This window comes from Mytilus trossulus, chromosome 12, assembly GCF_036588685.1.
Source record: "Mytilus trossulus isolate FHL-02 chromosome 12, PNRI_Mtr1.1.1.hap1, whole genome shotgun sequence".
NCBI lineage: Eukaryota > Metazoa > Mollusca > Bivalvia > Mytilida > Mytilidae > Mytilus > Mytilus trossulus.
In genome coordinates, this window is record NC_086384.1 from 11,209,100 (window position 1) to 11,317,629 (window position 108,530).

Here is a 108,530-nt window from a genome sequence, read left to right on the forward strand (position 1 = left end):
TAGAGATTTGTTACATTTGTCTTTGCAGTTAAATGGCATGCCACTTTTTATCTCATACATGACCATTTTTTTGTTTTAATTCACAGAATGTCCAGGCGGTTTTGAATCCGTTGATGGGAATATCTGTGAGCCTTGTAAAACCGGCAACTACGGTAGAAAATGTGGTCAACTTTGCAGATGCTTAGAACATCAAACGTTAGTAACCATCAAAAGAAATCATGTAATGCAAACATCTTGGGTATCGACATATGAATGTCCCGGTTGTGAGATAGAATACAGTATTTCACGACAAGCTTTGCTTTTTCAAAAACGATATGCCTGAAATTAAAATGACGTTGTAAATTCTAGATATGGACAAGTTATGTGTTTTTGCAACAAGAAGAGTTAAGTCTATATAGTTTGATAAAAGAGGGACGAAAGATACCAAAGGGACAGTCAAACTCGTAAATCTAAAACAAACTGACATAAATGTCAGTCAATTAATTTGTCAAAATTTTCCTAATATTCTACAGCCAATTTAAGGTGCTTTGCCTAAATATGTACCGTAGTATATCGCTATGTTTGCTACGTTTACAATGCGTTTTTGTATAACTTTTTAAGGAAATACAGAATATAGCTTCGCGGAATTTTGACGTTGTCCGCTTCAATTACAAAATAATTATATAGCTTATCCAAAATATTTCAGAAATTACAGTTGGAAGAGTTTCAGTATAAAGAGTATTGTTTGTGCATTGTCTCGAAATATATAACGGGGACAATAAAACTGCAATTGTTCTCGTAACCATTGATTAAAAGTATGATATATCACTGACAAGCTGTGAAGAATCTATATTTATCACATTTTATAATGTTTTGGTAATAGAGTAAAAATATAGGTCCCATTCTAAAGAGTCAGTCTTCATACATGTGTTGTGTTCGTTTTAAGCAAAACTCTCTGTGTCATTTAGAGCATAACAAAAGATAAACATTTATTGCAAAAATACGTGGCTACATTCCATAAAGACTTTTTTTTTTTACCTATACCTGCATTACAAATGGGCGTATCACATGGTCATGTTTAATGCCAGAAATTTCCAAATCTTTTTACTTTTTAGTAATTTAGATATTAACATATTGGGAAGGCTATTTTATAACGAATGGCTGTATATAGTTATCAATAGTACAAGGATATTGATAACTATATTGATGTATTATTTGTGTCATTTAATTGTGTTTTAATTTTACATAAAACTCTCTTCCTTTATTCATGATAAAATCTATATTGTATTATTGTATATTTTAAGGTGTGATCATATAACAGGTTGCACTAATATTCCACAACATTCGACAGAAGCTGGTAATTATGTGATGATGATCTTTAACTTTGACTATGATATTAGTTAACCACTAAAGTGAACATTTTCAAATCTACAAATACAAATATAAATATCCTTTCATTTGGAATCCCACGGACAGTCACGAGTAACAGATGATTTAAGTTCGTTCGCATTTTCGAAAAAAAAATGCACCAAATGGTTTATAGGAATAATATTTCAATGTGAACTTTTTACACATTTGCATATTGTCTGAGACTACTATAACACATATGTTATAGTAGTCTCAGATATTGTTCAAGAAAAAGGAAAACGCTTTTCTAAAGAATGAAATTATACTAGCATATTTGACTAGATTAATAGAGCTTTCCGCTTTTCGGTGAAAAAAAATAAGTTTTTTTTTATTAGTAGATCTTTTCATTTTCCCGTTAAAGACCTTTTGTTTTTGTTCTGATTGTTATGTTTTTCTACTACCTATTAATATCTCCCCTGGCCAAAAGTGAGGTTTTCTTATCACTTGGTGTCTGTCATCCGTTGTCGACGTCGTCTGTCGTTGTCTGTTAACTTTTACCAAAATCTTCTCCTCTGAAATTTCTGGGCCAAATTTAAAAAAGGTTGATAACAGTCATCATTGTGGTATAGAACGGAAAAAACAGGTCTGGTAGCCTGGCCTGCCAACTAAGTTAGCCACTATGGCTTATAATAGAACAAAAGGGTAAAATGTCGATTTTGGCTTATATCTATGAATCTGGTGCATTAACAGCACATCTGACATGGGGATTAATCTTTCATCAGATGGAGTTCCTATGGGAGATGGCATTGTCTGTATTTACAGAAATGCAACCTGTATGTTTCATTAGAATGCGATAGATTGAGAACAATTACAATTACCCCTAGTTTTTGGTGGGGTTCGTGTTGTTTAATCTTTAGTTTTCTATGTTGTGTCATGTGTACTATTGTTTTTCTGTTTGTCTTTTTCATTTTTAGCCATGGCTTTGTCAGTTTGTTTTAGATTTACGAGTTTGACTGTCCCTTTGGTATCTTTCGTCCCTCTTTTCTTTTACAAGAAACTCTGATTTTATATTTTGTCTCCGGTTATGTTTTGCAATTTTTAATTTATTTTTACCAAATTTTTCCTTTAACTTTAGGATGCAGAATGACTTTGACCGAAGGGTTTCAAATATTCAATATGAGTTATTTCCCGTTATGAATTTCGATATAAGTGATATATTTTTATAACGTTAACATGTGAATCATAAGTGATAGAGACCTTGTCCCAAATTCCTATAGAATAAAAAAAAATCCGAATCTAAGGTATAGTTTAATTTTTTATAAAAAAGATTTGGACAATACATTTAAAAACTACTCATGCTTTATCTATCTCCTTCAAATCACGATGTTATATCTTCATCATTATATTTTGGCCGGGCAAAAAGCAAAAAACCTAAAAATTCAATTTGTCCGGCTTGCCGGATGAATAGACATGTTTGACTATTTTTCCGGCTAGCCGGACGAATAACCACTGACGTCTTTTAATTTGACCCCCAAGAAGATCATAAGATCAATGTCAACGGTCAAGTCATCCTCTAAATTTCAAGTTTAGCTTACTATCATTTCTTTAACAACCTAATAAGAGATAGACAAAATAGTTTAAATGAATTAGTTGTTTTATAACATTTTGTAACACACGCATTTCAGTTGAAAAAAACACGTGGACATGTAATGAAAGTCTTTTCCCTCTTATATTGAAAAAAATGTGAATAGCTAATTAACTGTATAAAAAGACATAGGGTCTTCTGATATAAGGTCCTTGCTTTATTACCTTGAAATTGAACACAATGTTATAGTTTAATGTTGAAAAAAAGGACAAGAACTTTATTTCTTTTGAAATCATTAAAGGTGAAGTCAGTTTCAAATTGGTTTTAGCAAAACTATATACAAGTCATATATTTTTGGAATCAGAAAATTATTAGACATTTAAAACTGAAAGTGCAAATTTTTCTATCAAAACTTTCAGGAGGAAAAACCTTAATGTTTTTTATTATAATTCTTCTCAGAAAATATAGACTAAACGCTTACTAATTCCCTAAAACTGCACGTCTTGTAGACGTTAAAAGTTGCAGCCAACATGGTATCAATGTATTCCATGTAACTAAAGCAGCGTTATGAAACTACCTTTCAAGAAAACAGTTGTCATATAAATTGGACAATTGACAATAAAATATAGCAATACACTATTATAACCAAAACATTGTTGTGATTTCTAAATCACATACATAAATCTTCTTGGGGGTCCAACAAATTGCAATTACGTAGAAATCGCTTTCAAGCTCCGTAAATATCAGTGTAATCCTAAACTAAAATGTACTCATAAATAAAATTCTGTGTTTCAAACTGCTGCTGAAATATGCACTTTGTATCAAAAATAATCGATAAACGTATTTCAAAAGTACTGTGAATAAAATAATTCAAAGCATACTGCCGATCAAACCGTCAATAACTATCAGTAACAAAAGAAATACCGAATGTGTTATTCCGTCGATATACTTATTTATGTTCTTATTCACTTGTTACAGTATAATGCCTTACATGCTAAAATAATATCGAAATAAGTACACAGTAATCTCTGAATTGCAAAACATTTCTAAACTACTGTAAATATGTTTTCATGGTTGTATTCTTAGTAGTCACCGCCAAACTTCGATAATCGAGAAAATATAGTACTGGCGAATTTCAAACTTGTTCTTTCAATAGAACCTACGTAACCAAAAATTACTTCGCACCGAGCATATACATACACCTTTATGTGCACCATGCTACTTAATTTCCGCTACCTAGTACAAACCCATACCGTATACTAAATCTTAATTGACATTAAGTAAGAAAACATACATGTATTTCTGATTTTGTCCGACACGGTAACTATATATGTCTATGATTAATGAAAGCAGTAGTTATAAACCAATATTTTGTGTAACAGACAAATGGTGATTTTTTGGAATCAGCAAAACCATATGATTTCAAGCGACAATAAATCTTCACACGCCTATATGATAAATCAATTATAGCTGCAGTTGTAGCCCCTCCTGAACGAATGCTACATTATCATTCGTTGGATATAACTTTTCGTGTGTGTTTGTGTGTTTTGTTTTACTGGTAAACCACGAATACTAATGTTCAACGAATGACAACATTTCTCTGGTTTTGTGTGCAGAGATTAGCAATTCACGAAAATTGATACCTACGAAAATAAACGAACCCACAGTATGTTAGAAGATATTTTTATTTGGACATCCCATTTTATGACCACAGAATTAAGAATGGACACAGGGAACGTGTCCAAGCGGACGGTTACATATAATTATTTTTTTCCTCGAATGTTAAAATAAGATTTTGGTACAATGTCTCATTAACAACACACTAGCGTTTTAGTGTTCATGTCCTCTTTTGTTTATGAATATTTGTAATCGTTTTAGAATTCACAGGACCAGTTACAAAAACATTGGCTGATGGCAATGGAATATGGAGAACTTCACATTTGTTTTCAACATTTAAATCATTTACATTCAAGACAAAAGACCCAACTGACAGAACACGTACATCAACAATAACAAGCACAAAATCTAAGGAAAACGATCTAGGTAAACTAGTTATTCGCGGGAAGGATGCCTCTATTGAATCGTTTCAAGCCTGTATAAAATATAATTCTGGCATCTTTGGGGAGTTATACTATCAGAGGATCATTGTCACTTTATGTAAACATTGCGTTCCAGAGGTTATCACCAAACAGCCGGTATCTTGTAGCGTCATGAATGGAAATGACTGTTTTAAATTGTTGACTTAATCGAAAGATAAACGATTTTCTTCTAAATACAAAGATGGCATGATTTGGTCCTGTACTTTGGTGTTCCTATTTCCTTTGTTTTGTCTTTAATTGTGGTTATATGTTTCAATGTTTCAGTTCGTAACTCGGATTTGTTTTTTTTTCAATTGACTTATGACTTTTAATAGTTGGTGTACTACTATTGGCTTTATTTGGCAAAACACTTTCAAATTCTTTTTTTTTCGTTTTTGAACTGTTTTTATGTCTTCATGTTTTTACCATCAACCAACAGAGGTATTGATATATTGTCGATGTTCCTCATTGACAACATTTGTTATTGAGGGTAGAGTTTTCCAGCATTCCTGTATAAACCCTATGTGCATCCTTTTTGGTTTTGATTTTTAACACCAAGCATATAAAATGTTTAACCCCGCCACATTATGTATGTGCCTGTCCCAAGTCAGGAGCCTGTAATTCAGTTGTTGTCGTTTGTTTATGTGTTACGTATTTGTTTTTCGTTCATTGTTTAACATAAATAAGGCCGTTAGTTTTCTCGCTTGGATTGTTTTACATTGTCTTTTCGGAACCTTTTATAGCTGTCTATATGCGGTATGGGCTTTGCTCATTGTTAAAGACCGTACGGTGACCTATAATTGTTAATTTATGTGTCATTTTGGTCTTTTGTGGATAGTTGTCTCATTGGCAATCATACCATATCTTCTTTTTTATATATGAAAGCATAGATATCATTGAATTTCACATACAGATATATTGATGATATTCCTTTCATAAAAAAATCAGACCATTTTGATTTGTTCTTGTTAATATATACAACAGATTATTGAAACCGCAGATTCAACTTCATCTACTTCATGTGTAGGTATATGTATCTCCAATTTAACTACATCCGGTCATATCAAGTCAAAAAGATATGACAGACAGGTGATTTCATTTTTTCAAGTTCTAATTATCAACAATATTCCAACAATACACTTACATTTTGTATAAGTCTTCTAACATTTGGTTGTTGTAAACTTAAGTTATAGAACAGAAACCTATTTTGGGCGGTACGACGCACGGACAGACGGACAAGTGTTAAACTTGATGACCCCTCCGCTACAGCAGGTGCATAAAGAAAACACACACATTACACTTTGATTCCCCCGATAGTTGCCGGGGGTCATGCATATAATATATATAAATTATGTTTGCTACTAAGACTGGGTAAAAATGTCTGAGGAAAAGCATCAATGGGCTAGGTATTTGTCAAGTTAAGTTCGTCCCAAGAAAATAAAAGATATCTATCAGTGTCTACTTCACAAATAATACAAGATGGTCTGGAAAAGGCAAAGTAACAAAAATACTGGAGTTATACGTTTTAAAGTGCTGAATCTAGAACGTGTTTACAATTTAATCTTTATTTATCTTTGTACAATCATGTCATTTGAATGGTGTTCGCATCGTTTTCGTTTCTTACTTCTTATTTGCTTACATCGTTTGCGAAAAGTCTAACGTTTGATGATGGCACATTCTCTCGGAGTTCATTTATAGAAATAAGAAGCAGAAGTATGGAAAAAGGATACCTTCTGGTATTCGAGACTGTGCTTTCGACGTTTCTTACAATTCTTCTTCCAGCCGTATCGTTGCTGTCTGTCATCCAGAATGATTCTCAAAAATTTAATGATGTCCCTCTTATGCCACACTGGTCGATCTTTTACAATAGTCGGTCATGTGGGACTATAGCAAAGGCATTTGAAAAAAGCATATGAGATTGAGATCTGTTGATCTAAGATATTGGTACAGATGATATGCCGAAAAACTTTTCATAATAGATAATAATATTGCAGTTAGCGAGATATGTTGGTATCCCCTGTCTTAAATATTGGGGCATTTTCATTTTTCTATAAGTATGGAGCATCTGCAGCTGGCACTGATAAGACTTCACAGTAGAATGTGTAATCTAGTTTCCCTTATAGTGCTGTTTTCAATATGTGTATGCGTTTATTGTTTTTCTTAATGGTAGTCTTGTCTTCATTGCTGTTAAATACTAAGAAAAACTGAGTGTTAAGTATATTTGCCTTCATTTTGTTATCGGCATATGTGAGGCCGTCTGTGTTTCTATGAGTGGTGCACCTCCCATATTTTTCATCTTTCATTCTTTATGAAAATCCAGAACTTCTAATGATTAGATTTCTGCTCTGGGCGTATGATCTCGTGGATGTACTTAGAATAACCTTTCTTGTATTCTGTTTGTAAGCTCTGATAGTTTTGTATCTCATGAAGTCTTTTGTGTTTTTTTGTGTTTTTTTTTTTTTGGTTGTTATTGTGGTTTTTTTTTCTTCCTTATTTATTATTTTTAATACGCTTATTGTACCAAGGATTCAGGGTTGGTGGAATCTTGCTGAACACATTTTTGTGATACATTTTTGTATTGAATATCCACCAGTTTTGAATTTCCTTGTCTCCGAAATTGAGCTTTGTATGTTGTATAGTGGATATCATGGAATATTTCGCATGGTTCACAATTTCACTTTTTTCTATGTCTACTTATTTAAAATGTAAATTTTGCATTGTGTTGGTTTGTGGAACATTGCTATGGCATTACTATAAAAAAAAAGATGATGTCGTGGTCACTTATGTCAGGATTTGAGTCGCATATAAAAATCTATTTACTAAAAATTGTCTGTGTGTGAATACAAATGACACTTCAAAGGAATTGATTAACACAACATCCGTGCTCAAGGTTCAATGAATATTTTGAATTATGAATATAACCAACAGTTTGTTAATCTATAGGATAGTTACAGCTAACAAATGCCTACCCACAGTAAAGTATAATTGATTGAACGTTTGTTAAACATACTCGGTAAAAATGTACGAACTACTTACTCAAAACTGACGTGCTTAAATATCTATATGCTATGGTTGTTAAGCAATGGATGCCTCGTATAGTAGAAGACACAGTACATATCTTAAGCTTGCATTAACTTACCTAAGTAAATAATCAAACAAAGCCTGAATATTTTGACATTGTTTTTGTTTGTCGCACCCGTGTTGGCTGGTTAATAATATCACAATTTCCTATTAAGTTTAGACTAAATACCAATATCTGAGTTTCTATGGAAGAATTTAGTAATATATTTTCAGTTTTTCAGTACTTTTTTATAACAAAATTCATGACTTAATAATTTACTAGTTATGCAAAGAGAACGTCTTTTGTGATCTAAATCGTCACTACTGATACAAGCAAAGCATAAATATCAAAACCTAGACAAAACAACTATTGCTGTTAATATTTCACTTACCAAAGGTCGGTTTCCTTGTTTTAAAATGTATTATAATCATTTTCAGGTTTTAACAACAGAGAGATAATCGTATATACAGTATGTGCCAGTATATTTGCATTTTTTATACTACTGTGCAATGTATGTCAGCGCCGTTACAAACAGATTTACGGCAATTTCAAGAGGTATAAGAATAACAATATAGGAAGGAGAAGTATGCCAGAGAATCAATTACCAGAAATTCCTCTAGATATCATTGAGCCGATATATGAAATGATAGACGAATCAAATATGATTGATAACCTTGAAATCCTTAATGATAACAACCAATCAGTTACCGACTTAAATGATACTTTTTTTCAGTCTGATAACAATGGTTACCTAACGCCATATGAATTTACTGGTGAAAATACGCATGAGAATAATTCAATTGACAGTATAGAATATTCAGATTCATCTAACCCAAATCATCTAACCGCAAGTCTTGGTGATTCGACTTCATCGAGCTCAGAAATTCAAGAGAGAAGATCAAGCTATCTTTATCCTTACCAACTTATCGTTCATTCGGTTGATATTCATGAATATGCATCAACTCATAGTATTGGTGATTCTTTTTCATCTGGATCAGGTACACCAACGACGGAATCAGGTTATATCAATCCATATCAACCAATGATTTCAGATAATGAATCACATGAATATAAATGTGTCCATTGTCATCTAAATGGGTCAGATTTTCCATTGTCAGAAACATCTGTTAAAGAATCTGAAGTTGCCTTTCAAAGCCCCGGTGAAGAAAGGAAATTCATTTACACTGCCGATTACAAATCGGATAATGAAATTTCATCTGATATAGTTTCGATGATAGGATGAATTGAGACATCGCTGAAAATATACAAATCCAGAATGAAGAATATAATATACTTGTTCTACTTTAAAAGAAACGTTTAAATTATAATTCTGGTACCTTTGATAACTATATACAATCATAGCTTTAAGACGCTGCGTTGAAGGCTTGTTTTTTTAACCTAAAGCTGTTAACTTTTATACAATGTTAATTGGATGATGAGTTGTCTTAATGGCACTCATACCATACATATACTTTACCATTGAATGACATTCTATACTACCTAAATAAATGACGTCATTTTTAGCGTACATATCTAGATTATATTTCACGTATTAGTTTCGAACGGGATATATCACGAATTCAATAAAGATTTTGAGGTATGGTCATTTGAAATGGAAAAAACAAACTATCGTTTAAGATTTCTAATACACTATTCATTATGAGCACTTCATGTGCGTGCTTAAGTACTTACTTTATGTTTCTGAGGAAATGTTTTGCTTATATAACTTCAGAGCTTCTGAATATCTTCAAATTGCATCTAGAGGCTCTAAAGAGCCTGTGTCGCTCTCCTTGGTCTTTGTGCATATTAAACAAAGGACATATGACAAAATTGTGTTTTGGTGTTGGTGATTTGTTTGTAGATCTAACCTTACTGGAAATTCTAGATGCTTAGAATTATCTCTATCTTTAATTAATTTGGCCTAGAGGTGACAGGTTGAAATAATATGTAAAAATTTACAAAAACTCCTTAAGGGGTCTATTGACCATTTTGGTCATGTTGACTTATGTGTATTTCTTACTTTGATGTACATTATTGCTGTGTACAGTTTATCTATATCTATAATAAGATTCAAGATAATAACCAAAAGCTGCAAAAGTTTCTTAAAATTACCAATGCAAGGGCAGCAATCCTACAAACAATTGTCCGATTGGTTCAGGACAGATAGATCTTGACCTAATGAACAACTTTATCCCAGCAGATTTGCTCTATATAGTCCAGTCAATCTAGCATACATTTGACCGTAACCCGAAAGTAATTGTAACAGAAGATTTTTAAGTTTTAATCTTTAGCATTATACCCCAAATATACACAGAAAAAAATCCCAGAAATCAAACTTGAGGAAGACCTAAAAAATCACAATTTAAAATTCCTATGGAGTTTTGCATTGAAAAGGGAGATAACTCTTGCAAAAAAGGCAGAAATATCAATAAAAATTGATACAAAATTATAACTTAACCGCTTCTATTCATCAGAATGTAGTAATTCTTGATTTTTTAGCGGTCTTTAGAGTAAACAAACAACTCTAAAGGTGATTTATATATTTTTTTAAGCTATAACCTAGATTTCGTAATTCATTAGTTGACCATTTATTGAATTTTTTAACATGTCAAGGTAAAGAATCTGAAATTTAATAAAAATAATTAAGCCTTTATTCTTCTTTTTGTGGTTGAAAGTTTCTTTAGATATAAGTAAGTTGCTGAAAAAGTATAATATACAGATATAAACAATACCAAATTTTCACACTATTTTTTTCAAAATGGATACATAGCTTCAAATTAACAAAAAAATGCACAAAATACACAAAAAAAATACCCATACCTCTTCAGTTTTGTACATATCATGAGCAGAAGATTATATAATTTAGTCAAATACAAATATTGACTCTGTCATTGCACATTGTGAGCTATAAAAGTCTACTTGTTAACTGGTAAAACTACTCTGAAGAAAAAAATCAACGTCTTGATCTTCTTCAAAAATATTGAATAAGTATTATATATACCACGCTATTAACGAGTTAACATATTTAAATGACGAATTTGCAGGATGAGTTTTTTTCAATAAAAAACTGCCAGTGGGAGTACAGGTCTAGCCCGCTGCTAAGCGCCAGCACGGGAAACTGTATCCAGTTGGGAATACGGCACATCAGACATGGCAAAAAAAAACATTCTTTAAAAGAAAAAAAAGAAAAAAATCCCCAACAAAATTTGTATTGGAACAAAATTGTAATGCATTTATCAGTTTTAAATAATCTGGCTAAGGTGTAAACAGTCCCCCCTAAAAATTAAATGATGTGTTCCTTAAACTAAAAGCATTAAAAAAAAGGCAGAGTTGTTACAGGTGTGTCTAATATGAAGTCAGTGACGGAATTTCCCAGAAAGTAGAAATCCTATTTGTAAAACAAACGAAATCCTTGTCCTCGTGCATTCACTGAACTGTCAATCACATGGAGACATAACAAAGAGACGGAGTTTAAATCATAATTTAACATAAAAAAAAAAGATTAAATCATAGTCCAAGCTCTGCCTATCTACATGAAGTTTCAAGAACAAAGTACGTCATGTTTTTTTTTAATGGAATAACATAATTATAAATCTTTATATTAAACCATTGTTTTGTTCAAAAACCGAACTATTAAGCAAATTATTCAGTAAACACTTTAAAGGGAAAATACCGTATTATGTAACAACAATATTTATGACAGAAAACGACGACAATCAAAAATGTAAAAGTCCTGGTTTGAAACAGACACGTTATCAAGTCATTGTCAGGTAATTAAAGATGGCATTATTGATTCACTTGCATCGAAAATAAAAACATTGTTCCCACACAAATTGTTGCATGATACGGGTTATATTCTTCTCATAAAACTTATGAGGGTATGATGCTAAACCATGTAAACCACTAATTGTTCGTGATATTCATATGATGATTGCATGCTTATATTGGAGATTTTGAATCTGTGCAAAGTTTTGATTTTTCTACCCTGTATACCACATTGCCTCACATTCTCATTGAGAAAAAATTCACCCACCTAATTAAATGGGCATTTAAAAAGTCAGAATGTGAATATATATGTTCAAACTCTTTTAGGTCTTTTTTTTAGTAGCAATAAACAAAAAACTATGTCAATTGGACATGCTTTGATACTATAGATGCGCTTGAATTTTTACTAGATAACATATTTGTTCGCTTTGGAGGTTCCGTATATCGTCAGGTTATCGAAATTCCAATGGGGACTAACTGTGCACCACTTATTGCGGACCTGTTTTTGTATTGCTATGAGTTACAATTGATGACAAAAATCAGCAAGACCCATCGAAACAACATCTGATAAACACATTTAATAATATATTTAGATATTTGGATGACATTTTGGCTCTCAAAAATGACGACTTCAGTATGTATACAAAAGAAATGTATCCTGCTGAACTTACTTTAAATAAAGCGAATACTAACAATGACCACTACCCTTTCCTCGATCTTGATATCTATATCACTAACGGAAAGCTTAATACTAACATTTATGATAAAAGAGATGATTATTCATTTCCTATCGTTAATTATCCATTTTTAGATGGTGACGTTCCCTTGTCACCATCTTACGGTGTTTATATATCTCAACTTGTACGATTCGCTCGTATATGTAACAATGTTTCAGATTTTAACGAGAGAAATTTATGTATTACTGAAAAATTATAACACCAGGGTTTTCGATATCACAAACCAGACAAAACGTTTACTAAATTTTATCTTCGGTATAAGGACATCATTCGTGAATATAGCTCAACATGTAGACTTCTTACACGTTTAGGTATTTCACATCCAATTTTTTATGGAAATATTCTTTATAAAGCACAAAAATGTCAGTATTTACCGCAGAAACTAACAAAACCTTTAAATAGACTTATTAAGAAGGGATATAGTTACGATACTGGTGTCAGGTCATTAAAGATTGCATTATTTGGCGTTATTATTGATTCACCTATAGGGTCTTTGCATCGGAACTAAACACATTTATTCAAAAAACCTGTTGTTGGCGTGACACGGGTGTTGTTCTTCTCTTATATGTTATGATGGTATGATAGTAAACCCCTAACGTGAAGGATTTTGCCTGATATTCATATGATGAAATCATAATGTCTTCAATCAGTTTAATTGAAGTCTGGAGCTGGCATGTCAGTTATCTGCTAGTAGTCTTTTGTTTTTTATGTATAATTTTCATTTTGTTTATTTTCTTTGGTTACATCTTCTGACATCGGACTCGGACTTCTTTCGAATTGAATTTTAAATGTACGTATTGTTATGTGTTTACTTTTCTACATTGGCTAGAGGTATAGGGGGAGGGTTGAGATTTCATAAACATGTTGAACCCCGCCGCATGTTTGTGCCTGTCCCAAGTCAGGAGCCTCTAGCCTTTGTATATGAGCGTCACTGATGAGTCCTATGTAGACGAAACGCGCGTTTGTCGTTCTAAATTATAATCCTGGTACCTTTGATAACTATTAGTCTTGTATTATTTTAATTTTAGTTTCTTGGGTACAATTTGGAAATTAGTATGGCGTTCATTATCACTGTACTAGTATATATTTGTTTAGGGGCCAGCAGAAGGACGCCTCCGGGTACGGGAATTTCTCGTTACATTGAAGAACTGTTGGTGACCTTCTGTTGTTGTTTTTTCTATGGTCGGGTTGTTGTCTCTTTGATACATTCCCTATTTCCATTCTTAATTTTATAATCTTTCAATCAGTTTAATTGAGGTCTAGAGTTGGAATATCAGTTACTGCTAGTAGTCAATTTTAAGTTATGAATCATTGTCATTTTGTTTGGTTTCTTTTGTAACCTATTCTGACATCGGACTTGGATTTTTCTAAACTGATTTTTACTGTGCGTATTGCTGTATATTTGTTTTTTCTACATTGAATTAACGTATAGGGGTAGGGTTTACATCTCAAAAATATGTTAAATCCTCAGCATTTTTAGCGTGTCCTAAGTCAGGAACCTCAGGCCTTTGCTAGTCTTTTATGATGTTCAACTTTAGTTTCTTGCCATTGTCGCGAGCTAGTACATAGTTTTGTTTAGGAGCCAACTGAAGCAGGCCTCCAGATGAGGGTTTTTCTCGATGTGTTGAAGACCCATTGTTGCCCTTCTCTTGTTTTCTGCTCTTTTGTCGGATTGTTGTCTCTATGACACATTCTCCACTTCCTTGCTCAATTTTACATAAAGAAAGTGTCCACAAGTTCATCAAACAATCTCCGATACCGTAATAGGTAAATGTATAAAGTTATTTAATCCATTTTAATGTAGATGTATCAAAACTATAGTGTGATTCAACATAATGGTTTATATAGTTGTCTTTTTAATAAAATAAATACATAAAAAAACTACAAAATGACATTGAATATTCAAAGATACAATATAAATCACATATGTGAATGATATGTTGATATTAAAACTGGCTAGATACAAAAATAAATAAATATCCCATTATAAACGATACAAATATTTTCTAAATCACTAAAAATGAATCTGTATGCTTAGGGTTTACAAAACAGCATAACTATAATAAGGAAAAAAACAATATGACAGCCACAACAGTTGGATGAACAATTTGGATTGATTAATTGATTGATGGGTGTTCTACATCCCTTTAAGCACTATTGACCAAAGGCATTGCTTAATGGTCAGTTTGAATTCGTGATGGAAGCTGTGGTGCTTGAATTTTGAAAATGTTACCCAGAATGCATAAGATTCTGAAACTGTGAATTAAATGGTCTTTGTATTAATATGATTTTAGCATGAATAATAAACTAAACCATTATTTGTCCTCTAACAGGATATTTTCTTGCTCTGTATGCTAAAAAGTTGGGTTTTTTTTAAAGTTACAATGCAAGACAGTTAATAGTAAACTCTGGAACATAGATGAAAAACAAAATTGTTTCTTACTTTGTCTACATTTTTATATAAATTACTGGATTCAAAATCAATATGTTCAATAATATCAGTAATTCACTCATTGTCATGGTTTTTCAAAAGCTATGCACAGATTGATTGATTGATTGTTGGTGTTTTAATGCCACTTTTAAGTGCATCTTTTGGTCTATTTTGTGGCGGTTAGTTTTTATTGGTGGAGGAAACAATAGTACTTGGAAAAAAACACCAACCTTCAATAGGAAAACTGACAGTCATAGTCAAGTAAGATTGCAGTTTTAAACTCACAACTTCAGTGTTGACTGGTAAGTGATTACAGTAGTAGAACTACTCACACCACTTGGCCAACAAGGCCCCCTAGCTATACACAGACAACGGCATACTATTGAAAAGTAAGTCTGTACGTGAAGATACCAAAGGGACATTCAAACTCATAAGCTGAAAATGAACTGACAATTACATGGCTAAAAAAGAAAAAACTTAACAACAAATGTAGAAATCCTTCTTTTGTTCAAGGTTCCCTGAGACAATACCAGAATTATAAGTACACAATGGTTTACGAAATATAACACATAAATATATACAAAACTACAAATCAGTGTACAAATTAAAAATATCTATCACAGAGTTTTTAAAATGAATTGAAAGTTTAAATTAGTCATCTAAGTTATATATAATCATGAACAATGCATGATGTAACAGTCATTAAAAACATATCAACCAAAGAGACACTATTTTGTATTTAAATACCCCTTCATTTGATTTAATACATATCTTAGTTAAAATTAATTTACAGTGATTTGACTGTTAGTGTTGCTATCCACCAATTGCAATTAATTCAAAATTTTGACCAAATTGCAATTTGTTTTATTAAACCAAATTGTTCAACTGGTCAGAAATTTGAACCAACTGCTGTAGAAAACCACAGTCAAGTCGTGAAAGTGCAAGGTGATAAAATAAAACATACTTACAATCATACAAGACTTTAACTCCACTTTAATGATGTTATTACTAAATCAGTCTATCAATCTGTATAGTTATATTATAGCCATTACCATACTAAAGGAGAACTGTTTTATTTTAAATTGCTTTAAAAATGTCCAAACTAAGCTTTTATTTAGTTTTTCATTCGAAACGTATTCTATATTCATAAGAATCACACATAGTGTGAATAAAAACATTTCATATTCAGTAAAATATTTGTGAAATTGCAATATGTTTGTAGGAAGGGGAGATAATCTTTTTTGGTTTCAAAAAGTCTTTATTCAAAAGAATAGTATTTTATGTTATCTCCCCAAGGAAACTTATCAATAGCATATCGTTATTTCACATGTATTTTACTGAATATATGATGTATTATTTTAAATGATATATGATTCTTATAAATATAAAATCCTTTTCGAAAGAAAACTATATAAAAGCTTAGTTTGGACATTTGTATAGCAATTTCAAATAAAACAGTTGACCTTTAGTATGGTAATGGCTATAATATAACTATACAGATTGATAGACTGATTTAGTAATTACATCAATACAATGGAGTTAAAGTCTTATACGATTGTAAGTATATTTTATTTTATCACCACTCTCACATTTTGACTGAACAATTTGTTCAATATTCTGACCAGTTGAACAATTTGATTTTATAAAACAAATTGCAATTTGGTCAAAATTGTGAATGAGTTGCAATTGGTGGATAGCAACACTAACAGTCAAGTCACTGTAAAAAAAATAGAATCTTTCTATCAGCTCAAAATATTTTTTTTCACAGATATATGTTAAATGATAATTTTTTTATGCATTTTAATGTGAATTTCTAATCTAATCTGTTAACCAGTAATGAAGAGTATCAAATTTCTATGTGAAATGGAACATACATGTAACTCTGTAAATTCAAGAAGACCAATGCACATCTTCATGTTAAGAACAAAAAATGTACAAAATGGTTACATGAATATCTAATGAAGTGTTTAGGAAGAGTGGCATCCACAAAATGTATAATATTAGTATACTAAAGGCTCTAAAGAGCCTGTGTCACTCACCTTGGTCTATGTGCATATTAAACAAAGGACAGAGATGGATTCACATGACAAAATTGTGTTTTAGTGATGGTGATGTGTTTGTAGATCTTACTTTACTAAACATTCTTACTTTACTAAACATTCTTGCTGCTTACAATTATCTTTATCTTTAATTAACTTGGCCCAGTTGTTATAGGAAACAGAGGAAAATATTTTGTTAAGATTTACAAACATTTAAAAATGGAAAATTGTTCAAATTGACTATAAAGGGCAATAACTCCTTTAGGATTCAATTGACCATTTTGGTCATGTTGACGTATTTGTAGGTCTTACTTTGCTGTACTTTATTGCTGTTTACAATGTATCTCTATCTATAATAATACTCAAGGTAATAACTAAACGCTGCAAAATTTTCTTAAAATTGCCAGTTCAGGGTCAGCAACCCAACAATGGGTTGCATTATTGGTTTAAAAATTTCAGGGCTGAGATCTTTACCTAATGAACAGTTTTATCTGCGTCAGATTTGCTGTAAATGTTTTGGTTTAAGAGATATGAGTCAAACAATGCATTTTACCCTATGTACTCTTTTTAACCATTGTGGCCATCTTGGTTTGCCGGCAGGGTCATTGGACACATTTTATTAACTAGATACCCTAATGATGATTGTGGACAAGGTTGGTTAAATTTGTATCAGTAGTTTCAAAGGAGAAGATTGTTGAAAAAGATTTCAAAAGTTTACAAAAAATTGTTAAAAATTGACTATAAAAAGAAATTTACTTCCTAAGAGGTCAACTGACCATTTTGGTCATGTTGACTTATTTGTAGATCTTACTACAATATTATAGATAATATCCAAAAACAGACAAATATCCTTGACAATTTCCGGGCAGATAGATCTTGACCTCATAAACAATTTTACCATGTCAGATTTGCTCAAAATGGTTTTGTTTCAGAGATATGAGCCAAAATCTACATTTTACTCCTATGTTCCATTTTTAGCCATGGCAGCCATCAGGGTTGGTAAGTGGGGTCACAGGACACAATTATTTAACTATATATCCAATGTATATATTACAATGATGATTGTTGCCAAGTTTGGTTTAATTTGGCCCAGTAGTTTCAGAGAAGATTTTTGTAAAAGTGAATGATAAAGGACGACAGACACCGAGTGATGAGAAAAGCTCACTTAGCCCTGTGGGCCAGGTGCGCTAATAGTATAGTAGTAGTGTACACATAACTGGGATTTGTTAATGGATGAATATGCCTTTTTATAATGCACATTTTCTTGTTAGGTTCTGCAAATTATCCTTAACATCTCAGGAAGCATGTTGGAGGTCAGCTGCATCTTCAAAGGGTAAGGTAGATAGTATCAAAAATGTAAATGCAAGGGGAAATAACTCTTGGATTTGTTCACAGACCAGGATTCTCAACTTATATGAAAGTTTCATGAAAATCTGATGAAGTTTGATGAATTCCCACAGTGCATACTGACTTTATTATACAGTACACATTTGAAATAATTCCTGATATAATAAATTGCGAAAAAAAATCTAGAATGCTGTCAAGTTTATCTCATATCTAGACATTGAAAGACATGTATGTATATAAAAAGTTAGTAAATGGATATAAAAAATTTAGTACATGTTAAATATTTCATATAAACAAAATGTAGGCATTAAGAAGAAAAGACAAGAAATTGTTTTATGTGTAGTTATGGATCAAAAAATGTTTTGCAAATAACAAAAATATCAGCCTTTAAACATTGCTTATTATGTGACTTACAAAATACATGAATTAGCATGAAGCTTTGATTTTTTCAACATATCATCTGATTATATAGTACTTATCTAAACAGATACATAACATATCAATGATACTATTATATACATAGCACTTTTGATTTACTGGTTATAAATGTTATTGTTATTGTTACAAAACGTCTACATGTCTATTATAAGTAATACATGACTCAAATGTGATATTTGAATGTCCATACTATATACTTTTCATTTTTAAATCAATGGTCTCACAGTATATTTCGATTGCTGGTGCCTCACTAGAATATGATGAATAATGCCCTTATACATGTTAAATTATCATTGTCATGCTAAATCTAATAAATGATTTTATAAGATAAAGACATAATATTAGTTTCACTGAAATTTGTTAGCTTATTTAAAAGACTTAAGAATCAGTGATATGTCTACCATTTTCCATTCATAATGATAAGATCAAAGTTTTTTTCCTGAGAAATCACAAAGAATTAGGCAGTTAAAAAAAAGCATTAGTGTAAGAGTGAATAATAACATTACATGTAGTGATTAGCATACTTTATTTTGATTGGTTAACAGTAATCTGGTGTCATTTTGAAATTAATGTTCATTTCAAAATGAAAAGCTAAAAACTATCACTCTTTTTTTCTTTTTAAAATTTTTTTTTTTTTTTGGAAGAACTAGTAAAGGTAAAAAAATAACACTTTATAACAGTTTACTATATCTGTATGTTTTGAGACTACTATAAATCAGAAGACACATTACATTCTAATCTATTCAAAACACAATATAACAATATCTATTGAAAGAATTAGTAAAAGTTCAATAATTACAATTCATAACAATAGATGAGAGATGATGATGATAAAAAAATAAATTGCACAAATTATATATTGAGCACTTTTTATTTGATTTATTATGCTGAATGAGTACAAAAGCATATTTAACGACAAGAAGAGGCCAATCTGTGTAGTAAAAACTGAACATTCCATTCTGCACACGGAAGTTTAACTGCTTGATTACTTTTTGGGGAATCACAATTTAAACTGATCTCATTCCTGTGATATGATTCCATAGAAAAAAATTCTATACTTCTTTCCAAATAGTTTTTTTCTTCAATCTTTACTTTTATAAGAACTTAAATTAACGTCTGCAAATTTCTCATTCCCTGTAAAAGACAAAAATATACATGAAAATCACATTGATGATAGGTCCTTAAATCCACTGTCAACACTATTGTGCTATTTCCAGGTGTTTTTTTTGGTTGAGGAAGCTAAAGTGCCCAGAAAAAATTATTGACCTTTGGAAAAAAAATGACAATCCAATTCAATTAAGATGGGAGTAAAGTCCACCTACACTCTGTTTTATTCTTAGAGTCATATGAAACCAGTTTCATAAAATTTTATGTTATCAAAATTATTAAACCAATGCATGCATGAGAGGGGATAGGAGGGGTCCTGAATCCGAAATCCCAAGCTTAAAAACACCAGATCCCGAAATCCCAGGCTTAAAATCCCGAAATCCCGAGGTCCCGATATTTGAAAAAAAATCCTGGATCCCGAAATCCCGAGGTCCCGATATTTAAAAAAAAATCCTGGATCCCGAAACTTAAGAGTCTACCCCCAAAATCCAGAGCTTAAAAACACCCGATCCTGGAGTCCCCATAAAGGTCCTATCCCCCCTCATGTATATATACTAAACTAAGTCTTGCATGCTTGTTTTTTTTATATTTATCCTGACACTGATAAACAATGAACAGATAAGTGAACTGAAATAGCCATGGTATTTGCTTTTTGTATTTCCATGCATGACCATTTATAAATTAAACATTTTTTTCACAATTGTTAAATGATTTGTTGTATAACATTTGTTCCTTAAGTATTTTTCATTGCTATTCAATACCTAGAGCTTACTTGTTTACATTCTTTCATTACGGTTTACCCCTTGCACTTGATCTGATCAAATTTATAACAAGAGTTCTCATAGTTACTACATAGAGGAAAATAATTGATGAATTAGTATCTGAGAAAGTCAATATTTCGATAAAGGTACATTTATACAGATTTTGATTATGTGATGGATTTTCGTTTTTTTTAAGTAAGTGTGGTACTTGTTTTAGTGTTAAACAGAGCCATTGGTAGTATATGAAACATATTGAACTTTTTTTTCAAATTCGAATTTTCATATTACTTTTAAAACATTATTTGTTTTGTTGTTTTTGGCTTGGAACTTGAACTGTCAATAACTTTGAGTACTCTCAGATCTGTACCTAGTTTCTTTTTTGTTGTCAGGGATGAGGGATGTCTGATATAACATTGTCTGCAATAAACAATAAATATAATCAGAGTAGAATACCTTTAAGTTTCTTGGTTCTTTTGGCAACAATAAACCCAACAACAGCAACTATTACTATGAATAGAATAGCACCAATTACTGCACCAGCAATCACTCCTGTATTACTTGATGATTCAGGCCCTTTTAATAATCCTGAAAATAAATGCAAACCATTAATACGTTTCTAACTGATATTTTCTGCTCAAGCTAATATCTAAAGAGATCCAAAAGACTTCAAAGTTTGATTGAAAACTAAGAAGTAATTATGAGCTTATCTTTGCTTGAGATCACCTAAGTTTTTTGCTGAAGTCATGTTGTTAATTAAGTCTTTAGTTTTGAATGTTGTGTTCAGTGTACTATTGTTTGTCTGTTTGTCTTGTTTCTTTTTTAGTCACTTTATTTTTGACTTATGAGTTTGGAGGTCCCTCTAGTATCTTTTATCTCTCAAAATTAGACCAGATAAATATTGACAATAACTTCATAAGGGTCTATCTAGCTAGTCATAATGTTCTCAATTTTTGACCCAATATTATAGAAATCTTCAAAAGTTTGAAAATAGACAAAAAAATATTTTATAAACAGAAAACACTAAAACAAAATATCAGATTTATCAGTGCATAAATATTTATATATTATCTTTAGTTTTGAAACAAGAAAGGAGTTTCACTTCTTGAGTTTCATCATAACCCTGTGATATAATGCAGCTAAGAAACATCCTTCAGTTGTCAGACTATTTATCTGTTTATCTACATTTTCCAGGCAATGTCAATGAAGTTGGCTGGTGACATCAGCAAGTTCTAGAGTGCACTCTACTTGACTGAGAACAACAATAATCCATCATGTCAATATTGAGATAAAAAAAATATGCACAAAACTCAAAGCAGATTTTACATTAATTGTTTAACATTGTCTTATAGGGTCCTTTTATAGCTGACTATGCGGTATGGGCTTTGCTCATTGTTGAAGGCCGTACGGTGACCTATAGTTGTTAATGTTTGTGTCATTTTGGTCTTTTGTGGATAGTTGTCTCATTGGCAATCATACCACATCTTTTTTATATTTAAGTAAAAAACTTAAAATTCTCCCTTAAAAACAATACTGTAAATTCAGAAATTTTTCAGTGCATTTATTAAAGCCAATTTTAAAAGAACGGACAAAAATGCAAGTCTTATTATTGCGATTATTAGGTAAAGTACATGCAGGTCAATATTTCAGTCATCAGAATGCAACTTCTCATTATTGCATACTACCAGTCACATTATTTGCATTTATAAAAACCCCACATTAATTTCTGAATTTACAATATTACTTATGACCTTTTTTTCTTTACTCAGTCCCAAAACTGTGAGTTATTGTTCACAAATGATCATATCTCTGTAATTAATATTAGGGAAATTGGACATACTGGGTAGCTGAGTGATGGATTTATAAAGCATCACATAGCATGCTTTTGTAAGCTTGATATCAAAGTTCAAGAAGCTCTGTTTTGTATTTACTCAGAAAATTATTACAAACATGTTTGGCCGTTATGGGTAAGTATTTCTCTAATTCTATGGAAATTTATCCCTTTCCGAACCCATTGTATAAAAAAATTTAATCAACGTGTGGTTGCTGGTGATCTCAAAAGATCATTGGATGATTTTAAGGGTCGTGACCTTTTTAGCTAACTGGATGAATCTAAATTTGATAGCAGGTGTTAATGAAATTGACAACTTCGTGCAATGTGAAAGGCACTCGAAGGGGATTTTCGGTTAACAAAAAAAGAAAATGTCTTTTTAATCATTAGAAAAACAGATTCTTACATAGTTACTCGTGGATTATCGGATTTATCCAATCTCGATAGTTAAATTATAAATTTTAAAGTACTCGCCAAGGCGGCTCGGACTTTAAAATTGATAATTTAACTATCTCGATTGGATAAATCCGATAATCCACTGGTATCAATGTAAGAATCTATATATATCTGTATTCAGTATTATATAAAACATCTATTTGATGGGCAATAAATCGAAAATGCATGACATAGTTTAGCATGCTCATATAAAGATTGATGCCAAAGTTTAGGAAGATGTGGTTCCTATGGATCCAAAATTATAGAATGGATGGTCACTTAGATACAAAAGTTTGAGAAGTTCTTACTTGTAGTTCCTGAGAAACATTCGAACCAAAATTTATAGAATGGATACACACAGACAGAAAAAGTGACAGATAACGGTAAACCAGAAAACAATCTGTATGTAGGAGCAGGGATATAATGAGCTCTTAAACTTGACTCACTGATTATATTTGTATAATACTCTATCTGAAGAAAACAGGATAACCTATACATATTTATGAGTTTAACACCAGTACTGTAGGAGCAGGGATATAATGAGCTCTTAACCTTGACTCACTGATGATATTTATATAATATTCTATCTGAAGAAACAGAATAACCTATACATATTTAGGAGTTTAACACCAGTGCTGTAGGAGCAGGGGTATAAAAGGCTCTCAACCCTGACTCACTGATGATATTTGTATACTCAGTAATACTCTATCTGAAGAAAAAGTAAAATCACAAAAATACTGAACTTTGAGTAAAATTTAAAAAGGAAAGTCCTTAATCATGCAAAATAAGCTTTAATACAACAATCGAATGGATAACAACTGTCATATTCCTGACTTGGTTATGGTATTGTCATTTTTCTTATGTAGAAAATGGTCGTCTGAAAACAAGATAACCTATACATATTTAAGAACATTATAACTGCAGACAACAGTGCAGGACTTACCTGTCTCAGAAGTTGTACAATTAACATAGGTATCAGCCTCTGTTATACCGTTGACATTTCTGGCTGAGACGGTGAAGAAAAATGGATACCCAGTATCTAATGGCTGTATATTGACTTTAATACGGGTCCCCTCTCCAGTGTCTGTTATTTCCCCTGGTACTTCAATATCATTAAATAGTGTACCAGGTTTATACCTAGAGTAGTAAGAAGTAAAAGTCTGCTTGCTGCCACCATTGTATGCTGATATCCAACTAAATTCTGCTGAGCTTTCTGAACATCTTACTTCTAAATCATATGGTCTGAGAGGCCGACCTGTAAGAAAGGACAGGATGGTAAATTTCTGCCAAGCAAGTTAAACTGTGAGCTATTACTCACTAAGAATTTATTTATTATTGTGGGTATCAATTTTAGTGGAAAGAGATAAAAAAAAAAAAATTGGGATAATAAAATTTGTGAATCACTGTTTGAATTAAGGGCATACAATATATCGCAAAAATGCTGTTTTTTCCTATAATTCTGAGACTTTGTAAATGTGTCTAATATAAGTATATATATTAGATTAGAAAGCTGATAAATGACTGATTTTATCACATAATAAAGAGGGTCAATTTCTTCGAACAATGAGACAAAATTTTATATAGGACCATTTATTTACTTATAAGAATATTTGAGCTCAATGTATTACTTTACCACCTTGTTGAAAGTGATAAATCTGAAAATGTTTACAGGCTTGAGCATGCTCACAGGACAAATAATGTCAATTTCTAAGAAGTTCTAATTTATTATTCTTAAGAAAAAATAACAACTGTTTCATGAAATGGAAATCTGAAACAAAAAATTCCATATCACTTGATGACAAATCTGAAAATTTACAAAATATAAATAAAAAAAAGTAAAAAATACTCAAGTTGTGCATGTTATGCAAAAGTATTTGTCTGTAATCTTACTGTTATTAATCCCTATTTGAACATACAAAATTTTTATTATTATCTATTTGTACTTACCTGCAGGAATATCCTCAAAAATGTTGAATATTATGGTGGAATCTACATTTCCGACAGAATTGTTACCAACAGCAAAATATTGACCAAAATCTGAAGATCGGATATTTTTGATAACATATTGTGATGTGAAGTAGACGTTTTCTTGTCCACGCCCTGATGTATCTACCTTTAGAGTAATGTTCATGGAGGTCGGATTATGTCTAAAGTACCATCTGACATCAGGAGGAGGGATTGATATATAAGTGGCAGTCAAATAAATTATACCTCCTTCTTGTAATGTAAAGTTGTAAACATTATCATAAGCTGGCCTTGGATGACCTACAACATGGAACAGGAAACATTATCATGGTCTATATTTGATCTAATTCAATAGTTTACTTTTGATCTACATTTTACATTGTTAAAGAGGGTCATTGGAATTCATGCGTGCAGAAAGTGATTTTATTTAATATTAAACGAAAGTGGTTATACATTTCATTTTACAAAGAATAACATTCAAAATCATTGTACTTCATAAAGTATGGATAACTTTGCAACATTAAGATGTCTTTTGTACTTTTTGTCTTAAGTTAGTTATTTGTTTGTTGTCTTTGGCTACTATGTTATTTGTATTGAGTTACTATGTTGTTTTGTCTGGAGTTGCTTTGTTGTTTGGTCTTGAGTTGCTTTGTTGTTTGGTCTTGAGTAACTATGTTGTTTTGTCTTGAGTAACTATGTTGTTTTGTCCTGAGTAACTATAATGTTTGGTCTTGAGTTGCTTTGTTGTTTGGTCTTGAGTAACTATGTTGTTTTTTATTGAGTAACTAAATGTTGTTTAGTCTTGCATTACTTTGTAATTTTGTCTTGAGTTGCTTTGTTGTTTGTTTTGAATAACTAATTTGTTTTGTCCTGCCTTTCTATGTTGTTTTGTCTTGTGTTATTATTTTGTGTTGTCTTAAATTACTATTTTGTTTTGTCTTGAGTTACTATGTATTTGTTGTAAATCTTGAACGTAATAAAAAAAAAGAAAAAAAAATCATCCCAACACATTAGCAAATTTAGAGGTGAGCAATAAAATTTGACATCATAATTGAATTTTGACAAAAAATCAACTGGATTGAGACAGTTCTCTCGTTGATTATAAAAAAAAGGATTTGTTGGAGGTCTCATTGGGGGGTTCAAATCCTACTCTTTTGTCAGATTCCCATATCCCGCTTACACTATGCATGTAAGCAATTCTCATTTTTTTTTCATTTCCCAGTTCCCGCAAGACCGTATTTCCCGTTTTCCCGACTAAATAAGTTGACTTTCACGTGTCACGCTTACAAAAAATTGGCAATCCCGCATCACACTTAGACTCCAACGAGACCCACTTTGATCGATCAATGGAGTATATAAAATGGCTTTGAATTAAAGAAACATTTTTTATAAAGGTATAACACAGTTCTTAACATATAAATAATATTTATTGGGGAAAAAATACATAACAATTTAAGCATTTTACATTGAGCTTTAGCGAGGTGTAAAATATGGTCAAATATAATGCCTACCCATGTTAAAATGAGCATAGAGCATGACATGAAGGAATTATTCCGATTCTAATAGGACAAATACAGTATTTTCATAGGTCGAAGCGAAAGAAATTACTGTAATAATGATTTGCTGTTCCTGTTGCCAGACTCCTCGAGGAGTCTGTGCATTGCATTTCATATTTGATAAGTTAAAAAAATTCAAGCAGGGTAAATATATGTTGTTTCATAAAAAAATATAATAAAAGTTTATGTTAGCTACTTAAGTGTATATATTTTAAAGGAGATGACGATAGAAATAACGTTAATATAAACAGTAAGTTCGTGCGCATGTGTCAAACATATTTTGTGCTCATTAGAACACGGCTTTGTTTACAAAGCGTAACAAGGACGTCATATCAGAATACTGCATTTACTTTTTTATTTTACTAACAATAGAAAATGAACTTACATTCGATATTAACATTATGTGACGACTGCCTTGCCATTTGACCCATGATATTTTCAGCCCGACAGACATAATAACTTCTATGATCTAAACACTCTGCATGTTCTATAGTCAGAACTCCCTTAGTAGAACAATCATACTGACATGTTGTTGTCTCATTGGTGTAGTAAGTATCTACAAGTAAAAAGAGATCACTTTTAATAACAAGTCATTAACAATAAAAATTTGTAAGGGTTACGCCGAACCCAGTGTCTCGCCTATTTTTGTTGTTAATCACAGGCTCAACAAAAATAAGGAAAAGAATTGATAAAAATATTCCTCTTGATACTATATATTGATTGTAGGCAGCTTCTGTCCAAGTTTGGTAAAAATCCAGAATAGTTTATGAATCTAAAAAATGCTTCAAAAACTTTAACTGCAGACTGCATGTAATGTTTTCAGGAAGAAAAACCAAGCCCTTCAAAAGAAAAATATGGAGAAACAGGTACAAAATTTTAACAAAATTTTCTTCTTGATACTAGCTTTTGATCATAAACAAGCTTCTGTCCAAGATTGGTACAAACCTAGGATAGTTTAAAAAAGTTATTAAAATATCAAAAACTTTAACCATAGAGTGAATGTAATGTTTCCTGTCAGAAAAACTAAGCCCATTTATAAGTAAAATACATAAAAAATGATTTTTTTTAGCAAATTTACTTCTGGATACTATTTATTTATCATAAACAAGCAATAATGTCCTAGTTTGGTACAAATCCAGAAAAGTTTAAGAAAGTTAATAAAATTTTAAAAACTTTAACCACAGAGTGAATATTTGTGGACGCCAACGGCGCCGACAAAAACAACACTGTCGGAATACAGGATCCCTATGTCTTGCCTTTTCAACAAAAGCCAAAGGCTCAACAAAAAGGTGACTCCGTATATCATACCTGCAAACTTCTAACAATCTCAAGAGGGATTTATCACAACAGAATGAAATGTATCACTTATTCATATATTTTTTTATCAAATAAATTGTGGTTTTAAATCTTAACCCAGCTACGTCTACTCTGTTTGTGAAGATGTATTTCTATTTGTATCCATCTGATAAGTTAAGCCTTTTTCAACTGATTTTTATTGTTTGATACACCACTGTCCCAGGTTAGGTAGAGGCTTGTGATCCTGCTAAAAAATTGGCAGAATTCTATTCTTTTTTTATTTTATACATTTTTAAAAGCTATAATGCAAAGCTATAATGTATTTATTCTTTTTGTTATGCATCCGTTAAGAGTTGAGTTCTGTATTTTTATAGAGGTTTATATTGTAACAGCCATCTAAATAATATTTATGTATAATATCAAAGGGAAAATTTACAAATATCAATTGTTAAATAAATAGCATATATATAATATCAAGGAAACTAAATTTTGCCTGATAAACAAAAATAATGCTTTGTTTTATGTCTTAGGGCTATTCCAGAAAAAAATGTATGGGGGAGTTGGAAGGCACATTGTATTAATAATAAATGTGTGATGGGTATCAGAGCATCTTTTCACACTATAATAGTTCTCAATTACAATTGTCTGGGTGGCGGGTGCTGACAAAAACTTCCTTCCACCCACCCCAATACCCCCCCACCCCTACATTTTTTTTGGAATAGCCCTTATGTAAAGTTGATCTTTAGATGTCTTTTGGTAAGTTTTTTGGCTCTCTAAAGGACGTCCACCTAACATCTCCCTTTATTTACTTTAGATAAAGCAAAAAATTGTTTGAGTTTAAAATATTTCACTATATAAGCTAAATTTGTTCATACATGTCCACATTTTTATATTTAGGGGCCAGCTCTGGTTGCAGGATTTTCTCGTGCATTGAAGACCAATTTGTTGGCCTTTAGCTGTTACCCACTCTTTGATCAGGTAGTTGTCTCTTTGATATGTTCCCCATTTCTATTCTCAATTTTATCTTTATTGCCTCCTCATCTATAAAATAGCAGTTTAATTTAATTGTGATCTTTTAGTCTTTGCTATCACTCAAAATATATAAATGTTTTAAAGGTACATGTATCATTTATTGTATACAAACCTGGAGTGATAACTTCCATATTGTTTCTGTACCATGTAATATTAGCCATAGGGTTACTTTTGACATCACATGTGACTTGTATTTCACTGCCCTCACTATACCAGTCCAGACTGTTTAGATCTACCTCCTCAATACTAGGGGAATCTAAAAATACAAATTCATTAAGGAATGAGGTTATTTCGAATAGACAGAAAAAATATTACAGTTTTTCTTATAATTTAAATCTAAATACCATTTCAATACAATGTTTCAGTTATTTCTTATAATTTAATTCCTAATTCCATTTCAAACCGGAGTAAACCATGAAAAAATGTTGATGACGTCCCTGTCACATGACTTAACAATGTTTATGAGTTGATAAACAAAAGATGTCAGCTAATCAGAAGACGTGTTGCATCCAAATCTAAATTATTATGTGATAAACAACCCAATAGTTACATGAGTTACAACCACATGAAAAAGAATTAAACCTGACTTATCTAGCAGAAAGACATTTTTACAAGGTTTTAACAGTTGACCACCTGTTGACCTGGCTTCTGGGGAGACTAATATATTTGTGGAAACAACTCCTTAAAAAAGACACAACAGATAATCCCCTTGAAAGATGTTTTTTACTTAACAACTATTCACAATGAACTCACTTATAGGCCAGGCTTCAGTTATTATCACTATTTGAGATTAGGCCTGGCAACAGCAATGCTAAAGGGCATATGATACAGTTTTGAACCTGTATTTTCAAGTTGATAAAAATTTGCATATTATTAAAGGCTATTTTTACCTGATCAAATGAAATATGTTATAAAAAATATATCATCATGTGCTACTTTTTGAGTAAAATGAGGTCGAAATTTTGTATATTTGCTCAAAATTCAGATTTGTGGCCGTATTTTCTTTTTGAAAGAAAGACATAACTTTTTTGTTTTTAAAGATAAACACAAATTGTTTTTTGTTAAATAATTTGTAATGTCTGTATTTTATAAATATCCTAAAATTTTATGCATTTTTTTTATTCAGTAATAACTCATATTTATCAAATGGGTATGAATTGAGAAATAACGTCTTTTTTTCTGCATGTTTATCAAAAAATTGCACTATTTACAGTTTTATAAAAATTTGGTCCACATAATCTCCCTGCAAAATGAAACAAAATGTTGTTTTAATAAATAGGGGTCCATGCACTTGTTTTCAAATGAAATCAGTTTGAATGATATATCACAGTTTAACATCGGGAAAATAACATTTGACGTTAGCAACGTCATTACCTCCCCTGTAACTGTATGGTATGCCCTTAAGGCATCGTCTAGCGTGACAATTTATTTTTTATTTTTCTTGAATTTGTCGTGATTTGCATGCTTCTTGTTTCCCCTTATTTGTTTTCCTTGTTTCATGTCGGTGCTCTAAATTTCTAGTGCATGTCCCGCATTTCATTGAAAATTCAGTGTGTTATAATACCTTCTGAAATTTGTGAAATCTAATAGAAATTGATGTATTTTGTTACCATTCTACTTTTGCAATATGTATCATAATTTAATGTATGGTATTAATGAAGTCCATCAAATTATGATATTTGTTGAAATAACTCCTTAAAAAAAACACAACAGATTATCTTTTTTATTTTTCAAATAAGATGCAAGTAAAAAAATATTTTCAAATAAGATGCAAGTTGCAGACTCTAAACAGTATCATCAAGGTCTTCATGTCCATTAATAAGGCTGCATGATCTCCATGAGCAACTGAGTAATAAGTTCTGGTACTTTTGTCCTTAATATTTTCTGATTTTATTTTTCTTGCTTCGTTTTTCTCGATTTTTATTTTGCATACAACGTTTTTGCAATTTTTATTCTTTATGTTTTTGTGTTCAGTACCCCGCTTTACAACCTTCAAGTAACATCTTGAGTTATCATTATCATTGTCCAGTTTTAGAATACCAAAAATACTTACATCTGATATATATTGCAAATGTGATATTAGATGTGTAATCTGTTCTGATAAAAACACTGTTCTCAGCTTTACACATAACTTCACCAATATGCTGGTACCTATTGGCATTGCCTAAGTTGAGCTCTGAACCTGTCTGGACATTACCATAGGATAGGAACCAGTTGTACATACATTCTGGGTTACAATCAGCAATACATCTAATTACAAGGACCGGGGTACCAGTATCTAGTTCTATTGATGTGATATTGGGACTCAGTCTTATTGATGAACCTGGCCCATCTGAAATATATAATTTTTCATATAATTAATGTAATACAGAGTTAAGATATAACATCATATCACAATAGAATTCATATTTCTCAATAGACATAAGTAAATGTTTTTACAACAACATATCTAAGAAGTAAATACTTTTTTCATGACATAAAAATAGGGGGGGAAATTGAAAAAAAAACATTCATTTTTGCCATTAAACAAAAAATAAAATACAGTGTCAGTCACATAATTAAGAAAATGTGAAGAACCTAGATGATAGCAGATTTAAGGGTGTCACATTTTTTTTTATTTTTTCGAATAATACATGTAGTATGTTGCATAAACATAACATATAATCAAAGAAAATGAGGTCAAGGTCAAATAAACCAAACTTGAAATACATGTACACCTTACAATCTTTCTATACACATGATACACCTAATATGCTTTAAATAGTTGACCTATTGCAAATAGTATCTTATAAACAAACTTAACCATGAAAACAAAACATTGATCATAAAACCATGAAAATGAGGTCACAGTTAGATGAACCCTGCTAGACAGACATGTACACCTTACAATCATTACATGCTTAATATACAATTGAACTATTGCTTATAGTATCTGAGAAATGGGCTTGACCACAAAAATTAAATCTTGTTCACGGATTCCTTTAATGATGTAGAGGTCAACTGAAAACTAATTGACAGACATGAAGACCTTGCTGTGTTCACACATATACCAAATAAATGAGAAATTTGGAACACTTAAAATCCTAACTTTCTTTTCAAGTAGTCACTGAGCCATAAAATTGTGGTCAAGGACAAAAGACATATGACAGTGACATCTCATATAACAAGTTTGAAGGATCCACCTGTCTTGAAATTCCACATTCTGAAATATTAAGCTTTTAAGAAGTTACTTATTGCTGCCTCTGGAATGCTATTTGTCACAGAAGTCACAGGTTCGACATAAAAGAACTAACACATTTTTTTATTAAAGACAAAGGCTTCTGATTTTGCCAAAGTTTAAAAGTCTTGACCAATCTAGTAAAATAGGCAGTGAAATGTTTCTGTGGGGCAAATATCAGGGTAAAAGGCCTATTAAGAACAAATAAAATTGTACATCTGAACTGTATTGCATTATATATGATAACTAACATTATCATGGTCAATATTTTATGTATACACTTGTACTGATACATGTATTTGTTTTAATGTATCATTAAAATAATTTTATAACTCTGAATGACATTTTTGCAAAAGACCACAATTAAGCTTAAAATAGATCCAATTTGGGGTAAAAAAATACCTTTTTTATGTTTTCTATATACGACAAAATGATTGAGTAAATTTCCCCAAAAACTACATTGATTGAGTGTGATTTAACTTCTTTCCTTTGCTCTTACTTGACAGTGTACCAGAATGTCATACTAGAGAGTAGGTAACCTGCTGTAAAATCATACATTGTGGAATTAAAGTGAGTAATATGAAAACGGTCTATTGAGTTCTTGCGTTTCAATAACTTACACTGAACGTCTACTACAAAAGTCTCATTAGACAAAACTTCTGTTATCCCACTTTCAGATTTTCTGTCACTAGCTGCATAACATATGTATGTTCCAGCCTGGTCTCTGCTAGCTGATGCCAGATCCAGCATGTTACCATTGTAACGTGTAGAGTTATCTCCCTCTTTTTCCCACCAGACTGTGGCAGGTGGATTGGATGTCACAATGCATTCAATAGTTAAATTTTCACCCTCTTCCACCTCATACTTTCTTCCGAAATATATACGTGGACCATCTGAAATCATTCATAAAATTATTTCACAGTTAGTTACGGAGATAGTGCTAAGTCCATGTATCTCTGGATAAATCCCCTAAACTTACAAATTTACAACAGAAGTTGCACAATTAAATTTTGTAATTCTATAGAAGTTTCCTCAAATCAGATCGTACACCTTATCACTATTTGTCTGTCATTACTGGACATCACACAGGTCCCCGTAAATTTTTGACGTCATAATACAAAATTTCGCCAAACTGGAAAAGTGATTGTTGTATGACTTCAATAGTTCAAGTGGTCCGCCAGGTATAGTGATAAGGTGTAATTTGTAGATACATCATGACTTCCTCTTTTGTAGATATGAAATAATTCATGTTTTACTACAGAGAAACACACAATCAGTCAGAATGCCATTTATATAGTGGTAATGGCGATACTCTTATAGGTATATAGAACCACTAATTCAGGTCTGGTTGGAAAGAATATACAAGAAAGAAGTATATAATATTTTAAACAAAATATTTCCTTCGCATAGTTGTATTTTTGCCAAGTATTAGTGCAGTTTTGATATCAAATGCAAGCTTGATGTCTTGGGATCACTGTAAAACCTTTGTTGAAAGTTGGTTTTAAAAAAATAAAGAAGTATATAATCTTATTTTAAGAGGGCACATTTGGCCTGTTGTTCAGAACAGAAGTACTTATTTTTGTACTATCAACTAGTACGCTCTAAAATGCAATTAAAGTTATGTTAAATTCTCAGTCATTATAGTGCTTGAAATTACAGAATTTAACATAGAAAGTAATGCATGCAGCAGTTTTATACCTGAAAGTGTAGTATTCACAAACATTTGACATGTACCAGTTCAATTTGCCAACACTAATAAAGGACAAGAATATACGAGTATATGCATCACAAGATCCAGTGACATGAGAAATGAAGAAGGATGTAAAGGAGAAATAAATGGGGAATGTGTCTATGGGACACACAGACGATGCCCCTGCTTGCATATAATGTTATAAAGGGACATAACTAAAAAAACTGTAAAAGTGACGCTACCCAAATTTTTTCTTGATCAGAGATTAATGGTAATAAGCATTGTTTATATGTTTCATAACATTTAGTTGAGGCAAATTTAACTTAAGGAATGAAAATGAAAAATTTAGCAATTATTTTATTTTTAAAGGGGCATAACTCTAGAGCAGTAAAAGTGATTCCACCAAATTTATACTTGATCTGTGTTTTGTGGTAATTAGCATTGACATGCATAAATTTCATAACATTTGGTCTAGAGTAAGAGAACAGAATCCCAAAATTCTGCAGTTTTTTTCTATTTCAAGAGGGGATATAAGTCTTGAAAGGTTAAAGGGATGCCACAAAAAATCAAACTTGATATGTCTTTTGTGGTAATTAGCATTGTGTATAAGTTGTGTATAAGTTTCATAACATTTGGTCAAGGCAAATTAAAGTTAGAGTACTGAAACGAATGTTTTTGCAACTCAAAAATTTGTACAGGGGCATAACTCTAGAATGGTTCCAATTACGTCCCCATTCAAATGCCTTTATCATCCAAAAAAAAGGGGGTTCCAACCCCCAGAAACCCCCCCTCTGGATCCGCGCCTAGTATTTATGTTTGTTTGTATTTATTTATTTTATATATATTACAATAGGACTCTGAAGTATAAAAGGTTAAAATATGTGCATGTACCTACATTGAACATCAAGCCATATATCGATGCGAACATGATCAACAGAATTAGATGATGAACATGTAAAACGGTTGTTGTTGTGAAAATATTTGATGTCTGTTATGATCAAAGATGCTGTAGTCGATCCTGGAAATGCAAAAAAAAACAATATGTTATAATGGTTAAAATGTATATATCTATGCAAATTAAAGATTGACAGTTATTCTTGTTCACAAAAACAAATATAATGAAAACTGATCCTCTCATTCTCGTATGAATCAAAATGAAATATTCTAATAATTGTCGTATTTTTTGTTTTATAAGAATTAATTCTACACTAGTAGTATTTTGTTTTATGTAACTGTCCCCTTTAAGGGGGCTCGCGGGTCTAAATCATAATTTTTATTTAATATAAGATTTCGCTATATTTGTCTATAAATTAACTTTATCTTATACCTAATAGAAAAATGAAATAAAAAAATGGGGTCACCATTCATTTACGCTCACAATCTGCCTTCGAAAAAAGCATACATTTTTGCTAATGTCCTTTTTTCTGTTGAACTAATAGGAGAAAAAGCGGTAATATAGAAATTAAAAAAGAACTAAATTACAGAAATGGCTAAAATTTTACAATTATTTAGTTTATGTACAGCTTTTTCGAAAATAACGATAAAAAATATAGGTCACCGATGAGTTAAAAAAGTTATTTAAATTTTAATGCCAAAAAATGGCATTTTTGCACCCAAGGGAGATAATTTGGAGCTTTTTCAATGATATCTACATTTTAAAAATCACCTGGGGCCAACACGTATTGATTTTTTGGAATAATTTATGTACCATATGATAAAGTAACAACTTCTTAAGGTAATTAATAAAATTTGTAATGAAAAATAAACGTTTGATTTTTTTCTGAAAATGTTATACCCGCAAGCCTCCTTAAGTGACATGTTTACAACCCATTTATCAGCTTTGATGATCATTACTCTGTAGATCATTTGATCTTGGGGTTTAATAATTAGTGTTAGCAATTCTGATTGCACATATATCAAGGAGCAACCATTTAACTTCAAGGGGGTGGGAGGGGTTTCTGTATTTGTCTAAGTAAGAAAAAAAGATTTGCACCAAGCATGAACAATTGAACCCTATAAAGTATGGGGAATATATACAAGACAATGTGGTATCATGCCGGCCTGAGTGCCAATCATGGCAATGAGACAACTCTCCATCCAAGTATGGTCTTCAACACAAAGCCTTGGCTCACACAGAACAGCAAGCTTTAATTGTTACAATTTAAAGGGCTCCAAAAATGACTAATGTAAAACCATACAAACTGGAAATGTAATATCTGAATTCCAAAAAAAATAAAATTGTCTCCATCTTGACCACAATATTTGTTTTCTTCAAATATAGATATTTGTCAAGGAAACATCCCCATAGATTGATTGATTTTATAGATTGATTGATTTTAAGAATCGATGTTACTGATCTTATGGGTTTAAACTCTATACTAAATTATTTTAAGTAAAGAACTCACAAGCATGTAACTTTTACTCAAACCATGACAATAAATACCCATGAAAACATTAATATCACAGTTATACAATTCTATAACTTATAATACAAGCACTGATTATGATATAATGGCAAAGGAAATGTTATAATTTATAATTATTGCTCTATTTCTATGTGGGTCTCATTGGGGTCTAAGCGTGATGTGGGATTGCTGATTTTTTGTAAGCATGGCACGTGAAAGTCAAATTATTGTGGCGTGAAAACGGAAAATGAGGTCTTGGGGGACACGGGAAATGACAAAAAAATGAGAATTGCTTACGTACATAGTGTAAGCAGGATACAAGAGTCTGACAAAACAGTAAGCGGGATCTTGGATCGAAATCCCCCTTCCTCCCAATGAGCCCCCCTTCAGTGTTGCCTCATATTCACCAATCCAATATATTCATTTGTTACTAAACTATTGCCAACTTATATCATCAGCATGATCAAAATGATTAGGAATTACCTGAGGATCAAGGTTCACTTATAAACTCAACTGTAGTCATTGGATTAGCTCCTAACAATCTACACGTCAGATTTAGTGTTTCTCCTTCATTAATGATATAGTGTCCTGTTACATTATCTATCAACTGGTGCCCTGTTATCTCTAACTCTGGTTTGTCTAAAAATTAAAGAGATGGTAAAATATTCTTAATGTTAATTCAAAGGCAGTAATTATATCTGTATTAGCCGAATTGGAAATGTACCCTATTGGTATACAGGCCCTTAAGTCTTCTGTAGGATTTTGGTTATAATTTTTAATTGAAATAAAAATGAGAGTTTATTATATAATGTTTATAAAGCTAACAAGCAGTTAAATGATGGATTTGCTTCAAATATTAAAATGGTACTATGTAAATTGAATTTTACTCACTTTTAGAAATCATGCAATGTACCTTTTCTAAAAAAAAACATTCAGCCTTCTATAAATAGAACTATAATTTCAATATATGAACTGTGTATAATTGGTGACTTAAATTATAATGTTATATATAATCATAGTATTTAAATTGATAATTTAAAAGAGGAGGCATGCTGTCAAAATAGTGTTATGATTGATATTAAAAATATTTATTTCTTTTTCAATGTTATTATTGTTTAATGTCTATCTTTTTGTCATTTACATGTCTGTCTGTCGGTTGGTTTGTATTTTTGTTTGTTTGGATTTTTTTTAATGTTTATTTAGTTACAATCCTATTGTTTGGATTTTAAACTAATGAAATTCTTATTCTTATTCTAAATTGAGTCATAGAAGTAGTAAAATCAAACACAGGTTATCATGGTTATGTTCTTCTCATATAGTTTAAGATGGTATGATACTAAACATGTTTTAACACTGCTGTTATTTTGTACCGGATGTAAGTCAGGAGCCACTGTCCTTTGTAATATTGTATGTTTTTAAATTTTAGTTCATTCATATGTTTCTGAGTTAATGGGTGACATTAACTTTCACTGAAATAGTACACATTTTTATTTAAGGGCCAGCTGAATTCTGTCTTCTGGTGTTTAATTTTCTCACTGTCAGATAAAGACCCATTGGTGCATGGTCTTCAGCTGTTTTCTGCTCTTTGACATTTCTTTTCTAAATTTTAATGTAAGAAATACAGTTAGGTCAATATCTCTATAAATCAGACCAAAAAAGAACAAACAAGAATGTGTCCAAAGTACGAGGATGCCCTTTGCACTATCATTTTCCATGTTCAATGGACCGTGAAATAAGATAAAAAATATAATTAGGCTTGAAAATTAGAAAGATCATATCATAAGGAACATGTGTACTAAGTTTCAAGTTGATTGGACTTCAACTTCATCAAAAACTACCTTGACCAAAAACTTTAACCTGAAGCGAACGGACGCACAGACCGACGGACGGACGGACGAACGGAGGCACAGCCCAGAAAACATAATGCCTCTCTACTATCGTAGGTGGGGCATAAAAATATTATGGTGTTGAAGACCCATTGGTGGCCTTTGATTATTTGGTAGGCTTGTTGTCTCTTTGACACATTCCCCATTTTCATTCTCAATTTTATTTGATATGAAATATACTTACAATATATATCTGATATTGTCTTTGTAACTATGACAGATCTATTGTTTGAACCCAGAACAACACACTTTATAACTGTACTTACAATATATATCTGATATCGTCTTTGTAACTGTGACAGATCTATTGTTTGTACCGAAAACAACACACTTAATAACTGTACCCTTGTGGTATCTACTGAATGTAATCTTCCATTCTTGGGAGGAACTGAAATATTTCTGAAACAAAGATGAAAAGATGTGAAACTAGCGACAACTTAGACCCTTTAATTGAAAAATGTTCAAATTCATCAATTCAAACTTGATCTGTGTTTTGTGGTAATAAGCATTGTGTATTAGTTTCATAACATTTGGTTGAGGCAAAATCAAGTTAGAAAATGGAAACCAATTTTGGGACGTACAGACTATGTCTGTACAGATTAACAAGGATAAAATTAATGCCCCCTCCCCTACAGAAGGGGCAAAAAAATATATCATGTATATAGAAACTTAAATAAGCAAAAATGATTGGCAAGATAAGATCTACAATGATAAGACATTACAATTTTAAAGATATAAATCAAAGTGCAAAATTAGTTAAAACCAACCATGTAGACTTATATTTATTTGTAGTAATTGGTCTTGTTGATCATTTTTGTGATCCAAAACTTTTCTGTATGTATTATAAGTTTTCAAAATAATAGTCAACAAGAGTGCACAAACTGAAATGTCTCGCCTTCTTTACTAATCCTTGATACTATCTTGATATACCTAAATATAAAGATTTATTACAACTGTCACATGAACTCAACATTAACCAAGAAAAGGAAACATTGATCAATCAACCATGAAAATGAGGTCAAGGTCAGATGAACCATGCAAGGCAGACATGTACAGCTATCAATTCTTCAATACAACAAATATAGTTGACTTATTGCTTATAAATAAAGAAAAACAGACCAAAACACACAAACACTTAAAACTTAGCAATGGACAGTGAAAATGAGTTCAAAGTCAAATAAAACCAGCGTAACCAACATGAAGATCATAACATATGGCCATACACCAAATATAGTTGACCTAATGCATAAAGTATTAGAAAAATAGACCAAAACTGAAAAACTTAACTTTGACCACTCACCACTGAACCATAAAAAAATGAGGTCAAGGTCAGATGACACCTGTCAGCAAGACATGTACACCTTACAATCATGCCATACACAAATTATAGTAGACCTATTGCATATAGTATAAGAAAAACAAACCAAAACACAAAAACTTAACTATAACCACTGAACCATGAAAATGAGGTCAAGGTCAGATGACACCTGTCAGCTAGACATGTTCACCTCACAATCATTCCATACACCAATTATAGTAGACCTATTGCATATAGTATAAGAAAAACAGACCAAAACACAAAAACTTAACTATAACCACTAAACCATGAAAATGAGGTCAAGGTCAGATGACACCTGCCAGTTGGACATGTACACCTTACAGTCCTTCCATACACCGAATATACAAGACCTATTGCTTATAGTATCTGAGATACGGACTTGACCACGAAAACTTAACCTTGTTCACTGATCCATGAAATGAGGTCGAGGTCAAGTGAAAACTGTCTGACAGGCATGAGGACCTTGCAAGGTACGCACATACTAAATATAGTTATCCAATTACTTATAATAAGAGAGAATTTAACATTACAAAAAAACTTAACTTTTTTTTCAAGTAGTCACTGAACCATAAAAATGAGGTCAAGGACATTGGACATGTGACTGATGGAAAGTTCGTAACATGAGGCATCTATATACAAAGTATGAAGCATCCAGGTCTTCTACCTCCTAAAATATAAAGCTTTTAAGAAGTGAGCTAACACCGCCGCCGCCGTAGCCGCCGCTGGATCAATATCCCTATGTCGAGCTTTCTGCAACAAAAGTTGCAGGCTCGACAAAAATGAAAAAAAAGGATAGCTCCTACTAGTATCTGAAGTGCAGTGACAGTTTTGCAGTAAATGGACAATTGGCAGAGCTTTACGTGCTCCACATTTCTTCTCAAGTCAGACATTTTTTTCCTTTTCATAATGGTTTATAAAATAAGGGACAAAACATGCATTTTTACCCAGATATTTTATTTTTAGCCATGTCGGCCATATTGGTCATTGCATATACTTTTGTTTAAATGGTTTTACACTAGTCATTTTTGGGGCCTTTATAACTTACTGTTTGGTGTCTCATCTTCTTATATCTATATTTACCCAGTTGTTTTATTTGTATCAATGTCAGCCATATTGGTCATTGCATACATTTTTTCAACTAAATACCTGAATGAAGATTGTGACCAAGCTTTCGTGTTAAAATTGTAGAATTGACCAAACAGTTTTCAAGTGTACAAGATCAAAAGATAAACACGTAAAATACATTTGTAAATGGAAAAATAAGGAAATTTTCAGAAAATCAAATATGAAGAATGAGTGATAATAACAAATATTACCCCTGTATTAATATTTCCCACAGTTATGTTATATTCCACAACATTTGGTGGCAGTGGTGGAAAAACTTCTTCTGAGCCATTAAACCAATGAATTGTTGCATTGGGGTTAGTATATCCAGTGCTGCATTTATAGGTTTCTGTATATCCTTCATCACCAGAAGTACCTCCAGTCAGTTGAACATTGTCAATGTCAGGACCATCTACAATAAAAGATTATCTCCCCTTATTAGATAAACTTGGTTTATGTCAGGACCATCTACAATAAAAGATTATCTCCCCTTATTAGATAAACTTGGTTTATGTCAGGACCATCTACAATAAAAGATTATCTCCCCTTATTAGATAAACTTGGTTTATGTCAGGACCATCTACAATAAAAGATTATCTCCCCTTATTAGATGAACTTGGTTTATGTCAGGACCATCTGCAATAAAAGATTATCTCCCCTTATTAGATGAACTTGGTTTATGTCAGGACCATCTGCAATAAAAGATTATCTCCTCTTATCAGATAAACTTGGTTTATGTCAGGACCATCTACAATAAAAGATTATCTCCTCTTATCAGATGAACTTGGTTTATGTCAGGACCATCTGCAATAAAAGATTATCTCATCTTATCAAATAAACTTGGTTTATGTCAGGACCATCTGCAATAAAAGATTATCTCCCCTTATTAGATAAACTTGGTTAATGTTAGGACCATCTGCAATAAAATATTATCCCCCCTTAATAGATAAACTTGGTTTATGTCAGGACCATCTGCAATAAAAGATTATCTCCCCTTATTAGATGAACATTGTCAATGTCAGGACCATCTGCAATAAAAGATTATCTTTCTTTATTAGATAAACTTGGTTTATGTCAGGACCATCTGTAATTAAAGATTATCTACCCTTATCAGATAAACTTGGTTTAAGTCAGGACCATCTGCAATAAAAGATTATCTCCCCTTATTAGATGAACATTGTCAATGTCAGGACCATCTGCAATAAAATATTATCTTTCTTTATTAGATAAACTTGGTTTATGTCAGGACTATCTGTAATTAAAGATTATCTACCCTTATTAGATAAACTTGGTTTAAGTCAGGACTATCTACAAGAAAAAATTGTCTTCCCTTATCAGATGAATTTGGTTTATGTCAGGATCGTCAGGTTTTATCTCTTTCTAATAGGATAATTTTGGATAAAATTTTATAGAAGACAGCTTTTTTTAGGCAAATAAAGTTGACTGAGTATGAGATAACTGTATTGTATTTGTAGCATTGCAGATCGCATCTTTTGTCTTTCATTTATACAGAATCTAACTTGTATTTTTTTCTTGGCTGTGTCATGATGAAATAACACTCCAAACCATGCTTGCGGCATATTTTCCTACTTTATGGGAAAGTAAGTTATTGATGTAATGGTTTTTTTAATAACTAAATTCTTTAAAAAAACGCAACTACAATGTAACAATTGTTTTTACTTTATCTGCTGCTAAATTAAAGCCTATAATATTTTCAGCACCACAGTTGACACTTTCCTTTGAATGATATAACATTTATAGAATGTAAATAAACCATATGTCAGTTGATAAGTATCAAGTTGATTCTGTTAAACTGTTTTATATACTTTGAATAGTAAAACAAACAGAATGCAAGGAAATTAATTTTTGTCATCTTTTCATATACTTTATTTTCCCCCTGTCGTTTTTAGGGAGGGTTCACACCCGCCACATCCCTGCCTGAATCCACCAGATATATGTACCGGGTATATCTCTATGCATAAAATAAAGAACACATTAACTGCAATCAATACAAAAGTTTTCTCTACATGAAAAACTATAACTGTACTAAAAGAAATATAAAGACTAACATTTTTTTTTTTTTAAGAATAGTATTACAATAACGTTATGTTAATAGTACTTACAATGTACATCTAAATGTCTTTCGATATCAAATTTATTATAGAAATTTGTCATTACTACACAAGATACAGGCAACCCATTGTATCCTCTATCGATCATTCTATTCACTGCCACAGATTTTGTATAAGTATCTGTTATGTTGTCATACAGAACATTGAAAGTTTCATTAATATTATAGAAATAAACCCATAGCCGGATCAATTCAGGTGCAGGACGACTTCCTATGGACGTGCATGTGTAAGTAACAGTTTCATTTTCTTCTACTGTAAATACACCTTCTAATCTATAGTCAGTTGGTTTTACTGAAAAAGATACAAAAATATAAAAATATGGTACAAGATCATTACATTCAAAACTTAAGAAATAGACATTTAGAAGTATGAATTCCATATTAGAACCACAGTTGATATACTTATAAACACATCAAAGAAAACGTATTTGTTATACATTTTATCATGAATTATTTATAGCTTGACAAATCACACCATTCATCCACGGTATATAATGAAAAACACTCTGCACCTGAAAATCATCTAAAACCTTACAAAACCTCATCTGAAAAAAGATCTGACAAGGACTTTATATTAATAATGCATAGCTGAGAGGGTGATAGAGCAGATTGTTATACCCAGAGAAAACATTGTCAACCGTGGCGAAACAAAGGTTGACAATGCTTTTTCAAGGGGTACCAATCTGTTCTATCACCCTCTCAGCTATGTGTTATTTAATTTATTATACTGAATGTCCTATCTTTATTGTCTTTGAAACATTAATTTTATTTTAAAAGTATTTTCTATGAAGTCATGTACATAACTTTACGGGTATTAGAAAAAACTAAATATGTGAGGCAAGATAATTTATTTTTTTCTATTTTGACAGTCAACTAATAATATCTGAGCCAAAAAGTAAAACTTAAGCATTGTATTTAATAACTTGATGTAAGTTCAATTCATTGTCCTTTAAGTTACCGATTTTTGATTGGTCTGGACGAGAGGGTGACATTTATAAAAATTGTCATCAGCTCAGCTATGTGATAGAGTAAATTAACACCCTTGTATTAGCCAATCAAAATATGGTTTTTTATCGTGAAGTATAATAATCTGAAATAAAATCCTAAATGTTTAACTTCTCAATTAACATTCTGATATATTACTGCTTAGTACAGAAGATTGAAAAGTCTTTGAATATCATCATAAAGCAATCACCAACCAATCAGTTATCTCTAAACCAACCACCAATAAATCAGTTATCTCTAAACCAATTTGCAACCACCAATAAATCAGTTATTTCTGGAGCAACCACCAACCAATCAGTTATCTCTAAAGCAACCACCAACAAATATCAGCTTTTTCTAAAGCAACCACCATCTAATCAGCTTTTTTCGAACGAAACCACTAACCAATCAGTTATTTTTAAAGCAACCACCAATTAATCATTTATTTCTTATGGAACCACCAAACAAATTTTATTTCTAAAGCAGTCACCAACAAATATCAGCTTTTTCTAAAGCAACCACCAACCAGTTAGTTATTTATAAAGCAACCACCAACCAATTTCAGATTTTTCTAAAGCAACCACCAACCATTTAATTATTTCTAAAGCAACCACCAATCAATATCAGTTGTTTCTAATGCAGCCACCAACCATTTCACTTAATTTTAAGGTAGTCACCAATCAATATCAGTTAATTTTAAATCACTGCCACATATCAATCAGTTATTTCTTAAGCAACCACCAATTATCTGTCATTTCTAAAGCAACCAACAATCACTATCAGTTATTTATAAAGCATCCACCAACCAATCAGTTATTTCTTAAGCAGTCAACAATCAATCGTTTATTTATAATGCAACCAACAATTAATCAATTATTTCTAGAGTAATCACCAACCAATCAGTTATTTGTGAGGCAACTACCAATCAATCAGTTATTTATAATAAAACCACCAATTAATCAATTATTTCTAAAGCAACCACCAATTAATCAATTATTTCTAAAGCAACCACCAACCAATCAGTTATTTGTGAAGCAACCACCAACCAATCAGTTATTTGTGAAGCAACCATCAACCAATCAGTTATTTCTAAAGCAACCACATATCAGTCATTACTATCCAAACCACCAGTCTATCAGTTATTTCTAAAGCAACCACGAATTAATCAGTTATTTCTAAAGCAACCATCAACCAATCAGTTATTTCTAAAGCAACCACATATCAGTCATTACTATCCAAACCACCAGTCTATCAGTTATTTCTAAAGCAACCACGAATTAATCAGTTATTTCTAAAGCAACCATCAACCAATCAGTTATTTCTAAAGCAACCACCAATTAATCAGTTATTTCTAAAGCAACCATCAACCAATCAGTTATTTCTAAAGCAACCATCAACCAATCAGTTATTTCTAAAGCAACCACATATCAGTCATTACTATCCAAACCAACAACAGTCAATTGGTCACTAGGGCAACCACCAATCAAACAGTCAATTTTAAATTTAAACTCTACCACCAGTTTACAATTCATTACTTAAGCAACCATCAAATAATCAGTCGTCACTTAACCATCCACAAATCTATCTCCCTTTACTATTTAACAAGCACGAACAAATAAGTCATTTACAATTGCTACTATCAACCAATCAGTAATTACTCAACCAACCACATCATGTTGACTATGGTGGGTAGTTGTCTCCTTGGTTATCATATCACATCTCCTTATCCATTGATAGGTCTGAGACCACAATTATTTTGTAGTGCATTTCTATTAGAACATAAATAAAAATACAGCTGTGCAAAGGTACAACTTACAAGGAGATGACCCATAATTTTTTTTAAATATCAAATGACATTAAAAGAGACTGATCCTAGAAATTAAGATTTTGCCTTCAATATGAAAGCACACAAAGATTGCAAACTTCTTTTCGAATTCTACTAAAAATACTAACAAAAATTTAAGGAATACTTTACAGAAAGAAAACCTTGGTCTTTAAGTCCCAGATACTGGTTAGTAACTAGAGTCTCTCAAGAGCCTGTATCGCTCAACTGACTCTACTTGGGATTTTGAAATCATATAAAAAAAATTGTAAGGGTTCTGTGGAACCCAGTGTCTTGCCAACTTTTGTTGTTAATCACAAACTCAACAAAAATGATGAAAAAAATCAATAAAATTATTCCTCTTGATACTATCTTTGGGTTGTCAGAAGCTTCTGTCCAAGTTTGGTAAAAATCCAGGCTAGTTTAAGAATCTTAAAAATGTTTTAAAAACTTTAACTGCAGACTGTATGAAATGTTAACTGGAAGAAAAACTAAGTCCATTTATAAGAAAATGCGGGGAAAACGGAATTTTATTTTAAAAAATTTACTTCTGGATACTATCTTCTGATCATAAACAAGCTTCTGGCCAAGTTTCATACAATTCCAGGATAGTTTAAGAAAGTTATTAAAATTCTAAAAACTTTTACCACAGAGTGAATATTATGTTTCCTGTCGGAAAAAACTAAGTCTATTTATAAGTAAAATACGGAAAAAATGGATTTTTTTTTTACAAAATTTACTTCTGGATACTACATGTATCTTCTGATCATAATTTAATTAAACAAGCTTCTGGCTAAGTTTCGTACAATTCCATGATAGTTTAAGAAAGTTATAAAAATTTTAAAAACTTTAACCACAGAGTGAATGTTATTATTCCTGGAAAAAAACTAAGTCCATTTAGAGTGGGGTGCTCATTTTCGCCGGGGACACAATTTCACTGTATTAGGATTTTGAGGTGTAAAAACTTCAAAGGATGGCTGAAATGGAAGAAATGTACCGGTAAATTATATTTTAATAACAAATATGATATTTTTTTAAACTGAAATAAAATTGCGGCCCCTACCGAAAATGACCGAAAAACGAACAACGATTTTCGGACAATTTCCTGAATAAAAAATATGATTTCAAAGAAGTATTTCTAAGTAAATATTTGACTGAATGCCCTAATTTTGAATTCTTTACACCTTTGAAATGTCTGTTATTCATCTAAAATGCAATTGATTTGATAAAAAATGTTAAAAGCTGCGGTTATTTGGTTTTAAATAGATGTGTTAAAACGACTGTGTCCCCCATTGACAAAACATCCGGAAATTTCAAGCACCCTTTAATCTAACTTTTCAGATGATTTTTTTCAAATAAACACGTTTTCAAGCTTAAGAATATTTTGCATTTGAAGTTATCTTCATATAGAAATATCAGTATACTTCAAAAACATTTAGACCTGACCATAAACTGTAGAAAACATGGAAAGATGTGGCGAAAATGAGCACCCCACTCTATAAGTAAAATACGGAAAAAAAGGAATTTTATTTTTACAAATTTTACTCCTGGATACTATCTTATGATCATAAACATGCTTCTGTCAAAGTTTGGTAGACATCCAGGATATTTTAAGAAAGTTATTAAAATTTTAAAAACTTTAACCACAGAGTGAATATTTTTGGACGCCGCCGTCAACGCAGACGGAATGTAGGATCCCTATGTCTCGCTTTTTCGACTTAAGTCTAAGGCTCAGCCAAAAATTGATAAAATTTGGCTACAAAGTAACAACACTTTGCCACCACCTCATTAGGAAAGGAACATTTATGCTATGTTTGATTTCATTCAATTCAGTGGTTCTCTAGAAGAAGACTTTTGTTTGCATTTCCCATAGGATAATATGTTAAACAAAGTCACCCCACTGGCGGCCATCTTGGATGTTGGATCAGCTACAATGTAACAACACTTGGTCAACACCTCATAAGGAACATTCATACTATGTTTGGTTTCATTCCATTCAGTGGTTCTCTAAAAGAAGTCATTTGTATACATTTCCAATAGGGTCCTATGTTAAACTAGGTTCCCCGCTGGCGGCCATCTTGGATGATGAAACAGCTACAAAGTAACAACACTTGGTCAGCACCTCATAAGGAACATTCGTGCCATGTTTGGTTTCGTTCCATTTAGTGGTTTTCTAAAAGAAGTCATTTGTATGCATTTCCCATAGGGTCCTATGTTAAACTAAGTCCCCTGCTGGCGGCCATCTTGGATGATGGATCAGCTACAAAGTAACAACACTTGGTAAGCACCTCATAAGGAACATTCATGCCATGTTTGGTTTCATTCCATTTAGTGGTTCTCTAAAAGAAGTAATTTGTATGCATTTCCCATAGGGTCCTATGTTAAACTAAGTCCCCTGCTGGCAGCCATCTTGGATGATGGATCAGCTACAAAGTAACCAATCTCCGGCGCAGAGATCATATCCGTTCCTTACGTGCTCCGCAATACTACACTTAATATGACCTCATATTGAGTGTAGTGTTACAAAGTATTGAACGGAACGGATATGTGATCTCTGCGCCGGAGATTGCAAAGTAACAACACTTGGTGAGCACCTCATAAGGAACATTCATGCTATGTTTGGTTTCATTCAATTCAGTGGTTCTCTAAAAGAAGACATTTGTATGTATTTCCGATAGGGTCCTATGGTAAACTAAGTCCCCCGCTGGCGGCCATCTTGGATGATGGATGGCTGCAAAGTAACAACACTTGGTCAGCACATCATTAGGAACATTTATGCCATGTTTGGTTTCATTCCATTCAGTGTTTCTCTAAAAGAAGTCATTTGTATGCATTTCCCATAAGGTCCTATGTTAAACTAAGTTCCCCGCTGGCGGCCATCTTGGATAATTGATTGGCTACAAAGTAACAACACTTGGTCAGCACCTCGTAAGGAACATTCATGCCATGTTTGGTTTCATTCCATTCAGTGCAGGTGTTCTAGTAGAAGTTCAAAATGTAAAAAGTTAACGATGACAATGACAACAATGACGACGGATGGTGGACGATGACGACGGACGACAAACGCCAAGTGATGAGAAAAGCCCACTTGGCCCTTCAGGCCAGGTGAGCTAAAAACAAATTTGACAGATAAATAATTATTTCATTTAAGGTAAATGACATTTAATGATATTTTAATATATAAATCAACGTTTTTAAATATCAGCCAAACTAATGTTACAAACATAAAATGGAAATTATTGTCAAAATATTAAACACAAAAACAAATTATGTGCATCTCATTGTGAAATTGTTTTAAAAAAAACACTAAATACGATGAAAATATTTGAAATTAGTGTATTCCATCAACCATATACAGCCTATTTCAAGCTGATCAACTGATTGATAATACAATGATTGACTTATACCCTGAAGTGAGACTTTAATATTGCATATTGGTAATGTTGATAATGTATTAAAGGTGATAAAATCTAGACTACAGGGATGTGACCCAGCCATGCACTTTTAAAATCTATAATAAACCTCTCTTGGCTAAAAGTTTAATTTCAAGATATAAATCTTATCATTGCTTATAAACATTTGAAATGAAGAAAATTTTTATATGTGAATAAAACTGTTTTAAATTTTTAACATTTACATTTACTCTGTTTACCGAAGTTAATAAAAAAAAGTCTGAATTGGGCATGATTATTCGTTTACATAATCATTGAAAATGAGTCTACTTATTTATCTGTATAAATCATGTAAATAGGGATTGCATAGGATATACTTATAGATTATCGTTGATCATCTCAACGAGATTGATTTTCTCGCTTGAGCTGGAACAGCGAAAGTGAGAAAAGCAATCGAGTTGAGATGACCAATGATAATCTATTTATCGCTATTTTACCTATGACGACGTTGTCAATTTCATCATGTGCATGTCAATTACGTTAGCAACGCCACGTGGCCTCCTTAGTTTCTAGTGATAATTATTCCATCTCAAGCGAGTAGAATGATATGAAAATTATCACAAAAAATGATCAAACGAAAAATGCACAAAATAGCGATAAAAAAATTTAATGCAATTTAATCCTATTACAATGTAATATTCTGCAATTCCTGTTATATTTAAAATATTTATTTGCATTAACTACAGGAACTTAGTTTTATTGTGTTTATTTATAAGTTAAAAGTTGAAACAAAAATTTGTTTGCCAGAAGAAAAATGTATATCCTTCCCAATGATTTACATGATTTATAATTACATGAATATCTAAGATAAAATTAAAAAAAATAAAATAAATTGGCTTCCTAAAAAAATAATTTTGCATAAACTTTTAGTGCTCTTTAATGTTTGGGGTCATAAAAGAATCATTCCATGTATGTTGGTTCTTTTAAGCTAGCAGGGTTTATCCAGCTAGTTTCAACAGTGGGGTTCCAACCCAGGATAAAGAAGGGTGTCTAACTAAATGTCACAATATATATATACAAAAGCATTGATCATAAACCAAAGGTTCAAACCCCAGGTACCACATCCATCCCCTGGATCCCCCACTGACTAGAGAACTAAATATGTTTATCAAAATGATTTTTAAATATGATCTACCTACAACTCAAATATATGACAGCCCAGGACTCATACTCTCCTCCATCTGTTGAGTTAACTGACTGACAAGTAATGTTCTGTCCGTCATCCCCTCGCACAGCCATGATTGTGAAGTTTACTGAGTAACTTCCATTATTCAGCGTTGTTTCATTGTAGAAGGTATTATTATACATCAATGTTAATTTATCCAGCTCAGATGTACATGTTACAGTTAAACTTCTACCCTCATAGCCATGAACTTCCTGTCGGCCATCTTGGGATGTAACAACACCCTCTATCACTGGTACCTGTGATATACCTGTTAAAATATAATACAGATAGATCAGTGATCAGTCAAGAAGGTTTATTTGTAAACCTTACATTTGCAAACTAGAGGATTATCATAATGGGCAGTTGAAGAATAACATTTTGATATTACTGAATAAGAAGTCAGTTATTTTAGTGAAGTGTTTGTGTGGGCTTGCTAATAACTTACCAACAATAACTGTCAGATTAGCGTGGCTTCTATAATATCTAGACTTCTTGTAGGAGCTGTGTAACACACGTCAGACATAGACCATGGGTTAGAACAGGAAGCCCCGAATTGCAAGATCTCACTTCCGGCTAAGTATATATATTTCTCCTGAGAGTAGGAGCACCTCTGAGATTCACTACACTCCTCCCTGTCATATTCTTTTTATTGACCATTCTCGGAATTTTGAAGGCAATTGCAGTAATGTTCCTATCCACAGAATTTTCATTTTTATCCATGTCTTGATATACATAACACGTTATTGCGAATTTCCACATATTAAAATTATAATTCAATGTTATTAAATGTTAATGACTTGTAGGAACGACAGGTGTGGCTGTGAACGTTCCTTCACCATTCCGATCTCCTTCCTTACACAAAACTTTAGGTGAACAGCACAGCTGTCGCACACTAGAATTCTGCATAATATGAATTACTCCTATTCTTGATCATCCTATCCTTACACAAAATCCTAGGTGAACAGCACAGCTGTCGCACACTAGAATTCCGCATAGCATAAATTACTCCTGATTCTTCATCCTCCTATCCTTACACAAAATCTAGATGGACAGCACAGCTGTCGCACACTAGAATTCCGCATAACACAAATTACTCCTGATTCTTCATCCTCCTATCTCATTCCTTCCACCAAGGAATTTTATTACATATATACACATAAATATCCATCATTTACACATTCTTTAAATCCTTTTAAAGAAGTAATATTGCTATAAGTCCACATAAAAAAAATATGTACATATATATATAAGAAGTCACAAGTATTTATATATCACTGTAATTTATAGATTTTCTTTGAATTTTCGGTAGTAATTTTGAAAACATCTTCAATGGGTTGTTGTAAAAGTTCAGATATTTTAAGTGCTACTGCATGAACGGAGTAAGGATTTCCAATGGTGTGAGAATGAAGTGGAATATATGGAGCATCTGATTCCAAAACTAAACGTGTAATGCCAAAAGTTTTCACAATTTCTACAATATTTGAGTATCGATCCTTCAAAATAAATGGAGTTATGCCAAAAACAATGTTAGAGAACTGACTGACGGCTGCTGAGTACAGTTGAGTGGAACAAGTGAAACAATGCCAATGAATTAATTGGTCTGGTTTGCATATTTCACTTAGAATGGCCAAAACATGTTCATGTAGTGATGGTTTTCCTCTTGAGTGTATGACGATAGTTAAATTCAATGCTGCTGCCAAATAAAGTTGTTTTGTATAATCCCTCTTTGAATGAACTTTGTCTTGTTCTGCAATTAACAACTTTGTCTTATACTGTTCTATTAATGCAGAAGTGTCGCCTTGTGCTGTTGGTTGCTTTTCTGGAGTTTCTTCCTCTGGACTAACTTCAACTGTGCCATTCCTTATCAATGGGTCCCAAATCGTGTTTGGTACACCTTCTATCATCTTTAGATTTTCTAATGTCAAGGTGCCTTTAATTTTTCTTGCTTTTATAATTAAATTGGCTCTGGCCTCCCCTATGTCTCTAATTCCCATTAACTCTTCTTTTGTTGCAGTATTGATGTTAATTGTCGACATCTTCACTTTTATTTAATACACAATAATTACTTCTATACTAAATAATTTTTAAGACAATATTAAATACAATTATAACTAATTTGTATATTCACTGCAACTGTTCACCAATTTCACAACTATATTTACATAGGCAGAAAAAAAAAAAAAAAAATGTTTTAATTACAGCCAGCACAGCTGACTCACTCAATACACCTCAATTAATTTTAACACGGCCAGCACCGCTGACACGATCATGTAATTTAGTTTCACTTTTTTATTTTTTATTTTTTTTTTCTATTAAGATTTCAGTTTATCTTCTAATGCTATTATGTTTTGTCTCAAGTATGCTCAATCAAAAATACAAAAATAAAAAATTTACTTTAATCAATATGATTAATCATAAATATATATATATAGAGAGAATGAAGACAATTACAGCAAAAATAACACCAAAAAACACAACACAGATAAATATAACACCCAAGTACAACAAATGAAGTATGTGTGTATTTTTTTTATTTTTTTTTTTTATTTCAATGTACACAATTAGACTAATATAACTATTCTGAATATATATATAGCATCAAACCATTATCTTTCTTGCTTTGTAATATATATTCAATTACAAACATGTATATCACACAAACTGAATATAATATGTGGTATACTTTTATTATATACCCCAAAGAAAAATATACACACTGTAATAGTATCTGCAAATTGCTCAATTATGTCTATTTCTAATATCTTTTATTAGTTTAAATTAAACAAACAACAAACATTAGGACAGCACTACTGTCTCAATAATTATATATTTTTGAATTTTGATAATTGGCCAGTACTACTGACTCAGATTAAATAAAAATTTGCCAAAAGACAATTTCAATCTTTTTATTATTGTCTCCCTTTTCGTGTAATAACAGGTTTTGTTTTTTACAATTGTCTCCCTTTTCGTGTAAAAACTGGTTTCGTTTTTACAATTGTCTCTTTTCGTGTAACAACTTTTTGTTTGTTTTTATAATTGTCTCCCTTTTGGTGTAACAACTGGTTTTTGTTTTTATAATTGTCTCCCTTTCGTGTTACAAACTGAAATTCAGTTCATACCGTTTATATTTTATTTGTTTTCACCTTTATTCAAGTGAAGTGAGTATATTCAATTCAATGGTTCAAAGTTTTATTGGTAATGGTGTGGAAATAATGCGTGAATGTTTAATTCACAGGGATAACACGGTTCAATTGACAAATTTGACCCGCGAAAATCAAAATTTCAACACGACACGTTTCGCGTTGAAAAGACTATTTTCCACTTGTGTCAGTTACTTTTACATCTGACACCAGTGAAGTGTTTGTGTGGGCTTGCTAATAACTTACCAACAATAACTGTCAGATTAGCGTGGCTTCTATAATATCTAGACTTCTTGTAGGAGCTGTGTAACACACGTCAGACATAGACCATGGGTTAGAACAGGAAGCCCCGAATTGCAAGATCTCACTTCCGGCTAAGTATATATATTTCTCCTGAGAGTAGGAGCACCTCTGAGATTCACTACTTTTAAGTTACAATTTTAAGTCTCAAACTAAAAGAATAAGTAACAACCATTACAAAGCCAAAATTTATGTTAACCTTGGTGATGATAATTGATTTATAATGCAGGGATTTTAAATCAATGAACTAGTTATCTTATAAACAAAATACAAACCTTGCAGTTTTCCAACAGTAAGTATGAATATCACAAAACAAAGGTAATCATGAAGTCTAAAAGTCATAGTGTGTGTCCATCAACTAAAAATATTTACAATAACCTGATTAAAAAACAAATTCTGTGTCCAAGCTTGCTTTCAAAAATCTTATAATGTTCCGTACTACATGTTGGACTTTCTATAATAAAGGTCTTTAATTAACCCTGTAATTCAGTGGTTGTCGTCTTCTTTATCATGTGTTACTTATGTTTTTCTTGTTAATTTTTTAGTAAATACTAGGTCATTAGTTTTAAAGTTTGAATTGTTTTACAGACTACATTTCATTTGTGATCTTTGTTTTTCGGAGCCTTTTATAGCTGACTATAGTAACCAGTATGGGCTTTACTCATTAATGAAGGCTGCATGGTGACTTATAGATGTTTTAAAATGTGTCATTTAGGCTGTTGAGGATAGTTGTCTCATTGGCAATTATACTACATCTTCTTTTTATACTTTCAGATTTCTCTGTTCCTTAATCATGTTAATAGTCAGATGAATTATACAGAATACAGTTATTACATACACATTCATAATCAGAGGCGGATTAAGACTGTTTTTCAAGGAGCCTGCCCCCACCCCCCTGCCCTTTTGAGGCCCCCTCTTATGAAAATTCCTGGATCCGCCACTGTTAATTTGCAAGCTGAATTTCTATTGGCTGATAATAATTACCAGAAAAGAAAGCAATTCAAAATATTGTCAGATTCTTGAAAGCAAAGTTTGCAATTTTACACAGGATCTATATTTTAATAAAAATGAAAAACTAAAATATTACATGTACTTTGAAAAGCACATTCTCAAACATATACAATTTGCCACATATTCATAGTATCCAATATAAGTAAAAATTTGTAAGGGTTCCGCGGAACCCAGTGTCTCGCCTACTTTTGCTGTAAATTGCAGGCTCAACAAAAAATGAGGAAAAAAATCAATAAAAAAATTCCTCTTGATACAATCTTTTGATTGTAAGAAGCTTCTGTCCAAGTTTGGTAAAAATCTAGGATAGTTAATGAATCTTATTAATGTTTTGAAAACTTAAACTGCCGACTGTATGTAATGTTAACTGGAAGAAAATCTAAGTCCATATTTAAAAGTAAAATACAGAAAAAATGGAGTTATCTTTTTACAATATTTACTTCTGGATACTATTTTATGATCATAAACAAGCTTCTGTCAAAATTTTGTTCAAACCAAGGATAGTTTAAGAAAGTTATTAAAATTCTAAAAAGTTTAACCACAGAGTGAATGTAATGTTTCCCCGCAGAAAAAACTAAGTCCATTTATAAGTAAAATACGGAAAAAATGGAATTTTATTTTTACAAAATTTACTTCTGGATACTATCTTATGATCATAAACAAGCTTCTGTCCAAGTTTGGTAGAAATCCAGTATAGTTTAAGAAAGTTATTAAAATTTCAAAAACTTTAACCACAGAGTGAATATTTGTGGACGCCGCCGCTGACGACGCCGACGGAAAGTAGGATCGCTTAGTCTCGCTTTTTCGACTAAAGTCGAAGGCTCGACAAAAATCATTGTTTTCCATCATTAAATCTATCGAAATAAATGTAACAAGATCTAGAGTGCTCATGTACGAAATGTCTTGACTGCATCACTGATCACCATTGAAATGATGTTAGATGTCTTAAATATAAAGATGTTATCCCCAGTGTCACCTGAACCACGCCAAATGAACATATTGTACATTTCTATCATCCCATGATACACCAACTTTAGTTAACCTTCTGCTTGAAGAATCTGAGAAATCAATTTAATAATTAAATAATTAAAACTTAACATTTAATTACCTGTTAGCCTGCTGTTAACCTTCAAAATCAGGTCAAGATCAGCTGAACCCTGCTAGAAGGACATGCACACCATACAATCAGATTATAATACACTTTAAAAAGCTCATAAAAGTTCATTTACACAAAAAAAGTAGATTCTAGATTTCTTCATGTTCTTTTCTTCCTCTATTTTTGTAAAATGAGATATCTAAAACTATCAATATTTTTTAGCTTATTTTCTCTTTAACTAATACTCTTCTAAATTACATGTATATGTATTCACCTGTAGAAAGCTTATTAAAAATGGTATTTCACTTCCTAAATTTTATGGTAATATTGTACTTAAAGCGAGGAAATCACTATGTGATCCTTGTTAACTCATCGAACCTTTAAACAAACTTATAAGTTAGGGTTATCGTACCAATATTGTAATTAGATCTCTGAATATAGTTCACATTGGCACTAATATTGATTTTGTCATTAGCAAATTAAAACATAACTAAATTTCATTATCTTTTCAGGCGAGATGTATAGAGACACAGACATGTTAACTTAAACTGTAGTCAAACAACTTAAAAATTGGTTATATGATTTGAAATTATATCCAATGTATTGCACAAAGTGCAATACACTCTGCTATTGTGAATTATCACCCCCACCCACCCACCCCACAAAAAAAATAATCCCATTTATTTTTGCTTTTGTGCATTACACTATACAGTGAATATTAAGCACGAAAAATATTTGAAGAAATTTTCTTTTTAATTTCTGAAACATGAAATGAGAAAAAATAGTCTAATGAAGTTTGCCACTGTAGTTATGCATTTAAATTAATACATCATAAAAGTCTTAAAATATAAAATGACATCATGCATGTAGTCATGGCTAACAAATAGTAACTTCTAAAAATAAATTGACAGCTAATCACCTCAAGAAGGTTATCAATTCTTAATACATAATTTTCAAGCAGTGTAAATGAGGTCATCAAATATTGTTGTTGATGAATGAGATTGGATTACCTCCCTTAGACTGCTTTTAAATTGTCTTAATAATTGTCCTTTTACATTGTACCAGAAAAAACCTTGTTTTTCCTCCTTTTTTGCAAATTTTGTAAATCTGAAATGGTTCATTTTCTGAAGGAATCTATAGCTACATGAAATTTACCTACTTTCTATTTTCGACTGTAAACTCAATTTAATAGCAACAGTAAAGTCAACATTTTTTAAGAAGACCCAGCTATACTGTTTCACCTAGTTATTTAATTATTGCTACAGTAAGGGAGCAATCATATACCTTCAAGGGGGTTATGGGTTGTATTATTTTTTAAGATTTTTTAACCCTATCAATTATATTTTTTTTTTACAAAATTTAACTTAAAATATACATGTATGTGAAGTTAGCAGCCGGTTCGTTATTCGATATTCGATATTCAATATCCAACCGGCTGCTAGCAGTCGGTTGGATATTCAAAATTTTGTTGAAAATCATGAAAAAAAAGAAATACTTGATAACATTAAAAACATGATTTTCATAGTTAAGATGACTGATATTAAGATACGTAGGAACTTATCAAAATGACCTCTTCAAGCTGTTGTAAGTTCTCGTTGTCCTCGAATATAAACCCTTTTCTAGGTTGCGAATTTGTCTTTATATAATATAAATTGGTGTCAATAAAAAAACTGCAAAGATTTACTTTTATACATGATAATTCTTAAAACAATAAGAAAAACCGCATACTCTAGAAAACATTAAGAACTATAAATAGAAATATTTATGGAACGCCCAAAAAAGAAATATATAGTGAAAACCTACCTGAGACCGCTTAAATGAGGTTGAGACCCCCCTGGTCTTTCAATGACTATAAAAGTCAACCAAATCATTGACTCTGTATATATGAAGGTTGTATTAGATGGATTTTTGAGAATAACGTCATCTTCAATATCTACGGAGGGCTAAGATTGTCACTTTTCAGTCAAAAAATGTCAATTTTTTAGGACAAAGGGCACAGGGTTATGGTGAGAGCCCCCTGATCTCTCAATCTTTCTAATATTTTACAGACATTTAGTCAATAGGTAGATACAAACGTGACTAAAAGGAATTTGGGTACACTTCCTGTCTTCTATGTTTACGGTACGCCCAAAGTGCCAGTTGGATATTCAAATTTTATATCAAAAATCGACCCGAGACCGCTTAAATGAGGTTGAGACCCCCCTGGTCTTTCAATGACTATAAAAGTCAACCAAATCATTGACTTTGTATATATGAAGGTTGTATTATATGGATTTTTGAGAATAACGTCATCTTCAATATCTACGGAGGGCTAAGATTGTCACTTTTCAGTCAAAAAATGTCAATTTTTTAGGACAAAGGGCAAAGGGTTATGGTGAGAGCCCCCTGATCTCTCAATCTTTCTAATATTTTACAGACATTTAGTCAATAGGTAGATACAAACGTGACTAAAAGGAATTTGGGTACACTTCCTGTCTTCTATGTTTACGGTACGCCCAAAGTGCCAGCTAGATATTCAAAATATACAGCGAAAACATACCTGAGACCGCTTAAATGAGCGTGAGACCCCCTGGTCGTTCAATGTTTATAAAATTTAATTAAATCATAGACGCTGTGTATATAAAATTTGTACTAGAAAGAATTCCCAGAATATTGTCAAATTATATATTGATGGAGGCCTTTTATTGTCACTTTTCAGCTACATATTGTCAAACTTTTAGGACAAAGGACACTTGGCAATAGTAAGAATCCCCAATCTCTCAATCTTTCTCATATTATGCAGACATTCAGTTTATAGGTAGATAAACATTAAAACCTTATTCTTGAAGGGGCAACTATCCCCACTTGGGGTTTTGAGATATTAAACAAGCCGCTGACCACCAATTTGGCAAAGAGAGGGACCGAATGAGCTCTTCAAATTGTGAGCTATTGGATGAACAAAAACAGGCGTACCGGATATGATTACCATGAGTTTTATGTTTTTTGACGACAGATCAAAAACAGGGTCTAAAAACCTTGAATTGGGGATAGTGGTTTTGGGTGACCTCAATTGATTTTATCTTGGATTGTTAGGATAAAGACATTGATCCAATAGCTAAAAAAAGATCGATCTTTTCAATTTAATTTTATTAAAAATCAAGCAGAAATGCACGTGATTTTTTTTAACCTTTTGATAGATGTATGCCTATGGTTTCAGAAAACCAACGCTTAGGGGCGTTCAAACAAACGCTTAGATGTGTTCGAGCCATCGCTTAGGGGGGTCATGGCAACGCTATAAATAAATGACGTTATACAAAGTACAGACACGAAACAGTGTGAGGCGCTCGCCAGGGAGTTGCAATAGATCAAGCGGAAGATTCATGCCAGTAACATGCAGCATCGCCTCGAGAAGATTGTACTCAACCAGGACCTTTCAAAGGTGTTAATCCTGTGGTTGAGGCTCAGCGAGAGGCAGCTTCAGCAATACCAAAACGATTGTATACCTTTCTGCAGCAGTGACAGTCCTCCCTCCTCCACCGAGAAGATTGTACTCAACCAGGACCTTTCAAAGGTGTTAATCCTGTAGTTGAGGCTCAGCGAGAGGCAGCTTCAGCAATACCAAAACGATTGTATACCTTCCTGCAGCAATGACAGTCCTCCCTCCTCCACCACCAAAGTTTGCCTACCCACTACCCATTGCACTTCCTTCAGACACCATCCTCGGACCTCGAGCACAGCAGTATTTGCAGCTCAGTAACAATCCTTCCGCCGACCACACCTTTATATCGCGATCTGAAAACGATGGTATCGTCATCGGAAGCTAACCAGTTACTTCTGACGGTGATGATATTTCGGGAATGCTCTGAGGTACAAAGGAACCCTTGACCTCTTGGAACTCATGGTGAAAAAAGAAACCAGAATCGTTTGAGCCCGAAGTTTTTAAAATCTTGTCGACTATGCAGAGATCCTGAACAGTTTCGGTGCCATAAATCGACAAGGCAATTGACCCTCTCTAGAACCCGAAGGCGATAAAAAGTTACAAGTGGACGAATACCGTATAGCGGGTTATTTTCGCGGGTGTAAAATTTCGCGATTTTCATCGAATAAGGTATACGAACTATTTTGGCGGTTAATATTTTAGCGGATTCAACATTTTTAACATTACCTTTGCATGTACACTTTTAAATTGGCGGAATTTATTTTGGCGATTTTGTTCTATCCGCGAAAATAAGCGAAAATTTACACCCCGCGAAAATAACCCGCTATACGGTATTGTGTCGCACATCTAAAGCAAGATAAGCATTGTAGCGGACTGCAAACCGTTTTTCTACACTCTGACTTTAACTAGCTCCTTCATATATCACCTGGATCTGTGTAACACTGCCGACAGTGCTTGAAATAATGGTGTGCGCATCGAGATTGTGGCGATCCTCGATGCCATGAAGAAAGGTGAACACATCAGCACCAAGGAATATAAGCAATTCCATCGTAGTATCCTGTAAATAAATGATTAAGGTTTTGCTCGAAAGTATGCATACGGCGGTTGTTTGTTTGACACTATCGCCGGTATTGCTGGTCGCATGTTCACCTCCTCTGCTGCCAAGGCCTTGGAAAGTAAGACTATGAGCGCTTACACCAATGCAGCCATGATAGGAGTTGAAAGGGGGTAGCCAAAGTCGTCGACCATGTCGTTGAAAAAGTGACCCGCCTTCAAAAACCCAGTGTCCAGCGCAGCAAGCCCAATCAACAGCTCAGTATTAAACGCAATAAGTCCCACAACCAACCACAGTTAAACAATCTCATCTCCCGTGGCATCGCTACCGTCCATGATTTTGTTTAAAGCTATCACTAAATCCATAATGTCTGACATCCTTACAATCACAGTAGGGTTAACCTACGATGGAATTCTTAAGACATATTAATACCAGGTTCACGAATTCGTACCTTAAGCCGGCGCCCTACTTACCAACTCTAAAGCGGAGATCCGAATCAACATTGAAACGCAAGACATGTTCCTTCACCCAATCGAGCGTTATTTCTTAGTAGAAGGAAGACTTCAAAATCACGACGGCACTGCATATGCAGACGTTGATTTCATTCACAATGGTACCATGTATCTCTTCAAAACTACTGTGGATTCATTTATTTTCGTGGGTACCAATTTTCGTGGATTATGGAAAACTTGCAAGTTCGTGGATATTTAATTTCGTGGTTTTGCCGAAGTCTACATACAAGCCTATAGACAATGTGTTATTCGTTGAACATTTAATTTCGTGGTTCGTCAGTACCCACGAACGCCACGAAAATTGGTATCCCACGAATAATAATGAATCCACAGTATATGATATCGACTCTCCGGTCAGCAGATTGAACACATTAACGACCCCGGCATCGCCACCACTATGCTGGGAATGTAAATCTTCCTTGACGACTTCTTCAAAACGCAGGGTCTCAACCGACTGTGGTATAAGGATTCTTCTACCGATGCCGAGACTGAGAACACTGGATTTACAGCCTAGAATGAATACGTTATCACCAAGACCACCAACAAAGGATCGTACTCGTTTGCCATTCCCCTGAAACATATTATGGGATTATTACTATAAAATAGTGTACGGGTTCAGGCACGAACTTCCACTCGTTCGCTATTCAGATGCCAATGCCATTACGAGGGCTGCCGCCGTCAATAACGTGGCAAAAATAATCCTGTATAAGATCTCTTGGGTTCTCTCTCACAAAGTGTCCATGTCACCCTCAAAGCTGAACGCGACTCAGCCGTCGACTTTAATGCGTGATTTTTACAAAACAAGGTTGCCAGAGTGTTCAAGGAGGCTGTAGACTTCAGAAAGAAATTCTACAACATTGAAAACCTTCTCAGTAACGGTGGTGTCAACCCCTCTGATTTTATTTACCTATAGCCGCTGTTTGTGATCGTAGTAAGTCATTCGCCCGAGTGGACTTCCAGAGTCGAGCAAAATTATAGCGTAATGTTCCCGCCAACACCGAAGCTTTTTTATTTCCAATCTCCGAAGGAGTCCGCCAGTTCGAATCGGACGGTCAGAAGATGAACGTCTTTATTTAATGAATACTAGTAAATGGACACCACACTGTTGCAGCAAATTGTCGACCACACAGACTAAAAGCAAGGGTTTTCCATCCTTGTCCCTGTAAACGATAGCCGCATTTTACCCGGTGCACCCCTACAATTTAAGGAATCGAACACCGTATTGGGATTTAAGCGACAGCTCTACACATTTGATCAGGCAACAAACGGTTACGAAGAGATTGAATACATTGTGAGCATCAGCAGTATCAACTTGGTGAACAGTGGCATCATCAATGTAAGCTACGTAAACTCTACCCAACAGTCCAATATCTACAGCTTTTCAATCGCATGCAGACATACCATGTCACCATTCGTTTATCCCACACAAAGCTGCAAGCTTAAGGTAAACACAAGATGTGATTACCCCGCAACAGATTGAAAAGCTCACCAAGCTCCTACGAAACGTTTCTAGTGGTACGACTATGGAAATAAGCACTACCCAAATTGAAGAAAAACATTCAAAAAGAAAGTGGATTCCTACCCATGTAAGCGGTAAGGGCAATGCAAGTCCTACCTATGTTGGCGAACACAATTCTGCCAGCATGAGGTTTTGAAACCCTAAGTTGCCTGGTTGAAATAGCCGTCAGCAATGCATTTGGACCTGGAATTTACATCAAAAGGGGTGCTTGAGTGAGCTGTGTGAAGGTGCCTTGTAAAGGTCTGTAAATCTTCCACGTCACCTTTGGTGCCTGTTTGTACTTGAAACAAGGTCCTCGATTCTACTAGGGTTCTGCTTTGGTCCTAGAAGCAAACAGTCCGTTCAACAGCATTCCCCTTTTAATACAATATTTATATATATAGAATCTATGATGTGGTTGAATTTAATGGACATTGAAATACAAGGGGGCTCTCACCATAACCCTGTGCCCTTTGTCCTAAAATTTTGATAATTTTTAGCTGAAAAGTGACAATATAAGCCCTCCATAGATATCGAATATGACAATATTCTAGGCAATCCTTCTAATACAACCTTTATATATACAGAGTCTATGATTCAATTAAATTTTATGGACATTGAAAGACCAGGGGGGTCTCAACCTCATTTAAGCGGTCTCAGGTAGGTTTTCACTATATATTTTGAATATCCAACTGGCACTTTAGGCGCTCCGTAAACATGAAAGACAGGAAGTGTACCCAAATTCCTTTTAGTCACGTTTGTATCTACCTGTTGACTAAATGTCTGCTTAATATTAGGTAGATTGAGAGATCAGGGCGCTATCACCATTGCCCTGTGCCCTTTGTCCTAAAAATTTGATAATTTTTAGCTGAAAAGTGACAATATAAACCCTCCATAGATATCGAATATGACAATATTCTAGGCAATCCTTCTTATACAACCTTTATATATACAGAGTCTATGATTCAATTAAATTTTATGGACATTGAAAGACCAGGGGGGGTCTCAACCTCATTTAAGCGGTCTCAGGTAGGTTTTCACTATATATTTTGAATATCCAACTGGCACTTTAGGCGCTCCGTAAACATGAAAGACAGGAAGTGTACCCAAATTCCTTTTAGTCACGTTTGTATCTACCTGTTGACTAAATGTCTGCTTAATATTAGGTAGATTGAGAGATCAGGGCGCTATCACCATTGCCCTGTGCCCTTTGTCCTAAAATTTTGATAATTTTTAGCTGAAAAGTGACAATATAAACCCTCCATAGATATCGAATATGACAATATTCTAGGCAATCCTTCTTATACAACCTTTATATATACAGAGTCTATGATTCAATTAAATTTTATGGACATTGAAAGACCAGGGGGGTCTCAACCTCATTTAAGCGGTCTCAGGTAGGTTTTCACTATATATTTTGAATATCCAACTGGCACTTTAGGCGCTCCGTAAACATGAAAGACAGGAAGTGTACCCAAATTCCTTTTAGTCACGTTTGTATCTACCTGTTGACTAAATGTCTGCTTAATATTAGGTAGATTGAGAGATCAGGGCGCTATCACCATTGCCCTGTGCCCTTTGTCCTAAAATTTTGATAATTTTTAGCTGAAAAGTGACAATATAAGCCCTCCATAGATATCGAATATGACAATATTCTAGGCAATCCTTCTTATACAACCTTTATATATACAGAGTCTATGATTCAATTAAATTTTATGGACATTGAAAGACCAGGGGGGGTCTCAACCTCATTTAAGCGGTCTCAGGTAGGTTTTCACTATATATTTTGAATATCCAACTGGCACTTTAGGCGCTCCGTAAACATGAAAGACAGGAAGTGTACCCAAATTCCTTTTAGTCACGTTTGTATCTACCTGTTGACTAAATGTCTGCTTAATATTAGGTAGATTGAGAGATCAGGGCGCTATCACCATTGCCCTGTGCCCTTTGTCCTAAAATTTTGATAATTTTTAGCTGAAAAGTGACAATATAAACCCTCCATAGATATCGAATATGACAATATTCTAGGCAATCCTTCTTATACAACCTTTATATATACAGAGTCTATGATTCAATTAAATTTTATGGACATTGAAAGACCAGGGGGGTCTCAACCTCATTTAAGCGGTCTCAGGTAGGTTTTCACTATATATTTTGAATATCCAACTGGCACTTTAGGCGCTCCGTAAACATGAAAGACAGGAAGTGTACCCAAATTCCTTTTAGTCACGTTTGTATCTACCTGTTGACTAAATGTCTGCTTAATATTAGGTAGATTGAGAGATCAGGGCGCTATCACCATTGCCCTGTGCCCTTTGTCCTAAAATTTTGATAATTTTTAGCTGAAAAGTGACAATATAAGCCCTCCATAGATATCGAATATGACAATATTCTAGGCAATCCTTCTTATACAACCTTTATATATACAGAGTCTATGATTCAATTAAATTTTATGGACATTGAAAGACCAGGGGGGGTCTCAACCTCATTTAAGCGGTCTCAGGTAGGTTTTCACTATATATTTTGAATATCCAACTGGCACTTTAGGCGCTCCGTAAACATGAAAGACAGGAAGTGTACCCAAATTCCTTTTAGTCACGTTTGTATCTACCTGTTGACTAAATGTCTGCTTAATATTAGGTAGATTGAGAGATCAGGGCGCTATCACCATTGCCCTGTGCCCTTTGTCCTAAAATTTTGATAATTTTTAGCTGAAAAGTGACAATATAAACCCTCCTAGATATCGAATATGACAATATTCTAGGCAATCCTTCTTATACAACCTTTATATATACAGAGTCTATGATTCAATTAAATTTTATGGACATTGAAAGACCAGGGGGGTCTCAACCTCATTTAAGCGGTCTCAGGTAGGTTTTCACTATATATTTTGAATATCCAACTGGCACTTTAGGCGCTCCGTAAACATGAAAGACAGGAAGTGTACCCAAATTCCTTTTAGTCACGTTTGTATCTACCTGTTGAATAAATGTCTGCTTAATATTAGGTAGATTGAGAGATCAGGGCGCTATCACCATTGCCCTGTGCCCTTTGTCCTAAAATTTTGATAATTTTTAGCTGAAAAGTGACAATATAAGCCCTCCATAGATATCGAATATGACAATATTCTAGGCAATCCTTCTTATACAACCTTTATATATACAGAGTCTATGATTCAATTAAATTTTATGGACATTGAAAGACCAGGGGGGGTCTCAACCTCATTTAAGCGGTCTCAGGTAGGTTTTCACTATATATTTTGAATATCCAACTGGCACTTTAGGCGCTCCGTAAACATGAAAGACAGGAAGTGTACCCAAATTCCTTTTAGTCACGTTTGTATCTACCTGTTGACTAAATGTCTGCTTAATATTAGGTAGATTGAGAGATCAGGGCGCTATCACCATTGCCCTGTGCCCTTTGTCCTAAAATTTTGATAATTTTTAGCTGAAAAGTGACAATATAAACCCTCCATAGATATCGAATATGACAATATTCTAGGCAATCCTTCTTATACAACCTTTATATATACAGAGTCTATGATTCAATTAAATTTTATGGACATTGAAAGACCAGGGGGGTCTCAACCTCATTTAAGCGGTCTCAGGTAGGTTTTCACTATATATTTTGAATATCCAACTGGCACTTTAGGCGCTCCGTAAACATGAAAGACAGGAAGTGTACCCAAATTCCTTTTAGTCACGTTTGTATCTACCTGTTGAATAAATGTCTGCTTAATATTAGGTAGATTGAGAGATCAGGGCGCTATCACCATTGCCCTGTGCCCTTTGTCCTAAAATTTTGATAATTTTTAGCTGAAAAGTGACAATATAAGCCCTCCATAGATATCGAATATGACAATATTCTAGGCAATCCTTCTTATACAACCTTTATATATACAGAGTCTATGATTCAATTAAATTTTATGGACATTGAAAGACCAGGGGGGGTCTCAACCTCATTTAAGCGGTCTCAGGTAGGTTTTCACTATATATTTTGAATATCCAACTGGCACTTTAGGCGCTCCGTAAACATGAAAGACAGGAAGTGTACCCAAATTCCTTTTAGTCACGTTTGTATCTACCTGTTGACTAAATGTCTGCTTAATATTAGGTAGATTGAGAGATCAGGGCGCTATCACCATTGCCCTGTGCCCTTTGTCCTAAAATTTTGATAATTTTTAGCTGAAAAGTGACAATATAAACCCTCCATAGATATCGAATATGACAATATTCTAGGCAATCCTTCTTATACAACCTTTATATATACAGAGTCTATGATTCAATTAAATTTTATGGACATTGAAAGACCAGGGGGGTCTCAACCTCATTTAAGCGGTCTCAGGTAGGTTTTCACTATATATTTTGAATATCCAACTGGCACTTTAGGCGCTCCGTAAACATGAAAGACAGGAAGTGTACCCAAATTCCTTTTAGTCACGTTTGTATCTACCTGTTGAATAAATGTCTGCTTAATATTAGGTAGATTGAGAGATCAGGGCGCTATCACCATTGCCCTGTGCCCTTTGTCCTAAAATTTTGATAATTTTTAGCTGAAAAGTGACAATATAAGCCCTCCATAGATATCGAATATGACAATATTCTAGGCAATCCTTCTTATACAACCTTTATATATACAGAGTCTATGATTCAATTAAATTTTATGGACATTGAAAGACCAGGGGGGGTCTCAACCTCATTTAAGCGGTCTCAGGTAGGTTTTCACTATATATTTTGAATATCCAACTGGCACTTTAGGCGCTCCGTAAACATGAAAGACAGGAAGTGTACCCAAATTCCTTTTAGTCACGTTTGTATCTACCTGTTGACTAAATGTCTGCTTAATATTAGGTAGATTGAGAGATCAGGGCGCTATCACCATTGCCCTGTGCCCTTTGTCCTAAAATTTTGATAATTTTTAGCTGAAAAGTGACAATATAAACCCTCCATAGATATCGAATATGACAATATTCTAGGCAATCCTTCTTATACAACCTTTATATATACAGAGTCTATGATTCAATTAAATTTTATGGACATTGAAAGACCAGGGGGGTCTCAACCTCATTTAAGCGGTCTCAGGTAGGTTTTCACTATATATTTTGAATATCCAACTGGCACTTTAGGCGCTCCGTAAACATGAAAGACAGGAAGTGTACCCAAATTCCTTTTAGTCACGTTTGTATCTACCTGTTGAATAAATGTCTGCTTAATATTAGGTAGATTGAGAGATCAGGGCGCTATCACCATTGCCCTGTGCCCTTTGTCCTAAAATTTTGATAATTTTTAGCTGAAAAGTGACAATATAAGCCCTCCATAGATATCGAATATGACAATATTCTAGGCAATCCTTCTTATACAACCTTTATATATACAGAGTCTATGATTCAATTAAATTTTATGGACATTGAAAGACCAGGGGGGGTCTCAACCTCATTTAAGCGGTCTCAGGTAGGTTTTCACTATATATTTTGAATATCCAACTGGCACTTTAGGCGCTCCGTAAACATGAAAGACAGGAAGTGTACCCAAATTCCTTTTAGTCACGTTTGTATCTACCTGTTGACTAAATGTCTGCTTAATATTAGGTAGATTGAGAGATCAGGGCGCTATCACCATTGCCCTGTGCCCTTTGTCCTAAAATTTTGATAATTTTTAGCTGAAAAGTGACAATATAAACCCTCCATAGATATCGAATATGACAATATTCTAGGCAATCCTTCTTATACAACCTTTATATATACAGAGTCTATGATTCAATTAAATTTTATGGACATTGAAAGACCAGGGGGGTCTCAACCTCATTTAAGCGGTCTCAGGTAGGTTTTCACTATATATTTTGAATATCCAACTGGCACTTTAGGCGCTCCGTAAACATGAAAGACAGGAAGTGTACCCAAATTCCTTTTAGTCACGTTTGTATCTACCTGTTGAATAAATGTCTGCTTAATATTAGGTAGATTGAGAGATCAGGGCGCTATCACCATTGCCCTGTGCCCTTTGTCCTAAAATTTTGATAATTTTTAGCTGAAAAGTGACAATATAAGCCCTCCATAGATATCGAATATGACAATATTCTAGGCAATCCTTCTTATACAACCTTTATATATACAGAGTCTATGATTCAATTAAATTTTATGGACATTGAAAGACCAGGGGGGGTCTCAACCTCATTTAAGCGGTCTCAGGTAGGTTTTCACTATATATTTTGAATATCCAACTGGCACTTTAGGCGCTCCGTAAACATGAAAGACAGGAAGTGTACCCAAATTCCTTTTAGTCACGTTTGTATCTACCTGTTGACTAAATGTCTGCTTAATATTAGGTAGATTGAGAGATCAGGGCGCTATCACCATTGCCCTGTGCCCTTTGTCCTAAAATTTTGATAATTTTTAGCTGAAAAGTGACAATATAAACCCTCCATAGATATCGAATATGACAATATTCTAGGCAATCCTTCTTATACAACCTTTATATATACAGAGTCTATGATTCAATTAAATTTTATGGACATTGAAAGACCAGGGGGGTCTCAACCTCATTTAAGCGGTCTCAGGTAGGTTTTCACTATATATTTTGAATATCCAACTGGCACTTTAGGCGCTCCGTAAACATGAAAGACAGGAAGTGTACCCAAATTCCTTTTAGTCACGTTTGTATCTACCTGTTGAATAAATGTCTGCTTAATATTAGGTAGATTGAGAGATCAGGGCGCTATCACCATTGCCCTGTGCCCTTTGTCCTAAAATTTTGATAATTTTTAGCTGAAAAGTGACAATATAAGCCCTCCATAGATATCGAATATGACAATATTCTAGGCAATCCTTCTTATACAACCTTTATATATACAGAGTCTATGATTCAATTAAATTTTATGGACATTGAAAGACCAGGGGGGGTCTCAACCTCATTTAAGCGGTCTCAGGTAGGTTTTCACTATATATTTTGAATATCCAACTGGCACTTTAGGCGCTCCGTAAACATGAAAGACAGGAAGTGTACCCAAATTCCTTTTAGTCACGTTTGTATCTACCTGTTGACTAAATGTCTGCTTAATATTAGGTAGATTGAGAGATCAGGGCGCTATCACCATTGCCCTGTGCCCTTTGTCCTAAAATTTTGATAATTTTTAGCTGAAAAGTGACAATATAAACCCTCCATAGATATCGAATATGACAATATTCTAGGCAATCCTTCTTATACAACCTTTATATATACAGAGTCTATGATTCAATTAAATTTTATGGACATTGAAAGACCAGGGGGGTCTCAACCTCATTTAAGCGGTCTCAGGTAGGTTTTCACTATATATTTTGAATATCCAACTGGCACTTTAGGCGCTCCGTAAACATGAAAGACAGGAAGTGTACCCAAATTCCTTTTAGTCACGTTTGTATCTACCTGTTGAATAAATGTCTGCTTAATATTAGGTAGATTGAGAGATCAGGGCGCTATCACCATTGCCCTGTGCCCTTTGTCCTAAAATTTTGATAATTTTTAGCTGAAAAGTGACAATATAAGCCCTCCATAGATATCGAATATGACAATATTCTAGGCAATCCTTCTTATACAACCTTTATATATACAGAGTCTATGATTCAATTAAATTTTATGGACATTGAAAGACCAGGGGGGGTCTCAACCTCATTTAAGCGGTCTCAGGTAGGTTTTCACTATATATTTTGAATATCCAACTGGCACTTTAGGCGCTCCGTAAACATGAAAGACAGGAAGTGTACCCAAATTCCTTTTAGTCACGTTTGTATCTACCTGTTGACTAAATGTCTGCTTAATATTAGGTAGATTGAGAGATCAGGGCGCTATCACCATTGCCCTGTGCCCTTTGTCCTAAAATTTTGATAATTTTTAGCTGAAAAGTGACAATATAAACCCTCCATAGATATCGAATATGACAATATTCTAGGCAATCCTTCTTATACAACCTTTATATATACAGAGTCTATGATTCAATTAAATTTTATGGACATTGAAAGACCAGGGGGGTCTCAACCTCATTTAAGCGGTCTCAGGTAGGTTTTCACTATATATTTTGAATATCCAACTGGCACTTTAGGCGCTCCGTAAACATGAAAGACAGGAAGTGTACCCAAATTCCTTTTAGTCACGTTTGTATCTACCTGTTGAATAAATGTCTGCTTAATATTAGGTAGATTGAGAGATCAGGGCGCTATCACCATTGCCCTGTGCCCTTTGTCCTAAAATTTTGATAATTTTTAGCTGAAAAGTGACAATATAAGCCCTCCATAGATATCGAATATGACAATATTCTAGGCAATCCTTCTTATACAACCTTTATATATACAGAGTCTATGATTCAATTAAATTTTATGGACATTGAAAGACCAGGGGGGGTCTCAACCTCATTTAAGCGGTCTCAGGTAGGTTTTCACTATATATTTTGAATATCCAACTGGCACTTTAGGCGCTCCGTAAACATGAAAGACAGGAAGTGTACCCAAATTCCTTTTAGTCACGTTTGTATCTACCTGTTGAATAAATGTCTGCTTAATATTAGGTAGATTGAGAGATCAGGGCGCTATCACCATTGCCCTGTGCCCTTTGTCCTAAAATTTTGATAATTTTTAGCTGAAAAGTGACAATATAAACCCTCCATAGATATCGAATATGACAATATTCTAGGCAATCCTTCTTATACAACCTTTATATATACAGAGTCTATGATTCAATTAAATTTTATGGACATTGAAAGACCAGGGGGGTCTCAACCTCATTTAAGCGGTCTCAGGTAGGTTTTCACTATATATTTTGAATATCCAACTGGCACTTTAGGCGCTCCGTAAACATGAAAGACAGGAAGTGTACCCAAATTCCTTTTAGTCACGTTTGTATCTACCTGTTGAATAAATGTCTGCTTAATATTAGGTAGATTGAGAGATCAGGGCGCTATCACCATTGCCCTGTGCCCTTTGTCCTAAAATTTTGATAATTTTTAGCTGAAAAGTGACAATATAAGCCCTCCATAGATATCGAATATGACAATATTCTAGGCAATCCTTCTTATACAACCTTTATATATACAGAGTCTATGATTCAATTAAATTTTATGGACATTGAAAGACCAGGGGGGGTCTCAACCTCATTTAAGCGGTCTCAGGTAGGTTTTCACTATATATTTTGAATATCCAACTGGCACTTTAGGCGCTCCGTAAACATGAAAGACAGGAAGTGTACCCAAATTCCTTTTAGTCACGTTTGTATCTACCTGTTGACTAAATGTCTGCTTAATATTAGGTAGATTGAGAGATCAGGGCGCTATCACCATTGCCCTGTGCCCTTTGTCCTAAAATTTTGATAATTTTTAGCTGAAAAGTGACAATATAAACCCTCCATAGATATCGAATATGACAATATTCTAGGCAATCCTTCTTATACAACCTTTATATATACAGAGTCTATGATTCAATTAAATTTTATGGACATTGAAAGACCAGGGGGGTCTCAACCTCATTTAAGCGGTCTCAGGTAGGTTTTCACTATATATTTTGAATATCCAACTGGCACTTTAGGCGCTCCGTAAACATGAAAGACAGGAAGTGTACCCAAATTCCTTTTAGTCACGTTTGTATCTACCTGTTGAATAAATGTCTGCTTAATATTAGGTAGATTGAGAGATCAGGGCGCTATCACCATTGCCCTGTGCCCTTTGTCCTAAAATTTTGATAATTTTTAGCTGAAAAGTGACAATATAAGCCCTCCATAGATATCGAATATGACAATATTCTAGGCAATCCTTCTTATACAACCTTTATATATACAGAGTCTATGATTCAATTAAATTTTATGGACATTGAAAGACCAGGGGGGGTCTCAACCTCATTTAAGCGGTCTCAGGTAGGTTTTCACTATATATTTTGAATATCCAACTGGCACTTTAGGCGCTCCGTAAACATGAAAGACAGGAAGTGTACCCAAATTCCTTTTAGTCACGTTTGTATCTACCTGTTGACTAAATGTCTGCTTAATATTAGGTAGATTGAGAGATCAGGGCGCTATCACCATTGCCCTGTGCCCTTTGTCCTAAAATTTTGATAATTTTTAGCTGAAAAGTGACAATATAAACCCTCCATAGATATCGAATATGACAATATTCTAGGCAATCCTTCTTATACAACCTTTATATATACAGAGTCTATGATTCAATTAAATTTTATGGACATTGAAAGACCAGGGGGGTCTCAACCTCATTTAAGCGGTCTCAGGTAGGTTTTCACTATATATTTTGAATATCCAACTGGCACTTTAGGCGCTCCGTAAACATGAAAGACAGGAAGTGTACCCAAATTCCTTTTAGTCACGTTTGTATCTACCTGTTGAATAAATGTCTGCTTAATATTAGGTAGATTGAGAGATCAGGGCGCTATCACCATTGCCCTGTGCCCTTTGTCCTAAAATTTTGATAATTTTTAGCTGAAAAGTGACAATATAAGCCCTCCATAGATATCGAATATGACAATATTCTAGGCAATCCTTCTTATACAACCTTTATATATACAGAGTCTATGATTCAATTAAATTTTATGGACATTGAAAGACCAGGGGGGGTCTCAACCTCATTTAAGCGGTCTCAGGTAGGTTTTCACTATATATTTTGAATATCCAACTGGCACTTTAGGCGCTCCGTAAACATGAAAGACAGGAAGTGTACCCAAATTCCTTTTAGTCACGTTTGTATCTACCTGTTGAATAAATGTCTGCTTAATATTAGGTAGATTGAGAGATCAGGGCGCTATCACCATTGCCCTGTGCCCTTTGTCCTAAAATTTTGATAATTTTTAGCTGAAAAGTGACAATATAAGCCCTCCATAGATATCGAATATGACAATATTCTAGGCAATCCTTCTTATACAACCTTTATATATACAGAGTCTATGATTCAATTAAATTTTATGGACATTGAAAGACCAGGGGGGGTCTCAACCTCATTTAAGCGGTCTCAGGTAGGTTTTCACTATATATTTTGAATATCCAACTGGCACTTTAGGCGCTCCGTAAACATGAAAGACAGGAAGTGTACCCAAATTCCTTTTAGTCACGTTTGTATCTACCTGTTGAATAAATGTCTGCTTAATATTAGGTAGATTGAGAGATCAGGGCGCTATCACCATTGCCCTGTGCCCTTTGTCCTAAAATTTTGATAATTTTTAGCTGAAAAGTGACAATATAAACCCTCCATAGATATCGAATATGACAATATTCTAGGCAATCCTTCTTATACAACCTTTATATATACAGAGTCTATGATTCAATTAAATTTTATGGACATTGAAAGACCAGGGGGGTCTCAACCTCATTTAAGCGGTCTCAGGTAGGTTTTCACTATATATTTTGAATATCCAACTGGCACTTTAGGCGCTCCGTAAACATGAAAGACAGGAAGTGTACCCAAATTCCTTTTAGTCACGTTTGTATCTACCTGTTGAATAAATGTCTGCTTAATATTAGGTAGATTGAGAGATCAGGGCGCTATCACCATTGCCCTGTGCCCTTTGTCCTAAAATTTTGATAATTTTTAGCTGAAAAGTGACAATATAAGCCCTCCATAGATATCGAATATGACAATATTCTAGGCAATCCTTCTTATACAACCTTTATATATACAGAGTCTATGATTCAATTAAATTTTATGGACATTGAAAGACCAGGGGGGGTCTCAACCTCATTTAAGCGGTCTCAGGTAGGTTTTCACTATATATTTCTTTTTTGGGCGTTCCATAAATATTTCTATTTATAGTTCTTAATGTTTTCTAGAGTATGCGGTTTTTCTTATTGTTTTAAGAATTATCATGTATAAAAGTAAATCTTTGCAGTTTTTTTATTGACACCAATTCATATTATATAAAGACAAATTTGCAACCTAGAAAAGGGTTTATATTCGAGGACAACGAGAACTTACAACAGCTTGAAGAGGTCATTTTGATAAGTTCCTACGTATCTTATCAGTCATCTTAACTATGAAAATCATGTTTTTAATGTTATCAAGTATTTCTTTTTTTCATGATTTTCAACAAAATTTTGAATATCCAACCGACTGCTAGCAGCCGGTTGGATATTGAATATCGAATATCGAATAACGAACCGGCTGCTAACTTCACATACATAAAATATACATATATAGCAAATGGGAAAATCTGGATTCAGAACAATTTTTGTTGTACTCAAATTGCTACATGGGATCAGATTTTTTTAAAGGAAAACCACAACCCCCTTCTTTTTGAAGTCACTTTTTTGTAGGAGGGGAGGCTTCTTCATTTGGACAAATTATAGACACCTATTAAAAATAAATAAAAGACACATGATGATCTGTCACATGATCTATTTAATGCAGGAAAGTATATAAAAAAAAAGAAGAAAAGATACATACCTGTATGAATGTTACCGCTAGTAATACAAGTCAGATAGTACATGTAGTAGTAGTGCGCAGGTACTGAGGCAGGTTTTAAATAACCTTAGCTTGTTCGTCGGTAGCAACAGTCACGGATGTAAAACGTATTTGATATGTTTAATATAGTGCACTTACGTTTTGTCTCCATTAAACATGAACATTTTTTTTTGCATAAATTATCTTAAATTTATTTTTAAAACTAAAGATCGTATCTCTTAAATCAATTAGGCAATATAGAAAAGGGGAAAGAAATTAGTTGCTTGTGATTATTTTACTATGGCTTTTCTTTTCTCCTTATCATGGAACACCCTTTATTGTAAAGTAAACAAAAATCTCTTTTAACATTTTAGTTTATTCTAAAATTGAACTAAATGCACAATACAGCAGAATTAGCATTGTTATTTTAACTTTGGGCTGAAATGTGACTTATAGTTACTAACATCACCTTTATTTGGTCTCTGGTGGAGGGTGATGTCTCAATGGCAATCTTAGTCCAAATAATTATGATATCTCAAAAGGCTATTATCTTTTTTGGTTTAGTCTATCACATTTTCTATATTCTGAGCATATAAAAATGTCAATTTCTGTTAATATATTCATCGGACAAACCCCCCTTGAAAACAAATAAGCACTGTTAAAGTCAACATTCTGTTTGAATTGTGACTGTTAAAGTCGAGTTTGTGAGTCCAACGAACCCCGCCCCCCCTTCCCCCTTGGAAATTCCTGGCTACGGGCCTGCATACCACATCTTTCTATATCTTTTGATTTCTTAATTGGCAACATAATTGTTACATTTGGATGTTATGTTTTTCAAACAACAATTGCGATATAACCATCAGGGAATCAACTCCTCTTCTTGCAGATTAATATTCCTTTATTTTTGTGAGGCAGATTCCATTCAGGAGCTTCATCTTCTGAGGAAAAATGGAAACAGAGGCGGATTTAGGGGGGGGGGGGCAGTCTGGGCCCCCCCTTTTTGGGAAAAAATTTGGTTCCTCATATAAGGAATCACTGAAGCATGACTGGAGTGGGCCCCCTCTAGGTCAGTCAGTGGGCCCCCACTTATGAAAATTTCTGGATCCGCCACTGGGAAAGACATTGTACTCCTATAACTTCATGATCCACTTTATTGATGATGTCCTATCATCAAACAATTGAAAGGTATGTGAATATGTTGAATTTACCTAATCCATTCAATTTAAAATAAATAGATATAGGAAGATGTGGTGTGAGAGCCAATGAGACAGCTCTCCTTCCAAATAACAATTTAAAAAAGTAAACCATTATAGGTCAATGTACGGCCTTCAATACGGAGCCTTGGCTCACACCAAACAAGCTATAAATTGCCCCAAAATTACTAGTCACGTGTAAAACCATTCAAACAGGAAAACCAATGGTTTAATCTATATAAAAAAACAAGAAACAAGAAACACATATAAATTACATAAACAAACGACAACTACTGTACATCAGATTCCTGACTTAGGACAGGTGCAAACATTGGCAGCGGGATTAAACATTTTAATGGTACCAAACCGGCTACTTCTGATGCAATTAAGTCATAGACATCATATCTTGAGTTTCACCTTATTTGATGATAAAGTGTCTGTTGAGAACAAAAAATTACAACAAAAGATGACTTTGGCTTCCAAATTGTGAACTTTCTATTTCTATGTACATGATGATTCCAGCAGGAGAACATTGTATGTTTTAACCCAGTTGATACAATAAAAAGACGACGACGACGACGATGGATGACGATGACGACGTGATGATGATGATGATGATGAGGAGGAGGAGGAGGAGGAGGAGGAGGAGGAGGAGGAGGAGGAGCTCCACAGTGTGTTGTACACTTAAGAATTAGCTAATGAGAATTATGTTTAATGTGATGTTCCATCTCAAGGTTAGATGTGGAGCATTAATGGGCCTTTAGATCCACCCAAATACATCAGAAATCTAGTTGGTTCTATTTCCTAAACCAGATAATGTACCCATCTGACAAAGGTTAAAAAAAATGTATGCACAATTACAGGCCTTATTTTCAATATACAAACAACAAATTGTTAAACTTGAAATTTTATTTTTATTTATTAACAAATTGTTTATATAACAAAATTAAATAGATACTGTTTAACATAACAATTGTTCATAAAGGTACATAAATGAAACAATAATAAATGCATGTTTACCTATATATAAAATGTTATATGAAATGAATATAAAATGCAGCTTTTTACTATAGGATATCTTGATAATATTTAATACAGCACATGATGTCTTGTGCAAATGTATAATTCGCAGATAGTGATAGTAATGAGTTAAAATGAAATAAACTTCAAGAAAAAAGAATATACCTGTATATAAAAAAGATGTGGTATGATTGCCAATGAGACAAATATCTATAAAGAGATCAAATTAATGCATGATACAGAAATTAACAACTATAGGTCACTGTATGGGCTTCAACAATGAGCAAAGCCAATTTTGCATAGCTATATACCCAAAAATCACAAATGTAAAGCAATTTAAATGGGAAAAAGGGGTCCTGATCCTGAGCTTAAAAACATAAAATCCTGAGGTCCAAAATTTAAAGAAATTTAAATTTCAACATCCCGAATTTTTTTTTTAAATTTGCCCAGAACCCAACAGGATTAATCTGGAAATCCAGAGCTTACCCCCGAGTCCTGATAAAGTCCTAGCCCCCCCCCTTCCCTCAGTGAATATTTAGGTAGTCTTAGTTAAGGTGTATGGCTCCACCTTAAAACAAATAGTTAAATATGCACCATTACAATAACAACTATGTTACATTCACCGAAAAATCACACTTTTTATAATTTATGCACAACTCATTACAATATTGATAATTTTTGTCCTTCACTACCCTAGTAAATTTCAAGTATATATATATTGTTATAATTACTAGCATTTCTAGTACAGTATCAACAGAAAACAAAGAAAACTTTGATTCAATAACAATTAGCCAGACATTGAACCTTTACTAGTATTTATACTGCACTCGTTCTATTTCAGCAGTCGAAATGCCTTGACTGTATATTTCTATGTCATATACAGTCACTGACCCGATATCACTTTTCCTCATGAATATTTAAAAAGAAAATGCCGAAATAATATTTAATTATTCATATAACCTCTTCAACTTGTTTTTGTTTCCAATGCATACAACAATGCGTGGATGGACTAAACCTTGTTTCTTTTGCAATTATTGGAAAAAACATATTTCATTTGTTAATATTTTTTGTGTGCCAACTATAAATCATTATATGTTTTATGCTTATGGTTGATATTTAAGTCCATATTCAAACGATTTCGTTCACCATCGAGTGTGAGTTTCAACGGGTAAATATGTAAATTTCATTGTGTTGTATATTTCTCAGCGAGCATGATATGAGGCCTTTTTAAAGGGGATTTTCCCAAATATTTAAATCAAATAAATAACCTTAACGCATTAAACGAACCATTGAAAATGTTAATTTATATTGCAGTATAAAGACCATAATAGTGCATTGACTTGACATATCAACGATATAAGGATTCGTCCTGAAAGGAGGAAATAACTCGGCACAGCCTCACATTTCCCCGTTTCTAAGCCTCATCCTTATATCGATGATATGTCAAGTCAATGCACTATTATTATCTATATAACAAACATAACAAATTTTCTCCATCTGTTATCTCCCCTTGATAAGAGTTTACTATATTTAAGAATTAAATGTTTCATTTTGTAAATTTATTGGAGTGTAAACGTATTGACTGAAGTGAATTTTGTATTGAATGCATCTTTTAGTAATTTTATAGGGTTGTAATCGTGTTAACAATGCATACATTTTTAAAATGCATGGTTAACACGATTACAACCCTATAAAATTACTAAAAGATGCATTCAATACTATAATTAAAATCAGGTGGAAACTTGTGAATGTTAAATTTCATTTTGAAATGAAGGTTAATTTCAGAATGACACGAGAGATTTGCTGTTAGCCAGTCAAAAAAATATACCATAGTGAAATATATCCTACTAAACTTATAAAAACTCTTAAAAAATATATAATCAACTTACAATAGGAATAAATGCAGAAAAGATCAATTGAATAGTTACACATAATTCTGATTGATTAGAAATATGTTGATTAGAAATACAAGACTATTAAAAAACTTATTGGAATGGTTTTAAAAGTTCTTGGCAGGACGATGAAATCTTGAGCAGCAAGTCTTTTGTCACATGACATATATTTCATCCATATTTATTTTGGAAGGGATCAGCACCCAACAAAGGAAGCAGAGGATCAACAATTTCTTTTATCACTGTATAAGCCTGAAATAAATCAAGATATTAATGAACATAAGTTATTAAAAAGTGATATTATCCATAATGTTGGGTTATTTTATTTATATTTGTGATTTTATATGACATTCTTAGTTCATTTATATGTTTTAAAGTTTAGTGTAACGTCAATTTTCACTGAACTTGTACAGTTTTATTAAGGACCAGCTGAGGACAACCAAAGGGTGCAGGATTTTCTTGCTGCTTAGAAGACCCATTGGTTGTCTTCTGCTGTTGTCTGCCCTTTAGTCAGGTTGTTGTCTTTGGACATATTCCCTATTTCCATTCTCAATTTTTATCAAATATAATCATGGAAAAAGGAAGATAACTCCAATTTTGAAAATTAATTGATTGATACTTTGAGAGAAAAAAAACCCTATTTCTCCATTTATAAATGGCATATCTCTAAAACAGTGAAAGTTGCAGCAGAACATTAGGTGCACATGTATGACAGCACAATTAAAATTGTAGAGGAAATTACACTTAACTCTTGGTTACATTCAACAAAAATATGATGTTGGAATATGGAAAAAAATTGTTTGATTCTGAAAGTGGTCAATGATCTTTACATTATAGTTTATAAGTGTAAAAATGGAAAGTTCATACAAGATTATTGTATGGTTATTTCTGATCCATTATCAGGTAAAATGCAAAAAAAAAGGGAGGGTAGGAGGGGGTCCTGATCCTGAATTCACGGGCTTAAAACATAAAAACCCGAAATTCCGGGCTTAAAACATGAAATCTTGAAATCCCAGGCTTAAATACACGAAATCCTGAGGTCCCGAAATTCAACAACAAGAATTCCCAGATCCTGAAAGGGTCAATCTCGAAATCTCGAGCTTAAAAACACCTGATCCCGAGGTCCCAATCAATAATCCCCCCCTCACTGGTTTGCAGAAAGCAATGCTATTGATGTAAGTAATGTAGGCTGGACTTATTGTTGATAAGCAATAATAACCCCACACAGTATTGTTTGGCATATTATTATTGAAATCACCAAAATATTCTCTTTGACAATATGACATCTCATCTGATGAAATAAATTAGAGCCTCTGATGCCATATATACATTTTTACCTTTATTTATCATCTACTTTAAATAATTTTGTTTTCCGCAAATAGACTAGTTCAGGGAAAGCTTGTTTGCGACCTAGAATTCTGAGTGCGTCAAGCGTTTAATTAAAATTCATACGAGATTATGCAAGATTTGGTTGAACTGGGGGCAAAGTCGTATATGGTACACATCAATATTCAATGTTTATTAGGACACCCGCCGCTTTCCCGTTTACCTGTGAAGTCGTTGAGTGTCATCTGTTTTTTATTTGTTTATGTTCATGTGTAATAAAGTAAAATAAAAAATATTGTGAAAAATTTCGAGACCCAGTGTTGAAAATTACGAGAGAAAATTGAGAAAGAAATTCGAAGAAACTTGAAAATTACGGCTTGCAAATAAACAAAACGATCGAAATATTTGATAAAGAAGGAACAAGGTCCTTCAAGTCCCTGAAAGCTGTTAAAAACTTTGAGGAAGTTTATTTATTTGCAGAAATATCATCTTTGGCGAATGAGAATAATTTCTAGGAACATGCTGGTGTAAGGCATTAATTGCCAATAGCATATCATACTACGGTGACGCTACATAATTTATTCTCTTTAGCTTGTTTCAGGAGAATATAAATAAACAACTTAAACCATTTGATTTTCATGTAAAACGGAGCTTTTTAAAAAGTTGTTGCTGGTCAACCACATGCATAGTCGATACCATGAATGATATTATGCGATGTATTCAAAAAAATAAATAACCATTGCTTCATAAATGTTATGTGTTCAATATTGTATAAATAGTCTGATCGTTGAACCTTAATTTGGAACAGTATACACGTTCCTTGTTCAAACCATACTAAAGAAAGTTATCATGATCTTGACCTGCATGGCTATGCATTTAACTTGCCACTGGACGATTAAACAAAACGGTTATTGATGACTGCTTAACAAACTTTAACTTCAGACTAAACATGAATTTAACTGTTCAGGAAAACAAAGTCCATCGAAAAGTAAAATGCGGTAAAATGAAAATAAATATTTGCAAAGTTTTGCCCAGGATACTGTATTTTGGACATGACTGAGCAAACTTCTGTCCCAATTTCCCGAAATATCATTATGTTTGACAACGATTTTGATGAAAATCAAAACTTAACCACAGCCTGAACCTAAATGCTGACGACGGAATGTAGGATCGCCAAGTATCACTTTCGCGAAATTTGTCAAAAAGAAGGATGTATGTCAAAAGATCACAGTAGGCAGTAATTTCACCCATAAATGTTAAAGACCTCCTAGCTTTATTGTACCTATTAACTTGAATTTTCTGAAACAAAAATAAATATACGACAGAACTGTTCATTAAAAGTATGAAATCAAATGTCAAACTAGATATATGTATGTAAAAATTCACTTTCTGAAGATACAACAAAAAAATATAAAGTATCTTTTATTCTGTTTAAGATCTTGTTAAACCTCTTTGAAATTATTTAGATATTCTGTATACAATATTATGTATGCTTCACAATATGTCACAATAAAATACTGAACGACCCAGACCCCCCTCCTTTCAAAAATTGTCAACTGTCAGAACATTATTATGATCAAGGGTATATTAATTGTGTCTAACTGTCGCCTGGTGAGATTAATAGTCTAAGGTAAAACTTTATGATACCATATGGCCTAGGTGTTGATTGACTTTTATTTTTATGACTTAAGATCAGTGCCTAAGATATGGTTATGCAATAGCACCCGACTACCTTCTTAAATATACAGACGATCTGCTAATTTAACATCACAGCATGAATATGTTCACTTTTGCGTGAAGGCAACACTCAAAGTCAGGTGACATATGAAACAGTTCCTTTTGTAATTAAAATTAATTAACATAACGGGCAAAATAGTCTGTTTTAATATGTCAGTTTTATCTTCAGCTTTAGAAGGATGTAACAAACTTTTTATTTATAAACGATATAAACTAGTATTTGGTTTTGAAAGATACTTAGATTTTCATTGTAATGTATCTATATTAACAAAATTGCGTAGCGGCACACTTAGGTTAAATGTTGAAGTTGGTCGTTATCTAAATACCCAAAGAGAAAATAAAATGTGTATATGTTGCAATATGAATGTTTTACAGGACGAATATCATTTTGTTTTATCATGTTCAACGTATAGATCTGTGCGTAATACTATAGAATTTTATATTTATTCTACTGTTCTTGTCCAAATCGGCAATAGTTAGATAATGTATTCTAACTCAGTTAAAACTTAAATGACAGTAAAACTATGCAATTATCAAATGCAGTTTGGAAAATAAGATCACATGTATTGTCGTATATTGTATATATATTTCGTTTGCCATAGCATGTACATTGCACTTGTTCTGTTTTGACAATATCAGCGTTTTTTTTCCCCTATAAGTGTTTACCTGTGCTGTATTAATGGCTAGGAATCTTAAATATACCCCAGACATCCCTCCTCTCTGTAAAGTACTGACTGTACAGATCACATCAGTTTTTACACTTTCCCCTGAAATAAAAATTTCTTTATAACGATAAACATTGACACAGAATACAAGTTTCCACAAATTATCTCCCTTTTCCTGTTTTTTTTTCTCTTTTTTTTTTTTTTAATAAAAGTTATATGTGTTATCTATTTTTTGCATGCTCATGTTTTTCTCCCAACAGTCCTTACTTAAAAATTGTTTCTTCTTTCTTCTTAGCTTTACATTGTATAATATAAAATCAAAATTCAATTGTTGAGATAAAATATTTTGGCTATCATTGCTTTTACCATTGAAACAAAATGGAGATCATGCCAAATGGCATATTTCACAGAAATAGTAATTTTCTATGTAAATTAATAATACTCTGCTTTTAGTACATGTACTGACTCGTCTTAGCTTATCTAAACATCAACAGATTCTACAAATAAAATTCATGCAGATTGTGTCCTTTTAAAATTCAAATATTTTGTAGAAAAATTTTCATGTATCATGTTAAATAAAGAATCTAACACAGGAAGCGTTGCCTTTTTGACTGTTTGTGAGTAACCTTTGTTTTACTTAACTTAAAGACCTATTGGTGGCCTTCAGCTGTTATCTGATCTTTGGTCAGGTTGTTGTCTCTTTGACATATTCCCCAATTTCATTCTCAATTGTAATATTACTATACTTTTCCTGCTATCCTCAGGTAGTAAGTATGATATAATGTTTTCTTTGTACTTACCATATTTTCCTGGTTGTGAGTACTGCTTGCATAAACTGTTGCTTAACTCTTTTAATCTCTTCCCAAGAATAATACAGGTTCCCATTACCTTACAATGAAATAATAAACTGTTTATTGTCATGTCGACACATTTAATGCTGACTTTACAATATAGATTTTACTAATTGATAGAGCTCTTGCATTTGGTGTCTGGTGGAAAATTGTTATATTGGCATTAAATACCATATCTTCTTATTTTCATACTGCCACTAAGTTTCAAGAAAACTTAAATCTGACAAGATAATCTTTCGAAACAAAGGTATAATGATTATTTGGAGAATATCTGTTTTGTACTTTAAGATCTTCCATAGCATGTCTTATTTTATCAAGTACCGGTAAATAACAGTCTGCACCAAAAACTTTTTCAACTTCTGGTCTGAAGACAAATATTCTGACATTTTTCTTATTGGTCCAAACAGTTTTTTGCAAAAACTTACTAGTCCAAATTAAATTTTACTAGTCTGGGGCATCAGACTAGTGGCTAACCGTGCAGACTGAAATAATAAGGATAGATGCAATTACAATGGCCTCCTTACAGTATAACGATCAGTCAGTGTGTTCTACCTCGTAAATTTTCATGAAAGTATTTCATTATGTTATTCTAATATATCAGGTAAATTAGAGGCAAAATCAAAGGCAAAAAGTGAACATTAAACATAAAAAATATCACAGTCAATATTTTGGTACCTGGTAATTTTTCATGGATGATTTCATCTTTAATCCTGGTACATCGTGTAGATGGATGCTGTCTTTATAAACCGTATCAGAACCTACATCTATCTGTACATTGTTCTTATAGCTACAAATCATATAAAATAAGATAAATAAAATAAATTGTTAACAAGTATATATATACTATTTTTATAACTGCAGGACACAAATTATTAATTTTCACAAGTCTGATTCTGTTTCTTCAAAATGAAGGTGACTTCCTTAATAAATATTGTGCTTCTGAAGCACTTTTCTGAATTTACACTTTAAAAACCTAGCCAGAAGAGAGTAAATATGTTAAACATTTGGAGCAATATGAACAAAAGGAACTTAAGGTGGTATCTAACACTACAGGGAGATAACTCTGTATAATCAGCTAAACGTTTTAATTATGTTGTGTTGATAAGAGAATATTAAGCTTCTCAGTGATCAAAATTATAGTGTTTGTCAAACAGCTATATAACCAGTGTAATTTTTCTGATATAACGGTTGGTTCAAATTTTTTAATTTTTTAATAGTTTTATCAAAGTGTCAAAGTAAATACTTTGTCAAAATTTTATGAAATTAAACGAGCCAAATTAATTTTAGTGAAGGTGTTGGGTACTTTCTTAATCAAACTTAACCAAATTCATTTAACCATATATCAATAGACCACTTTCGAGTTAATCCGTCACCGGAAAAAACTCGTCAATTATACGCGCCTTTATCACCGTCATTTATGCGTTTAGGGGCGTCGTCACTTCCTTCCAATGTTGAGCGAGTGGTTGGAAAATTATAATTCTATATTGTACGAATTATTTGGCAAATTGAATTCTCAAAATTGACAATCAACACTGCTGTTATTAGGGAATTGTCAGTAAGTACCTACAGAGCAACCATTATTTCTAATTTATCCTGCACAAAGACGATCACTAAGACGCTTGATGAACGTAAATAGTGCAGGGATACAGGCGACCCCCTCTATCTGGTAAATGACGTCATAAAGGCGTGCATAATTGACGAGTTTTTGCCGGTGACGGATGAACTCGAAAGTGGTCTATTGATTGGATATCACACTATAAATATCTAGTAAGTAATTACCTTAAAAAGACCCACTGTTCCTGTAGAGCAGATCTACCACATGTCATCCAATCTAACAGTATAATGTTACCACTCTCTGACATCTGCACATTCTGAAATTTAACAAAATCCATAAAACAATGCCATACATATTCAAAATTAGATGAAATAAGGGGAAATAAGATATTGGGGACAATAAAGATGCATACTGAAATCTTCTGTACAGTGTATAATTATTTCAACTTTTTACATACAATGAGGACATAAAAAGAAGAATGCGTCATTTATTATTGGGCCCTGCCCAAAATCAACAAATGGCTGCTGTAAATTAATTAAATTCTTTTGTTAACTAAATACCCATTAATATTAGAATCATAATCAGTGTAGAAAAATCAGGAACAAAAATTTTAAATAAGGAAAGTTTACACTAATCTGTGTTTATTGACATCAACTAACAATTCTGTATTTAGAGTTTAAGATAAGGCTTAATTGAATTATATTAGAGAACACACCAATAAATTAAAGAACCTTAGTGAGCACGCGCACATACCCCACGTCCCCACATTGTCATTGGAGAAATTAAATAAGTTTTAGAAAAAAAATTGTATAAGAAAAAATATTGAATAATAATTTCCTGTCAATATGGACATATACATAGTATATATATTATCTACAACATTTCATGAAATTATGTTGTGTGGTTTCAGAGGAGCTGTGATGACAAACTGTTGAAGTAGTACATTAAAGTAAATAAGTTCAAAGAGGCGTAACTCCTAGAAAAAAAAATGAATCACAATTTCCCGTTGATATGCACAACTACATAGTATGTTCTTATTATCTGAAAAGTTTTCGTGAAATTCTGTTGTGTGGTTTGAGAGGAGTTGCGATGACAAACTGTTGCAGTAGTACATTAAAGTAAATAAGTTTAAAGGGGCGTAACTCCTAGAAAAAAAATTAAATCGCAATTTCCCGTCGATATGCACAACTACATAGTATGTCCTTATTATCTGAAAAGGTTTCGTGAAATTTTGTTGTGTGGTTTGAGAGGAGTTGTGATGACAAACTGTTGCAGTAGTACATTAAAGTAAATAAGTTCAAAGGGGCGTTACTCCTAGAAAAAAATTGAATCGCAATTTCCCGTTGATATGCACAACTACATAGTATGTCCTTATTCAATCTGAAAAGGTTTCGTGAAATTCTGTTGTATGGTTTGAAAGGAGTTGCGATGACAAACTGTTGCAGTAGTATATTAAAATAAATAAGTTAAAAGGGGCGTAACTCCTAGAAAAAAAATTGAATCGCAATTTCCCGTCGATATGCACAACTACATAGTATGTCCTTATTATCTAAAAGGTTTCGTTAAATTCTGTTGTGTGGTTTGAGAGGAGTTGCGATGACAAGAAACAGGACTGACGGACTGACGGACGGACGGACAGACAGACGGGTCAAAAACATTATACCCTCCGCAACCCATTGCGTGTTGCGTGGGGTATAATTAGTAACCAAATAATATGAAAACCTTCTTTAAAAAAATAAAAAATGTTTAGGTCAAGGTTAGAATTATATTAAGTTTAAAAGAGGTCAATAAATATGGTCATCATTTGGACTTTTCTGGACAGCTGTTTCATTGGCAATCATATCATGTATTGTATCTTTATATCAAATATTTTGACTTACTTGTGTTTGTAGAAAGTTTGCATCTTTATAACACACACAATAATCAGGTAGAACACACAATAATGAGTTATCGCCAACGATATAATTCATCTTCTGTGTTGTAAGTAGATCATCTTCACAATGGTAGACCTAAAATATTCAATATCTTATTTATAATGCAAAGGGGTGCAAATGAACCATGTAATATTGTGGATTCATTATTAATCGATGGATACCAGTTTCTGTGGATTTCGTGGGTACAGGTGAACCAAGAAATTAAGGGTTCTACAATTTACAAATTTTTTTTAAGATTATATATACAGACAATGATAAAACCATAAATTCAAATATCCATGAAAATGCAAGTTTATTCTATTAATTTTTACCTTTTGGATTCTTGGCTGATTGGAAACCCATTCTATTTGTTTTAAAAGGGTGGTAAAGGGTTATTTTCGTGCAATATGATCGCCATTTTTTATTTCTCGTTCAACGTGTTTTTACTTTTTTATTTGACGTTCAGTCGTGCAAGACAGGTGCCTCGTTCTACGTGTTCTGCTTATTTAATTTTAAGTGCATTGTGATTTTCAAAGTCTTATTTTGCATGCTCGGTATTTTTTAAATAAAATTCAAACACTTGGCAGGGATCATCAAGAAATATTTTTTTAAAAGCTGTAAACCAATTATATCATAAATGTGTATACTAAATCGGGAATATCAAGTAAAACAAAGAGTTAATACATAAAAGAAGACAGTCACAAAAGTTCACATAAAAGTATTTATTTTTTCGTGCAACATTCATTACAGAAATTATTTCACATTCAACGTGAAATTATGTCTGATTTTAAGTTTTTTTCTTGCAAGCACCCCCCTTAGAATTACCACCCTCTTTTAACTTTATATGCTTTGGTGTACAATGTATATGTATTAGGGATGTCAAAAGATCTCAAATTTAATACTGGGATACTCGGTTAAGATACTCGGGTACTCGCAAGTATTCGGATGAATCTTCAACATCTATTGAAAAGTTTAGATTGTAGGTGTGATGCAGTCTTTTTGTTATTACCTTTCATAAACATAAGACAAACGTACATCAAACATAGCTTACTCCTCTGTTTTTTTAGTTAATTAAGTAATGAATTACTGACCACCGTTTCTACAAGCCGTTTCTAATAACCTACCATATTATTGTTTGTGTATCTTTTTTTTAACCAAATTCCAATAAAATCAAAAATATTTTCCGACAAAGTAGACAATATATGTAGCATCTGTTCCTAGGGAGTTTTTTTAAGATATGACTTGTCAATTAATTTGTCAACAACAATATTGGACTTCAAATTACTTGTGTTTTGGTGTTGATCAGTCTACGTTTTTGCATCATTGTTTGTCTGATTTTCTTCTTTTTTTTAGCAATTACGTTGTAAGTTTATTTTCGACTTTTGGGTTTGAATATCCCTCTCGTATTTTTGCCTTTCTTTCAATTGTAAATTAAACAATTAAACATGTAGTTAGGTTTCAAATGTAATGAGTAATTAAATTTATTTAAATGTACATCTAATACCAATCACGTTTACATATATGTCTTGATTAACAAAGACAAAGGTATGTTTTACGGCTTGTGATGGGTAAATTATTAATCTATAAAGTGTTGATCCTTGTACAAACACGGTTAAAGATGTCTCTAATCAGTTGTGTAGGGTTCACCGCAGGTCACTTTGATTTTGGTCTTGTTAAGAAATATGATCTGGTCAACAATTTCAGGCGAAGACTGTTTGACTTTGTTATTTCTGTTACAAGTAGTGCACATTAAAACTTTCCCTCAGAAAGAAAGGGCATTGCTGGTACTGCTATAACAAATAATAGCCTCAGGATAAACATATTTTATGGTCTTAATTCATTTTATTTCGTATTACTGATGAACGGAACTAAAGTGAGTGGAAATGTGAAGAGAAAATATCTCAAGATGTTAAAAAGGCAAACAAGTATCCCAGTACTAAAGCTGTACTCGAGTACTTGGCCTTCCGATCGAGTACCCGAGTACTCAAATACTCGTTGCAATCCCTAATATGTTACATGTTTTTAAGATTTAAGATTCTTGGTTTCAGTAAGCAGACCAAATGTGTTTGGCTGTTTTATTACCTTTGTAGATTCTTGGCTAGTGAGTAAACCACATGTGTTTGGTTTGGTTTCTACTGTTATTTCCACATTGTCACCTCCTACAAGTCCCCCTCCAAATACAATGGGAAAGATCCACTTGCATTTTGGGTTCCCTGTGTGCTCTGGTACCAGAACTTTTAACTGCAAAAACAAAATAATTAAAATACTGGTCTGTGTATAATTTTGATAGAGTTCAGGTAATGTTAAATTTTACATTAAATTTCATTTTTTTTAACATACACACTCATGCAAAACATAAAGTCAACAAAAACGGCTGCAGTTGCAGGGCCAAATTATCCCCATGGAAATCATAATTGCTAATTCTTCATTGTTCTTATAAAAATACCACTGACTTATCATAGAGATTTCCTGTAAACTGACGTAAATACACATTTCATTGAGTCAATTGTGCAAAACTTTTAAGTCAATGCAATAACACTCAAGGGATGGGATCATATAATCTAAGATGAAGTTTCTATGTCAATAGACTCATCACTGAAGGGGAAGAGCCATTCATCTCAATGGAAATAAAATGTGCCTATTAATGCTTAAACAAGTCCATATCAGAGACATATAATACAATTGTATTATATGTCTCTGTCCATATTAAATATCACTGACCTACCACTTAAGACAAATAGTTCCTCACAAACTGACCTCATCAGAAACTAGCAGATTTAAGGTTGAGAATGCAGGTGATGGCTTTTATCATATTTATCTTTTTTTATGAGACATGCAACATTGACAAAAATATCTAGAGGCGACATAATTTTTAACATTTGCATTAAACATGTTAAATAATTATATAAATTTTAACAATCTATGGCTAAGTTCTATGGAGATGATTCATTACAGAAACAACAGGTAACTTATGGGATAGGAATTTTTCAAGGTCACAACAGGAAAAATAACAGGTAACTGATAGTATATGAATGTTTCAAGGTCACAACAGGTAACTGATAGTATAAGAATGTTTCAAGGTCACAACATGTAACTGATAGTATAAGAATGTTTCAAGGTCACAACATGTAACTAATGGGGTAGGAATGTTTCAAGGTCAGATTTAACCTGTACAGCAAAATATTCACATGTCACTTACAGGGTAAGAATGTTTCAAGGTCACAACCTCTGCAGCACCATATTCACTTTCCTTGCAATGATCATGGCACTCTAACACTACAGTGGCATGGCCATGACGAGCAGTTGACATGGCAACCATCTGTTAACCTTCAAATACTGTAAGAAAAATACTTTTATTAAACTGATTGTAAATATTTTCTGACATATTGTATACTAATGTGAGTTCAGGATATTATGACTAATTTTTTTCATCAATGAAGTGAGATTTGGGTAAATAATTATCATACATCCTTGCATTTTCTACTTAATAGCAAAATAACTCCCTCCCCCTTTCCCCCTTATTTCCAAAACAGATGAATCATAGATGTAATACCCATTATATGTATGGATGAATCAATTAAAGGCTATTACGTCATTTTCCATGTATGCTATTAAGATGTAAGATAAGGTTTCTCAGTTAAATTTCTGTATTAATATAGAACTTGTTTCATGACTTGTTACATGAATCTTTATTTCATTTATGTGTTGTTTTAATATTATAATTGTCTGTATTTGGATCACGCCTCTAATGTGCTCTTTCCAATAAAATACTGAATTGAATTGAATTGAATATAACAGTCTGATTAAAACATTGTAAAAGTAGGACTAATATTAAGATAGAATGTAGCCCAATAGTGTACTGATATGGGTTGTGGTATTATATATCAGGGCTAAAGGGGAATTTAAATGTCATGCAAATTTTACTTTTTATCACATATATGAACCTATGAAATTGAAAAGAAAAAATGAAATGAAACAATCAAAGAAAGTTTTATCTACACTATTTCACGTACAGTGACCTATAGTTGAACAACTAATAAAATACCTGTAGACTTTTAATGGAAAGAAAATGGTCTCCATGTATGGAGCTCTTTTTTTATGTACATGGACACTTTCTTTCTGCCCATTGACACATATTTTATAACTACTATTATATTAGTATTTACAATGATTGACAGGTCGTTTAGTGCCTGATTACATAATCAATGATTACCCAATACCTTCAATCAACGAAGAATTCCGCTAGCATTTTAGATCTTTTTACTGTTTACTATGGTATGATTGTTCATTAAAGATGGTTGTCATCTATAAACGTGTATTGAGTGTATAATTTGTGATAAAAAATAATGCATTATTACCTGAACAGAGAGCTTAGTTATTTACACATTTCATCTGTAAACAAGAAAAATATAGGTCAAAATTTAGAGTTATTTCCCATTAATCTATATCTATATGGATTTGGATTTTTATTAGTACAAGTCCTTGGTTTAAAATATGACCCTATGACCCACTGAGCATGACCTCACCTCACCAAGGATTTTTAATATGATTATATAATATGTGTTATATAATTTAAATTTTCAAACCACAGTTCTTTTTCTTACTCTGTAAGTTCACAAGGTTGTTTATAACTCGGATTTATAATACTGGAGTCGATTTCACAAAAAAAAATCTTACGACTAAGATTTATCGTAAGCAGTGGCGGATCCAGAGGGGGGGTCCGGGGGTTGGACCCCCCTTTTTTCGGCCGATCAATGCATTTGAATGGTTACATATAGTTGGACCCCCCCCTTTTATCCTGGGTTGGGACCCCCCCTTTTTAAAATGGCTGGATCAGCCCCTAATAAGTATACTGATTTGTTCATGACTTAATTGGGACCAATCTTAGTCGTAAGTTTTTTTTTGGGAAATCGACTACAGAACTCCAAGGAAAATTCAAATCGGAAAGTCCGAATAAGCAAATGGCAAAATCAAATGATAAACTGACACATCAAACGAATGGACAACAACTGTCATATTCCTGACCATGCTGATTCCAAATGTAGAAGTATATAAATTATTTATGATCTTTAGCCAAGGATTTGTATAATAAAAGCAGGAACATAATATATGATTGATAGAAATACTGTTGCCAGAGTAAAGGAGCTACAATTTGATTTTTATGGGGTGAGGGCTAGGATGAAGTTTGAAAAAACGGTAGGACATGTGTAATGAGTAAGAAAAGCATGATGAGCAACTTGGCAAATAACTTGAAGGCCGCAGGTGAAAATGTATGTAAACAGGTTATGACAAACTAAATAAAAAGGCAGGACATAATAGAGTGAAAATTTAAAAAGGCAGGACGGAGATTACAACTAAAATATATGCAGGACAACCGAGTTATCCGGCGGCCCACTTCCCCCTCCCCATAAAATCAAATGGTAGCTCCTTAATGCATTTCTGGTAATATTATAATTTAAAGCTTATAACATGTTTTTATTTATAACAATTATTTTCCCCCTCTTTTATGGGAAAAGTTTGGTTGGTTACATAGAAAATCACTGAAGCCATACTAGTTCCCTCTTAGGCAGTCAGCGCCTCCTCTCCCTCAGATATAAACATTTCGTGATCCGCCAGTGCAAATAAGTGTACCCCTCAAGTTGGAACTATCGTGGACCCAACATTAGATTAAAACAATAAAAAAAAATATAAAAAAATATAAAAGAACAATACTGAGAGAATTATTGTAATAGAAAAATGCACTTTATTTTATTTCATATGGTTTATTAGTTAATGTATGTGGGTTCTACTTTGTAAACTATTTTTCATAAAATTACTGTCTAAATGTTCTATACAATATGTCAAATGAACACTGTTATAAACTATTGAACTTGTCTGTACAGTGAGACTTCAGCAGTTGCCAAATTATATATATATATGTCTAGAAGAGTTATATAAAACATCTTACCAGTTCGGACAAAGGTCAGCCTTCGTCAGCAAATCTTTTGTTTGTTACAGTCTGTTAAGGGTTACTAGGACATTCAGAACTTAGTATATAAACTGATCAAGTCGCTATGATATTAATAGCGAGTTTCTTGATATTCTAGGTGAGTCTCTTGTTTTTTTAAAAATAATTTAGATTAAAAACTATTTTTCTTTTAATTTTATTTTGGAAAAAATAAATAAAGTTTTTTTAAAAGTAACTAATATTTTAATTCAGAGGTTTATTTAAACAGTAATTATTATTGTTATTATTTAATATGAAACCTGAATTGTTGTACTATTTTATCATTGTTTTTAACTTACTTTAACTTGCAAATGTGTACTTTGAAATTTTATTGTATTTATCTTAATGTTTTCTTTATTAAATTAATAGCGAGTTTCTTGATGTTCTAGTTTGGTTTTCTTTCTACGGTTGCTGGTTCCGGCCTCCTACCGTGAGCCTCCCCCTAGATTGTGCCATAGCGCTTTACAATTGTTGGGACACAAAGACACCACAAAACATCAACACAATATAATGGAAGAGGACCATGTTTAGCAACGAAAAGAAAACAGCGAAACCTGGAAAGACCCCTGATAACTATAAACAACAGGTTCACTACAAACTAGACTCTGCATTTGAAGGCCTTGATATATTTGCAGACCAGCAGGACGACATTATTAGTTTCAAAAAGGGCTATCCGATTGAACACCAAGTTGCCGATTGTGACAACGATACCACGATCCCTTACGGAGACGACCAGCCTTTTTCTCAGTCTTCGCCTATAAAATCCAATCCTTTCGTTTCATCGTGGACAGGACCGCCAACTCTTCCATCAAGTATCACGCCAGTACGACCATCTATCATACACCGGCCAATAATTCCTTCCACGCTTTCCAAAATACCGACATCTGTTGCAGGAAATTCACGGTTACAGACACCACAACATTATGCTGCGTTATATCCCAATTTGACCGCAACTACCACAACAGCTATCGCTACTGCTGCAACAAGTGCCTCAACTACCACAACGTCAATTACAACAACAGCAACGCCAGGATCAGGACCAGGACCAGGAGCAGGAGCAGGACAAACATCATTACCATCAATAAATTCTTCAGGTAGAACAGTACAACCTCCTACAAACATTTTAATATGTCTTAAATTTTGAAAATTGAAAAGTTTAAAGGTGATAATACTCAAAATCCTGAGATTTGGTTAACTAATTTTAATCAATATTGTAGTTTTATGATTTGTCAAAGAAAAAGAGTGCAGATTGTTTTTAACTTACTTTGACTTGCAAATGTGTACTTTGAAATTATATTGTATTTATTTTAATGGGTTTATATCTTGGAATACGCATTGTATCATATGTGCTTTGTCCAATAAAATATTTGAATTTGAATTTTAATGTTTTCTTTATTAAATTAATAGCGAGTGTCTTGATGTTTAAGTTTGGTTTTCTTTCTCGTTGCTGGTTCCGGCCTCCTACCGTGAGCCTCCCCCTAGATTACATGCCATAGTGCTTTACAATTGTTGGGACACAAAAACACCACAAAACATCAACACAATAGAAATATAAAAAAACCATACCGAACTCCAAGGAACATTCAAATCAGAAAGTTCCTCATCAAATTATCGGAAAATTCAAAAGCTCAAACACATCAAACGACTAGCTATGAAATTTCCATGTGTAAACAATTGTAGATAAAACCTGGTTTTGTTGCTAGCTGAACCTCTCATTTACACACCAGTCAAATACAATTCCATTATACTGACAACAATGTGTGAACAAAACAAGTCATATGTATCTTTCCGGATGATGTTTTAATCAGAAAACTCTGAGGAGGTATATGATGAGGTCAGACCGATTTCTCTTTATTATTTGTTATATTGGTATTTACTAGTTAAGAGTGTGTTCGTTTGATTATTAAGGATCTTAATGTTCCTGTAAACACTATGATTTTCAGAAAAAAATATATATTTATATACCCAATTTTGTTTATATACACATGGAAGATGATGGAAAAAGTATTGCAACACCAAATTGAAATTGAAATTAACAAAACACTCTTTATATTTTTTATATATAATGTGTTAAAATAGATAGATAGTTAAATATTTTTTAAATATCACCTGAGTTTGATCAATAATTATCGACTCAAGATTCAAGATTTTATTGTACACTCTGACAGTTTACACTGTTACAAGAGGCTCGTATACAGCAAAACAGGTGTTTTTATCCACATTGTTTTCAACACTTTAAATAACCAAGTTTATAAAGTTATGTGAATGACACCTTGTAATGGGTCCCGTCTACAACTCTTAACCACAGCAAGATGGCAGATAATCAGCATGTATTGAGAGAAGCAGGATTGTCGTTGTGACAACCGCACGTATTGTTGGTCATCCACTATAAGTCGATTTGAGAATAAAATCAGGCAATAAACGATGTTAAAGATTATCCGAGATCAAAAAGACCCCCTATGCCATCTGCTAGTGAAAATCAAGCATAATAAAGCTTGGTCAGAAAGAAACCCATTGCATACAATACAATCCTAAAATGAGAGTGGTTGGCATACAGGAGCCGTTTAACAAAAAATGTTCGAGATTGACTCATCGCTACTGGTAATAGGAATAAGGATAAGTTCGAACTTCCCAGGTTTGGGATACCACCCCTTCCTTTCCCCCCTTGAAATAATTTTGATTGGGTTTTATTGTGCAAAAAGCTAAAATAAATTTCAAGTCAGCAAAAATAATGAAAAGTTTCATTAGGTCAAGAGTTGCAACTGTTTGATTAGCGACTTTTCTGGAAAATAATAGGATAAGATCGGATCATTTCAAGTTATTCAAATTATACAGGTCTCATGAAGAGCCATTCGGCAATCCTCGGTAGAATCCGCTACTCTCCTTGAGGGTACGGAATCGGCCGAGTTGAGACGAATGATGAAGAGCAAAGTAATTTATTACAATGAATAACTTGTCAGATTGATCTGTCTGACAATCAGCATCTTCCGAGGGACCAAACTCATAAAATATCCAGTATTCAGAAAAGTTGCAATCCAAAAGTCGTAGCCTTTTCTATAATCATTTTCGGTTCCGAGTCTCAAACAAAAATTTCGTTTTTTTAAGAATAAATTTATGTATTATATATTAGATCTGGGGTATTATATCCCAAATGGATAACTAGTATATACTATTGTGCGTACAAGTTGTAATTTCGTACACCTACCCAGTCAGCAGACTAACAGTGGGCCAACGTTGGCAAATGGTCGGCCCGTTGGTCGACCGTTGGTGTTGGCTTCACAACATTGGCCCAACGTTGGCAAATTGTCGGTCCGTTGGTCGCAAGTTTATGTTGGCTGCACAACATTGGCCCAACGTTGGCAAATTGTCGGTCCGTTGGTCGCAAGTTTATGTTGGCTGCACAACATTGGCCCAACTTTGGCAAATTGTTGGTACATTGGTCGCACGTTGGTGTCGGCTGCACAACATTGGCCCAACGTTGGTCTGTTGTTGTAAATTCCTATTATTATCTCATGTTGGTTATAAATAATCGGGCAAGTGTTGGCATTATGATAGTAGCAACATAGGGCCGATATGAAATTTTGTTAATAGAATTTATTATATAATATTTTACGCTTTATTTCTCTTGGGAGGCGGATAATTTCGATTGCAGCAGGCTTTATGAAAAGTTTTAAATGTTATACCGAAATTGTTTATCTACTGATATTACATTTACAACTCTATGTTGGGCCAATGCTGGCCCAACGTTGCGTGATCATATATTATACTCTATATATAAGTCAGGTAAAATTTATACTGGAATATCATAACAGTTACTGTAATAAAAAAATGTATATCATAAACATAGCTAGATTGCCTGGTTAAAAATTAAAATTTATTGCAATCATTATTTATAATAACTTTATTCATTAAACTTTGTGAAACATAATAATAGCAATTATATGCAGAGTGATATTTGATACAGCCAGTCTGTTAATCAAGCTCATTCTGATAAGGTTGACCATATGTTCGACAAATTTCAAAGATAGTTGCTATGGTAATTAAGTTTATAGGAAATCTGAATGTAATGGGATGGTCACTTTTGTGCTTATTTCCTGTTGTGTATTTGTAAGAAAGCAGTGATACGAAGAAAACAAAAAGAGAAAATCATGTCATCTGAGATTCAAAGAGAAAGATAGTAACATGTAAGTTGTAACTTTAAAATATCTGATATATATATACGATTCAGAATGACAAATACAATATTATTTTTTAATCTGAGGGATGCTGTTAAAAATCAAAACATAATATTAATTTCTATCATTTTATAATAATGATCTTGAAGTTTATACGTTCCGGGCGAAATATTTTCTAGATTTTAAATCATTTCAATCCTATTAATTATCATGAAATATTTGCCACTGAACATTAGTATCTTCAAACAAATGGTAAATTATATCAATCTATAACCACAACATGTATGATCATTACTGAAGTTAATGGAATAAAATTGTCTTAGGATGTACCTTATTCCGTAATGTTTCAAAAATGTGGTATAATGATTTCTACTTCATTAAAATATAAATGAATTTGTTAGTTTTATTGTATTTCTAAATCGCATGCAAACAGATACCATATATTTGTGATACCTGATCATATACACACTTGAATGTGTAACAGTGTTTTTATATATCAAATATATAACTGTTCATTAATACACATCTAAATTATTCTGTATATATCATGTATATTACGACCATTAGACAAATAACCAATAAAAAAATTGGTTATTTAAGATTTTATTTTGTATTAAATAGTGTTTAAACTATTTAGAATATACATTATACGCACACATGCATTAGACAAATACGCAATTCAAGTTTACTTATAACTTTATTACAGAGTCGGTTAGAAAAAAAACCATAGCTGTAAATAGTCTTCGGATAAGGAGATAGATAAAGATTGGCGGCGCTTAAGCCTTGACAGAGAAGGTGGCAAGAAACAGAGAAGGGAAAAAAGAATAACATATATAAATAATAAGGACACTGTTGACGCTCAAATTGAGGAGGACACTACTCGTGGTGACGACCAATGATATCAAATTTAAAATGAATAAAGTTTCATCTTCTGAATTATTTAATTTTCATTCTGGATCTGGAACCAATACGACTAAAATTACATCTCCGAAAAACTATTTGTATGATCGCCTAACCATTGGCCATACGTCATTTGTTCTGTTAAAGAAATAAATGAAATTGATATGAAAAAAGAAGATGTGGTACGATTGCTAATGAGACAACTCTTTACAAGACACCAAATGACACAGAGTTTATCTGGTCGATCCATCAAACATTGCCAAAGAAATATCTTAGCGTCACACAATAAATAAAATTAAAGAGGCAAAGTTCATGAAAAAAACAAGGACAGTAACAACAATGGGTAATACAAAAATACAGAATTGCTACCTTAAACTTTGGCAGTTTGGATTACAAAAAAAGATCAAATGCGCTCCGGAGTATTTATCATATACCGCTCCTCATGCAGCATCCATTGTAATTTGGTTGAAACAATAGACCAACGTATTGCCAACATAAAAATGAGAAATACCTACCTTGGACCAACATAGTGCCAACATAAGAAAAGATATTTCGACGTTGGTCCAACGTTGTGCCAACATGCATTTCGTTTTTCATACAATGGGCCAACGTTGGCTCTATGTATTGCATATAACCGTACAACGTTGGGCCAACATGAAGCCATCATGTTGGGCCAACGTAGGCCCACTTTGCACTTATACGTTGGGCCAACGTTAAAATACAACGATGGGCCAATGCAATGATATACGTTGTGCCAATGTTGGGCCAACATACTCATGTTGTCTGGGTAACTATATAACAGGTGGTTGGAAATTATCTGGGAGAGGACGTCCATAATGTTGTGTCCAATCCCTTTTGCTACTTTTGCAAATAAAATATGTTTAAACTAAACTGGAAATTATCTCCTAAATTGGTTATCATATATATATATATGTGGTACCAACCACCTGTTATATAGTTAGGTGTACAAAATTACATCTTGTACACTCATTAGTTTATACAAGTTATACTGTGACTTAACATACCTTTGGTGCAGTTGTTTCTTTTATCCTTAAGAAATGTGTTTTAAAATTACAATATGTTACAGTTGTTACTTGTATCTATCAGTTAAACACGTGTGTTTATGAAAGTTATGTACGTTTTAACGAACCTCTTCGCATACGGATGTAACTGCATAGGGTATTTGTTGTACTGCAATTTAAATTTATAATAAATTGAATATAATTTATCATTTATATGATAGAAGAAATTAATTTGCTCTAAATTTTTCTGCATGTCAAGATTACGTAATTTAGTTAAAAATGTTACCAGTTTTAAATTCATTAACCTTTTGTGAACGTGCACTCCAAGTTTGATGTTTGTACTTTATGCATTGTATCTCTATTTTGTACATTTGCATTTATTATATCACGGGTAGTATTGTTGTCCCATCAAGGAGCAAATAATTGGTATGTAGTGATTATGACATAGTTTTGTTAAGTTGGATAGGTACATGATTGTGTTACGTGATTTTTTAAAATGATAAACATTATTTTTCTTTGCTGAACATAAATTTAAGTTGGTAAGTATTTTTGTTTATAGCAAATATGCTAGTTCATTAAAAGTATGTACCATATAGTTAATGATTTGACACAAAATAATATGCTTGCGTATGTGTTACTTATTCGTCAGTTCTCGTGCATTAACAAAATGATTTGATCAAGGAGGTTAAATAAAGAACCTCCTTGATTTCATATACTGTTTGTTATATACATCACGTCTTATAATATGAATGTGTTGTCAGATATTCTGAAAAAAGCTACTCTTGCTCACTATTTCTTATAGAAAAAAATACTGAAAATTCGATGTCATGGTTTGGTTCAGTACTGTCATGGTTTAGTTCAAATTCGACATGGGTCAGTTTTACATTCTAAACTATTATATGGAGACTGAGTGAGACACCACGGCGAGAGGAAGAAGAGTAACTCTTTGGATCCACCAGCTCCATACTTTAGAACTCCTTCTAATTTAATATTCCATCAAAGACCTACTCAGTCTGACGTAATTCCATTTCATGATATCCTGAAATAGTTTTTCAGCGTACTGCATAATTCGATTTCAGAATATCACAAAAGTACTTCTGGATCTCCATAATTCAGGGGTTCCTCGTGTACATTAGGTTTGACTAAATCTACACCTCATATAAAACTATCCGTATAATTATAAACATGTTTCTAATACCCGAGGGAGTATATCCTACCTGAAAAATTAGTCAAACCATAACCCACCTGTAAAACAACGGTTTAATGCTTTACATGTAAATAATCTATAGTAATGTGTTTCTATTAAGACAAAATAGAGTGACGATGTGCACTGTGTTGTAGGGATGATATGTATTGCTAAGTAATGATTCTCAACACATGTAAACATAGAAAAAAACATGCATCTCTAATTACCCAGATATAAATAAACAACAAATTAATGGACTACAAAAAATCCTCCGTGTTTTCCCTAAATCAACCACCATGTCAATGAAATGTTCCCAGAGAAAATCATTGCCACTTTTGTAGTCAACATAACAACATGAAGATCGTTGTGGTAGGGATTGCATTGTTGTTTTTCTTGACCATGATAGAAGCTCAGAAACGGTACATTTCATTTGGAGAAGTTCTTGTTTTACTGTCGTTTGTAGATAAAGATTGGGGTAGGTTTCGTTTGTTCATTTTGTTGCAGTATTTTGTAATTGCCTCTTAATTTTATTTATTACATGATTTGATCAGTCGACATTTTTATGTTATGTTATGCATATTATGGATATATATATTTTTTTAAATATGATAGTATTAATTAATTCCACTTCAATGGACTTTGGTTTAATCAAGAAATGTTGTCTAGTACAATTACAAATCCTTAGTTTAATAATACTTTCAAGGATAAGAACTGTTTTACGATCTCAGTTTTGCTCAAGTTAACGTTTATTTCCATTATGGGCAAAATCAGTATTATCAACGCATTAACTTTTTATCAGTTTTAATGTATAGAAAACACAGAAAACATCTTAAACATAAAATTTTAACATGAGTTAATAGTATAAAGTTAACCATACACCATCATGCCGTTAAGGGCATACGATACAGTTACAGGGGAGGTAATGACGTTGCTAACGTAAAATGTTATTTTCGCGACGTCAAACGGTGATTTATCGGGAAAAGATGCATTTTTCGACTGATTTTTATCATTCAAACTGATTTATTTTGAAAACGAGTTCATGGACCCCTTTTTTTCAAAACAGCAATTTGTTTCATTTTGCAGGGAGATTATGTGACCCAAATTTTATAAAACTGTAAATAGAGGATTTTTTTTTATTTTGATAAACATGCAGCAAAAAATGACGTATTTTCCTCAATTCATGAACATTTGATAAATATGAGTTATTTCTGAATGAAAAATGCATATTTTTTTTAGGATACTTATAAAATACAGAAATTACCGATTATTTAACAAAAAACAATTTGTGTTTATCTTTTATAACAAAAATGTTATGTCTTTCTTTCGAAAAAGAAATTACGTCCACAAATCTGAATTTTGAGCAAATATACAAAATTTCGACCTCATTTTACTCAAAAAGTAGCACATGAAGGTATATTTTTTATTACATATTTGATTTAAACAGGTAAAAAATAGCCTATATGCAAATTTTCACGAACTTGTAAATACAGGATCAAAACTGTATCGTATGCCCTTAAGTGTTCGTGACCATGCATCCGACGCAGCATCACAAAAGGAGGGGGTCGTCACATTCAGTTTGAATTTTATCTTTATATGTAGAGTTAATTCCTCCTCGTGGCTCATGCAAATGCACAAAGTAAAAACACAAAAATACTAAACTCCGAGGAAAATTCAAAAAGGAAAATCAAAAATCAAAAGGCAAAATCAAAAGTCCAAACACCTAAAACGAATGGATAACAACTGTCGTATTCCTGACTTGGTACAGGCATTTTCTAATTTAGAAAATGGTGGATTGAACCTGGTTTTATAGCTAGCTAAACCTCTCACTTTTATGACAGTCGCATCATATTCCATTACATTGTCAACGATGAATGAACAAAACAAACATACTCAAAGAGTAAAAATGTCAAAAATAGGGGTACAACAATCAATAATGTGTTATCATCTTAATATCAAATATATAGCCATTTTTAACGTGTATTTCTTCCACCTATACACAGAAGTTCCACTGCTATAAGCTATGTCTTAATATCATCCCCTGTTGAATCAAATATTCTACCTGTACCATATCATGCATATATTCCAGTGGAAATAATATTCCTGAATATGTTTTCCCAATTTTGGAACTTAAATATTATGAAGGAACTTCTATTTTGTGAACCACTGGTATATTATTTTAACGAGATGACTTATATTCATTGATTTTTTTCAAGAATTGCACATAATCCCTAGCAAGAAATGTCAGAGATTAAATGTAAAAACTGAAATGGGAAAAAAATTGTTTATCGTGAATTCGCCCTTATCCACTGGACACCTATATAGAAAATTAGTTTACGATCTGCCTTTGAGCTCTTTCATTTGCTTGCTCCACTGACATATTTGGAGACATGTTTTGATATTTTTCTTTGCTTATCTTTTCTATACCAAGTTTAAAACATGGATGCATATTGAATGCCTCCCCAATTACAGAAAACAGACAAATAACATTTATAAAAATATGGGATGCCTAAAATATATACTGAAATATAAATCTTTTCGAATAACTATAACTTTATTATAGACTAACCAACAAAAATATCGCGATATACTTAAATGTTCCGCAATTGTCAATGGTTCCTGCAATAAGTTTTTATTCTCTTCCTGTACATTGACTGTCTATAATGCATTTTAAATAAGTCATATACCTCAAGATGCTCATATTCATGGTCCACTTTTATTTTTGTCCATCTAATAAGTTAAGCCTTTTTCAACTGATTTTTTATAGTTCGTTCTTATGTTGTGCTGTTATACCACTGTCCCAGGTTATGGGAGGATTGGGATCCCGCTAACATGTTTAACCCCGCCACATTATTTATGTATGTGCCTGTCCCAAGTCAGGAGCCTGTATATTCAGTGGTTGTCGTTTGTTTATGTGTTACATATTTGTTTTTCGTTCATTTTTTTACATAAATAAGGCCGTTAGTTTTCTCGTTTGAATTGTTTTAAATTGTCTTATCGAGACCTTTTATAGCTAACTATGCGGTAAGGGCTTTGCTCATTGCACAAAGTGGCTCATTGTCGAAGGCCGTACGGTGACCTATAGTTGTTAATGTTTGTGTCATTTTGGTCTTTTGTGGATAGTTGTCTCATTGGCAATCATACCACATCTTCTTTTTTATAGACCTATTGGTGACCTTCTGCTGTTGTTTTTTTCTATGGTCGGGTTGTTGTCTCTTTGACACATTCCCCATTTCCATTCTCAATTTTATTAAATACTTCTGCGAACATATGATACTTTTTCAGACAAAAATAAGAATACATATATATCAATCATAAATATTTATGATAGATATGTGTACAGGTTAATTGGCGCAAGTAAGTTCCGAATATTGGCACAATTGATACATTTGGAAAACACAAAATTTGATGCAAATGATACCCCCGAAATTGGCGCAAAAGGACTGCTTCCCCTGCTTCAGTATTGAAACCTGTCATGTATTAAAGTCATTTCTGTTAAACTATTTTTCCATTATTTTTTCAGCCATCAAATCCACTGGAACTAATGACTTACCATGTACAATGTGTATAGACGAAAACAATTCTATGTGTATGCAAATATACTGTATGGGAAAGAGATAGCCCTGAACACTGGTACTGGACAGACCCCAATGTTGTGATTTACGTTTGTGTATGGACAGAAATGGACTTCTAATGTGCAAAAAAAATAATAGTTGAAATTAGTGACTGTATTTTACTCTTACAGACTTTGACAGGAAATCATTGCGTGTCCAAGAATTCTGGGTTTTCTCTTGAAATGTTACCGGATTTATAATGCATAATCAACAATTTTTTAAAGATATGTTTTAAATGGATTTGTCTATATGAATACTTTTCTAATAGTTTGCTATATAAATAATGCCATGTGATTATGTAAAGTATTTTCATTAAACATTTTAAAAAGTGTTGTATTGAATAAATTTTCCATGTGAAACTGCATACTCCCCCTAATTCTAAACAAGGATGTTGATAGTAAGACTATACACATTTATTTTACCAATGCAAGAAAGCCATGTGACTATAACATGTTTTATAATAGGATTGATTAGATTGCTAAACGCCCAGTGGCAAATATTTCATGCTAGTGCATGTGTAGGAAAGTAATTTTTAAATGACATAATTTGAATTTGATGTTTAAAAGCAATATTTTAAACCAATGGCAACTAAAACAACATATTTTGGGGAATTAATTTTCAATTTTAAAGGGAGATAAATATGTAAACTTATTTTTTCTTAAATAGGGCAGTATAATATGAATATCGCAGGGGCGGATTTAGGCGGGGGCGTGGAGGGCGTGCGCCCCCCCCCCCCTAAAATTTGCAAAGCATGGGTTTACTCCAACATATTTAAGTATCAGAAGAGACCATTACATCTTTTTTATCATTCAAAGTATATAAAACAGTCAGTTTAACAGAATCAACGTGATTACTAATCAACTGACCTACGCTTTATTAAAGTTCTATAAATTATTTCAAAGGAAAGTGTCAAATGCGGAGCTGCGTTTGATGACAAATCATGTTTTTTTAGCAGTTAAAGTAAAAACTAATGTTACATTGTATTTCCGGTTTTTATAATAAATTTCTTTGATAAACATCCCTTATACTCACTTTCACAATGTCATCATGACACGGTCAAGAAACTATCGGCAGGTGAGATTCTTTCATAATATCCGTTATGGAAGATAGAAATACTGTTTCAATCGAAAGGTTAGTTTATTAATTTGTATCTCTGTGTCTATATTTGTTTCTCACTTGCAAACCTAAATATTTAGCAGATTTCTGTACCGAATTACATGCTTGGAAAAATAAAGATAACTGCGTCTCATTCTGATTTTAGTTATTTTGTTGCGAACACAGTAAAGTCTGGGACAACCTCCAAAAATTAAAAAAGTAAAAAAAAACAGATATTATGAAAGGACAATTAAAAATTGCTGGTTAAAGTAGAAATTTTCGTTTGCAAAACACATATGTCAGGTGAGCAATTGTGATCTGTCTCGTCTCACTTTGCGTTCGTCTGTCCGCCCGTCTAACTGTAGATTGTTGTCGGGTGTGGATTAAGGCGGTTTCAACTTGAAACTTTAATTCTTCGATCATTTTACCACACAATAGTTCGAGATATCTACATTTCACCCTTTGGAAGAATATTTCAATAATTTTACCTAAAAATAATTTCAAAAATTTTTCGCATCGCTCCGCTCGGCGAAAATTTATTTTGCGCCCCCCCTAACTGGAAATCCTGGATCCGCCCCTGTATCGTGTTCCATGAGTTGTGCATGAACTTGATGTAAAATCTTTAAAACTTTTACCAGAGACATTCAATACAAATGCTTTGGTTTAACTCTGATTTTTCATGGTTTATGTCTATCTTTAACCAGATGCTCCGCAGGGCGTAGCTTTATACGACCGCAGAGGTTGAACCCTGAACGGTTGGGGCAAGTTTGGACACAACATTCAAGCTGGATTCCGCTCTAAATTTGGATTGTGATTAAATAGTTGACACAGCATAGGTTTCTGACACAGAATGAATGTATTCAAATGAACTTAAAATTTTTGTTTTCTCTTAGAGCAATTCACTATGCTGTTGAATATTAATCCTCTCAAAAAAATGTTTGAAGAAATTTTCTTTTTATTTATGAAATTTCAAATGAGAAAAATTTAACCCAATTTTTTATTCACATCCCCCTTTCCCTTATTCCAAAACTAATTTCAATTAAAATATTCTAATGGAGTTTGCAACAATTACTACTCATTTAAATACATGATGTAAAAAAACTGCTTGTTATCACTGAATGGTAAAGATTATTTAAATTTATCAGTTGGTAGTAAAAAGTGAATATACATTGTATATTGTATATAACAAAGATTTAAGTTGATTCTGGACAAAGAAAGATAACTCCAATTAAAAAATATTCTTGCAGATATTTCTTGCTTACTATACTGGACAAAGAAAGATAACTCTTAATTAAAAAAAATTTGCTATTTCACAATATTGTGAAATTAGATATTTCTTGCCATTGCACAATACTGTGCAATTGAAAAGACTTGCTATTGCACAATACTTAATATAACAATTTTAGATCCTGATTTGGACCAACTTGAAAACTGGGCCCATAATCAAAAATCTAAGTACATGTTTAGATTCAGCATATCAAAGAGGCCCAAGAATTTATTTTTTGTTAAAATCAAACTTAGTTTAATTTTGGACCCTTTGCACTTTAATTTAGACCAATTTTAAAACTGGACCAAAAATTAAGAATCTACATACACAGTTAGATTTGGCATATCAAAGAACCCCAATTATTCAATTTTTGATGAAATCAAACAATGTTTAATTTTGGACCCCGATTTGGGCCAACTTGAAAACTGGGCCAATAATCAAAAATCTAAGTACATTTTTAGATTCAGCATATCAAAGATCCCCAAGGTTTCAATTTTTGTTTAAATCAAACTAAGTTTAATTTTGGACCCTTTGGACCTTAATGTAGACCAATTTGAAAAAGGGACCAAAAAATTAAGAATCTACATACACAGTTAGATTCGGCATATTAAAGAACCCCAATTATTCAATTTTGATGAAATCAAACAAAGTTTAATTTTGGACCCTTTGGGCCCCTTTTTCCTTAACTGTTGGGACCAAAACTTCCAAAATCAATACCAACCTTCCTTTTATAGTCATAAACCTTGTGTTTAAATTTCATAGATTTCTATTCACTTATACTAACGCTATGGTGCGAAAACCAAGAAAAATGCTTATTTGGGTCCCTTTTTGGCCCCTAATTCCTAAACTGTTGGGACCGAAACTCCCAAAATCAATACCAACCTTCCTTTTGTGGTCATAAACATTGTGTTTAAATTTCATTGATTTCTATATACTTTAACTAAAGTTATTGTGCGAAAACCAAGAATAATGCTTATTTGGGCCCTTTTTTGGCCCCTAATTCCTAAACTGTTAAAAATAAAACTCCCAAAATCAATCCCAACCTTTATTTTGTGGTTACAAACCTTGTGTCAAAATTTCATAGATTTCTATTAACTTAAACTAAAGTTATAGTGCGAAAACCAAGAAAATGCTTATTTGGGCCCTTTTTGGCCCCTAATTCCTAAAATGTTGGGACCAAAACTCCCAAAATCAATATCAGCCTTCCTTTTATGGTCATAAACCTTGAGTTAAAATTTCATAGATTTCTATTCACTTTTACTAAAGTTAGAGTGCGAAAACTAAAAGTATTCGGACGACGACGACGACGACGACGCCAACGTGATAGCAATATACGACGAAATTTTTTTCAAAATTTGCGGTCGTATAAAAACTTGTAATAAATGCACACAATTATTTCTGAATTTAAAGTAGTTGTCACTGTCTAAATTCTCAACTTTGTGGTGCCCATTAAGTTATATGGTCAAGTGTTGATGGCAATTCCTAGTACTGCCTGTAAAATTGAATCATAACTTGTCATAAGACTAATTAAGGTAATACGAGAGCTAATCATACACACACTTTGTAAAGACCCTGCCCTATAACTGACACATATATGTTGACTGCCAGATATCTTCTTTTGATTTGGTTTGCAGTCTCATTTCCACATCTTTTTTTATGCTTGATTGATTTAACACTACTTACCACATTCTTGGCTATATGCATATGGTGACCACCAGTTTTTATTAAAGGAAGTCAGGGTCTGTAGAGAACCACAACCTTTGGCATAAAAACTGATAATCCTCCTAAATCAAGATATGAATCAATCACTCCTGCTTGAGAAAAATTCACAACCCCAATGTTTGCAGATTAGTGATAATTAGAGCATGTGGCAACTGAGGCCCAACACACCTCCTTTAATTTAAGGTGGTACCTAACACTACAGGGAGATAACTCTGTATAGTTAGCTAAACGTTTTAGTGAAATTGTGTTGTAAAAGGAAAATAAAGCTTCTCAATGATCAAAATTGGTGTTTGTCAAACTGCTATATAACCAGTGTATTTTTTTCTGACAAAACAGTTGGTTCAAAATTTTTGAAATTTTTATAGTTTTGTTAAAATTTTGTGAAAATTAAACAAGCCAAATTAATTTTAGTGAGAGTGTTGGGTACCACCTTAAGTATCAATAACGGTAAATCCAATTAGTACATTAGGAATAATAACATATATTATGTATCCCCATATTGTTTTATAAAAGGCTCTGATTACATAAAAGCAGTTGTTTCAAATAATGAAATTATCCAACCTATGTTCAAGGGTCTGTCCTTTGCATTCAAATTCCAATTTATCTGATTTCTGTTTAGGCTATGTGCCCTAAAAAGTAATACAACATTTGATAATATTTATCAAAGTTACCAGGGTTATAATTTAGTACGCCAGACGCGCATTTCGTCTACATAAGACTCATCAGTGAAACTCATATCAAAATAGTTATAAAGCCAAACAAATACAAAGTTGAAGAGAATGATTGATAACACTTTTTAGAGTTTGATTTTGCTCACAAATCAATTGCTCCCAAAGCCCTACCTGATTCTACCACACCGTATTCTTTCTGCTCCATGAAAGAGGTACCCAACACTTTGACTGCTATTAATTTGGCATGTTTAATTTTCATAAAATTTTGACAAAATGTTTACTTTGCCCCTTTGACAAAAATATAAAAATTTCAAAAAATTTGAACCAACCACCTTA

General features: G+C 32.9%; 3 protein-coding genes across 3 annotated transcripts; all 3 read right to left on the reverse strand.

Moving 5' to 3' along the window:
• Positions 1-19,888: 19,888 nt before the first annotated feature.
• Positions 19,889-40,835, reverse strand: LOC134692204 (hemicentin-2-like). Its single transcript, XM_063552654.1, has 12 exons — positions 40,641-40,835; positions 38,252-38,384; positions 36,583-36,738; positions 34,590-34,712; positions 32,625-32,897; positions 30,841-31,119; positions 28,900-29,043; positions 26,845-27,015; positions 24,886-25,203; positions 23,882-24,193; positions 21,129-21,260; positions 19,889-19,941 (listed from the first exon to the last, which is right to left on the reverse strand). The coding sequence occupies exons 5-12, from the start codon at positions 32,752-32,754 to the stop codon at positions 19,889-19,891; spliced, it is 1,539 nt and encodes a 512-aa protein (XP_063408724.1). The 5' UTR covers positions 32,755-32,897; positions 34,590-34,712; positions 36,583-36,738; positions 38,252-38,384; positions 40,641-40,835.
• LOC134692206 (uncharacterized) lies at positions 36,590-53,790 on the reverse strand. The gene is made up of 6 exons (XM_063552655.1): positions 53,698-53,790; positions 49,957-50,250; positions 42,552-42,851; positions 40,641-40,840; positions 38,252-38,384; positions 36,590-36,738 (listed from the first exon to the last, which is right to left on the reverse strand). The coding sequence occupies exons 1-6, from the start codon at positions 53,762-53,764 to the stop codon at positions 36,590-36,592; spliced, it is 1,143 nt and encodes a 380-aa protein (XP_063408725.1). The 5' UTR covers positions 53,765-53,790.
• Positions 53,791-78,447: 24,657 nt separating this feature from the next.
• LOC134692207 (uncharacterized) lies at positions 78,448-90,995 on the reverse strand. The gene is made up of 10 exons (XM_063552656.1): positions 90,918-90,995; positions 89,759-89,895; positions 88,642-88,800; positions 86,527-86,655; positions 84,871-84,962; positions 84,040-84,064; positions 83,767-83,904; positions 83,041-83,128; positions 82,242-82,342; positions 78,448-78,764 (listed from the first exon to the last, which is right to left on the reverse strand). Exons 2-10 carry the CDS (start codon positions 89,876-89,878, stop codon positions 78,684-78,686), a joined length of 933 nt encoding a protein of 310 aa, XP_063408726.1. The 5' UTR covers positions 89,879-89,895; positions 90,918-90,995; the 3' UTR covers positions 78,448-78,683.
• Between the last annotated feature and the right edge of the window lie 17,535 nt (positions 90,996-108,530).

Excerpts from the sequence above, each read along its gene's own strand:
- LOC134692204 (XM_063552654.1), bottom strand. The coding sequence starts at position 32,754 with ATGCTGGATCTGGCATCAGCTAGCAGAGACCAGGCTGGAACATACATA. Across the intron at positions 27,016-28,899 it reads TATGGAAGTTATCACTCCAG|ATACTTACTACACCAATGAG; the intron begins GTTTGTATACAA and ends TTTTACTTGTAG. Across the intron at positions 19,942-21,128 it reads AAGAACCAAGAAACTTAAAG|GGAATGAGAAATTTGCAGAC; the intron begins GTATTCTACTCT and ends TGTCTTTTACAG.
- LOC134692206 (XM_063552655.1), bottom strand. The coding sequence starts at position 53,764 with ATGACTTTTAGACTTCATGATTACCTTTGTTTTGTGATATTCATACTT. Across the intron at positions 42,852-49,956 it reads GGCTGTCATATATTTGAGTT|TAAAACCAACTGACTATAGA; the intron begins GTAGGTAGATCA and ends TATCTTTTTCAG. Across the intron at positions 40,841-42,551 it reads AAGACATTTAGATGTACATT|ATGGTCCTGACATTGACAAT; the intron begins GTAAGTACTATT and ends CTTTTATTGTAG.
- LOC134692207 (XM_063552656.1), bottom strand. The coding sequence starts at position 89,878 with ATGGTTGCCATGTCAACTGCTCGTCATGGCCATGCCACTGTAGTGTTA. Across the intron at positions 84,963-86,526 it reads CAAACTTTCTACAAACACAA|AATGTGCAGATGTCAGAGAG; the intron begins GTAAGTCAAAAT and ends GTTAAATTTCAG. Across the intron at positions 84,065-84,870 it reads GAACAGTGGGTCTTTTTAAG|GTTTTTAAAGTGTAAATTCA; the intron begins GTAATTACTTAC and ends TCTTCTGGCTAG.